The 121,343-nt window shown below is 42.7% G+C and overlaps 6 protein-coding genes across 10 annotated transcripts; all 6 read left to right on the top strand.

The window, feature by feature from the left end:
- The first annotated feature begins 5,178 nt into the window (after positions 1-5,178).
- Positions 5,179-17,956, top strand: LOC148082212 (uncharacterized). Its single transcript, XM_087789335.1, has 16 exons — positions 5,179-5,268; positions 7,069-11,596; positions 11,808-11,934; positions 13,266-13,379; positions 13,447-13,501; positions 13,582-13,718; positions 13,793-13,896; positions 14,606-14,716; positions 14,794-15,018; positions 15,083-15,138; positions 15,209-15,373; positions 16,061-16,124; positions 16,190-16,303; positions 16,503-16,555; positions 16,630-16,696; positions 17,549-17,956. Exons 2-16 carry the CDS (start codon positions 7,130-7,132, stop codon positions 17,624-17,626), a joined length of 5,937 nt encoding a protein of 1,978 aa, XP_087645461.1. The 5' UTR covers positions 5,179-5,268; positions 7,069-7,129; the 3' UTR covers positions 17,627-17,956.
- A 1,151-nt stretch (positions 17,957-19,107) lies between these two features.
- On the top strand, positions 19,108-49,265 carry LOC148082211 (disco-interacting protein 2 homolog C-like). Of its 4 annotated transcripts, XM_087789331.1 has the most exons (38): positions 19,109-19,271; positions 29,192-29,263; positions 30,157-30,261; positions 30,579-30,704; positions 32,599-32,880; positions 33,079-33,201; positions 35,587-35,733; positions 35,875-35,994; positions 36,088-36,285; positions 36,728-36,819; positions 36,958-37,068; positions 37,133-37,256; positions 37,321-37,430; positions 38,221-38,323; positions 38,390-38,454; positions 38,632-38,725; positions 38,804-38,923; positions 39,088-39,202; positions 39,771-39,910; positions 40,139-40,275; positions 40,823-41,031; positions 41,116-41,230; positions 41,296-41,497; positions 41,561-41,661; positions 43,313-43,393; positions 43,497-43,620; positions 43,702-43,823; positions 44,455-44,566; positions 44,683-44,792; positions 44,856-44,986; positions 45,060-45,228; positions 45,296-45,466; positions 45,731-45,792; positions 46,099-46,156; positions 46,248-46,322; positions 46,384-46,558; positions 46,635-46,758; positions 47,624-49,265. In XM_087789331.1, the coding sequence occupies exons 1-38, from the start codon at positions 19,193-19,195 to the stop codon at positions 47,874-47,876; spliced, it is 4,857 nt and encodes a 1,618-aa protein (XP_087645457.1). In that variant the 5' UTR covers positions 19,109-19,192; the 3' UTR covers positions 47,877-49,265. The 4 variants fall into 4 exon arrangements, with proteins under 4 accessions (XP_087645458.1, XP_087645456.1, XP_087645459.1 ...); XM_087789332.1 differs by having other exon boundaries at positions 19,108-19,271; positions 35,650-35,733; positions 41,296-41,661; XM_087789330.1 differs by having other exon boundaries at positions 19,108-19,271; positions 41,296-41,661.
- Positions 49,266-70,147: 20,882 nt separating this feature from the next.
- LOC148082210 (vasoactive intestinal polypeptide receptor 2-like) lies at positions 70,148-72,391 on the top strand. The gene is made up of 9 exons (XM_087790192.1): positions 70,148-70,226; positions 70,669-70,807; positions 71,062-71,212; positions 71,293-71,353; positions 71,593-71,662; positions 71,742-71,833; positions 71,896-72,034; positions 72,121-72,162; positions 72,224-72,391. Exons 2-9 carry the CDS (start codon positions 70,721-70,723, stop codon positions 72,389-72,391), a joined length of 810 nt encoding a protein of 269 aa, XP_087646318.1. The 5' UTR covers positions 70,148-70,226; positions 70,669-70,720.
- A 539-nt stretch (positions 72,392-72,930) lies between these two features.
- Positions 72,931-113,228, top strand: nebl (nebulette). The gene is made up of 7 exons (XM_087789334.1): positions 72,931-73,101; positions 73,744-73,838; positions 81,821-81,905; positions 82,198-82,305; positions 109,861-110,035; positions 111,990-112,114; positions 112,186-113,228. The coding sequence occupies exons 1-7, from the start codon at positions 73,033-73,035 to the stop codon at positions 112,360-112,362; spliced, it is 834 nt and encodes a 277-aa protein (XP_087645460.1). The 5' UTR covers positions 72,931-73,032; the 3' UTR covers positions 112,363-113,228.
- Positions 83,929-109,853, top strand: LOC148082209 (uncharacterized). Its single transcript, XM_087789329.1, is given in 47 exon segments — positions 83,929-84,730; positions 84,812-84,883; positions 85,227-85,328; positions 85,396-85,506; positions 89,014-89,124; positions 96,039-96,140; positions 96,472-96,582; positions 96,699-96,800; positions 97,001-97,111; positions 97,185-97,295; positions 97,926-98,027; positions 98,097-98,207; positions 99,161-99,271; positions 99,340-99,450; positions 99,529-99,636; positions 99,714-99,911; positions 99,971-100,072; positions 100,136-100,243; positions 100,340-100,450; positions 100,528-100,638; positions 100,705-100,803; positions 101,308-101,418; positions 101,501-101,593; positions 101,678-101,788; positions 102,021-102,128; positions 103,161-103,271; positions 103,374-103,484; positions 103,566-103,676; positions 103,743-103,853; positions 104,022-104,132; positions 104,200-104,298; positions 104,401-104,508; positions 104,581-104,759; positions 104,761-104,863; positions 105,294-105,404; positions 105,470-105,571; positions 105,681-105,785; positions 105,858-105,953; positions 107,166-107,270; positions 107,335-107,442; positions 107,773-107,889; positions 108,573-108,683; positions 108,758-108,862; positions 108,948-109,052; positions 109,118-109,222; positions 109,295-109,387; positions 109,505-109,853. Coding segments are annotated over 47 exon segments (5,871 nt in total). The 5' UTR covers position 83,929; the 3' UTR covers positions 109,640-109,853.
- A 135-nt stretch (positions 113,229-113,363) lies between the features above and the next one.
- Positions 113,364-118,414, top strand: ssr1 (signal sequence receptor, alpha). Of its 2 annotated transcripts, XM_087789327.1 has the most exons (10): positions 113,364-113,484; positions 114,048-114,175; positions 116,498-116,594; positions 116,679-116,782; positions 116,841-116,999; positions 117,068-117,144; positions 117,311-117,389; positions 117,462-117,555; positions 117,737-117,751; positions 117,866-118,414. In XM_087789327.1, the coding sequence occupies exons 1-10, from the start codon at positions 113,367-113,369 to the stop codon at positions 117,931-117,933; spliced, it is 939 nt and encodes a 312-aa protein (XP_087645453.1). In that variant the 5' UTR covers positions 113,364-113,366; the 3' UTR covers positions 117,934-118,414. The 2 variants fall into 2 exon arrangements, with proteins under 2 accessions (XP_087645453.1, XP_087645454.1); XM_087789328.1 differs by lacking the exon at positions 117,737-117,751.
- The last annotated feature ends 2,929 nt before the right edge of the window (positions 118,415-121,343 follow it).

Below are 121,343 nucleotides of genomic sequence, written 5' to 3'. Positions count from 1 at the left end.
AGGTAGAGTCAGGTAGAGATTAGCTGCACAGGTTGTTTGCTGTCAGGAACACCTGTTTGACTCCACCATGAATTGAACCCATATGTTGCTGCAAAAGAAACGAAAGCTTGCCCAGAGAACTGAGGTCTGTTATCGGACTTCATGGGATACCATAGCGAGCAAAGATCCATTTTAGACGTGTCACGATATCAGCACACTTAACATACCTTAAGTCAAAAACCTAGAGATACATTTTATGCTTAGCTCAGCCTCAACAGTTGTTTGCTCCTTTTCTGCTCACCGTACAAGTGCGATACATTTCACAACATCATAATGTCTTTGTGCAGTTTAGCAAGCGTGTTGTTCAGCATTGCTGTTGGTATCCTGCACTGTGAGCGTCGCTCTCTCTGAGCAGTTCTTCAGCAGCGGTTGCTGTTTAGCATTCATCAGACAACCTTCTATACACAGCTGACATGGCAGAGGACACTGTCGGATCAGTTCTAGATTATTTTGTGTGCCTTCCCTGGATGAATGAGAGTGCGTCTGCTGTGTAGAGTGACTCCCCTGCCACATGCACTTTTGAATATAAGTAGCGCATTAGCCTCACTATGAAACACCGAATTGTTGGTGGCAGGAGATTCAAATTGCTTGTGCACCAAGAGAAGTAAGAAGGGGTTTATGGTCAAAATCTTTTCATGCTTCCCTAAGAGAAAGCATCAGAATTAATGCATGTCCATACACACAATATTGACCCTTGTCCCTGGTGGTGGCGCTGGCGTACCACACGAGAGGTGGTTGAGGTGAGGATGGACTCGGTGTTAGCCGTGTAAAACTGCACCAGCATCTTTGTCTGCAGAAGGTGTTTCTTCAGGAGAACATCCTCTGCTGGGCCTTGTTGATGAGGGAGCTGATGGTTGGCTCCTACTTTAGGTCCTGAGTGATGGTGATGCCCGGGAAGTTGAAGGAGTCTATGATGGAAAACGGGGTGTGTGACTCTCCGGAAGTTGACAATAATTTCCACCCTCTTCTGGGATTTCAGCTCCAGGTTGATGCGGCTACACCCGGACACCAGCCGATCCAACTCTCTCTTAAAGACGTCCAAGATTACTCCAATTGAGGTGGTGTTGTTCGACAACTTCACTGACAGACTGATGGCTGAAAGTGCACCAGGTGGTGTACAGAGAGAAGAGCCAAGAGAAAAGTGCACAGCCCTCAGGGTCCGAGTGTCAAAGACAGTTGTCCCCAGCTGCAGATGCAGACTCCGGTCTGTCAGGAAGTCCATGATCCACCTGCAGATGGAGTCGGGCACGTTTAGCTAGGGTGGTGTTGGAGGCAGAGCTGTACAGAATCCTGGCATAGTTTAGTAGGGAGTCCAGATGCTGCAGAATGAAGGGTTGGGTTGTGAAGTTTAAAGATGTCCGTGAACAACAGACTCAGCTCACTGGCACAAAGTTGCAGGGTGGACGACCCCGCAGCTGTTCAGGGGTTGAGCTTACTAAGCTGTGCACGTCCTGCTCCAGGATGCGAAGGGCAGGGGGGGAGCAGTGGGGGGTCTCATCCATGTTTGTGTTGTCCTCTGTTGAAGTGGACACAACGGTGTTGGTGGAGTAGGAGGTCGATGGAGAGTTCAATGAAGTGTTTAACTTTTATCATGTGAAAAGATAATGTAAATGTGAGGGAGAGGTTACAAGAGTGGAGCTCATTATGACGTAGTAATGGGCTTCAGTCCTCCTCCAGCCAGCTGCCATCATGCCTGCTTTGTTTATACAACCAGTCCCTTGATGCCATGAGATGACAAACCTTGATTCTTGACCAATCACAGCGGTGTGGTTATGGTAAATAAAAATGTTTTCAGTAGGCGTTGCTTAAGAGCATTTTCTAAGGTAAATATTTCAATTAAAAGATAGTTTTATACAAACAGACGCATACTCACAAGTTCAATAGAGGTCCAAGATTAATTTAATACACACTTAAATCAATACAATAGTTGAACTTTGAGTGCAATCTTGAATTTACGCTCTACACATATTGCGGCCCAGGTGTAGATAATGTCAGTAGCTACAAAAGATCTGAGCTACAAATATTTTCATGAATGCCAAAATACCTTAAGCTTTATAGTATATTTAGTCAAAGGTAAATATGTTTTCGATTACAAAAAATCTTTTGTCTCGGTTTAATTATTTTTGGTCAGATCTACCGCAACCGCTAGGGGAGCCCGCGGCCCCTGAATTCTGGCCGCCGTGACGTCACTCCAAAGTGGCTGCTACAGGATAAACACGACGTTTCAAGAAAAGTTTGAAGATGAGTCACGCAGGTGAGTTTGCGACACGAATGGCAACAGTCAAAGCTCAACGCGTGCAAAAAAAGGTTCTGTGTGTGATGCTACTGGACCGGATATAAGTTCGCGCCTTCGATACTGGCCAAGCTAACGGTGGAAGTCCCAGTTTCGCGAAACCGACATAAACACCTCGACCAAGTCCATCTTCATGATCAAAATCTAATCATTATTTTTATTTATTCAATCCTCCTTAATAATTGCATCCTTTTTTTAAAGGATTAATCACAAATGTCGAGTCTCACCTGTCAATCAAATGAACGAGCGACCCGGATGATGTTCAATCATTTAAATGTTAACTGTATCTTTGTATCTTATTAAAAAAAACAGTTTGCAGCAAACACACGTTTTGATATAAACAATTCAAAATATACCAAATGCCCAAGACAATAATCAAGTAGATGATTTAAATAAAAGGGTTAAAGATTAAACAACACAAACTTTGTGAGTTTCTGCAGATAAAGGCGGACCAAATCAGCAACAACACACAAAGTTATTTACACAGACTACAATAATTGTGACCTCATAAAGCAGTATGTAGTTGTTGTCAAGGACAAACATATCTGTCATCCAGAGTCACAAGGTCTTTAATGACTTGAGGGATATTTATTGTCAGTAGTAATGAAAGCCTATAATGGCAGCAAGATAACAGCATTTATATCAATGAAGGACAAAAGCAAACTAAAACATAATACAACTATATGTGAGTAACCAGTGACCGGAACCACCCACAGCAGTGCAGTAAGTGATTAGTAATGAAGTATGTTTCAACAGAGTTCAGAAGATTGACAGCTCTCAAGGAAGCTCCTCCTCGGCCTGGTGGTCCTGCTCTGGACTCTCTGACTCTGTTCCCAGTAGTTAGAGGACGATACACCTCTAGAGTGAGCGGGGACTTTCAGCTGGTACACCTTTAGATGTCCACCGTGATGGAGGCTGCTCTAAGTAACCCTCAGCCTTCGCCCCCAGACCAAGATTCTTCTACTCTTTTTCTGAAGTGATGCAGCAGCCGAAGGCACACAGCTGTAGAATATTGTAGTCCAAGACATGCAGACTTCTGAAGAAGACTAGGAGCTTCTGTTTTTTCCTCGCCATGTCTCTCTTCTCACCCCACACCCTGTCTATTCCACTGCATAAACAGTTTTTAAATGAAATTATAAGAGTTTTAAATGAAAGCACCAACTTGAATGTTGATCCCTCTTTCATCGAATCTTCTGCCGAGTACAGAACTCTACGCTGAGTTAAACCAGCCATAATTATAGAATTTGGGGAGTCTAGAAGCACAAAATGCAGCTGTTTGCACAGTACACACCCAGAGTTGAATGTTTCTTCGGGGTGTGCACTTTTAATTCTGCTATAAGCACTATGAAACACAAATACGCAAATCTTTTTTACAATACAATAAAAAACATCAAAAGCATTTTTCTGAAATCATTTTCAGCATAATTTCAAAGTTTCATCAAGTTTTAATACTACTAATACTACTATAACTAACTAATAACTAACAACAAGTAACATGCAATTGGCACTAGGACTGAGTGATGCAATATAGTCACATTTATTTTTCAAATCGCCAAGCTGTCATTTTAATTATATGTTGATTTCACTTTTGACCTGTCACATGACTTGTTTAGTTCTTGTTCTACACGCTGTAGCCGAGCAGAACAAGTGGAGAGCGACGTTAACACTCCGCTTTAACCTTTTGCTCAATGTCCTTAGGCAGAATGACAGCTGCATGGCCAAAAACACCACTAGTGCTTTAATCTTAAACTGTTTTTAACAACAACCCGATGGTCCCTGTTTGTGAACTATTCAGGTGACAGAAACCCTGTATGTTAAATACAACCGTGTGTGATCCCTGTCGGTAATGTTTAAAATTAACAAACAGAAACAGTTTAATTGGTTTTCATCTTGTTTTTACTGAGCGTGGAGATGGAAATTGCAGGTTCTGGATGATTCAAATATAATTTCAATATTTAAATGGAGGCATGGAAAGGAATGTTTACATCTGCACTGAATTCTGTGTTGATTGGCATTTGAAATTTACTTGCATTTCTGCCCACGCACAGATTTATTAGGAAGTCCGCACAATTCTTGGTACATAAGGCCCATGTATTTCTTTTCAGGGGCCTTTACTGATGTTCCATGCTTAATTTGTTACAGTATTGAAAAGCCTGAAATTGGATTCTCTATTGTAGCTGCATGCAATGGAAGGGCAGCTGTCATTCAGAACAATGTTACTCACCTGTTAATTACAGTTCCTAGCTTATTGTTATAACTCAAATGATGAAAATATAATGCTTATCAATCTCTGAAAACAGTAGCTGAATTTGCTAACTTAATCAAAAATCAACCATGGAATATTTTGAACGCTTGAACCTTACATTACGGTCATATTTATAGTTGGCAAAAATGCTTTAAATGTGTTATGCAAGTGGAAGACAATATGGTTCTGGATACTGTTTACAGGCTCCACCTTTATTTTTGTTATACTTTTCAATAGGACTGTGTAATTACAACCAAACTTATCATCATGCTTATTTTTAATCATGTCAGAATCCAGATAGTTAAAATAGATTAAGTATTATTGTACTGTAGTAGTAGTTTTTTCTGGAATATTCAGAACATCTACCCTGTAATTCAGCCATGGATAATGGAAATGAACGAGACGGCTTAATTTGTGTCTACATGAAACCAGTTATCACAGAAAATAAATTGAAAATGTTTATAGTGATTATTTTATGTCATTGTTGTGAATAAGATGAGAATCTTTCTGTCTCACACCAGGTCCAATGCTGACCCCCGACAGAGGTCTTAATGCTCCTGTCAAGATCACAGCCCCCCTTTTACACCGCAACCCATATCCACTCTGCCCAGCTCATCTGCAGACTCACTTGAGGAGTCAACAATTGACCCGACCTCTTTTCCGGAGCTACTGGCCACCCTACACTTTCCAGGTACTGAACCTCTTATTTCAGCCAGCTTAGTTATGGTTGTATAGGACATTTTTTACACACTTCTTTGTAAGCCTGCATGATAAATGGCATTTCAATTTTCCTTGTAATCGAAAATCAGGATTAGCACATTGCTAAACCGCTGTTGTGTACAAAACACTTGCAGTGGACGCAGACTGGGTAAATGGGTCTCACAGCAACTGGCATAGGTATACATTCACAGCATGACTGTTGAAGTTTGCTTTTGAATAAGCAGATGTATGTGTTAAAGTAGGTATGTAAGTTCAAATGGGCACCTTTAATGCAGGGAGTAGTATTCCAAGGATTTATTTTTTCCTTTTATACTCTGTTTCTCTAAATCTGACTAATTTGTTTGGAGACTATGGGGGCAAGCTCTTCTCTCGTTGTGCTTTACTGGTGTGTGGTGGTCTTATCTTTTTTAGAACATGTAGATTCCACTTCTGGGGACGTTTGAATGCCTGTTTGGGAATCTCAGCAAGTCACTACTAGTCTTTAGATTATTGTATTCACCCCAGAATGAAGTGGTCGATATATAACCTACAGTTACAGTTTCATATTGTAATATTCTCTTAAGGGTTCTGATCGCTGTCATGATTAATGCAAAAATTACAGTTATTTTGACAAACATCAGTGCATTCTAAAGACTTTGAACGGTCACACGCCTAAAACTTTTCCTATGCATACATTTTTCCTTCTTTGTTTTGTCTGGAAAATGGCTTCAGAAATTGGTCACCCCTTCCACACTAAGACTTGTGTCCCAACAACCTTTGCTGTGCTTCGAAGGAAAATTAGTTTAATCTATTTTGAAGTTGTTATTTGAAATACTTCTGAGTAACCGAAGGAAATTAAGTTGCTCTGTCATTGTGATCCTTTCAGCTGGTTGATGAAGATAGGACATTAGTCAGGAAAAACAACTACTCAGTTTTCTGCCTCTTATCACGTCATGGATAGTAACTTGTCCAGTCATAATTGTGCTTGGGTTGTGCATATATGAAATCATTTGATCAAGGTGCTCATGGACTAATGTGTAAGAAGTCTGTCAAAGTTCTTGATTTTCTAATTATATTTAATGCTAACTAGTCAACTAGTTAAAGCTTAGAATGCTATACTATCTGATTGTTTTAATCATCAATTAGCGGAGGAAGAAAATGAAAGAATTGGGTAGCCAAAAAAAAATGTATGTTCGATTTTATGATAATAATTTCCAAAATAATAATTTCAGAAAATGTTTTTTTATTTCCTGACTGATGGCTGTCAGGGTCAGAGTGCCCACAAGATGGCGCCACAAGCTTGTTTTGGAGTCTTATAGTTTTAATCACCAATAAAATCAAGCTCAATTCCAGCTGTGGACTGGTGTCTAGACCTAGAGTGTAATCTGTCATGTGACCTGTCCTGTTTTTAAACAAGCTTCCATGGTTCAACTGATGAGTCGCATACAGACCAGCAGGAACTGTAAACTCCTTGACAGGATTCAAGTGACCCCGAAAGGCATGTGGATGGTGAAGGGGGAGGGGTCTCAGTCTCTCTACTACTCTGTGATTGGAGGCTTTCTGACGACCACTGACCCCCATCAAACTTTCCAAACTAGGGCTCCCACACTCTTCCACACACGAGGGGTGTGCATATCCCTGAGTGGCAGCGACATCTGAGTTTCCTCACATTTGCTATTCTTGGCAGGGGAGGAGGGAGGGCTTAGACCGGGTGGGACAGAAGTGCTTTTTTCTTTCTGCATGTGGCCGGGCCAGAGAGAGGAGCCTCATGATTTTGTCTCGTGTTTTGTAGGCTCCCAGTGTGTGAGAGGCCACAGCAGTCTAGGGTCGTAAGCTACTGTAGGCTGAAGAAGATGGGGTGTTGCTTCAGTAAGGAGGTTGGCCCTGGTCCAGTGACGGAGAGGAGCGGTCTGTTACAGCCACCACTGAACGACGGACATAGTTCAGTGACAGAGCAGGTCAGGCAGCACGCACTGACTGTGGCCAAACATATGAATCAAGAAGAAAATACGACTCGTGGTGCTCACAGTGTGGATCAACTTAAGACCGTCGAGGTTGAGGAAGTACTTTCAGAAGTTGAGGTCAAAGGCCGGACAGAGGTTCATTCTGTCCTGGGTAACGGAAAAAATCCTAAAGCTGGTGGCACCAACAAAGAGGAGTCTTCTATTCCTGTCACCATCAGCACAGGCAACCTCTTGAACCAGGTCGCAGCAGCAGGCATATCACACGGGTCCAACTGTGAATCTGACCCCTATATGGAGGTGCTGACTCACAGTCCAGACAGACCGAGGATTCTGGACAACGCCACTATTCGGGCATCCTGGTTCAACCAACGGACCGAAGGGGACAAGGATTTTGTGAGCCGTTTGCCAGGTCCACCAGGAGCATTCGTAGCTGAAGCTCACAGTCAAAGTACGGAAAGGAATGAGTCGACTGAACCTCCAGCCTCCAGTCAGTTGAGACCAGAGGAAAAATCTGCACACATGGACCAAGTGATTCAGGAGGGCTGCATTGTGACAACGACACTTGGTCACGGTTTTGAAGCCAGAACCCAGAACTTTTATAGCATCTGTTCGATAGATGCCAGTGATTTGGCCCATGAACAAGACCAACAACTGGAATTAGACTGTCACTCTGACTACCACAGTGATAGTCACCCCGACCCCACTAATGACCCAGATATTGACCTTAAAACCGACCTAACTGTTCATCCACAAAAAGACAAAGAACCTGACAACAGCGATTGTTGTGTCCCAGACCAGGACAAGCTTCGGTTTTATAATACTGTCCAAGAACAAGACCATCGCTTTATTGCTTCCAACAACTTCCAACTGGAACATCCCAAAACGTCTCAAGCTATTTCCTCCCCCAAATCACCAGCTTTATGTCTGATAGAGTCACTTGACACTGAACAGTCTGCCGTCTGCACTGTTACAGAAAAATCTGACGTCTGCACTGTTGCTGAAAAGTCTGAAGTATACGCTGTTTCTGAAAAGTCTGACGTCTGTCTTGATGCCGAACCATCTGGTGTTACTGATGCTGAACAGTCTGACGTCTGCTTTGATGCTGAACAGTCTTACATCCACCTTGATGCCGAACCATCTGAGGTTACTAATGCTGAAATGTCCGACAACTGCGTTGATCCTGAACAGTCTGCTGTCTGCACTGTAGCAGAAAAGTCCGACGTCTGCACTGTTGCTGAAAAGTCTGACGTATACACTGTTTCTGAAAAGTCTGACGTCTGCCTAGATGCCGAACCATCTGACGTTACTAATGCTGATATGTCCGACAACTGCGTTGATCCTGAACAGTCTGCTGTCTGCACTGTAGCAGAAAAGTCCGACGTCTGCACTGTTGCTGAAAAGTCTGACGTATACACTGTTTGTGAAAAGTCTGACGTCTGCCTAGATGCCAAACCATCTGAAGTTACTAATACTGAAATGTCCGACAACTGCGTTGATCCTGAACAGTCTGCCGTCTGCACTGTTGCTGAAAAGTCTGATGTATACGCTGTTTCTGAAAAGTCTGACGTCTGCCTAGATGCCGAACCATCTGACGTTACTAATGCTGATATGTCCGACAACTGCGTTGGTGCTGAACAGTCTGACGTACACACTGTTTCTGAAAAGTCTGACGTCTGCACTGTTGCTGAAAAGTCTGACGAACACACTGTTTCTGAAAAGTCTGACGTCTGCCTAGATGCCGAACCATCTGACGTTACTAATGCTGATATGTCCGACAACTGCGTTGGTGCTGAACAGTCTGACGTACACACTGTTTCTGAAAAGTCTGACGTCTGCACTGTTGCTGAAAAGTCTGACGAACACACTGTTTCTGAAAAGTCTGACGTCTGCCTTGATGCCGAACCATCTGACGTTACTAATGCTGATATGTCCGACAACTGCGTTGGTGCTGAACAGTCTGCCGTCTGCACTGTTGCAGAAAAGTCCGACGTCTGCACTGTTGCTGGAAAGTCTGACGTATACGCTGTTTTTGAAAAGTCTGACGTCTGCCTAAATGCCGAACCATCTGACGTTACTAATGCTGAAATGTCCGACAACTGCGTTGATGCTGAACAGTCTGCCGTCAGCACTATTGCTGAAAAGTCTGACGTACACACTGTTTCTGAAAGGTCTGACGTCTGCCTAGATGCCGAACCATCTAGTGTTATTGATGCTGAACAGTCTGACGTCTTCCTAGATGTCGAACAATCTGAGGTTACTAATGCTGAAATGTCTGACAACTGCATTGATGCTGAACAGTCTGCCGTCTGCACTGTTGCAGAAAAGTCCGACGTCTGCACTGTTGCTGAAAAGTCTGACGTATACGCTGTTTCTGAAAAGTCTGACGTCTGCCTAGATGCCGAACCATCTGACGTTACTAATGCTGAAATGTCCGACAACTGCGTTGATGCTGAACAGTCTGCCGTCTGCACTGTTGCTGAAAAGTTTGACGTCTGCCTTGATGCTGAACAGTCTGACTACTGCGTTGATGCTAAACAGTCTGACGTCTGCGTTGTTGCTGAACAGTCTGACGTCTGCGTTGATGCTAAACAGTCTGACGTCTGCGTTGATGCTGAACAGTCTGACGTCTGCGTTGATGCTAAACAGTCTGACGTCTGCGTTGTTGCTGAACAGTCTGACGTCTGCGTTGTTGCTGAACAGTCTGACGTCTGCGTTGATGCTAAACAGTCTGACGTCTGCGTTGATGCTGAAGAGTCTGATGTTTGCACTGATGCTGAACAGTCTGACGTCTGCGTTGATGCTGAACAGTCTGACGTCTGCGTTGATGCTGAAGAGTCTGATGTTTGCACTGATGCTGAACAGTCTGACATCTGCGTTGATGCTAAACAGTCTGACGTCTGCGTTGATGCTGAAGAGTCTGATGTCTGCACTGATGCTGAACAGTCTTATGTCTGCCTTGATGCTGAACAGTCTTACGTCTGCCTTGATGCTGAACAGTCTTACGTCTGCCTTGATGCTGAACATTCTTACGTCTGCCTTGATGCTGAATCATCTGATGTCACTAATGCTGAAATGTCTGACATCTGCCTTGATGCTGAAATGTCTGACATTTGCCTTGATTCTGAACAGTCTGACGTCTGCGTTTTTGCCAAACCGTCTGTCGTCTGCGCTGTTACAGAAAAGTCTGACGTCTGCACTGTTGCTGAAAAGTCTGACGCTTGCTCTGATGTTAAAAAATCTGACACTGAACATCAGTCTAAACTGAATAAGAACTTTGGTGGTGGTCCAGAAAATGAAATGAAGTCAATGATTGTGTTTCTGGATTCAGAGGAGAATCATAGTGCGGTGTTGGATGTCGAAGTTTTGCCCCTAAAAGGGACATCGTCACCTAATGGGAAAAAACATGGAAGTCAATACTGTGGAGAAAATGGAAGTCAGAGTATCACAGCAAGTACAAGTTCCAACAATTTAGATGTGAACTCCATTGACCCAAGGTTTGACCTTGGCAGCATCAATATTCCTATGTCAAACTCGTGTCAGTTGGACGAGTCTGCTGCCAAGCTACCTGAACCTGACACAAATGTAAGCAATGTTGACACCATTACTCAGGAAAAAGAAGTATATGGTCACTACCCAGGACCTCACACTGAAGCTGGACTTGATACAGGGTTTTGCTCAGCGGCTGATATCGAGAAGACAAAGTGTAAAGAGGTCCTTCCCGAGATCAGGAGTCCTGAGCAACATCCTGAGACCCCTCCTGCAGTTACCTTATCCTGGTCACACCCTGATGTGGTCCTTAAACCATGCTTGTTTGATAATGAGGGTCCTTCAACTCCACTGTTGGTGGATGAAGAATCACATGAGGAAAATAAAGTCCTGGATCATGACACAAATCCTTGTGTCTTTGAGACCCACACTATTCATAGTCTTGCTGGCCTCGGCAGCTCTGGGCACCAGCTGTGCCAAGACCCAGTAATGGACCTAGGTCAAGTGGATCTCTTTGCCACAACTCCATCCTACGAAATCCACCTTCAAGGTCAGGACCTGTCCCCGGCAGCAGAGGAGGTGGAGGGAGGAATGATTGAGATGGTATCTGAGCTGCTGGGTGAGGATGCCAATGCCCATCTCCTTTTCCCCCAACCCTGGATCCGTCTTGGTCTGGAGCAGCACAGCGAAAAGTGGGCTCGTAGTTCTGATGGAGACCTGGCGCTGGCAGAAGTGGGTCATGGAGACGAGATCCCAGCCTCCGTGTCTGAGCTGCAGCCAACCATGGCCCTTCTTGGAGCCTATCCCTACAGCACTGTGATGTCCCAGGGGAGCTGTGTTTGGGAATGGCACACTGAAGCACCCCAAACTGTAAGTTTACTTGACTGTTGTGTTTGTGTGTGTGTGTTAATAGATATGAGGGTAGTGGGCTGTGTATGGTCAGTAGTCGTCTCTGTGCCAGGACACCATGCTTTGCCTATTAGCACTTTACCTGTGGAGATAGGAGTGACTTTTGAACCATAAACCTTGCACCTCTGGTATGTGTTTCTCTGATCATAGTGTTCTCTTCTTCTCTCCATAGAAACCTGCTACTACACCAAATCTGAACCCTAATGCTGAAGCCTGGACCAGTCACTGCGTTGATGTCCCTGGGCCATCACAGGACCTGCTGCCTTGGCTGCACTACCCTGGTGACCAGATCCATCATGATGGTAAGAGTGCTCAACATGCGGGAGACACTGATGCCTGTTGGCTGATTTCACACATTAGCCGCATTAAAATGTAGTTTTTAGTTAGTAAAGATAAGTAGAGGCATAGCTGTACCCACAGTTGCTGACTCGGATGATCACAGTATCATGTCCCCACAGCTCACTCTGTATCATTGAAATGATAGATCTTAAACCATTCATTGTACTTGACTTCAATGTAAATGTAAAACATGTTCTCAATATGATGATTTCCACTTTATGAACAGCAACTAACAATCTATTTTCCTTACAAAGATGAGTTGAACTGCACTCAGGTGAGTTGATGTTTTTGTGCTCGAATGGCTCAAGTACAATGCAAGTTTTGGGTCTTCACTCTGGAGGGCTCAATAATACCACATTATGCTATTGGTAATTGGTAAATCACAGTGGAGCGGGTTCGGTGGTCATAAAATGTATTTTTGAATCCTCAATTCTGGTTAGTGGATAAGTATTATTTTGGGTGTGATCAGTTTTGCCACAGTTCTGGGTGTGTGTGCATAGAAGGTTGTCTGTCAATGTGTGTGCCCATAAATTGATTGAAGTAAGTAGGGTAGGCTCTCTGACTCCATAAGGGAATAAACGGTTCAAATTGATTAAATGAAAGTTCTTACACACATTTCTCACATGTATCTGATCCGAGCCAAATGTATGAAACCTTCCTGTTTAATAGTTAAGAGTCTTAAACAACTCGTTAATCCGAATAGAGGAGTGTGTTAAACTACAACTGTCATCAGTATCAAGTTTTCCTTCACGTAGTTTGAAATTCATAATTCTGATTTCAAAATAAAAGTGCTCCACTATGGTTCAATATGATTAAAACAAGTCTGAAATTCCTCCTCATTCTTTCTGAGTCATGTAAAATAGCTGCTGATGATGATAAATGATCATGATCAACTCGTTGTCATGAAAAACATTCATAAGTTAGTGAATATCCACACATATAATAAAAAAAACAACCTGAGTGTTCATTTTTGATCAATGTTGATTGTGTATGCGCCCACTAGTAAGGAATATTTAGCACCGGGTCAAACCACTCAAACATGGCCACTTGTTATGTGCTCATGGGAAATGTTGTCTCCCGTCGGGCTAAACACTACCACTTTAGTCCACTGGCGTCACTCGACTTAAAATCGCATAGAGCTGCTTTAAGGTTTTTTTTTGTTTTTTTTTCTTCAGGGTTTATGTTCAGTTTAGTGCGAGCAGGCTGTTGGTTAGGATTAAGCATCATAGTATACTGCCTGTTCAGAAAGACGTACCTGCCATCGATCCAATTGTCCAATCTCTCTTGTCAGGTAACCTTCCCAACCTCCCTGAGGCTCCATCTGATCCTGGTGTAGTCCAATTCCAGGTGCCCAATTTCAGAGACCCTCTGTGTAATGGAGAAAGATGCATTCCCCCCGTCCCAGGTACTCTCCCTGTCCCCACACTCTCACACACTCTGGAAACCTCACATGTGTTGATGTCCCACTGTAGTTTCAGATGAGGTCAAACAACAGCTGCGGTCAGTCCTGGATTCATGTTTAACTCGGTGAGACAGCTCGCGTTTGCATGCTAGTCCAGCAAAACAAGACGACTTCGACTTCTAACAGAACAACCCATGTCTTTAAGGGAAAACCTCAGCACTGACTTGTACCTCAAGTCTCAGATGGATGGAGACCAGTTCTTGCCCATCTCCACTCTGGCTAGCCTGGACAAAGTCAAGAGTGTCAGCCAAGATTTGGACCTGATCTCAGAGCTGCTAAGAGGTGGTTGTGTTGTCGGCTCGTCCTCCATATTTCCTCGATCTTATCGGACACTGACTAAGAGTCTCCTCCCACAGATCTGACCTCAGTGCAGTTGTCCCCCTGTGGACTGAAGGTCCGGCCCAACCAGAGCAGACGAGTTCTGATCCTCAGAGAAGTGCCTGAGAGTACGCCCAAAGAGGTGACACAAACACACACAGACACCTGCCAACTTAAGCCCCAAAATGGTACCTGCACCACACGATATGTGACCAGGGATACTCATTGAAGGCATAATTGAACTTGGGTACCAAAAAGAAGCTTTTGTCTGACTGGGTCAGATAAAACCTAAACAACACATCCCTTTGAGACGTAATTGTTGATGACAAGTGGTTTAGATGGTTTCTAACAGTTCGAAGAAGACAGCGCTGCTTCTGCTGTCCAAGCATTTTCAGCAACATGGATGAGCATATCAAGGATGTGCTGTGATGCTTTTTGACAACTTTGGATCAATAAACACTGTTGCAGACTCATAGAGATGTAGACACAGAATACAAATGTATTCTGTATACATGTATATTTATAATGAATAAAAAGAAACACTAACAAACTAAACCTGCACTTATATGAAACTATCACACACAAACAATTGGCGTGATTTAAAACTGTTTTTCTCTGCCATGTGTGATATGAATTTTGTGCTCAAAAGTGTGGAGGTGTTGAAAAAGAAAAACACAATAGAGCAAGAAGCATATTTGAAATATTTTAAGTGTAGTAAGATTAGAGACATTTTGGTCACAGGTAACCACTCCAACTTACTAAACATAGACTTGTACACACTTTCACACGCACACCCTCATTAACCCACTCACTCACACTGTGACTTTCCGTCTCTGTGTGCTGTCCTGCAGGAGGTGGAGTCTCTCTTTCAGGCAGAGAATCTACCAAAGTTCCTCAGCTGTGAGTTTGTGAGCAACGACAACTGGTTTGTCACCTTCAGTTCTGAGTCTGACGCTCAAGAGGTGAGTCAAGATTGAATTAACTTTAAGAATCTTGGTAACCTCCACAACTCATCTCTGACCTGCTGGTGTGTGTCCAGGTGTACAGGTACCTGAGGGAGCAGGTCAAGGTGTTCCAGGACAAGCCCATCATGGTACGGATAAAGGCCAAGACCATGGTTCCCAACCCGTACCCTCCAAATAACGACTACACACTTGAGGAAGAAAATAATCCTTACAAGATGTACCCGGCAGCTCTTAGGCAGCAAGGTCCTGCTCACCCGCCTCACCTGTACCACTACATCAGTGACCCCTGGACCTCAGAGGTGACCTCCATTCTCCTTGAACTCCTGCCCTCCTTACTCATCATCGCTTGTTCTTTGTCTGCAGCCTCAGCAGCTGATGAACGACTTCCAAGACTTCAGACCTCGGCCTCACAGGTCCAGGTAGCTGCTGGTCCAGGCCTGTCATTCCTCACAGTTTCACTAATGTTGTCACCTTTCTCTCACTCTGTAGAAGGGGAGGTCGAGTATCAGGTTCTGATCGCTGGCAAAATGGCCCGAACGCACCAGAGGTACAACAGACATCCGGCCGTGGGCAGTCCAGGGGCTTCCCTCGCCATCCCAGGAGAGGACAGACGGAGCCCAGCAAGAGTGGCTTCCTCCTGCTCGAGAGAGGAAGGTGTGAAACAAACAAACAAACACACGCACACAAAAGGTGCACAGATGAGTTAAAAAGAGCGAGCTGTCATCACCTATGCTTTGTATATACAACGAGTCGGTTGGAGGTGGAGTTTTCAGTGGTTGGGGCTCAAGCACATTTTCTAATGTAAATATTTGTATTAACAGAGAAGGGGGTATTGTTGAATTGTTTTTTGGCCATTATTTCAAGTTATTTTGTTTGTATTGTTAATTGTTTTAAAAGGTCTAAAAACGTTTACATTTACGGGTACGATTTCCAATATTTTCCTTTATCTTATATAATTCCATTGTTAGTGGTGTCGGTGTCATTTGTTTTGCTCCATGGAAAACGAGCATTGAGGGAACCGTGCATACATTTCGTTATAGTTACATGGAGTAAAACAGAATTGTGCTTTTAAGGTAAGAAAGCTTATTCTCTTATAATTAAGTCATATCGTGAACAAATCCCTTTTGAATTTCATCGTATCGTGAAGAGGAGCGATTTGTATCGCATAAATCTCAGTGGTGGAGATATACATCCCTAGTCTACACATACACATTCACACCTTTAACCTGCTGAATAGGGAAAATTCGCTTCTTTCATAATCACAGCCCTTGATCACACAGAGGACACAGCAAAAAGGTGGCAGATCAGATGAATGTGTCAATGATACTGGTGTCTGTTCAGCAGGGGAGCGTACAGCCAGAAGAGGAGAGGGAACTTCAGGTCCAACAAGCCTGAGTCTGATAGAGTAAGATGGTCCTCATGGACTTGTGTTCTGTCTGTGTACACCATGTTCACTGCTCTCTGTTTTAGGTGACTTCTCGTCCACTCTCTCCTCCTCCTGAGCTTGGGCCCAATAGCTTCCCACCACTTCCTTCCACTCAGCCTCCTGGAGCAATAGCCCCATCTGCTGATGGCAATGAGGAGGTAACTCAACTCTCAACTTTATTTATATAGAACTTTAACACAACAGCAGTTGTACAAGTACACAAAATATAGCACAATATAAAAACAGTTAAATACACTAACATTATACAGTAAAACCTAATAAAATAAGTAATTAAAAGTGGGTTGCAGGCGCAGACACAACACATGTACAGATATAATCCTGTCTTTTCCTTAACAGACTTCTCTGAAAAGACTGGAAGTGACACCAGAAACCCCCATATGCCCGGAGCAGTGAGTTTCTCTGCCAATAACTTTGATAGCTTTGACAACATCTTCTATGAAATACCTTTTTTTTATCTTCATAGTTACTGCGAGGAGTTCACAGAGATGACCTCCAAAGACAACACAGCTGCTTCTCTGGATCCCATGGAAGTAAGTCCTTTTACCACCAGACACACATCACATGTGTCCTGAAAGAAATGACGCCCCCCGCAGGTGGACGTGGACAGTGTTTCACTAAAGATGCATTTGATTTTCTCAGAAAATCTCTTTTCTCTCTTGGTCACGTTCATAAAATAATCGTGTGTGATTTGCTATCGCTATGCAAGTGTCCATGGGAGAGGTACTAAAGGTTCTAGAAAGTTTGATGTTTTGCTCAAAAAGGAAAGAAGATCTGCTTTTGATCTGCTCCCCTTTTTTTGAGCAGCAGACAGGATGATTGTTGATGTTATCAGCAACTGAGGCACTAACAATTTTGTTTGACACTCACAAATTTGTCTGCTTAACTCACTCAATGACTGAAACACAACTTATTACTTGCTGTCTCAGACCACTTGCCGCACATGTGTGTTTCTAGTCCTATGATTGGTTGGCTTAATACCATGCCACCTCAAGGCAGGTCAACCGTTTCCTCTATTTTAACTTTTTAATTGACTTGTTCTTTAACAGTGACTCACTCAGTAACTACAGATTCATCCACTCACCTTTCACAACAAGCCTTTTAAGAAGATAGGAGCTTGAGTCATGCTTAGTTGGATCAGGAGAGGCTGCTCACCTTCTGGAGGCAGAGAGGTGTTCTTGTGGCAGCAAATCTACATGAACCCGCAGTTTAAAATGATCACATCTTTTGGGTTCCGTCACGTTCGCTTTGACTAACTAACTTAGCTTCCCTGGTGTCCAGCGTCTAACACTGAACTAACTCTACTTACCAACTCACCTGCATGTACTCGATGCAGGATGTGGGGCTTGTGTACGACTCTGACGCTCCTTGTGGTGATTGGCCAGGAGTCTAAGAAGCTGAGCTACGCCCAGATTTGTCAGCGAGCGTCCACCCTGGACCAGTCCTCAACCGTCATTGGATGACCTCCCTCCTGCGGACCAGAACCACCCATCCGTGGAGCCAAACAGAGTTTTTGAGACTCATTTCAAGTTGTTCTGCTGTAAATAGTTGTGTGGTCTTTCTGTGGGTGTCATCTCTTCCAGATGTTGATACTGCATGTAGGCGTCGCTGCTGTTCAAGGATGTGTTCTTTACCGTTATTGATGCTGCAACATTTCTACAGTTATTTCCTGATGTTTGTTGTAAAGTTCTTGCCGTTGTAGTTGTTGGGCAGTTCTACCTGCAGCACGAGTGCAGCGCCGCTTATGTCTGTCCAGATGTTCATCAAAGACCCATTAAACAAGTGCCTTTACAGCTCCAGAGTCTGCATCTTTGTCAGGACAATTTCCCCCACTGTGTGTTATCAGAGAGAAGGAGAAAGTGAAGCTCATCTGGGTGAAGAAAGACAGTCTAGAGAGCCTAAAGAGCTGAGCATTCTGATTGATGTATACAGATGTTCCTCAGCCAGGGTGGAGGTGCATCGTTCCAGCTGTGTATGTCCCGTCTAGTCCTGCACTTGACTGGACAACTTTAAAAGAGCGGACCTCTGTTTACCAGAACACATCGAATACTAAATGAAAAACGGCAACAGACTTCAAGTTCTCTTAGGTCCCAATGCAGCTTCAACTTCTTAAATTCCAGCTAAAAAATGTCCTTCAATGAGAACTAGTGTGTTTTAAGGAGTGGAAAAGAGAGGCTATGTATTTAAACACATATACAAAAATACGTGCTCGGGTTTTTTAAGTGAAAAACGCTCAATTTTTGAAATATTAATGTAGAATCATTTGACACATATAATGCGAACTGTTGACTAAAATACAATTTTGACAAGTCACATCGACAGCCAGCAGGGGGCGGGACAGTTCCACCTCTCGAATTTGTTTACGGCGACGTTTGCCTTGGGATGCTTCTCTGGGGACGAGAGCGGCGTCAACATCTATTTCTACGATGATGGTCCTTCTGACGTCATCAGTCCGCATTAACCTCAAGAGTCAATGCACCTGTGCAGGTGCTGAACAAAGTTAGCCCTACAGAAGTGATGCTACACTCGTGCTTCTTTTTTCATGTATCTTAGTTGCCAAGCCGCCACTAAACATGTCTGCTCATCCTGAAGCATAAATCTAGATTTAAACCCGATCTCAGATGTAATCTCTGGTGGAGGTGGATCGCCGCTGCGCCCTCTGCTGGTGATGAGCGACATCTCCTCCGCCTCCTCCTCCCCTCTGTCACGTGACCGCAGCGGCAAGAAGCTGCGCGCCTCCTCCTCCCGCTCTTCATCTTCTATCATCATCATCATCATCACCACAAACACCGCAGCGGCGACGACCGGAACCAACCGAACCACCGGGACTTCCAAAACCAAAGGTTTTTAGCGGAACCGGGGTGCCAATGGCGGGCCCGCGCTAACTGCATCCCCGCGCGCGCTCTTTGTTCTCCGTCGCCATTCAACCGCGCCTCCGCCGAGGAGGGGCCGCCGAGGAGCAGCTCCCCGTCCGAGGAGGCGACACCGCGGCGGCCGCGCAGGACGCTCCTTTCTTCCGCAGCGGGCTTATGGCGGACCGGGAGGCGTCGCCGATACCGCTGGAGATCCGAGCCCGGCTGGCGGAGCTGGAGCTGGAGCTGTCAGAGGGTAAGATTCTCGAGGGAGAAAGTCTCCCCCTCCACCCTCTCCCTGCTATCGCCTCATCTTCATCTTTGCTCTCTGGACACCAACGGAATCTCAACCGATCCCTGCTCCCCCTCCTCCTCCTCCTCGCCCCGCTCCTCCCATCCAGATGTTAGCCGGCCTGCTCCGGCTCGCTGTGGCCGGGCGAGGGTGAGGGCAGAGCGGGAGGAGCTGCGGGGATCGAGCCGCTGCTTCTTTGTCTCTCGGCCGCGGTAAAGGGCCTGTGAACCGGGTCCCGGGTCCCCAGAACCGAGCCTCCCTGTTTTTTTTTTGACCTTGAGATGTTGACACAAACGGGCCGGTCCTACCTGTCTGTCTGTGTGCGCGTGCGTGTCTGTGTGCGTGCGTGTGGCTCGCGACGATGCGTGACAGAGCAGATCCAGTCCAGATTAATCGATCTGTGTGTTTTTGTTGGGGCCTTCAGCACCAAGTGAGGATAAGGGAGGATGTTTTGGGGGAACTTACACCCTTTTCCCTGGCTCTTCGTCACACGCACACGCACGAAATCCAGGCCTTGAATCTGAGCCTCAACCAGGACGTTTGTCTGACACGATGGAGTCAAATGTTTTATTCATCCAAGTGTTGTTGTTTCTCTGTGGATCTGGTGTGGTCCCTGAGCTTCTGCTGGAGGAGGATGAGGAGGAGGATGAAGCTGAGGATGTTTTTTGACTGACGGGTCGAAATGACCGGTGTGTCTGTGAAACCAGTCGAAAATACACATGGAGGAGCTGATGGTACTCCACATTTTGCTTTACTGCAGAAACACACACACACACACACACACACACACACACAGGGTGGTTCACTAGAGCAGAGCTTTTGCTGCTGCACATTTCATTAATGATGGAAACGCAGCCAAAGCCTGTGTGTGTGTGTGTGTGTGTGTGTGTGTGTGTGTGTGTGTGTGTGTGTGTGTGTGTGTGTGTGAGAGAGAGCATGTGTGTGTCACTCTCCAGTGTTACTAGCTTATTACTTGATTGATTGATAAAACAACTTCCGGTAGTTTTGGTTTTTGTGTGGGGAAAACGCACTACACATACTTTTTAACCTCTCCAACCATCAACATACGTTGAGAGTGTAATATTTCGGATTGAATCAAATAGTTGCACATGGTATTTGATTAAATCCAAAATTGGTCTTTGCATCAGTGAAAACTGCTGAGTACAGGCTTCCACGACAGAGGCTTGTTTACATGATCGCTCCCTTCTGAAAACACTGCTCACACTGGATACACACTTCTGTGTTGGAGTTCTAGTATTTGTCAACTTCACAGACCGGTGACCACGTTATATGGTCAGTGGGCCTGGACCCTCTCTTTGGTCTGGACACTGTCACTAAATCGAAAAAAAACCTTTGTCAACCATAAATAATAATTAAGAGCCCTATTAACTTCAAAACAACACTTTCTTCAGAGTTTTTCTGTTCCTTCACTAAAGAGAATTGAGAAACAGATGTTTCACTTCCTTACAGGGACATTTTCCAGTCCTGCTCTTCATCTGGTCATACTGTCGTGACCGTGTTCCAGAGTTCTGGTGTTTCAGTGACGCATGTTGCAGGCTGTCCTGTTACCGTCTGACCGAGAGGCAACATGTTTAGCATCCGGATCGCTGCGGAGAAGAATCAACATGGTGTCTGGAGAAGTCCTCACCGGGCCACAGTGCCACTGAGCAAGCTTACATCTAACTGGTGATGATGATGATGATGATGATGATGAAGATGACATGCTAGCATGCTGATGAAAACAGAAACCAGTCGGAGATGAAGTTGATCCAACGATGTTGTTTTGTTCCTAAAATGTGCACGTGAGACCCTGTAATGACATTTTGTCTACTTGTCCCATAGTGTTTGTCCTGAAGTTGAGAATTTGAATCTCCCTTCATCGTTTCTTGGGTTGAGTGATGTCTCAGGGTATAGCATGTACTCCAGATTACAACTGGTTTACTCCAGGTTTACTTTAGGATTATTTATGGTTTACATCAGATTTACTCCAGGATATTTATGGTTTACAGCAGGTTTACTCCAGGATATTTAGGGTTTACAGCAGGTTTACTCCAGATTTTCTTCAGGATTATTGATTGTTTACAGCAGGTATACTCCAGATTTTCTTCAGGATTATTGATTGTTTACAGCAGGTTTACTCCAGATTTTCTTCAGGATTATTGATTGTTTACAGCAGGTTTACTCCAGATTTTCTTCAGGATTATTGATTGTTTTCAGCAGGTTTACTCCAGTTTTTCTTAAGGATTATTGATTGTGTACAGCAGGTTTACTCCAGTTTTTCTTCAGGATTATTGATTGTTTACAGCAGGTTTAATCCAGTTTTTCTTCAGGATTATTGATTGTTTACAGCAGGTTTACTCCAGTTTTTCTTCAGGATTATTGATTGTTTACAGCAGGTTTACTCCAGTTTTTCTTCAGGATTATTGATTGTTTTCAGCAGGTTTACTCCAGTTTTTCTTCAGGATTATTGATTGTTTACAGCAGGTATACTCCAGATTTTCTTCAGGATTATTGATTGTTTACAGCAGGTTTACTCAAGTTTTTCTTCAGGATTATTGATTGTTTTCAGCAGGTTTACTCCAGATTTTCTTCAGGATTATTGATTGTTTACAGCAGGTTTACTCCAGTTTTTCTTCAGGATTATTGATTGTTTACAGCAGGTTTACTCCAGTTTTTCTTCAGGATTATTGATTGTTTTCAGCAGGTTTACTCCAGTTTTTCTTCAGGATTATTGATTGTTTACAGCAGGTTTACTCCAGTTTTTCTTCAGGATTATTGATTGTTTACAGCAGGTTTACTCCAGTTTTTCTTCAGGATTATTGATTGTTTTCAGCAGGTTTACTCCAGATTTTCTTCAGGATTATTGATTGTTTACAGCAGGTTTACTCCAGTTTTTCTTCAGGATTATTGATTTTTTTCAGCAGGTTTACTCCAGTTTTTCTTCAGGATTATTGATTTTTTTCAGCAGGTTTACTCCAGTTTTTCTTCAGGATTATTGATTGTTTACAGCAGGTTTACTCCAGGATATTTATGTTTCACAGCAGGTTTACTCCTGGTTTACTCCATGATATGTATGATTTACAGCAGGTTTACTCCAAGATATTTATGATTTAATTTAGGTTTACTCAAGGATTATTTATATTTTACAGAAGGTTTACTCCAAGATATTTATGGTTTGAATGAGGTTTACTCCAGACTTATTTATAGTTTACAGCAGGTTTACTCCTGGATTATTTATGTTTACAGAAGGTTTACTCCAGGATTATGGTTTACTCCAGGATATTAATGGTTTACAGCAGGTTTACGCCATCATTTTTAAAAGTTAACAGCAGGTTTGTTCTAATATTATTTATGGTTTACAGCAGGTTTACTCCAGGATCCTTCACAGTTTACAGAAGGTTTCCTCCAGGATTATTTAAAGTTTACATAAAGTTAACTCCAGGATTATTTGCGGTTTACTACAGGTTTACTACAGGATTATTTATGGTTTACAACAGGTTTACTACAGGTTTACTACAGGATTATTTATGGTTTACAACAGGTTTACTTCAGATTTTCTTCAGGATTATTGATTGTTAACAGCAGGTTACTCTAGGTTTACTCCAGGATCATTTAGGGTCTAAAGAAGGTTTTCTCCAGAACTATTTAAAGTTTACATCAGGTTTACATTTTCTTCAAGATTATTTATGGGTTACAGCAGGTTTACTCCAGGTTTTCTCCCGGATTAATTATTTTTTTATAGCAGTTCCCTCTAAATCTACTGAAGGTTCTCAACACCTAATTTTTAGGTCAGACGACTCATTCTTGTCCAATGGAGCAACGGGTTTATCTGTTGAAGTTATTTACTCTGTGCAATCCTGAATTAACTCCAGATTATTCCTCCAGATTATCCCAGCCTAACAGTTACCCAGATAATCTAACTGGAACAAGCCGTTCATCATTTTCAACCGGCAGTTCCACAATGTTCAGGTCAAAGATGAAAGTAGTTCCAAGTTAGGGAGAATTTGGTGACACACTGAAGGCTCCTGCTGATACAATTGACAGCAATGCATTGTTCAGATTTTTCACTGTCAATTTAAGTTGATAAAAGAGAAAATCCCTCCCCTTATCTGTGGAACCGTGCTGTCACTGAGCCTTTCTCCAGTTTGTGGTCCTCATTTAACACTGTGACTTTTGCTTATATAGCGGCACTGATGAACAAGATGAAACCCTCCTCTTGCTCGTCCGACATCCTTCCGTGTAGGCTCTTTATTAAAGTGTTTGATGTAATTGGCCCCTAGGTTACCAAAATGGTAAACCTCTCCCTTTCTACTGGTGTTTTCCCCAATGCATTTGAGCATGCCATTGTGGAGGCTTTACTCAAAAAGCCAGGCTTAGACCCAACTGATCTCAGTAATTTCAGGCCTATTTCTAAAATCCCATTGTTGTCCAAGATCTTAAAAGTGGTGTCTGAGCATCTGTCATTATTCCTGGAAGAGAGCAGCATCCATGAGAAGTTCAAGTCTGGCTTCCGCAAACATTACTCTACGGCAGCGCTTCTAAATTATTTTCTGGTATGCGCCCCCTTGGAAGAAAAAAAAACATTTTGCGCCCCACCCCCCAACTATAAATAGTAACATTTGTCTATAAAATTGTTATAAGTACACCTCTGTTTAACACTTTATCCTTATTGACATTAAAGAAAAAAAAAATCAAATACAAAAAACAACTTTATTTACATTGTTTTTTAAGTCTGTAAGAGAAGATATTTTAAGCGCAACAATTTGCCTGAAAAAAAAAACAACAATTTTTGAACGACTTAATCCATTTGATACTGAAAAATGAAATTAAACTCAATAAATAATAATAATAATTAATTCAAATTTATCATTATATTTGTGCTGATTTGTTTCTTTTATTGAAAGGATCTAAATCATCATATGTCCATGAATATCTTTTTTTTTTTTACCATATGTTGTCTGGGGCTCCGTAGAGATCAGCTCAAAATGCTGCGTCATAGAAAAAATATACTGTTTCTTGCAAGCTTCATGACTAAATATTGTCGTTGCTAAGAAGTATATTAAAAAAAACGGCCAAATCGTCACCACATACGTCACCAACACATGCTTGATACACGCTTCATGAAAATCGTCCTGGATAACTCGACAAATGCTTCGAAGTTCCCTAGGGTCACACGTGCCGCCCCTAGCATCGCAAACAACCCCCCAGGGGGGCTCAATCCACTATTTGAGAAGGACTGCTTTACGGAGAGACAGCTTTACCGAAAGTGTCCAGTGACATCATGATGTCGGCTGATTCGGGTAAACACACTGTTCTGGTTCTCTTGGATCTGTCCTCTGCCTTTGACACAGTTGATCACCAGATCCTGCTGAGAAGACTGAGGGATGAAGTGGGACTGTCTGGGTCTGTGTTACAGTGGTCCTTCTCATACCTATCTGGTGCAGTTTCAGTGTATCCAATAAATAAGGTCTGAATCAGGTGATCTGTTGTGTCCAGTCCCTCAAGGTTCTGTTCTGGGTCCTTTATTGTTTTTGCTGTACTTGATTCCTCTGGGTAAAATCATTCAGAGACTCCTGATGTTTCTTACCACATCTTTGCTGATGACATCCAGCTCTACTGCTCTTTTGATCCAACTAAGCCCCAGAAGCTGAACAGCTTAGTCAGTTGTTTGCTAGAAATCAAACAATGACTGAGTGAAAACACTCTGCAGCTAAATGTGGATGAAACTGAAACTGTGGTTATTGCTCCTGATGATAAGGTTCCAGGGTTGAGTCAGTACTTGGGTGACTTAGGTCAGTCTGTCAAACTGAGCCTGAAAAACCTGGGTGTTGTATTTGACAAAGACATGTCTCTTGTTCAACACTGCAGAAAACTGACTAGAAACTGTTTCCTTCAACTGAGAAAAATCTCTAAATTTAGGAAAATTATGTCACAACATGATCTGGAGCTTGTAGTCCATGCGTTTGTGTCTTCTTGTTTAGACTATTGTAACAGTTTGTTTTCAAGGCTAAACAAGAAGGAGCTGTCTCGCCTGCAGTTAATAAAAAACTTGCAGCGATAATTCTGACCCGCTCTAGTAGAAGAACTTACATTTCCCTGATCCATTGGCTTCCAGTTTCTTTCAGGATCAATTTCAAAATTCTGGTTCTTACTTTCAGAGCTATTCATGGTCAGGCTCCTCCTTACATCAGTGATCTGATCCAGCCTTACACCCCAGCTCTGGCTCTGAGGTCTGTGGATCAGAATCTACTGATGGTTCCTGAATACGCTTCCGGACCAGAGGAGAGAAATCCTTCCAGGCTGTTCCTCCTAAGCTTTGAAACGATCTTCCTCTCTCTCTGTGTTTGATGGATCTACTGACTCCTTCAAGATGCATCTTAAGACATTTTTATTTGTGCAGGCTTTTCCCTCATTTTCTGGGACTTCTGTGTTTGTCTCTATGTTGTCTTGGCCATTAGGAGTTTTTAAATTTGTTTGTATTTTTAAACGTGTATTGCTTTTGATTGTTCGCTGTAGTAGCTTGTCTAGAAAGGTTCTTTACAAGAGCTATTACTTGCTTTGTTGTGTTGAGACGCATCATTCTTAAAGTGCACATAAGCAGATGGAACTAATAGATGTGTCCCATTGTCAGATGGTTCTGTGTGACTTTAGAAGTTGCTAAATGGATTTAAACAGTTACTAGTCAGGACTCACGCTTTGTGTTGTTGTGCGCACACACTTTGTAATAGCACTGTAGCACATAAACTTGTTCGGAACTGGTCTGAAAATGAGATTGGACACGAAAAGTTAAATTTATTGTAAAGAAACCTCAACAGAACCTGATTGAAGAGGGCACAGAAACAGAGGGGAACATGGTACACTTTAGCAGACAAACATCTGATTCAGGATTATTGGGTTTTAAGATTGGGACTAGGATTAAGAGTCAATCCGAGTTTCCTGTCTAGGGTTCTGACTCCAATCCACTTGAATCCTGAGCTCTGGTTGGTTCATGTCTCAGATGCTGTCGTCCACACACACTGAAGTCTCTTCAGACCCTCAGAATGCTGCTGTTGTCTATGGCTAAACAGTTTTTCTCATTTTACATCTCAGACTCTTCTGGTACTGCTGTGTTTACGATGAACTTGTTTTCAGAAGCTGCTCATTCATTTGAAGTTAACAGTCGTTCAGTTTCCACTGAGACTGAAGCTGTTTATGGATTATTCTCAGTCTCTAGCTGTTTCTCATTAAATAACACCTTTCGACTTCATTTTTTTTCCTCACCTGGAGATTGTTTTTGATGACGTGTGAACGTGCACAACACGTCACTATCATCCATGTCGCTGTGATTCAACGTCCCCGCTAGCATCTTGGTTAATGTCACTTCCTGTTCCGAGTCAGAGCTGAGAGTGCTGCAGGTAAACCTGGTCACAGAGACTCACTCAGAGATTTTTTCACATTTCCATTGTCAGGAACCTTTGCAAATCAGCTGTGACAACTGTGAAATGTGACAGGCCCCTGAACACACCACGATGACCTGCTTTGTGTGTCTGCCTGTGCGTGTGTCTGCCTGTTTGCGTGTTTTCTATTTTTTGACGGCCTCAGGTCCTGAAGCGTGACACATCAGTGTGTTGGTGAAAACAGCTTTGTCACCGTTCTTGAGTTGTTACTACATCTTCATCGTCACCATGTTTCTCTTCATTGTTGTTACTCTTCCTCTCATTTTACTCTTCCCCACATTTGTCAACAATCAGCAGTACATCAGAAGCACTTTGATGTTTCACTTGACGTTGCTCTAGTGAAGAGAATACCTATGCACACACACACACTTGCTACAATCATTAACCCACTTCTCACATCTGACATTTAAAATCCAAGATGGCTGCCTCAGTCCTTCTTCTGGAGAACTGTTGCTAGGCAACTCCCTCCCTGTTCTGCTGCGCTGCAAGTGGAAGATGGCGTCTCCCTGTAGACGGTGTGTGCATGTTTGTGTGCATATGTGTGCATGTGTATGTTTGTGTGCATATAGGTGTGTGTGTGTGTTTGTGTCCTAGGGAACTTAGAGGGAGTGTGTTGCTTTTGATCAGCCTCGTCCTGTAGGAGCACACTCTTCCTTTCTCGCCCTCTCTCTTCCCTTTCTCTCTGTCTCTCACACACACACACACACACACACACACACACACACACACACACACACACACACACACACACACACACACACACACAGATATACAGATTGGACCCAGATGTTCTGGCTGTTCTCCACAGTCAGATTGTGAAATGGGTTTTTACCGCTGAGTGTGAGTGAGCATTTCTGTGTGTTTGTTTGACAATACGAGTGTGTGTTTGTGTGACATTGTGAGTGTTTTTGTTGGATCGTATGAGTGTGTTTATCTTACAGTACAAGTGTGTGTTTGTGTGACATTGTGAGTGTTTTTGTTGGATCGTATGAGTGTGTTTATCTTACAGTACAAGTGTGTGTTTGTGTGACAGTACGAGTGTGTGTGTTGTTGTTTTTTGACAGTACGAGTGTGTTTATGTGACAGCATGAGTGTGTGTTTATGTGACAGTACAAGTGTGTGTTTGTGTGACAGTACGAGTGTGTGTGTTGTTGTTTTTTGACAGTACGAGTGTGTTTATGTGACAGCATGAGTGTGTGTTTATGTGACAGTACAAGTGTGTGTTTGTGTGACAGTACGAGTGTGTGTGTTGTTGTTTTTTGACAGTACGAGTGTGTTTATGTGACAGCGTGAGTGTGTGTTTTAGTGACAGTACAAGTGTGTGTTTGTGTGACAGCATGAGTGTGGTCTTGTTGCTGAGGTTTATGGTCACTCAGGTGTGATTTAATGACGTCACTTTAGATGGAGGTGAGGTTCCTGTGCCAGATGTCTTTGTGAAATGTAAAATAAACACTGAGGGATCAATAAAGTTTTACCTTACCTTACCTTAACTGTGATGGTCTGAGTGTAGAACTCGGGTAAACACGAAGCTGGCCAGGATCTCTCGCGGCTTCCTGATGTCTGTTCTTTCATGAGTTCAACACAACGTCAAAGCAGGTGTTGTGACTCGACATGTCGCCAAGAATCATTTAGCGACAAAACAAGACCAAACATGGTCCTGATCCTATGGTGATGATGGTCACTCCCCTCCAAGGAGTGAAGAAGGTCACGTGATCAATCATGTTTGTAAACCAAGAAGGTCAAAAACATTGAATCATAGGTAATACAACTGTTCAAATATAAAGAACTTGACGGTCGGATGTTGTTACATAGATCATCCTGATCCAGGAAAGTTTAAAAGGTTTCTTCACTCATGTGTGTCTCCTCAGTGCAGATCTATTCAGAAACAGCAAAAACCTTCAGTCAGAGTTGTCCTTCATTAGACTGAAGACTATTGTGCAGTTGTTTATTCCACTAGTTTTAAATCTCTGCAGCAACAGACTCACACAGACGTCCGGACTCCAGTCCATCATGGTCCCTCGTCCACCTGTCACTCCTGTGTCGGAGGAGGATGGATGAAAGGATGAAGTTGTTGTGATGAATGGATGAACTTTGTGTTTCTGTGACCACATGTTCATCTTTTGTGTGGACGACTGACTGGCGACCTGCAGGGCTGAGCTAAAATTGTGTCTGTGTGTGTGGTTCATTCATCGTCCGTTAGACTTCCAAGTGTTGTGTGTGACCCCAAAACAACAACAAAATAGCTGACTAGAAAAGAGGGGACATGATGTGGCCCGAGGGCTCCATGAGGTACCATCTTAGTGAAGACAGGCTGAGGAAAAGAAGCAGATTCGAAAACCAGCTCAGTCATGGTTGTGAACACATGAATATGTGGCCAACTACTGAGAGACGTAAAGGCCCCTGAAGCGCCCCCTGCAGGATCTCTCACATATGTCTATCTGTTCACAGGCGACATCACTCAGAAGGGTTATGAGAAGAAGAGATCCAAGCTGATCAGGGCATATGTTCCTTATGCTGGAGGTAATCTAGTGACCTCTGACCTCTTACACACACAGACACACACTCACGGAGACACACTTACACACACATAGACAAACACAGAGACATACTTACATAGACAGACACACACAGACACACACATAGACCAACACACAAACCCTCACTATAGAGTCAAAGACACACATATACACACACGCTTCAGTGTTGAGTCTGACAGAAAATTTAGGCTAAGATTCCCTCGAGCTCAGCTTGGGCCTGCTCCGTGGTTACACACACACACACCTAAACCTACGCACACTCACAGAGCCAGGGATTCTGGGAGAATGAGGAACACACATCATCACATGATTTAAGTTTTGTTTTTTGAAACAGAAAAATGTGAAAGTTTTTCTGGAAATCATCTCCATGTTTCTGTTTCTCCCTACTGTCTGCTGCACATGTGTGCGTGTCTCTGAGTGTTTGTGTGTATGTTTTTCTGAATTCATGTGTGTGAATGTTTTGTCTACGTTTGTATAGGTGAGTGTGTTTCCTATGCGAGAAGCAGTGTGTGACTGCGCCTGAGTGTGTCCGAGTCTGTGTGTGAATATGTGTGTGTGTCTAGTCTGTGTGAGTCCGTGTGACTGTCTCTTTGTGTGTATGAGTATGTGTACGCTTGCATGTGTTTACATGAGTGTGTGTATAATATAATTAAATGTGTGCGTGTTCGCTTACATGTGTGTGACTCTTTTTTTGTGTAAGAGCGTGTGTTTGTGTGTGCAATGTACAGGTCTTTGTTTGAGTGTGTGTTTGTATGTTGGATGTGGGAGTGTGTTCTTGTGTGTATGTGTTTGTTTTCTCGCGTGTGTGTATGCTTGCGTGTGTATGTTTTATATCTGTGTCTTTATGCGTGTGCGTCGGCTTGCTTCTTCTCATAGGAATGGAAGGTCCGATGTCTCACCGTGTTCCATTGGGTCCACCGGCTGCAGCTCGGTTCCACCGCAGGAGGACGTCCGGGACCAGAGATGAGCGGTACCGATCAGGTACTAAAGATACACACTCATTTAGTCAGAACTCAGTGTGGTGCATGGCCGTGTGGTCCGCTGACCTGCCTGAGATCATAGCCCCAAAAGTTGACGTTGAAGTTCTTCATCTGAAGGACACACCTGCAAGTCTGTGAGAGTCTACAGGTTCTGGTCCTGATGAGAAAGTTTAGGGGACTTATGTGGTTCTGGACAAGTCCAGAAGGAGGATTCCCCTGATCACAGTTCAGAATCACACATTTCGGGATTCTATAGTTTGTGTCTTGATGCTGTCGTGATGTCACGTCTGCGACTGATGAAGGACTTGGTTTTTACAGACGTCCACACGGAGGCCGTGCAGGCCGTGCTGGCCCGACACGTGGAGCGAAAGGTGGCCGTGCCCATGCCGTCCAAGCGCCGTTCCCTGGTCGTGCAGACGTCGATGGACGCTTACACCCCGCCAGGTGACTCAACACACACTCACATGCACAAAAAGACACACACACATCAAGTGGAGATGTTCAGATCAAATGAAATCATTTCAAACTCTGGACTTAACTCAATTAGGAATGACTGTTACTTATTTTAAACAAATGTCAATAATAATGACTGTTAAAAACTGTTGCTGACGACTGTTGTTGTTGTTGACAGTTGCTGATGGCAGTTTGACGACGGCTGTTGTTGACGAGTGTTTTTGATGACAGTTGTTGCCGGCAACTTGCTGATAAATGCTGTTTACGACGGTTGCTGATGACTGTTGCTGCCGACTGTTGTTGACGACAGTTTCTGACCATTTTCGCTGACAACTATTTCTGACAATAGTTGCTAATGACTGTTCCTGACTACTGTTGTTGTTGACAGTTGCTGATGGCAGTTTAACTATGGCTGTTGTTGATTGTGTTGATTGAGTGTTGTTGATGACTGTTGTTGATGACAGTTCTTGACGACTGTTGCTGGCAACTTGCTAATAAATGTTGTTTACGACGGTTACTGATGACTGTTGCTTCTGTATTTTGTTGACGACTGTTGGTGAGGACTGTTCCTGCCGTCTGTTGTAGACGATATTTGCTAATGACAATTGCTGTTATCATATAACTTACCATGAAGCAACTGGAGCCAACATTTACTTTTGTTTATGACAGTTGCAGATCACTGCTGTTGATGACATTTGCTGTCTTCTTTTGCTGAGGACTTGCTGATAAATGCTGTTTACGACGGTTGCTGATGACTGTTGCTGCCGACTGTTTTTGACGACAGTTTCTGACCATTTTTGCTGACAACTATTTCTGACAATAGTTGCTGATGACTGTTGCCGATGAATGTTGGTGACGACTGTTGGTGACGTCTGTTGTTGGCACCAGTCACTGCTGTTTACAATGGTTGCAGATGACTGTTGCTGCCGACTGTTTTTGACGACAGTTTCTGACCATTTTTGCTGACAACTATTTCTGACAATATTTGCTGATGACTGTTGCCGATGAATGTTGGTGACGACTGTTGGTGACGTCTGTTGTTGGCACCAGTCACTGCTGTTTACAATGGTTGCAGATGACTGTTGCTGCCGACTGTTTTTGACGACAGTTTCTGACCATTTTTGCTGACAACTATTTCTGACAATAGTTGCTGATGACTGTTGCCGATGAATGTTGGTGACGACTGTTGGTGACGTTTGTTGTTGGCACCAGTCACTGCTGTTTACAATGGTTGCAGATGACTGTTGCTGACTTGTTGTTGACAGTTTCTGATGGCAGTTTGACGACGGCTGTTGTTGACGAGTGTTTTTGATGACAGTTGCTGATGAGAGTTCTTGACGACTGTTGCTGGCAACTTGCTAAAAAATGTTGTTTACGATGGTTACTGATGACTTTTGCTTAGGACTTTTGCTGACGTCTGTTGTTGACACTAGTCACTGCTGTTTACAATGGTTGCAGATGACTGTTGCTGCCGACTGTTGTTGTTGACAGTTGCTGATGGCAGTTTGATGACGGCTGTTGTTGCTGGCAATGTTTGCTGATTATTGTTGTTTATGATAGTGACTGATGAATGTTGAGGCTGACTGTTGTTGATAACCGTTGTTGGCGACAGTTTTTGGCGATTTTTACTCACAACCTTTGCTAGTGCTAATGAATGTTGTTACGACTCTTTCTGACAACAGTCGCTGATGACTGTTGCCAATATTTGCTTGCGACAATTGCTGTCATCTTATTACTTACCATGAAGCAACCATAGCCAACATTTACCTGGATAGCATCAACATACTAATGGCTACAATGATCGGACCACGTCACAATCAAAGTGTTTCATGATCTGCTTGACTCTATTGTTGAGTTGTGTCTCTAACCTCCTGACTCTCACCAGGCCTGTCCCCCCTGTGCTCGGACTCGTCGTCGGGCTCGGACGAGGAGGCGGGGCCGGGTGACGACATGTCTGCCATGGAGCACTGGATGGGTCGCCCGGCACAGCTCGGCCCCGCCCACCTGGGCTCCACCTCCTCCTCGTCCTCCTCAACACAGAGCGGTGGCAGCGGCAACGCCGGGCGGCTGGCCGACTCGCTCGCCCACACGCATCTGTCGCACCTGACACACTCTCACCTGGTGCAGTCTCACATGGGCCACAGCCTGTTGTCACAGTCGCACCACGGTGAGAGCACACACCCCGACACACCGTACCTGAAGTGTTGATGCAATCAGACTCAACAATTAACTATTTCTGGTTATCTTGTGTTTTTGTTTGTGTGTGTCTATGGGCTTGTGTTTCTTTGTGTGTGCTTGGGTTCATCTTTGGACTTATGTGTGTGTGTGTGTCTATGGGCTTGTGTGTCCGTGTGTGTGTGAGCAGGTATCGGTCACCTCTCCTTGAAGAGGAAGGGGGTTCTAAGTGTGGCGGAGAACGGTGGCTCGCTGCGCCGGTCCTGTGAGTTTGGCTCCGATATGTTGTGGCCCCCCCCACTGGAGTCTGACGGTATGACACTCCTTTGGTTGTTTTTCTCTCCTCCACCACATGACATTCTTAAACTCCTCCACTACATGACATTTTTACTCTCCTCCACCACATACCAATATTACTCTCCCCCATACATAACATTGTTACTCTCCTCCACAAGATAACACTTTTACTTTCCTCCACCACATAACATTTTACTCTCCTCAACCACACAACACTTTTACTCTCCTCCACCATATAATAATTTTACTCTCCTCCACCACATAACATTTTACTCTCCTCAACCACACAACACTTTTACTCTCCTCCACCATATAATAATTTTACTCTCCTCCACCACATAACATTTTTACTCTCCTCCACCATATAATAATTTTACTCTCCTCCACCACGTAAAGTTTTTACTCTCCTCCACCACATACAATTTTTACTCTCCTACACCACATAACCTTTTTTTTTCGCTCCTCCACTATGTAACATTCTTACTCTCCTCCACCACATACAATTTTTACTCTCTTACACCACATAACATTTTTTTTCGCTCCTCCACTATGTAACATCCTTACTCTACTCCACCACATAAAAATGTAATCTCCTCCACGACATAACATTTTTTAATCTCCTCCACCAATAGCGTTTTTACTTCCTCCACCACATAACTTCCTGACGCTCCCAATCCAGAGAACACGTGACTGGCCTCCACCACCGAAACCTCTCACTCTCATCTACTACTTACTTTCCTTCACCACTGAAACTTCTGACTGCTGCGGATGTGACCACTGTCAGACTCGGCACGCAACCACAGTATGACTCTACCTCCACCACCCTCCAACTCAAAACCTTCTGACTCTGACTCTCGTCCACCACAAAACCTTCTGACTCTCCTCCGACTCAAAACCTTCTGACTCTCCTCCAACTCAAAACCTTCTGACTCTGACTCTCGTCCACCACAAAACCTTCTGACTCTCCTCCGACTCAAAACCTTCTGACTCTCCTCCAACTCAAAACCTTCTGACTCTGACTCTCGTCCACCACAAAACCTTCTGACTCTCCTCCGACTCAAAACCTTCTGACTCTCCTCCAACTCAAAACCTTCTGACTCTGACTCTCGTCCACCACAAAACCTTCTGACTCTCCTCCGACTCAAAACCTTCTGACTCTCCTCCAACTCAAAACCTTCTGACTCTGACTCTCGTCCACCACAAAACCTTCTGACTCTCCTCCGACTCAAAACCTTCTGACTCTCCTCCAACTCAAAACCTTCTGACTCTGACTCTCGTCCACCACAAAACCTTCTGACTCTCCTCCGACTCAAAACCTTCTGACTCTCCTCCAACTCAAAACCTTCTGACTCTGACTCTCGTCCACCACAAAACTTTATGACTCTCCTCCGACTCAAAACCTTCTGACTCTCCTCCAACTCAAAACCTTCTGACTCTCCTCCAACTCAAAACCTTCTGACTCTCCTCCAACTCAAAACCTTCTGACTCTCCTCCAACTCAAAACCTTCTGACTCTGACTCTCGTCCACCAGAAAACCTTCTGACTCTCCTCCGACTCAAAACCTTCTGACTCTCCTCCAACTCAAAACCTTCTGACTCTCCTCCGACTCAAAACCTTCTGACTCTCCTCCGACTCAAAACCTTCTGACTCTCCTCCGACTCAAAACCTTCTGACTCTCCTCCAACTCAAAACCTTCTGACTCTGACTCTCGTCCACCACAAAACTTTATGACTCTCCTCCGACTCAAAACCTTCTGACTCTCCTCCAACTCAAAACCTTCTGACTCTCCTCCAACTCAAAACCTTCTGACTCTGACTCTCGTCCACCACAAAACTTTATGACTCTCCTCCGACTCAAAACCTTCTGACTCTCCTCCGACTCAAAACCTTCTGACTCTCCTCCAACTCAAAACCTTCTGACTCTGACTCTCGTCCACCACAAAACTTTATGACTCTCCTCCGACTCAAAACCTTCTGACTCTCCTCCAACTCAAAACCTTCTGACTCTCCTCCAACTCAAAACCTTCTGACTCTCCTCCAACTCAAAACCTTCTGACTCTCCTCCAACTCAAAACCTTCTGACTCTGACTCTCGTCCACCAGAAAACCTTCTGACTCTCCTCCGACTCAAAACCTTCTGACTCTCCTCCGACTCAAAACCTTCTGACTCTCCTCCGACTCAAAACCTTCTGACTCTCCTCCGACTCAAAACCTTCTGACTCTCCTCCAACTCAAAACATTCTGACTCTCCTCCGACTCAAAACCTTCTGACTCTGACTCTCGTCCACCACAAAACCTTCTGACTCTCCTCCGACTCAAAACCTTCTGACTCTCCTCCGACTCAAAACCTTCTGACTCTCCTCCGACTCAAAACCTTCTGACTCTGGGACTCTCCTCCATCAGAGAACCACTCTGCTCCCCCTGATGTGACTGCTTACTCATCGGACTCCCCACACTCCCACACAGAGCGCCACCACATGGCCAACATGGGGACGATCGCCAGGAATACTCAGAAGTACGGCAATGCTGAGCGCATGGAGACAGGCGATGGTAAGAAGTTGTCTATAGAAGATATGTACTGTAAGTCCTAGTCGTCCACTAGTGAAGACAGACTATCTCTGACTCTATAATGTCATACTCGGTGAGTCTTCAGTGAGGTCTGGTCACCTGACTCTCTCCCTTGCCTGGCAGGAGTACCGGTCAGCAGCCGCGTGTCGGCAAAGATCCAGCAGCTAGTCAATACACTGAAGCAGCCGCGCAGACCTCCGCTCAGGGAGTTCTTTGTGGACGACTTTGACGAACTTCTGGAAGGTCGGAAACCTTTTCTTCCCACAGGGAATATAGAAGTGTTGATGACAAAGTTAATTTTGATAAAGAGGTTCACACTGGCACGTTCTCCTTCAGTCCAACAGCCCGACCCGAACCAGCCACGTCCGGAAGGAGCAGAGATGCTGACGGTGCGTGGGGAGCCACTGGGCGTGGTCACCAACTGGCCACCGTCCCTCGAGGCGGCGCTGCAGCGGTGGGGTACCATCAGCCCGAAGGCGCCATGTCTGACCAGCCTGGACACGGCGGGGAAGCCACTTTACGTGCTCACCTATGGTAGCTTCCTTGGCTCTCTTCATATCTGCTAGCCATTACATTATGATCACCTCCTGCCTCCCCCTCGGGTTCTTCATCAGTGCCAGCGAAGTCACTGCTTTACTAAGAATTCGTGCTAGGTTTCTGACCTAAGATCTTTCCAGTCACATGTTGTCCGGTAAGTCTGGCTGGAGCTGGCCTTCGTGGTCAGGTTGATGAAAGTCTTGAGGGAGGGATCTGTTCCCTGCGTTGGCCCCTTTCCACTGCAGAATTGATAAGTCAGTTTGTTGGAAGTTTGCCTTCTTTAATCTTGTTAAACTTTCAGTCTGCTCTTGATAGCTGCTGACTATCGCAGGGAAGCAACACCTAGCAGTTCTGGAGGTGGTCATAATGTTATGGTTACAGGTTGTTTCCTTTTAATGATTAAAGAGTTGTTCTTAAGTGTGTGTGTTAACCCCTGCAGGAAAGTTGTGGTCTCGCAGTATCAAGCTAGCGTACAACATCCTCCACAAGTTGGGAAGCAAACAGGAGCCCATGGTGCGACCGGGAGACCGGGTGAGTCCCTTACCAGATCTGGCACTGGATCAATTGTCTTAAATTAAAGCTCCAGGCAAAGGGTGTCGTCCACTTTTGTGCCGCACACAGTGACACAGCAACTCCTCACTAGTCCTCAGCTCTCTTTCTGTCCTGCAGGTGGCGCTAGTCTTCCCCAACAACGATCCTGTGGCCTTCATGGTTGCGTTCTATGGCTGCCTGCTGGCCGAGGTGGTTCCAGTCCCCATCGAGGTCCCACTTAGTCGTAAGGTAGGAGTCAGCTGGGCTTTCTAGCGCCCCCTGCAGACCTTTATGCCACGGTTTCTGTCCGCAGGATGCTGGCAGTCAGCAGATCGGCTTTCTGCTGGGCAGCTGCGGCGTAACGGTGGCTTTGACCAGCGATGCTTGTCACAAAGGTCTGCCCAAGAGTGCCACTGGGGAGATCCCGCAGTTCAAAGGTCAGACCATCATCACCATTATCCTCGTGAAACTACTACATTCTGATCACGTGACTCTCTGCAGGCTGGCCCAAGTTGTTGTGGTTCGTCACTGAGTCCAAACATCTTTCTAAACCACCCAGAGACTGGTTCCCCCACATCAAGGATGCCAACAACGACACAGCGTACATCGAGGTGATACACACTCACACACAAACAAACACATCCTTCCCTAAATACACATCAACATCCACACGTCCGTACACACACACATTTTGGAGTCAAAACAGAGTCGTTTAATAGAGCAAGAACACAAGTCATGTAACTCAGATTTAAAAACTGGAGTCAGATAACAAGACTTTTGACTTTTTTACTTTTGATTCCCCAATAAGTCCCTGAACAGTATGACTCTCACAGTTGTGAGTTTAGTCCACTCGTGTTAAAGTTGTCACACCCGAGCGATGATCACACGTCAGTCACGATTGGATCTCTGGACGATACGAAAAGATCATAAAGCCTGTAGGTTAAAATAACCTGCTGTTGTTAAAAAAATTCAGTTCCATTTTCAGTCTTTGTTATCCGACTAGTGTCACTACTTAAGGTTTATGTTGAAGAACATCATCACGCACAAGACAACTTAACTTACATTGTCATTTTTTTACACAATTGTTTTTATTTTCTCATCAAAGGAATAAAATGTTATGTTTGTGTTCTGGAGTTTCAATGGTGATCCACATGAACGTTAAACTGTTAATTACATTTAATAAAAGTTGTTTTCATAATTGTGTTGTAAAACCTTTGCTGGTTTTGTATGTGCACACAAATTAATAGTAAGATAATCGTCAAGAACCTGAATCCAATGAACAGAATCGCTCTAATCCAAACAAAGTTCAACCTTACTTGTATCAGTCAGTCCACTACAGATCTTTGAAGGTCATCGGCAGCATACCTGGACCTCATGATGATGTCATCATGTGTTTTTCAGTACAAGACCTGTAAAGACGGAAGTGTTTTGGGGGTCACTGTGACCCGCATCGCCCTTCTGACCCACAGTCAGAGCCTGACCCAGTCTTGCTGCTACACTGAAGGTACGTACACACACACACTGACGCACACACACACACACACTTGACTAACAGCTGCTCTTTGTGCAGCTGAGACCATTGTGAATGTTCTGGACTTCAAGAAGGACGTGGGTCTGTGGCACGGCATCCTGACGGTGAGAGTTCAGACACACAACTGCATCTACTGACACGCATACATCACTGAACATTTTCAAGCAAATTAAACATTTTAAATTAACTGTAAAGAGTCATATGACTGACATATGATGAAGCAGCTTGTGGAAAGTTGTGTGTTGGAGTGAGCAGGAAGAGTAACTGTGTGTCTCCTGCAGAGTGTGATGAACATGATGCACGTGATAAGCGTGCCGTACTCGTTGATGAAGGTCAACCCACTGTCCTGGATTCAGAAGGTCTGCCAATACAAAGGTCAGCCCCCCTGCTGTCAATCAAGTCAGAACCAACCTTCAGTCAAGCTAGTGGATAACTGTGTGTGTCTTTGAGCAGCCAAGGTGGCCTGTGTGAAGTCGCGGGACATGCACTGGGCTCTTGTGGCGCACAAGGACCAGAAGGACATCAATCTGAGTTCACTGAGGATGCTGCTGGTGGCCGACGGTTCAAATCCCTGTAAGAATCTATGCTCTGCTCACATACACATATTAAGATGTAATGTTATCCAAGTAGTTATACAACAAATGTATTATATAAAAACACATTTTTTCTACCAATAAGCTTTTTGAAACTATAAAACGTCTTTTCACCGTGCCCGTTTTTTTATTTGTTTATTTCAGGGTCCATCTCCTCGTGCGACGCATTCTTGAACGTTTTTCAGACCAAAGGCCTGAGAGCAGAAGTCATCTGTCCATGTGCCAGCTCACCTGAGGCTCTGACTGTGGCCATCCGCAGGTGAACACACACATTTGCTTACATACAAATCTGGTTGTGTATTGAAACTAGGCGTGTCAACAGCTTGTTGTCATTACCTGAAGGAAATCTGCAGCTTCTGGACAACCAGGGTATCAGTCTTGACACAAATTTCACCCAAATCACAGCTGAGTACCGACTGTATCGCTGTTGTTTTCAACTCTTCAAGACCAAGTCGATCTTAATATTTAGTTTGTTTTGAGTCAGTGTTCAACACTTCTGATCCTGGTTAACCTCTGTAACTAATACAATTACTTTTAATTGAAAATGTCAAAGCAGAATTCACAAGAAACGTTACAGATGAAATTGGGGGGGTTACAGTTTAGAGCAGAACTACAACAAACTCAAAATAACTAAGATATCCTTCTTATGATGACAACAAGCATCAACTCAGGAGTCGTGTCATTGTTAACAGCGGACCAACCCCTTTAAAATGTTTAATGGTAATAAGTTATAATGACAGTTAAAGTATGTTTTATATTCCAGGAATGAAAGGGTTGATTAAGGGGAAAATCTGAATACCACTGTGTGTGTTTGTGTGTGTGTGCAGGCCGGTTGAAGACTGCAGTCAGCCGCCGGGTCGTGGGGTTCTGTCGATGCAGGGTCTAAGTTATGGAGTTGTTCGGGTCGACACGGAGGAGCGACTGTCGGTCCTGACAGTGCAGGACGTCGGAACCGTGATGCCTGGCGGTACGTGAAGTAGTCTGACCTCATCCGTTTGTGATGTCATATTTCACACGTCAAAGTCCAAGTGAGCTCTGAGTTGGTGCTGCTGATGAAGATGAGGGTGTTCTGCTGGGCTTCTAAAAGCTTTGAGAGAAACAGAACCACTTGTAATCCATGGAAGATCTTTCTGCAGTTGAGCCACATGTCACTTGGCCGAACCTCAATTAATGTGAGTGTGTGTGTCTGTGCCAGGTCTGGTGTGTGTGGTGAAGCCCGAGGGAGTTCCTCAGCTCTGTCAGACGGATGAAATTGGGGAACTCTGCGTCTGCTCTATCGCCACCGGCACGTCCTACTACGGCCTGATGGGGATGACCAAGAACACCTTTGAAGTGAGTGACACGGACGTCGGACAGAATCCACAAGCCAGATACAGAACTCCATCCCTGTCGTCGGCTCCTCCACCTGAGATGATTATTACTGCCCTGGCTCCTCAGTCTGACACCATGATGCTCATACAGCAGTTCAGTCTTCTCATCATGGTGGCGAGTGTAGCTGCCCTGACATGAGCATAGAACACACATTTTGATCTAAACAATCTCTGTGTGTGTGGATGACATGAAACAGCAGCAGAACACCTGTTGTGATTTGAGCCGTGTTTGTTCAATGATGATGATGATGAAGGCTGTTACAGTGGGACACAACTTCTCCACCACATGGAGAGATCTCAGATCCAAACAGCGGGACCACGACGATGGCAGCGAAGATTTAAAGAAGTGACGGCAACTGTTCTGATGGTTTCACCCAAAAAAAACGAATTTAAATTAACCATTTAATGAAAGTTACAATTACACATGCCTGAAAACACAAGTTTGAACCCTGTCTAGTCGGACTTAGCAGACCCATGAGCAGGACTTGACGTTTCCCGTGGTCCTTCAGGTGTACCCTGTGAGCGCCGGCGGGGGTCTGATCAGCGAGTACGCCTTTGTCAGGACTGGGCTGTTAGGCTTCATCGGGCCTGGCGGACTGATCTTCATCACCGGCAAGATGGATGGACTCATCATGGTCAGTGGTCGACGGCACAACGCTGACGACATCGTGGCCACAGCACTGGCTGTGGAGCCCATGAAGTTTGTCTACAGAGGAAGGTGAGTCCAGGGTGTGAGACAGAGCCCTGAGGAGTGGGATTTGCAATGGTCAGTCCCAGGTTAAAGGGTGTTTGTGTCCGGCAGGATCGCCGTATTCTCGGTTACGGTGCTGAGGGACGAGAGGATTGTGGTGGTGGCAGAGCAAAGGCCCGACTCCACGGAGGAAGACAGTTTCCAGTGGATGAGCAGAGTCCTGCAGGTAGATCCAGAATGTGGACATACTCCGAAATCCACCCGGTTCATCTCACTCTCTCCCTCTCTCAGGCCATTGACAGCATTCACGGTGTGGGTGTCTTCTGTCTGGCTCTGGTTCCGGCCAACACCCTCCCAAAGACCCCTCTGGGTGGGATCCACCTGTCGGAGATCAAGCAGTTGTACCTGGAGGGGGGTCTGCACCCCTGTAATGTCCTCATGTGCCCCCACACCTGCGTCACCAACCTACCCAAACCTCGACAAAAGCAGCCAGGTGAGTGCTCAAGACTTTGGGCTTTCAGGGGGAGTGGATGTAACTCACCTGTCGTCCGCACAGAGATTGGACCCGCCTCTGTGATGGTCGGGAATCTGGTGTCAGGAAAGAGAATCGCTCAGGCTAGCGGCCGAGACCTGGGTCAGACGGACGACAACGACCAGGTGTGTTTGCACACACACGCTTAATTAATTCAAGTACACAAATGATGGATGTTGTGTGAAAATGTGGGTCCAGTTCTGTTGCGCCTTTACTATTTAAGGTATATTTTATTTACTCTTGTCTTTCACAATAACCTCTGTCTTTGCCTTCTTCAACTGTGAACAGTTTTTATTTTCAAACGTCTTCTGTGTGAGACACGCGTAAATCTGAACCTACCATATTTATACAGGCCAAATTGTACGGTGATTTGGTTTGGTTAGAAAAGTAAGGGGGGGCTGTATCTTTTTTGGCAGTTTTTTAATTTACTCTCTCGCCTTTTGGTCCTGACACTAGGGTTTATGTGGGCGAGGCCGGGAAACATGTCTACAAGATTGATTTCATATGGAAGTTGATCAGTAAACCCAGGATGGACAACACAAACTCCAAACATTTGCAAATCTAGCTTTGCTAACTGCCTCTTACTCTTGTGTGCCATTAATGCGTAGTTGATCCAGAAAATCCTGTGTATTGCTGTATTCGGATTTTCTTCTTGGGGAGTTATTTCTTCTGAAATCCAACTTCACTGGATTCTCCGTCGAAACACTGGTAGGGGTTAAGAATGCCTTGCCTCACCTTTAGCGAAAGCCAGATACATTCCTGTGAGAGGTTGATTACTTGGATTGGAAATACAGACTCATTGGCGGAGAAAGTATCAGGTCATGATGGGTCGTAGTTTGAACACCGCTCAGGGAAACATCGTTGACGTGTATATCCACTAATGGGCCTCCTGCAATTTCAAGAAACACTCACTGGTCAAGGTCTTGAACCTGCTGACCTAGATTGCTGAGCTCACAGCAACGGAGGGTTTTTTTTCTTACCGTTAGTTTTATGGGCAGTGGAAGGCTGACCATCTGCTCTCTGAATTAACTCTTTATAGTGAGATCACAATCAGCATTTGTGAGTTCTCTGATGGTTTTACCATGCTGCAATATTCTTTTCAACATTTCTTGAAGGGTAACTCACGTTCAGTCATTCCTAGGTGTATCAGGCTGTTATTAAACCTGATTATCATCGACCATTAAAGCAACACAAATCATGGACTGACATTAATGAATTTTTTTAACTTGCACTGTTGAATCTGCAATACATTATAAAAACAATGTGCTCTCCATCATGAAACCACTCTCTGATATGATGCTTGTTAACATAGTGAACAGTCTCAAATAAATGATGATGTCACAGGAAGTTATGGACATAAAAGTTTGATTAGGTTAAGAGTCATCCATTTAATATTTTCTACAAATTATTCCTAAAATCAGGGTTGTTAACAAGGGTTTGAACAAACTAAAGCAGAAATAGGAAAGATTAATAATATTGTTTCTGGCTCCCCCCAGTGACAGAGCAGTGTAACTGTTGCAACATTAATGCTGTGCATTTGTTCAATTAAATAAGATAATAGCTTTTCTATCATCCAATAGTGAGTTTTACTATAATATCATCACTTTAATTAACGTTTAGTTTTAGTCAATTGTGGTTAAGGCGATCAAGGTGAACTTTTTCTTGCATTCTTGTACGAAGGATCGGAGGGTTGTTTTGTCTTATTTCAGACAGTGGATTGATGTTTGTATTCTGCATGTGAACATTTAAAACCTTTTTCCCTGGCTTGTGTTTTAGTTCCTTTTCCTCTCGGAGGTGCTGCAGTGGCGAGCTCAGACCACTCCAGACCATGTTCTTTACACACTGCTGAGCTCCAGGGTAATCTACACACACACACAAACAGTCAGATAAACACACTTTTTTTGGTCGGGTTGTGAGTTGTGCTGAGCTGACTTGCTGAAGTGCCTCTGTGCTCCTGCAGGGGGCAGTGTCCAGCTCTCTCACATGCCTGCAGCTGCACAAGCGAGCAGAGCGAGTGGCGGCGCTGCTGCTGGAGCGGGCCGGTCTGCAGGAGGGAGATCACGTGGCCCTGGTCTACCCCCCAGGTAGAGTCACAGTCTGAAGACCTGTCGGCTGCACTGTCTCACTTTCTGACCTTGTGCGTGTGTGTGTGTGTGTGTGTGCAGGTATTGACCTGATTGCAGCGTTTTACGGCAGCTTGTATGCCGGCTGTGTTCCCATCACGGTCCGGCCGCCGCACCCTCAGAACATCTCCACTACGCTGCCCACCGTCAAAATGATCGTGGAGGTTGGTATGATGAAACTGTTGCGTCACTTCTAGTGATGGCAACAAATAATTGATTAATTAAAAAGTAGAAGACTGGGAATATGGTCAATGTGATGCTCGGATTAAATAGACTGATGCACCTTGCATTGCAGCAACTCACACCAAGCATGTTGATGGTCTGCCAGTAATCGGTTACAAAATGAACCAGTGGTCCACTTTTCACTGTGTGATAAAAGCTTTATTAGGATCAACCAGCTGTCATTTAAAACAGCTGATTAAGCATAACGAAGATCACTGACTACAATGACCCAAATGTGTGATTATCAGTCCAGCTGGATGTCAAACAAATACAATTGTTGACTCAAATATGAACCTGTGTTGAGTCAAGTTGCGAAGTAACAAGTGAGTTGTTGCATTAATTATGTTTCAGTGTGTGTTAAGTGTGAGTCAGTCTGCCTTTTCATTCAAGATCTCTGATGGACTTGCATTACTCCTATTTTCACTCAACATAATGCCCCAGCACCGACTGCCTCAGCAAACATACATAACCATCATTTTGTTAACTGATGGGTCACGTTTTTAGTTGTCAGTTGTCTTCCAAAAAAGCCATCCCTACTCTCTTCATTTCCTCTCGCTTCCTGTTGACCTGCAGGTCAGTCACTCCACCTGCGTCATGACCACAGCTGTCATCTGCAAGCTCCTGCGCTCCAAAGAGGCCACGGCGACTGTTGACATCCGAAACTGGCCTCCAGTCCTGGACACTGGTACGAACACACACTCGTACATGATCATATGATTGATAAGTTTATCTATCTATCTATCTATCTATGATTGACTGTCAAACACAAGCTTCTGCATCACAACTTTGTGTGTACGACAGACGACCTGCCCAAAAAGAAGCCTCCAACTCTCTACAAACCCACGAACCCGGACGGTCTGGCCTACCTGGACTTCAGCGTGTCAACAACAGGGATGCTGGCCGGAGTTCAGGTGAGCTCAGGTGACATGACCGGTTCTGTACAAGTCCACACAAACTGAACATCTCCTCTTCAGATGTCCCACAATGCCGTGGGAGCGTTCTGTCGCTCCGTCAAGCTGCAGTGTGAGCTGTACCCGTCCAGAGAGGTGGCCATCTGTCTGGACCCGTACTGTGGCCTCGGCTTCGTCCTCTGGTGCCTCTGCAGGTGCGTGTCAGATCTGGTAACCATGGTAACTCAGTTGAACTAACCTGTCACATAACATTTATATGTGTCTCAGTGTGTACTCGGGTCACCAGTCCATACTGATCCCTCCGGTGGAGCTGGAGACCAACCCTGCGCTGTGGCTGCTCGCCGTCAGTCAGCTGAGGGTGCGCGACACCTTCTGCTCCTACAGCGTCATGGAACTCTGCACCAAAGGACTCGGCCTACAGACAGAAGCTCTGAAGGTGAGCAAGGACCAGGTCCAGATTAGACTCTGATGTCCTTGACATCCACATTAACTTGTTCTTCTAGGCTCGTGGTCTGGACCTATCCCGGGTTCGGGCGTGCGTGGTGGTGGCAGAGGAGCGTCCTCGCATGTCGCTCACACACTCGTTCTCCAAACTCTTCAAGGATCTGGGACTTCACCCGCGGTCGGTCAGCACCGCCTTCGGCTGCAGAGTCAACCTGACCATCTGCCTGCAGGTAAGAGGTCACGTGATCGGTGATGTGTCACAGTTCAGATGGTAACGTGGTCGGCGTGTGGCCTGAGGCGTTGCAGGTTCAAATCCCAGCTCTGGATAGGATTATGTTATTGCTGAGACACTTTACAGAGATTGATCCGGATGGTTGAGCTGGCTCGTGGGTTGCTGCCTACTCCCATCAGTGTGTGATTGTGTGTGTGGGTGAATGCGTAACTTAGTGTAAAACGCCGTAAAGAGCCGTTTACCATGATGTGTATCTGCACAGGGAACTTCAGGTCCAGATCCAACGACCGTCTACGTGGACATGAGAGCACTAAGACATGACCGGTAACCACACACACCCACATATACACAAAGACTCTAACATAGACAATTACACTCACATATAAACACACTCTATCACACACACCCACTTATACACTTGCATATACACACACTATCACAATCACACACACTTAAATATACACACAGTCTCTCTCTCTCACACGCACTCATTTTTAAAAACACAAACACACTCACATATACTCTCATTCTCTCTCTCTCTCACTCTTACACAAGCACGCTTGCAGATCGATGGACACACATTCACACTAATACAAACACACACAGTCTGACCTCTGACCTGTGCTGCAGGGTCCGGCTGGTGGAGCGAGGTTCTCCTCACAGTCTTCCTCTGATGGAATCTGGAAAAGTAAGCAATATTCAAGAGATTCAAACATTGTTTTTGAATGTTTGTGTCTGTTTCCACTGGTTAAATGTTTCCATGACAACCGCGTCCACAGATCCTGCCGGGCGTCCGTATCATCATTGCTAACCCGGAGACGAAGGGGCCTTTAGGGGACTCACACCTGGGAGAGGTGTGTTGTTGTGACTGCTGTCATGTGTTTGAAGACTAACGGGGTCCCTGCCCCCCTACAGATCTGGGTCCACAGCGCTCACAACGGCAGCGGCTACTACAGCGGCTACGGCGAAGAGGTCCTCCAGTCGGACCACTTCAACTCCAGACTCAGTTTCGGGGACACCCAGACAGTCTGGGCCAGAACAGGCTACCTTGGGTTCCTGAGACGCACTGAGCTGACCGATGCTAACGGAGGTCAGTCATCCAAACCCCCACCATCTGTGCCTCAACCCCACCAGCCATAACCCGGCCTGACATGCGTGTGTTGCAGAGAGACACGATGCCCTGTTCGTGGTCGGTGCGCTGGAGGAGGCCATGGAGCTGCGAGGGATGAGATACCATCCCATCGACATCGAGACCTCAGTGATCAGAGCACACAAGAGCATCATGGAGTGGTACAAGCACACAATCACACACATACTTATTCACACACAGACTCACTGCAATACCAACACATAGACAAACACACTCATTCACACAGTGAATAATAACTCGCTCCAATATTAACACAATCATACACACACACTCACTTACTCAAATACTCACACACACTCGCTTACTCAAATAGTAACACACACAACCAGTCACTCAAATACTAACACACAATCATTTACTGAAATACTCACACACACTCACTTACTCAAATACTCACACACACTCACTTACTCAAATACTCACACAGACTCACTTACTTAAATAGTAACACACACAACCAGTCACTCAAATACTAACACACAATCATTTACACACAATCATTTACTCAAATACTCACACACACTCACTTACTCAAATACTCACACAGACTCACTTACTCAAATAGTAACACACACAACCAGTCACTCAAATACTTACACACAATCACTTGCTCTAATAGTAACACACAGACTCACTTACTCAAATAGTAACACACACACTCACTTACTCAAATAGTAACACACAACCAGTCACTCAAATACTCTCACACACTCACTTACTCAAATAGTAACACACACACTCACTTACTCAAATAGTAACACACAACCAGTCACTCAAATACTAACACACAATCACTTACTCAAATACTCACACACACTTGCTTACTCAAATAGTAACACACACAATCACTTACTCAAATAGTAACACACAACCAGTCACTCAAATACTAACACACAATCACTGAGTCCCAAACACACAGACAAACAGAGAAACTTGCACAGACTCACACACACTCACACACAGACTCACACGAAGACGGCCCTGCTGACCCTCTGTCTCCCACAGCGCCGTCTTCCCGTGGACCAACCTGCTGGTGGTGGTGGTGGAGCTCGAGGGTTCAGAGCAGGAGGCGCTGGACCTGGTTCCCATGGTGACCAAGGCGGTGCTGGAGGAGCACTACCTGATTGTGGGCGTCGTCGTGGTGACGGACATCGGAGTCATCCCCATCAACTCCCGCGGCGAGAAGCAAAGGATGCACCTGCGGGACGGCTTCCTGCAGGACCAGCTGGACCCCATCTACGTGGCCTACAACATGTAGCCTGAGTGTGTGTCTGTGTGTGTGTGTGTGCGTGAGAGAGCATGCGCTGATATGGTGTGTTGTTGTTTATTCCGATCCCAGATCAACATGTACTGTATTTTTGAACCTGCGTACGCTGTGGTCTTCGCTCGTCTGTTTCTTCGTGTCATGCCGGTCGGTCAGTTGACCGACTCATCAAGCGTTCGGTCGGTTGCTGCTTGACTGTGCCCCCTGCTGGACGTCGTCTCCATGGCGTCGACATTCCGGACGATTTCTTTCTTTCAGACGTGGACTCGTGTAAAAACTATAAATACTGTACATAAACATAATCTATATGAGGAGCCGACACGAGGTAGTAGCCCCGATATGCAGCTTTCTCCACCCAGCGTGTGTGTGTGTGTGTGTGTGTGTGAGTGAGTGCGAGCATGTGTGTGAGACCGGGACGTTGTGTTGATTCCCTGCGGGCTCAAAAGTCGTAAAGGGTCGCAGGGTGTGACCTCTCGACTTAAGTTCTTGTGCAATCTTTCTAAAGAAGTCGCCTAAACCTTCAGAACAAAAAACCTGAGACCAAATCGGAGCACAAAGTTCCAGCGACTGTGAATATCAGATTATTATTATTATTATTATATCAGAGTTTATTGGGGCAGTTGCAGGGACATGACGTGCCTCCAGGGGGCGCCGCGTCAGAGAGCGACATGCAGATGTTTACGTAGCAATAAGAGGCAGAAACGTTTCCGTGCAACAGTTTCAACAACAGCTGTCAATCAAACAAAGAGATACCTGGACAGAGTCAGCGGTTTGGGTCGATGACATCACAATGAATAAATGGGTCAGAGCGAGGGACTCTATTCTGGCTTAGGAACCTTTCATGTAGGCTGAAACCCAGCAACCGATCATGAGATGTTAGATCTAATATCCAGTCGCATCACAGCTGGCTTGTCCAGTTCCTACCACGTTTCTTCGGGATTCAAGGTCGAGTCAACATCTGGGCCAGCGGATGTTCTGACTATAGGCTCATAACAGGCGTTGCTGCTTTTAATTGATGGTTTTCTGGAGTTTACGACACAATCGCACAACAGTGTCGGGCACGTGAAGAAGAAGAAGGTCGAGGTTGCACGGCAGCATCACCGACTGAGACCCCACAAGGGTTCATTCAAGTTTTGAACCCCTCTTCTCAAACAATCAATCTCATATCAGATGATCGACGGTCAATTTATCCTTCTGGGTCAGAGGTCACGTGTCGGCCGCTTGGGTGTGTGAGTGTGTTGTGTGTAAATAGTGTTGATTTTGTACGGTACAAGTGTGTGATGTTTTGTACACAAGACAAAAGAAGAGATGACACTTTTATAAAAAGCCCATCGGCTGACGTCACGATTACAGTGCAATAAAACCGCTTTGATTGGCTACAAACTCACAGAGTCTTTATTCTGTCTGTCGCTGATGATGTCACTCTGAGTGAAGTTCTACTCACGCCAGCTCTCAAGAGTCCATAATGGGGTACCAATGATCAGCTCAGGGCCTGTTGTAGACCCCATTAATATGGAGGCTATTGGATACAAATGTTAGAGATTTAAATTTGCCTTGGGTGAGGTTAATGTTAAGGCAAACACATTTTAATATATTTATAATATATACAGTATATTAATATTACTCTATTATAACTCCATCATACAAAGGGAAAGTAAACGCCAGCACCTGAAAGCAAAAGAACAAACTCAGGGTTGATGAAACATACCCAAGGATGGGAAAGTGTCGCGGACTAATTGTTCAAGGAAATAATTGATTTGAAAAACACATTTTACACAAATATGAAGAAAATATTAATTCAATTAATAACAATCAAGGACACAAATATAACAACAAATGACAAGAGTTAAAGAGGGATTTCACGCCATATCATCAATCGGTAAGTCGCCATCTTTGGGGTAATCGTGTAAACCAAGAGCACATACTAAACAGATCCTGAACCACTTCTGGAAAAGGGTTGATTATTGCACTTTTATTTGGCCAGTGACAGACATTTGGAGTTTCATCAGTGAGGAAAATACCGAAGGTGTTCGAGGAAAGGAGGCTTAGATAGAACAAAAACTTGACAACATCCAATTAGTTGGAAACATTTCTTGCCACATAAGTAGAATGTTCCTCAGTAACAATTGACTTTATATACAACTGTACACACATTTATCAGCTTGAATCGGTTGCTACACAGCTCAGAACACAGAGCTAAACATACTATATTTATCATTAAAATTCCAAATCAAAGCTCTGAAGTTAGTTGAGAGGAAGACTGAGATAGGGTTCTGTCTGAGGGAATGAGTGTCAGCAAAGGTTACCAGGGAGGAAGTTGATTATGTTTAAAATTACGAACTTTCTTTATAATAATAATAATAACAATTTTATTTATATAGCACTTTTCAATCCATAGTTCCAAAGTGCTTTATATAAAAGCAAACAACTACAGTAAAAAAAAACCCACAATCAATTAAAACATCACAGTAATAAAACAAGATAGAACAACACGTTTTACATTCAGGGAAAATATTATTAAATAAAATAATAAAACACATCCTTTTGATTTTAGCCTCTAATTTGGAACAATAGCCCTTGACTGCAAACCGGCTCATAGGGCCAGCATGTCTGAGATGTTATTTATAAATGACAATTAATTTAAAATCATTCATTTTGTATTGTTGTGGACATTTAAGCGAGGTGGTGTTTACAAAAATAAAACGCAATGAAAGTTTCTGGTTCTTTATCAGTTTTAGTGACATTAAGCGTGACGTCACACTTGAACATCAGAAAGCCACTGCAGTTCTCTCTTCTGTCCACGGGATGGTGCTGTGGACCAACACCAGGCATCTCCAGGTACTAAGGGCGGGTCATCGGGTCTCGGTCCTGGAGTCTCCTGAATATCACATGTGACGGGTAACTGAGGGAGTCTGAGTGGATCTGAGACCCTCGTGGATCTGGACTAGACCTCGAGATGTACTGAGGTCCGTTCAGGGGTCGCCTGTTGTGGGTTCGAGCTCCACAGGAGAAACATGAAGTTCTACATCTTTCTGCTGCTTCACATGGTGAGTCCCGAACCAGGTTGATCTCTGAGGTGGACCCGGTATGGCCCTGGCCCCGGGGTGAGGGTCCGAATGGTTTGAGTCTTGAACTTTACGTCCAGTTGTGAAGGAGCGAGATCGAGTCCAGATGTTGTCGCGTCGAAACTTCCAGGAGGTTAACGTTGAGGAGCGTTTTCCAAAAACATGTCTGAAAATGTCTGTTTAAAAATGTATTTATTTATAGAAGTTATTTTATTGGAATCATTTTAGAAGTTGAGTTAATTTCTCTAAACAACCAGGATGCATTCGCGGACTCGTAAATATGGTTCCATTTCCATTACAACAAAAATAAGCACACTTATTTGGTGAGAAAAGTTAAATCACAACTCTGTACTCACAATAATAATAATAATTATTGAATAACTACACCATTTTTTACTATACCGAAAACGATCCCATTAATAGTATCTTTATAAAGTGAATCTGAGAAACTGTTCATCCCAAGCTTTGTGACCCTCGTCTTGAAAAGCGCTCTATAAATATAAATTACTTACTTACTTACAAGACAATGTATCTATAATATAGCTTGATGTATGCGTAAGATACAAGGGAAAATATTCCTGAGAAAAACATTTTTATTCATAGTATTCAAAACATCTGCTCAATGCAAATAAAGTTAAATGTAATAAATAAATTCAAAAAATACAAATTCTAAAGCTTAAAAAGCCCATGCAACAGGAGGGTAGTAAACTTAACAGCAGTCCACCTTTATCTTAACTTATTTACGTCTCCGTCCTCTTCTTCAATATGGCTTTAGCGTCACCTGCTGCAGCATCTCAGGAGGCAACAGACCACTAGGGCAGTGTTTTCCAACCTTTTTCGAGCCAAGGTACACTTTTATCTTGAAAAAAAATCACAAGGCACACCACCACCCAGATAAAAAAAAGGCAAGTTAGTAAGTAAGTAATTTATATTTATAGAGCGCTTTTCCAGACCAGGGTCACAAAGCGCTTAAACAATCAAAACAATACTCAATAAAATATATTCTTAAAAGATCAGTATAACACTGGGAACAACACAGGAGTCTCAGAAAATCAGTGAAAAGCCTGAACAAATAAAAATGTCTTAAGATGTTTCTTGAAGGAGTCAGTAGATCCATCAAACACAGAGAGAGAGGAAGATCGTTCACTATGTAGATCTCTTTTTACGACTTCACATCATCCAATCGTTCTAATAACCATTTGATTGACATGCAGAGCAGCCAGTCTCAGCGCTCTTCTCTTTTATTTGTACATAAAGTGTACATAAACACAAAGTTTGATATTTTCGCACGGCACACCCGACGATCTCTCAAGGCACAATAGTGAGCCACGGCACAGTGGTTGAAAAACACTGCACTAGGGTCATCAAAGACAAGCCTCCACTATGGAACGCTGAGTGAGGATTTATTCCATATACTTGATATCACATGTCTAAATTACACACTAGTTAAGTTGTGAGTTGCAAAAACTCATGGTAACTAGTATTAACTAGTCAGGCCTGAATTAAGCTAACTGGTAACCTAGTACATTAAGTTTTAATTTACATCCAAGGTCCAAGGTCATTCGGACAACTTCTGGTACATGCTTGTGCACGGAAGTTTAAACAAAAGTATCCTTCACGATTGTTTGCTTTTACACGGTTACTCTCATTTCTTCATGCAGACGTCATCAGTGACAAGACAAATTCTGTGTTTACTAACGTCCACATAACAGCGACAAAGTGTCCTAGTTTTGCTCCAAAACACGTGTCTTTTGACCATTCGGCATTGGACGAGGTCCATCTTTTCGTCATGTTAACATTTATTTTACGAGACAAGTGACACATTTACAATCAATGAGAAATTTAGAGAATTCAGTCAAACTGCTGTTAGCTTTTAACCAATCTCTCAACCAAGTCGTACATTATTGGACGATTCACAGTGTTGCGTTCAAGTGCAACTCCAAAAAGGACAAATGGATTAAGGCTATCGCCGGAACAAAGCATAGCATAAATGTGTCTTGTTGAGCTCTGGTTCTCAATGGTAACGGGACAAACATGGTCCGGACCTGGTCATGTTGTAGCGCATTATACGCACAACTTTACCTGATATATCAAACAAAACAAAGCACGATACGCATGTGGGCAGACGTGAGTCATGGCTACAGGAAAAGCTCAGGGTTCTGGAGACCTGCAGGGTCACTCAAGCAGACTCAAGATGACCCGTTTACTGGTTGTCTTTCTCCAGGTGGACGGAAGGTTCCCTCATTGCCAGTTCACCTGGGAGATGCAACTGTCCCGGACCAGGTGCGAGGCAAGACTCCAAGAGCAGAGCGCACAGACCAACCCAGGTACTCACCTCTGACCTCTCTGAAGGAGGGTGACCAGACCAGTGGAACAGGTTCAGTGTCAGAACACACAGACACACAATCAACAGGCTAAAATGAACACAATAAACAGGTCACATCATCTGTCAGACATCGACCAGAAACTTCCTTGTGTGCGTGATCGATGGCTGATGATTTCACCAGACCAGTGAAGCTGTCACTCGCTGTGCTCGCTTCTTTGAGTCCATGTCAGTGTCCTGTGTGTGTGTGTCCAGGATGTCTTGGTGAGTGGGACAACGTGTCTTGCTGGTTGAATGCGGCAGTTGGTGAAGTGACGACTCTCTCATGTCCGACAGCTCTGCTGCGACTGTTCGGAAAGAACGGTGATTTTGACACACAAACCAAGAATCGCTTGAAGACACATATCAATGTAGACACACACATGTAGAAACACTAATGTAGACACACACATGTAGAAACACTAATGTAGACACACATGTAGAAACACTAATGTAGACACACACATGTAGAAACACTAATGTAGACACACATGTAGAAACACTAATGTAGACACACACATGTAGAAACACTAATGTAGACACACACATATAGAAACACTAATGAAGACACACATGTAGAAACACTAATGTAGACACACATGTAGAAACACTAATGTAGACACACACATGTAGAAACACTAATGTAGACACACATGTAGAAACACTAATGTAGACACACATGTAGAAACACTAATGTAGACACACATGTAGAAACACTAATGTAGACACACACATGTAGAAACACTAATGTAGACACACATGTAGAAACACTAATGTAGACACACACTTGTAGAAACACTAATGTAGACACACATGTAGAAACACTAATGTAGACACACATGTAGAAACACTAATGTAGACACACATGTAGAAACACTAATCTAGACACACATGTAGAAACACTACTGTAGACACACACATGTAGAAACACTAATGTAGACACACATGTAGAAACACTAATGTAGACACACACATGTAGAAACACTAATGTAGACACACATGTAGAAACACTAATGTAGACACACACATGTAGAAACACTAATGTAGACACACACATGTAGAAACACTAATGTAGACACACACATGTAGAAACACTAATGTAGACACACACATGTAGAAACACTAATGTAAACACACACATATAGAAACACTAATGAAGACACACATGTAGAAACACTAATGTAGACACACACTTGTAGAAACACTAATGTAGACACACTTGTAGAAACACTAATGTAGACACACATGTAGAAACACTAATGTAGACACACACTTGTAGAAACACTAATGTAGACACACTTGTAGAAACACTAATGTAGACACACACATGTAGAAACACTAATGTAGACACACATGTAGAAATACTAATGTAGACCCACACATGTAGAAACACTAATGTAGACACACATGTAGAAACACTAATGTAGACCCACACATGTAGAAACACTAATGTAGACACACATGTAGAAACACTAATGTAGACACACACATGTAGAAACACTAATGTAGACACACACATATAGAAACACTAATGAAGACACACATGTAGAAACACTAATGTAGACACACACTTGTAGAAACACTAATGTAGACACACTTGTAGAAACACTAATGTAGACACACATGTAGAAACACTAATGTAGACACACACTTGTAGAAACACTAATGTAGACCCACACATGTAGAAACACTAATGTAGACACACATGTAGAAACACTAATGTAGACCCACACATGTAGAAACACTAATGTAGACACACATGTAGAAACACTAATGTAGACTCACACATGTAGAAACACTAATGTAGACACACACATGTAGAAACACTAATGTAGACACACATGTAGAAACACTAATGTAGACACACATGTAGAAACACTAATGTAGACACACATGTAGAAACACTAATGTAGACCCACATGTAGAAACACTAATGTAGACACACACATGTAGAAACACTAATGTAGACACACACATATAGAAACACTAATGAAGACACACATGTAGAAACACTAATGTAGACACACACTTGTAGAAACACTAATGTAGACACACTTGTAGAAACACTAATGTAGACACACATGTAGAAACACTAATGTAGACACACACTTGTAGAAACACTAATGTAGACCCACACATGTAGAAACACTAATGTAGACACACATGTAGAAACACTAATGTAGACACACACATGTAGAAACACTAATGTAGACCCACATGTAGAAACACTAATGTAGACACACACATGTAGAAACACTAATGTAGACCCACACATGTAGAAACACTAATGTAGACACACACATGTAGAAACACTAATGTAGACCCACATGTAGAAACACTAATGTAGACACACACATGTAGAAACACTAATGTAGACCCACATGTAGAAACATTAATGTAGACACACATATAGAAACACTAATGAAGACACACATGTAGAAACACTAATGTAGACACACACTTGTAGAAACACTAATGTAGACACACTTGTAGAAACACTAATGTAGACACACATGTAGAAACACTAATGTAGACACACACTTGTAGAAACACTAATGTAGACACACACATGTAGAAACACTAATGTAAACACACACATATAGAAACACTAATGAAGACACACATGTAGAAACACTAATGTAGACACACACTTGTAGAAACACTAATGTAGACACACTTGTAGAAACACTAATGTAGACACACATGTAGAAACACTAATGTAGACACACACTTGTAGAAACACTAATGTAGACACACTTGTAGAAACACTAATGTAGACACACACATGTAGAAACACTAATGTAGACACACATGTAGAAATACTAATGTAGACCCACACATGTAGAAACACTAATGTAGACACACATGTAGAAACACTAATGTAGACCCACACATGTAGAAACACTAATGTAGACACACATGTAGAAACACTAATGTAGACACACACATGTAGAAACACTAATGTAGACACACACATATAGAAACACTAATGAAGACACACATGTAGAAACACTAATGTAGACACACACTTGTAGAAACACTAATGTAGACACACTTGTAGAAACACTAATGTAGACACACATGTAGAAACACTAATGTAGACACACACTTGTAGAAACACTAATGTAGACCCACACATGTAGAAACACTAATGTAGACACACATGTAGAAACACTAATGTAGACCCACACATGTAGAAACACTAATGTAGACACACATGTAGAAACACTAATGTAGACTCACACATGTAGAAACACTAATGTAGACACACACATGTAGAAACACTAATGTAGACACACATGTAGAAACACTAATGTAGACACACATGTAGAAACACTAATGTAGACACACATGTAGAAACACTAATGTAGACCCACATGTAGAAACACTAATGTAGACACACACATGTAGAAACACTAATGTAGACACACACATATAGAAACACTAATGAAGACACACATGTAGAAACACTAATGTAGACACACACTTGTAGAAACACTAATGTAGACACACTTGTAGAAACACTAATGTAGACACACATGTAGAAACACTAATGTAGACACACACTTGTAGAAACACTAATGTAGACCCACACATGTAGAAACACTAATGTAGACACACATGTAGAAACACTAATGTAGACACACACATGTAGAAACACTAATGTAGACCCACATGTAGAAACACTAATGTAGACACACACATGTAGAAACACTAATGTAGACCCACACATGTAGAAACACTAATGTAGACACACACATGTAGAAACACTAATGTAGACCCACATGTAGAAACACTAATGTAGACACACACATGTAGAAACACTAATGTAGACCCACATGTAGAAACATTAATGTAGACACACATATAGAAACACTAATGAAGACACACATGTAGAAACACTAATGTAGACACACACTTGTAGAAACACTAATGTAGACACACTTGTAGAAACACTAATGTAGACACACATGTAGAAACACTAATGTAGACACACACTTGTAGAAACACTAATGTAGACACACATGTAGAAACACTAATGTAGACACACATGTAGAAACACTAATGTAGACACACATGTAGAAACACTAATGTAGACCCACACATGTAGAAACACTAATGTAGACACACATGTAGAAACACTAATGTAGACCCACACATGTAGAAACACTAATGTAGACACACATGTAGAAACACTAATGTAGACCCACACATGTAGAAACACTAATGTAGACACACACATGTAGAAACACTAATGTAGACACACATGTAGAAACACTAATGTAGACACACATGTAGAAACACTAATGTAGACACACATGTAGAAACACTAATGTAGACCCACATGTAGAAACACTAATGTAGACACACACATGTAGAAACACTAATGTAGACACACACATATAGAAACACTAATGAAGACACACATGTAGAAACACTAATGTAGACACACACTTGTAGAAACACTAATGTAGACACACTTGTAGAAACACTAATGTAGACACACATGTAGAAACACTAATGTAGACACACACTTGTAGAAACACTAATGTAGACCCACACATGTAGAAACACTAATGTAGACACACATGTAGAAACACTAATGTAGACCCACACATGTAGAAACACTAATGTAGACACACATGTAGAAACACTAATGTAGACACACACATGTAGAAACACTAATGTAGACACACACATATAGAAACACTAATGAAGACACACATGTAGAAACACTAATGTAGACACACACTTGTAGAAACACTAATGTAGACACACTTGTAGAAACACTAATGTAGACACACATGTAGAAACGCTAATGTAGACACACACTTGTAGAAACACTAATGTAGACCCACACATGTAGAAACACTAATGTAGACACACATGTAGAAACACTAATGTAGACCCACACATGTAGAAACACTAATGTAGACACACATGTAGAAACACTAATGTAGACTCACACATGTAGAAACACTAATGTAGACACACACATGTAGAAACACTAATGTAGACACACATGTAGAAACACTAATGTAGACACACATGTAGAAACACTAATGTAGACACACATGTAGAAACACTAATGTAGACCCACATGTAGAAACACTAATGTAGACACACACATGTAGAAACACTAATGTAGACACACACATATAGAAACACTAATGAAGACACACATGTAGAAACACTAATGTAGACACACACTTGTAGAAACACTAATGTAGACACACTTGTAGAAACACTAATGTAGACACACATGTAGAAACACTAATGTAGACACACACTTGTAGAAACACTAATGTAGACCCACACATGTAGAAACACTAATGTAGACACACATGTAGAAACACTAATGTAGACCCACACATGTAGAAACACTAATGTAGACACACACATGTAGAAACACTAATGTAGACACACACATATAGAAACACTAATGAAGACACACATGTAGAAACACTAATGTAGACACACACTTGTAGAAACACTAATGTAGACACACTTGTAGAAACACTAATGTAGACACACATGTAGAAACACTAATGTAGACACACACTTGTAGAAACACTAATGTAGACACACTTGTAGAAACACTAATGTAGACACACACATGTAGAAACACTAATGTAGACACACATGTAGAAACACTAATGTAGACACACACATGTAGAAACACTAATGTAGACACACACATGTAGAAACACTAATGTAGACACACATGTAGAAACACTAATGTAGACACACACATGTAGAAACACTAATGTAGACACACATGTAGAAACACTAATGTAGACACACACATGTAGAAACACTAATGTAGACACACATGTAGAAACACTAATGTAGACACACACTTGTAGAAACACTAATGTAGACACACATGTAGAAACACTAATGTAGACACACATGTAGAAACACTAATGTAGACACACATGTAGAAACACTAATGTAGACACACACATGTAGAAACACTAATGTAGACACACATGTAGAAACACTAATGTAGACACACACATGTAGAAACACTAATGTAGACACACATGTAGAAACACTAATGTAGACACACACATGTAGAAACACTAATGTAGACACACATGTAGAAACACTAATGTAGACACACACATGTAGAAACACTAATGTAGACACACACATGTAGAAACACTAATGTAGACACACACATGTAGAAACACTAATGTAGACACACACATGTAGAAACACTAATGTAGACCAACACATGTAGAAACACTAATGTAGACACACACATGCAGAAACACTAATGTAGACACACATGTAGAAACACTAATGTATACACACATGTAGAAACACTAATGTAGACACACATGTAGAAACACTAATGTAGACACACACATGTAGAAACACTAATGTAGACACACACATATAGAAACACTAATGAAGACACACACATGTAGAAACACTAATGTAGACACACATGTAGAAACACTAATGTAGACACACACTTGTAGAAACACTAATGTAGACACACTTGTAGAAACACTAATGTAGACACACACATGTAGAAACACTAATGTAGACACACATGTAGAAACACTAATGTAGACACACACATGTAGAAACACTAATGTAGACACACACATGTAGAAACACTAATGTAGACACACATGTAGAAACACTAATGTAGACACACACATGTAGAAACACTAATGTAGACACACACATGTAGAAACACTAATGTAGACACACATGTAGAAACACTAATGTAGACACACACATGTAGAAACACTAATGTAGACACACATGTAGAAACACTAATGTAGACACACACATGTAGAAACACTAATGTAGACACACATGTAGAAACACTAATGTAGACACACACATGTAGAAACACTAATGTAGACACACATGTAGAAACACTAATGTAGACACACACATGTAGAAACACTAATGTAGACACACATGTAGAAACACTAATGTAGACACACACATGTAGAAACACTAATGTAGACACACATGTAGAAACACTAATGTAGACACACACATGTAGAAACACTAATGTAGACACACATGTAGAAACACTAATGTAGACACACACATGTAGAAACACTAATGTAGACACACACATGTAGAAACACTAATGTAGACACACACTTGTAGAAACACTAATGTAGACACACATGTAGAAACACTAATGTAGACACACATGTAGAAACACTAATGTAGACACACATGTAGAAACACTAATGTAGACACACATGTAGAAACACTAATGTAGACACACATGTAGAAACACTAATGTAGACACACACATGTAGAAACACTAATGTAGACACACATGTAGAAACACTAATGTAGACACACATGTAGAAACACTAATGTAGACACACATGTAGAAACACTAATGTAGACACACACATGTAGAAACACTAATGTAGACACACACATGTAGAAACACTAATGTAGACACACACTTGTAGAAACACTAATGTAGACACACATGTAGAAACACTAATGTAGACACACATGTAGAAACACTAATGTAGACACACATGTAGAAACACTAATGTAGACACACATGTAGAAACACTAATGTAGACACACATGTAGAAACACTAATGTAGACACACACATGTAGAAACACTAATGTAGACACACATGTAGAAACACTAATGTAGACACACATGTAGAAACACTAATGTAGACACACATGTAGAAACACTAATGTAGACACACACATGTAGAAACACTAATGTAGACACACATGTAGAAACACTAATGTAGACACACATGTAGAAACACTAATGTAGACACACATGTAGAAACACTAATGTAGACATACACATGTAGAAACACTAATGTAGACACACATGTAGAAACACTAATGTAGACACACATGTAGAAACACTAATGTAGACACACATGTAGAAACACTAATGTAGACACACATGTAGAAACACTAATGTAGACACACATGTAGAAACACTAATGTAGACACACATGTAGAAACACTAATGTAGACACACACATGTAGAAACACTAATGTAGACACACACATGTAGAAACACTAATGTAGACACACATGTAGAAACACTAATGTAGACACACACATGTAGAAACACTAATGTAGACACACATGTAGAAACACTAATGTAGACACACACATCTAGAAACACTAATGTAGACACACATGTAGAAACACTAATGTAGACACACATGTAGAAACACTAATGTAGACACACATGTAGAAACACTAATGTAGACACACACATGTAGAAACACTAATGTAGACACACATGTAGAAACACTAATGTAGACACACACATGTAGAAACACTAATGTAGACACACATGTAGAAACACTAATGTAGACACACACATGTAGAAACACTAATGTAGACACACACATGTAGAAACACTAATGTAGACACACATGTAGAAACACTAATGTAGACACACACATGTAGAAACACTAATGTAGACACACACATGTAGAAACACTAATGTAGACACACATGTAGAAACACTAATGTAGACACACACATGTAGAAACACTAATGTAGACACACATGTAGAAACACTAATGTAGACACACACATGTAGAAACACTAATGTAGACACACATGTAGAAACACTAATGTAGACACACACATGTAGAAACACTAATGTAGACACGCATGTAGAAACACTAATGTAGACACACACATGTAGAAACACTAATGTAGACACACATGTAGAAACACTAATGTAGACACACACATGTAGAAACACTAATGTAGACACACACATGTAGAAACACTAATGTAGACACACATGTAGAAACACTAATGTAGACACACATGTAGAAACACTAATGTAGACACACATGTAGAAACACTAATGTAGACACACACATGTAGAAACACTAATGTAGACACACATGCAGAAACACTAATGTAGACACACACTTGTAGAAACACTAATGTAGACACACACATGTAGAAACACTAATGTAGACACACATGTAGAAACACTAATGTAGACACACACATGTAGAAACACTAATGTAGACACACATGTAGAAACACTAATGTAGACACACACTTGTAGAAACACTAATGTAGACACACATGTAGAAACACTAATGTAGACACACACATGTAGAAACACTAATGTAGACACACATGTAGAAACACTAATGTAGACACACATGTAGAAACACTAATGTAGACACACATGTAGAAACACTAATGTAGACACACACATGTAGAAACACTAATGAAGACACACATGTAGAAACACTAATGAAGACACACATGTAGAAACACTAACGTAGACACACACTTGTAGAAACACTAATGTAGACACACATGTAGAAACACTAATGTAGACACACATGTAGAAACACTAATGTAGACACACACATGTAGAAACACTAATGTAGACACACATGTAGAAACACTAATGTAGACACACATGTAGAAACACTAATGTAGACACACATGTAGAAACACTAATGTAGACACACACATGTAGAAACACTAATGTAGACACACATGTAGAAACACTAATGTAGACACACATGTAGAAACACTAATGTAGACACACACATGTAGAAACACTAATGTAGACACACACATGTAGAAACACTAATGTAGACACACACATGTAGAAACACTAATGTAGACACACACATGTAGAAACACATGGAGAAACACAGAATTGACATGAGTAAGTGTGTTATTTGCAGGGAAACTGAGCAGGAACTGCACGGAGGCGGGCTGGACTCCAGTGTACCCCGCCATCGCTGTTGCCTGCTCCTCCCCCAGTGCTGACGAACCCAACCAGGTGAGTCGCACTGGAGCTCCAGTCAATGTTCCTGGTCAGGATTGAACCGTTGTCCACACAGCACTCATGTCTGTTTCACGTCCAGCTTTGTTCTTTGACTTGTTGTCTTGTTATTCCCAGAGTTCAACAGTTGACCAGGTCACTCTTGGGTGATGACCCTGGTTGTACTTCTTATGTCATGTGACTCAGGAACACCATAGTCTCAACTGCACAGGTCAAAAGTGTTGATTTGTTGTACTCTTTGGTAGATGTTTTAGTATTGTTGAGTGTTGAAGTGTTCTTTTGTTATTGTGTTGTGTTTCAGTGTGTTTTTCCTAGTGTTGTCACTTAGTGTTTTAGTTGTTGTTTTAGCGTTATTTTTTTGTTTTGTATTTATGTTGTTTTGTTAAATTGTTTTCTTTTGATTATTGTTGTACTTTTTTGATGCTTTTTATTGTGTTTTCTTTTTCTTAGGAGAGGAGGGTTTTTTTGTGTTTTCATAGTGATTTTTTTGTAGTGTAGTTGTGTGTGTGTGTGTGTGCTACATTCCAGAGAGTTGTGTAGGCGCAGAGTAGATACACTCTTGATGGTGTCCAGAACTCTCTGTGGTTCTGACAGTTTTATGAATTATGAAGGAAGATCTTTCCTGGAAGACACTCTCAAATACATACAAGCACCACAGTATCAAGAAGTGTGAAGATTCAGAGAATGATGTTTAAATGATTGAGTGACAACAATTTAGAAGACATTTGAAGTTTTAGATTTCACTACTGAGTCATTAAACACTATAACAAGTCATTCAACTCAACAACACGTCACTGAACACTATAACAAGTCATTTAACTCAACAAAAAGTCACTGAACACTATAACAAGTCATTCAACTCAACAACACGTCACTGAACACTATAACAAGTCATTCAACTCAACAACACGTCACTGAACACTATAACAAGTCATTTAACTCAACAACACGTCACTGAACACTACAACAAGTCATTCAACTCAACAACACGTCACTGAACACTATAACAAGTCATTTAACTCAACAACAACTCACTGAATACTATAACAAGTCACTCAACTCAACAACAACTCACTGAACACTTTAACAAGTCATTCAATTCAACAACAAGTTACTGAACACTATAACAAGTCATTCAACTCAACAATAAGTCACTGAACACTATAACAAGTCATTCAACTCAACAACAAGTTACTGAACACTATAACAAGTCATTCAACTCAACAACAAGTCACTGGACACTATAACAAGTCATTCAACTCAACAACAAGTTACTGAACACTATAACAAGTCATTCAACTCAACAACAACTCACTGAACACTATAACAAGTCATTCAACTCAACAACACGTCACTGAACACTATAACAAGTCATTTAACTCAACAACACGTCACTGAACACTACAACAAGTCATTCAACTCAACAACACGTCACTGAACACTATAACAAGTCATTCAACTCAACAACACGTCACTGAACACTATAACAAGTCATTCAACTCAACAACACGTCACTGAACACTATAACAAGTCATTTAACTCAACAACACGTCACTGAACACTACAACAAGTCATTCAACTCAACAACACGTCACTGAACACTATAACAAGTCATTTAACTCAACAACAACTCACTGAATACTATAACAAGTCACTCAACTCAACAACAACTCACTGAACACTTTAACAAGTCATTCAATTCAACAACAAGTTACTGAACACTATAACAAGTCATTCAACTCAACAATAAGTCACTGAACACTATAACAAGTCATTCAACTCAACAACAAGTTACTGAACACTATAACAAGTCATTCAACTCAACAACAAGTCACTGGACACTATAACAAGTCATTCAACTCAACAACAAGTTACTGAACACTATAACAAGTCATTCAACTCAACAACAACTCACTGAACACTATAACAAGTCATTCAACTCAACAACACGTCACTGAACACTATAACAAGTCATTTAACTCAACAACAAGTCACTGAACACTACAACAAGTCATTCAACTCAACAACACGTCACTGAACACTATAACAAGTCACTCAACTCAACAACAACTCAATGAACACTATAACAAGTCATTCAACTCAACAACAAGTTACTGAACACTATAACAAGTCATTCAACTCAACAACAAGTCACTGAACACTATAACAAGTCATTCAACTCAACAACAAGTTACTGAACACTATAACAAGTCATTCAACTCAACAACAAGTCACTGAACACTATAACAAGTCATTCAACTCAACAACAAGTTACTGAACACTATAACAAGTCATTCAACTCAACAACAACTCACTGAACACTATAACAAGTCATTCAACTCAACAACAAGTTACTGAACACTATAACAAGTCATTCAACTCAACAACAAGTTACTGAACACTATAACAAGTCATTCAACTCAACAACACGTCACTGAACACTATAACAAGTCATTTAACTCAACAACAAGTCACTGAACACTACAACAAGTCATTCAACTCAACAACACGTCACTGAACACTATAACAAGTCATTCAACTCAACAACACGTCACTGAACACTATAACAAGTCATTTAACTCAACAACAAGTCACTGAACACTATAACAAGTCATTCAACTCAACAACAACTCACTGAACACTATAAGAAGTCATTCAACTCAACAAAAAGGCACTGAACACTATAACAAGTCACTCAACTCAACAACAACTCACTGAACACTACAACAAGTCATTCAACTCAACAACACGTCACTGAACACTATAACAAGTTATTCAACTCAACAACAAGTCAATGAACACTATAACAAGTCACTCAACTCAACAACAACTCACTGAACACTATAACAAGTCATTCAACTCAACAACAAGTTACTGAACACTATAACAAGTCATTCAACTCAACAACAAGTCACTGAACACTATAACAAGTCATTCAACTCAACAACAAGTTACTGAACACTATAACAAGTCATTCAACTCAACAACAAGTCACTGAACACTATAACAAGTCATTCAACTCAACAACAAGTTACTGAACACTATAACAAGTCATTCAACTCAACAACAACTCACTGAACACTATAACAAGTCATTCAACTCAACAACAAGTTACTGAACACTATAACAAGTCATTCAACTCAACAACAACTCACTGAACACTATAACAAGTCATTCAACTCAACAACAACTCACTGAACACTATAACAAGTAATTCAACTCAACAACAACTCACTGAACACTATAACAAGTCATTCAACTCAACAACAACTCACTGAACACTATAACAAGTCATTCAACTCAACAACAAGTCACTGAACACTATAAAAAGTCATTTAACTCAACAACAAGTCACTGAACACTATAACAAGTCATTCAACTCAACAACAACTCACTGGACACTATAACAAGTCATTCAACTCAACAACAAGTCACTGAACACTATAACAAGTCATTCAACTCAACAACAACTCACTGAAGACTATAACAAGTCATTCAACTCAACAAGAAGTCACTGAACACTAGAACAAGTTATTCAACTCAACAACAAGTCATTGAACACTATAACAAGTCATTCAACTCAACAACAAGTCACTGAACACTATAACAAGTCATTCAACTCAACAACAAGTCACTGAACACAATAACAAGTCATTCAACTCAACAACAAGTCACTGAACACTATAACAAGTCATTCAACTCAACAAAAAGTCACTGAACACTATAACAAGTTATTCAACTCAACAACAAGTCATTGAACACTATAACAAGTCATTCAACTCAACAACAACTCACTGAACACTATAACAAGTCATTTAACTCAACAACAAGTCACTGAACACTACAACAAGTCATTCAACTCAACAACACGTCACTGAACACTATAACAAGTCATTCAACTCAACAACACGTCACTGAACACTATAACAAGTCATTCAACTCAACAACACGTCACTGAACACTATAACAAGTCATTTAACTCAACAACAAGTCACTGAACACTATAACAAGTCATTCAACTCAACAACAAGTCACTGAACACTATAACAAGTCATTCAACTCAACAACAAGTCACTGAACACTATAACAAGTCACTCAACTCAACAACAACTCACTGAACACTACAACAAGTCATTCAACTCAACAACACGTCACTGAACACTATAACAAGTTATTCAACTCAACAACAAGTCACTGAACACTATAACAAGTCACTCAACTCAACAACAACTCACTGAACACTATAACAAGTCATTCAACTCAACAACAAGTTACTGAACACTATAACAAGTCATTCAACTCAACAACAAGTCACTGAACACTATAACAAGTCATTCAACTCAACAACAAGTTACTGAACACTATAACAAGTCATTCAACTCAACAACAAGTCACTGAACACTATAACAAGTCATTCAACTCAACAACAAGTTACTGAACACTATAACAAGTCATTCAACTCAACAACAACTCACTGAACACTATAACAAGTCATTCAACTCAACAACAAGTTACTGAACACTATAACAAGTCATTCAACTCAACAACAACTCACTGAACACTATAACAAGTCATTTAACTCAACAACAAGTTACTGAACACTATAACAAGTCATTCAACTCAACAACAACTCACTGAACACTATAACAAGTAATTCAACTCAACAACAACTCACTGAACACTATAACAAGTCATTCAACTCAACAACAACTCACTGAACACTATAACAAGTTATTCAACTCAACAACAAGTCATTGAACACTATAACAAGTCATTAAACTCAACAACAACTCACTGAACACTATAACAAGTCATTCAACTCAACAACAAGTCACTGAACACTATAAAAAGTCATTTAACTCAACAACAAGTCACTGAACACTATAACAAGTCATTCAACTCAACAACAACTCACTGGACACTATAACAAGTCATTCAACTCAACAACAAGTCACTGAACACTATAACAAGTCATTCAACTCAACAACAACTCACTGAAGACTATAACAAGTCATTCAACTCAACAACAACTCACTGAAGACTATAACAAGTCATTCAACTCAACAACAACTCACTGGACACTATAACAAGTCATTCAACTCAACAAGAAGTCACTGAACACTAGAACAAGTTATTCAACTCAACAACAAGTCATTGAACACTATAACAAGTCATTCAACTCAACAACAAGTCACTGAACACTATAACAAGTCATTCAACTCAACAACAAGTCACTGAACACAATAACAAGTCATTCAACTCAACAACAAGTCACTGAACACTATAACAAGTCATTCAACTCAACAACAAGTCACTGAACACAATAACAAGTCATTCAACTCAACAACAAGTCACTGAACACTATAACAAGTCATTCAACTCAATAAAAAGTCACTGAACACTATAACAAGTTATTCAACTCAACAACAAGTCATTGAACACTATAACAAGTCATTCAACTCAACAACAAGTCACTGAACACAATAACAAGTCATTCAACTCAACAACAAGTCACTGAACACTATAACAAGTCATTCAACTCAACAAAAAGTCACTGAACACTATAACAAGTTATTCAACTCAACAACAAGTCATTGAACACTATAACAAGTCATTCAACTCAACAACAACTCACTGAACACAATAACAAGTCATTCAACTCAACAACAAGTCACTGAACACTATAAAAAGTAATTTAACTCAACAACAAGTCACTGAACACTATAACAAGTCATTCAACTCAACAACAACTCACTGGACACTATAACAAGTCATTCAACTCAACAACAAGTCACTGAACACTATAACAAGTCATTCAACTCAACAACAACTCACTGAAGACTATAACAAGTCATTCAACTTAACAACAACTCACTGAACACTATAACAAGTCATTTAACTCAACAACAAGTCACTGAACACTAGAACAAGTCATTCAGCTCAACAAGAAGTCACTGAACACTAGAACAAGTTATTCAACTCAACAACAAGTCACTGAACACTATAACAAGTCATTCAACTCAACAACAAGTCACTGAACACTATAACAAGTCATTCAACTCAACAACAAGTCACTGAACACTATAACAAGTCATTCAACTAAACAAATACTCACTGAACACTATAACAAGTCACTGAACACTATAACAAGTTATTCAACTCAACAACAAGTCACTGAACACTATAACAAGTTATTCAACTCAACAACAAGTCACTGAACACTATAACAAGTTATTCAACTCAACAACAAGTCATTGAACACTGTAACAAGTCATTCAACTAAACAACAACTCACTGAACACTATAATAAGTCATTCAACTCAACAACAAGTCACTGAACACTATAACAAGTCATTCAACTAAACAAATACTCACTGAACACTATAACAAGTCACTGAACACTATAACAAGTCATTAAACTCAACAACAAGTCACTGAACACTATAACAAGTTATTCAACTCAACAACAAGTCACTGAACACTATAAAAAGTTATTCGACTCAACAACAAGTCATTGAACACTGTAACAAGTCATTCAACTAAACAACAACTCACTGAACACTATAACAAGTCACTGAACACTATAATGAGTCACTGAACACTATAACAAGTTATTCAACTCAACAACAAGTCACTGAACACTATAACAAGTCATTCAACTCAACAACAAGTCACTGAACACTATAACAGTCATTCAACTCAACAACAAGTCACTGAACACTATAACAAGTCATTCAACTCAACAAGTCACTGAATAATATAACAAATAGTCTACTTAACATCAAGTCACTGAACATTATAATGAATCATGTACTTAAAAACAAGACATGGAACGCTTTAATGATGATGAATGTGTCCATAAGCCAACAAACACTAGTGACACGAGTGACTGATGGATGATCTTTTAGAGGGACTCATCGTAGTGTCCAGTATTCCCTCGTCGTGTTCAGTGACTCGTGGTGATGCTGAATGACTAGTATGAGTGACGTGTGGTTTGTCTTCTGCAGCTGCTCTTCTTCCGGCTGGTGCAGCTTCTGTCCTCCCTGGGCCACAGTCTTTCCTTCATCTCTCTGCTCAGCAGCTCCATCATCATCACCTTCTTCAGGTGCGTCGAGCAGCTCCAGGAGCATCGAGCTGTTCTCTGGTCTGTGTGTCAAACCTCCACTAACTTTTATGGCTTCTCCTGTTGCTGGACTCTGACCAGCAACTCTCCTCAACCCAGTATCTCACATGACTGATGACACTTCCTGGTTCACCACAAGGAAACACACACACACACACACACACACCCTCTCGCAAACACACACTCTCTCTAGTGCACACATAAACATTCACTCACACAACCACAGACACAGCTGAATGTGAGGAAAAAACGATTCTGGATCAGCTTCAGAGATTCACAATGATCAATGTTTAGATACAACATCCTCCAGTAGATTCACCCTCTGTATAAACAATACAATGTGTGTGTGTGTGTGTGTGTGTGTGTGTGTGTGTGTGTGTGTGTGTGTGTGTGTGTGTGTGTGTGTGTGTGTGTGTGTGTGTAGGAGGCTTCACTGCACCAGGAACTTCATCCATCTCAACTTGTTTGTGTCGTTCATGCTCCGAGCGGCTGCTGTGATGACAAAAGACGCTCTGCTGTTCTCCGAGGACGAAGGCCTGGATTGTAGCACACCACCGTCACTGGTGCCAACACACACACACACTCTCACACAGCCCTATACACACACACACACACACACACACACACATAAACACCCTCAAAATGACACACTCCTTCAAATGAGTCACTGAAGACGTCTCTGTGGAAACATCCTAGATGTACTTACTTAAAATACCAAAGTCCAAGCGTAACGGATATAAAATACAAGATTTTATTAGAACGTGTTTTAGTGAACTGACTACTCTTGTGTTACTCTTGAACTACTCGTTACTCACAGGTGGGCTGCAGGACCATCCTGGTGCTCTTCAACTACTTCATCATGGCCAACTTCTTCTGGCTGCTGGTGGAAGGTCTATACCTGCACACACTCCTGCTGGTCGTTCACCGCCACTGCACCCGCCTCTTTGTCTATGTGCTCATTGGCTGGGGTAGGACACACAACTGTTTCTCCCGCCACAACCCTGATGATCCATAAGTCATCCAAGTGTGATGCTCTTTTTTCTTCAAGGAATCCCTCTGGTTTTCATAGTGGCCTGGATCATCAGTCGGCTCTGCCTAGAGGACACTTGGTGAGCTGTAGCGGTGTATTATTTTGGTTGGTTTCCAAATGTAAACAATAGAGACTAAGATTTAAAAAAATATATATATATATATGAGGTGACATGAGATTTCTGACTTGACTCTTCAATAGAGATGACTTAAGATTGTTTTTTGGAGGGTTTTTTGTTTTTATAACAAAGCAACAGGCTGTAGACAACCTCAGGGATTTGTATTCACTTTAGTCTCCAGCCGCTGCCTTTCTTCTCAGGTGCTGGGAGATGAACGAGAAGCGGGTTCCCGATCGATTAATGAACTGGCCCATCATGGCGTCCGTCATCGTGAGTTCCCACGGTCATGTGACCGCGTTGACCCCCTCGCTCACCTGCTCTCTGCTTCTTTTTTTTTTATGTCCTCCAGCTCAACTTCATCTTATTCCTCAGCATCATCAGGGTTCTGGTCCAGAAGCTGCGCTGCTCCGACGTCAGCACCAACCAGCAGTCGCAGTTGAGGTGAGGTCCAGTTGTCGTGTGTCTCACTCCCAGACCTGCTGGTGTGTGTCTCTGTGTCGCAGGCGTCTCGCCCGGTCCACGCTGCTCCTCATCCCTCTGTTCGGGATCAACTACGTCATCTTCGTCTACGTGATGGAACCAACCAACAAAACCATGAAGCGGATCAAGATCTGCTTTGAGCTCGGACTTGGATCCTTCCAGGTACTAACACACAAAAACACTCACTCACAAATACACACATTCACTTACACACACAATCGCTGTCACAGTGTGTGTGTGCTTTTCAGGGACTGGTCGTCGCTGTGCTCTACTGCTTCCTCAACAGTGAGGTGAGTCTTTCAGGACTGAGTCGACCTCTGACCTGTACTGACCCGGTGTCCTGTCCTGAAGGTTCAGTCCGAGCTGAAGCGACTGTGGAGGAGTCTGTCCATCAAGTGGCACCTGCACCGAAACTACCCGTCTCATGCCGTGACCGTGGATCCGACCGCCTGCCAGCTGCAGCGTCCCAGAGACAGACGGGTGGCCTCCATCTTGCCGACAGAGACGTCCATGCTCTGACCCGGGGACCTGAAGCGATCCTTCTGGATCTTCCATGTAGCATTTCAAGTACATTCCTTCACCAGAGTAGAACCGGCAAACACCAGCCTCTTTTGCTCATGGGTGAGACTTTATGCAGTTCTGCTGCTGTGGTGCCATTGATGGTCAGAATGCTGATGGACCTACAGATTCTGGTTCAGTTCCTGTCGACAGCAAACAAACCAACAGGAGCTCCGTTTCATTGATGGCTCTCTTCAGCTGTCAATCATCTCATGTAACCGACGTCAGCTGTGTTCCCACAATAAAAGTCTCCCGTCACCATTTCAACGAGGTCAAACCGGGTCACTCTCTCTCTGGGTCACATCAGCAGTAAAGTCGCGGTGAGTGAGCCGCATGCACTTGCTCATGGTCTCCAGCAGGAGGAGACCTTGTCGAGGTTTTTCACTGTGAATGGTGACCTAATTATTCTCACTTCCGGCCGCTTCACGATTTATTTTATTCTGAAAGAGCTTCCGGACGGATTGATCTCACCCCGTCTAGCTTGTTGTTCACCCGAGCTCACTTCGGTCCGAGCATCGGTGGCAGCAGCAGAGGATCTCCTCCGTCATCTCGCATCACTACTTTTAGTCGTCGGTCCCTTTTTTGAGGTCCTGGTCTCGAGGATGAACCCGCCGTGCGCCCGCTGCGGGAAGGTGGTCTATCCTACCGAGAGGGTCAGCTGCTTGGACAAGGTGAGTTGACACTCAGGTGTTCATGAAGCATGAGATGATGAGGAGGATGATGGCTGTGTGTCCGGACTCACCGGACACTGACAGGGACGGTTCTGGTCCAACTCTCCAGAAGCTTCTGGAAAAACTCATTTTTGTCAATGTTGTATGATCTGAGTTGTGTAACTCATATTCAATTATTCATCTCATCTCCGGCTCATCTGCCGTCTGTGAGATGAGGCTCCGATGACACAACAGCGTGTGGGCGACGCACGAACACACAGGCGCACACACACGCACACACGCGTACACACACACACACTTCAGGACAGACTCACACTGAGAACACCTCCGCACTCTGAGCCGTTACCACGCATCTCCTCATATCAACAGACCAGTAACCAAGTAGACGCACAAAAGTCGAGAAAGAAAAACGAGTCTACATCCCTTAGAGAGCGCTTCAGCGTGACGTGACGTCATGAGACAATCGGCAGACGCTTTCGTCCAAGAAGACGCATATCAACCATCATGAGGGTTTAATCCAAGTCATCTATGTCAAGTCACGTGTTTATTCAAGCTGATGGGTGAACTTGTAATATGAAGTTTTTGTCTGACTGTTCATCTGCCAACGTGACCACCTGTCTGAGCACCTGTTTATCTTCCTAGAACTGGCACAAAGGATGTTTCCACTGCGAGGTCTGCAAGATGACCCTAAACATGAAGAACTACAAAGGCTACGACAAGAAGCCGTACTGTAACGCGTGAGTTTGAAGAACTTTGACCTTTTATAGACCCTGTTACTGACCACAGCTACTGGTCAACCGGTCACATTAGTCAATTGCCAATGATGACAGTGATGAAGAAGATGATGGTGAAGGTGATGATCATGAGTATGCGAATGATGATGAAGATGATGATGACAGGGATGATCATGAGTATGAGAATGAGGATGAAGATGATGATGACAGGGATGATCATGAGTATGAGAATGAGGATGAAGATGATGATGACAGGGATGATCATGAGTATGAGAATGAGGATGAAGATGATGATGACAGTGATGATCATGAGTATGAGAATGAGGATGAAGATGATGATGACAGGGATGATCATGAGTATGAGAATGATGATGAAGATGATGATGACAGTGATGATCATAAGTATGAGAATGATGATGAAGATGATGATGACAGTGATGATCATGAGTATGAGAATGATGATGAAGATGATGATGACAGTGATGATCATGAGTATGAGAAGGATGATGAAGATGATGATGACAGTGATGATCATGAGTATGAGAAGGATGATGAAGATGATGATGACAGTGATGATCATGAGTATGAGAATGAGGATGAAGATGATGATGACAGTGATGATTATGAGTATGAAAATGATGATGAAGATGACGATGACAGTGATGATCATGAGTATGAGAATGATGATGAAGATGATGATGACAGTGATGATCATGAGTATGAGAATGATGATGAAGATGATGATGACAGTGATGATCATGAGTATGAGAATGATGATGAAGATGATGATGACAGTGATGATTATGAGTATGAGAATGATGATGAAGATGATGATGACAGTGATGATTATGAGTATGAGAATGATGATGAAGATGATGATGACAGTGATGATCATGAGTATGAGAATGATGATGAAGATGATGATGACAGCGCTGAAGGAGAAGATGATGCTGATTATAAGAATGATAAAGATAGTGATGATGATGATTATATGAATGATCACGATGATAAAGGTGATATTATGATAATAATGATGTAGATATTAATGATGATAAATATGAGGAACATGAGGATGTTGGTGAAGAAAGTAATGAAGATGATGCTGAGAGTGATGATCATGAGTATGAGAATGATGATGAAGATGATGATGACAGTGATGATTATGAGTATGAAAATGATGATGAAGATGATGATGACAGTGATGATCATGAGTATGAGAATGATGATGAAGATGATGCTGACAGTGATGATCATGGGTATGAGAATGATGATGAAGATGATGATGACAGTGATGATCATGAGTATGAGAATGATGAAGATGATGCTGATGACAGTGATGATTATGAGTATGAAAATGATGATGAAGATGATGATGACAGTGATGATCATGAGTATTAGAATGATGATGAAGATGATGATGACAGTGATGATCATGAGTATGAGAATGATGAAGATGATGATGATGACAGTGATGATTATGAGTATGAAAATGATGATGAAGATGATGCTGACAGTGATGATCATGAGTATTAGAATGATGATGAAGATGATGATGACAGTGATGATCATGAGTATGAGAATGATGATGAAGATGATGATGACAGTGATGATCATGAGTATGAGAATGATGATGACAGTGATGATCATGAGTATGAGAATGATGAAGATGATGATGATGACAGTGATGAATATGAGTATGAGAATGATGATGAAGATGGTGATGATCATGAGTATGAGAATGATGAAGATGATGATGATGACAGTGATGATCATGAGTATGAGAATGATGAAGATGATGATGATGACAGTGATGATCATGAGTATGAGTATGATGATGAAGATGATGATGACAGTGATGATCATGAGTATGAGAATGATGATGAAGATGATGATGACAGTGATGATTATGAGTATGAGAATGATGATGAAGATGATGATGACAGTGATGATCATGAGTATGAGAATGATGATGAAGATGATGATGACAGCGCTGAAGGAGAAGATGATGCTGATTATAAGAATGATAAAGATAGTGATGATGATGATTATATGAATGATCACGATGTTAAAGGTGATATTATGATAATAATGATGTAGATATTAATGATGATAAATATGAGGAACATGAGGATGTTGGTGAAGAAAGTAATGAAGATGATGATGACAGTGATGATCATGAGTATGAGAATGATGATGAAGATGATGATGACAGTGATGATTATGAGTATGAAAATGATGATGAAGATGATGATGACAGTGATGATCATGAGTATGAGAATGATGATGAAGATGATGCTGACAGTGATGATCATGAGTATGAGAATGATGAAGATGATGATGATGACAGTGATGATCATGAGTATGAGAATGATGATGAAGATGATGATGACAGTGATGATCATGAGTATGAGAATGATGAAGATGATGATGATGACAGTGATGATCATGAGTATGAGAATGATGAAGATGATGATGATGACAGTGATGATCATGAGTATGATGATGAAGATGATGATGACAGTGATGATCATGAGTATGAGAATGATGATGAAGATGATGATGACAGTGATGATTATGAGTATGAGAATGATGATGAAGATGATGATGACAGTGATGATCATGAGTATGAGAATGATGATGAAGATGATGATGACAGCGCTGAAGGAGAAGATGATGCTGATTATAAGAATGATAAAGATAGTGATGATGATGATTATATGAATGATCACGATGTTAAAGGTGATATTATGATAATAATGATGTAGATATTAATGATGATAAATATTATGAGGAACATGAGGATGTTGGTGAAGAAAGTAATGAAGATGATGCTGACAGTGATGATCATGAGTATAAGAATGATGATGAAGATGATGATGACAGTGATGATTATGAGTATGAAAATGATGATGAAGATGATGATGACAGTGATGATCATGAGTATGAGAATGATGATGAAGATGATGCTGACAGTGATGATCATGAGTATGAGAATGATGAAGATGATGATGATGACAGTGATGATCATGAGTATGAGAATGATGATGAAGATGATGATGACAGTGATGATCATGAGTATGAGAATGATGAAGATGATGATGATGACAGTGATGATCATGAGTATGAGAATGATGAAGATGATGATGATGACAGTGATGATCATGAGTATGATGATGAAGATGATGATGACAGTGATGATCATGAGTATGAGAATGATGATGAAGATGATGATGACAGTGATGATTATGAGTATGAGAATGATGATGAAGATGATGATGACAGTGATGATCATGAGTATGAGAATGATGATGAAGATGATGATGACAGCGCTGAAGGAGAAGATGATGCTGATTATAAGAATGATAAAGATAGTGATGATGATGATTATATGAATGATCACGATGTTAAAGGTGATATTATGATAATAATGATGTAGATATTAATGATGATAAATATCATGAGGAACATGAGGATGTTGGTGAAGAAAGTAATGAAGATGATGCTGACAGTGATGATCATGAGTATGAGAATGATGATGAAGATGATGATGACGGTGATGATTATGAGTATGAAAATGATGATGAAGATGATGATGACAGTGATGATCATGAGTATGAGAATGATGATGAAGATGATGCTGACAGTGATGATCATGAGTATGAGAATGATGATGAAGATGATGATGACAGTGATGATCATGAGTATGAGAATGATGATGAAGATAATGATGACAGTGATGATCATGAGTATGAGAATGATGATGAAGATAATGATGACAGTGATGATTATGAGTATGAAAATGATGATGAAGATGATGATGACAGTGATGATCATGAGTATGAGAATGATGATGAAGATGATGCTGACAGTGATGATCATGAGTATGAGAATGATGATGAAGATGATGATGACAGTGATGATCATGAGTATGAGAATGATGAAGATGATGATGATGACAGTGATGATTATGAGTATGAAAATGATGATGAAGATGATGATGACAGTGATGATCATGAGTATGAGAATGATGATGAAGATGATGCTGACAGTGATGATCATGAGTATGAGAATGATGATGGAGATGATGATGACAGTGATGATCATGAGTATGAGAATGATGAAGATGATGATGATGACAGTGATGATTATGAGTATGAAAATGATGATGAAGATGACAGTGATGATCATGAGTATGAGAATGATGATGAAGATGATGATGACAGTGATGATCATGAGTATGAGAATGATGATGAAGATGATGATGACAGTGATAATCATGAGTATGAGAATGATGATGAAGATGATGATGACAGTGATGATCATGAGTATGAGAATGATGATGACAGTGATGATCATGAGTATGAGAATGATGATGAAGATGATGATGACAGTGATGATCATGAGTATGAGAATGATGATGAAGATGATGATGACAGTGATGATCATGAGTATGAGAATGATGATGAAGATGATGATGACAGTGAGGATCATGAGTATGAGAATGATGATGAAGATGATGATGACAGCGCTGAAGGAGAAGATAATGATGATTATAAGAATGATAAAGATAGTGATGAAGATGATGATGATTATATGAATGATCACGATGATAAAGGTGATATTATGATAATAATGATGTAGATATTAATGATGACAAATATGATGAGGAACATGAGGATGTTGGTGAAGAAAGTGATGAGGATGATGATGATGATGATTATTAGAATGATGTTGACCCTGATGATGATGATGATGAAGATCTTATGATTATGATCATGAACATATTGATGATGACGAAGGTGAAGAAAATTAGGGAGCTGATGAAGCTGACGATGAGAGTTATGAAGATCATGATGGTGATGATGAAATGTTTTTTAGTCACCATGGTTCCTTAGGTGACCTCTAGTGACCTCCCTAGGCTACAGCACCAAATGACAAAGGGACAAAAATGTCCCTGAATTAGAATTCAGCGAGAGTCCGTCTGAGCCCAGTTCCTGAATAAAATCACTCTTTATTCACACTGTTCTGGACGCGGTAGGGAGTCGGTCTAAGTCAGAAAGGGACCCTCATGACCTGGACTTTGGATCAAGACCTGATGGACCCATCAAAACATTACAACACATTAAAAGGTCAAACTACTATCTGGTCTACTCCATAGACTTCCTGAGGACAATCTGAGATGTGGATCTGGTCCTGGGAATCAATCCAGATTCAGTGGATCCTCATCAGATGAAGTGTGACCTCCATCTGAGTCTCCATGCAGTGTTACATAAGCAACTCTCACGGCTACTGATTAGCATTACAGAGCTTGACGCCTCCACGAGGACCCAGAGGAGTGAAGTACTGGGAGGAAACTGGAGCACTCAGAGGTTCCTTGCCCTCCTGCTTCAGCTTAAACTTGTGTTTCACGAGTCTTGGAAACATTCTTGAGTTATTTTGTCTTTAGTGTCTAATGCTACACGTTCATCCCGGGAGTTTTCCTCTGCACTAGAGCAGGATCTGAGAGGCATGTGGTCCTCAGGTGAACTCATCTTCATCATCCTCATCCTTTTTAATTGCCAGCAAGGACCTGGTGATGGCTTTGTATCCCGCTAAACCTGGAAGTGGGTCTTAGAATTCAGTCAAAATGACCCAGTTTAGAGAGAGATGGGTAAAGAACTCTGGCAATGGAACATCTCGGTGCTGCAGACGAAGGTGGGAAACAAGGATTGAGTGGCCGGCAACAGATGAGCAGCGGAGGTGGAGGATCTGCTGTGACGTTATATAAGTGGAGGAAGCAGCAGCAGCTGTTACATAAGCTGCTGAAAGCAGGACAGAGAAGTTGAGAAGATGAGGGACGAGTGTGGAGGATGAAACGTGTGTTGTCGAACCCCCGAGCCCCCATATCTCCAGACACTGCCCTCTTTTGCTGTCAGTTAACAGTGATGTTGTTGATGTTAGTTCGACTGTTGCTGTTAGTGTGACTGTTGCTCTTTGTAACCAGTGATGTTGTAGATATAAGTTTGACTGTTGTTGTGAGTTTAAATCTTTCTCCTGTGTGACTGTTGCTCTCTGTAATTACTGATGTTGTCAATATAAGTTCAACTGTTGTTGTGAGTTTAAATCTTTCTCCTGTGTGACTGTTGCTCTCTGTAATTACTGATGTTGTCAATATAAGTTTGACTGTTGTTGTGAGTTTAAATCTTTCTTTTCTTGAGACTGTTGCTCTCTGTAACCATTGATGTTGTCGATATAAGTTTGACTGTTACTCTGAGTGTCAATGTTTCTTTTCGTGAGACTGTTGCTCTCTGTAACAATTGATGTTGTCGATATAAGTTTGACTGTTACTCTGAGTGTCAATGTTTCTTTTCGTGAGACTGTTGCTCTCTGTAACAATTGATGTTGTCGATATAAGTTTGACTGTTACTCTGAGTGTTAATGTTTTTCTTCGTGAGACTGTTGCTCTCTGTAACCATTGATGTTGTCGATATAAGTTTGACTGTTACTCTGAGTGTCAATGTTTCTTTTCGTGAGACTGTTGCTCTCTGTAACCATTGATGTTGTCGATATAAGTTTGACTGTTGCTCTGAATGTCAATGTTTCTTTTCGTGAGACTGTTGCTCTCTGTAACCATTGATGTTGTCGATATAAGTTTGACTGTTACTCTGAGTGTCAATATTTCTTTTTGTGAGACTGTTGCTCTCTGTAACCATTGATGTTGTCGATATAAGTTTGATTGTTACTCTGAATGTCAATGGTTCTTTTTGTGAGACTGTTGCTCTCTGTAACCATTGATGTTGTCGATATAAGTTTGACTGTTGCTCTGAATGTCAATGGTTATTTTTGTGAGACTGTTGCTCTCTGTAACCATTGATGTTGTCGATATAAGTTTGACTGTTGCTCTGAGTGTCAATGTTTCTTTTCGTGAGACTGTTGCTTTCTGTAACCATTGATGTTGTCGATATAAGTTTGACTGTTGCTCTGAGTGTCAATGTTTCTTTTCGTGAGACTGTTGCTTTCTGTAACCACTGATGTTGTCGATGTAAGTTTGACTGTTGCTCTGAGTGTCAGTGTTTCTTTTTGTGTGACTGTATGCTATGAGTGTGACAGTAGTTGCTAGTGCGATTGTCACAGTTGCGGTTTGTGTGACTTTTGCTGTCAGTGCAACTGTTTCTATTCAACCAGTCTGTAGAGAGTTGTGAATCAGCGACTACAGGTCCGGGCAGAAGGTTAGATGAAAGCACAGTGAACTTGACGACGGTGTTGACAGCAGCTGCTGAAGTTTTGTTGCTGGAGCTCTTGAGCAACTATTTGATTTTTGGACCATCAACTGTCACAACTTACATGTCACTTTTTTTTTAGTTATTGACATTACACCAACAACACAACAGAGACTCACTGGAGCCTTGCTGCACTGAAACCCAAACAAGAACACACACACATACGCATGCGCACACAGAAACACTTACACATGCACACTCACATCCACACACACACTCTCACCACACAGACACACTCACTCACACTCTCTCACACACACACTAACACACGCACAGACGCACACATGCACAGAGCTTTGTGTGTTTCCCTGTTTTTGTTCGGTCTTCTTCCGTCCATTGTAGTGGCACAAACAGGCTGGAACACTCTCACTCCCTCCATGACAGACTCAAACAAACACATTACAATACATCTGGGTCATTTAACAGAAGCACTGATCCTAGGCCTCTTATAAAAGTGCATTAACCATCATGGCATTTTAAAAGTTACTGACCGCAAGTAAGTTGAGCATTACAGTCTTATTAATAATTATTATTATAACTAAAACAAATTATTATTGTTGTTTTTCTTAGCCAATCATTATATAATTGTAATCATATCATTAAATGATTATTAAGAATTATTTTTTCCATTATTATTGTTTTGATTATTATTAGTTCTATTCAAGGTTTTGTCTACATATTTTAGTGTAGAGTTCGTAAGTGTCATCTTCGTGTTTTTCTATACAGTCATTATCCAAAGACTTCGTTCACCATCGTCGCAGACACTCCAGAGAACCTAAGGCTGCGACAACAGAGCGAGCTGCAGAGCCAGGTGAGTGAGAGGGTCCTTCGTATGTTTGTGTGTGAGTGTGTGTGAGTGTGTGTCTTTGGCATCTGTGATACAGCTCAAAACCTGTTGAGCTACAAGCTCATCTCCCTGACTACGATCACATGACAACTCAGAAAATGATTATTATCGACTGTAAAACTTTAAAGAATGTCCATTAAAGACAACTCTCCACAACTGTGAAACAGTCAGTGACGACACTCATGTGTTCATCTGCCTTCATTTGTCCATCTTCTCTTACGTGTTTATGTGTACATCTGTTCATCTATCTGTGCAGGTGAAGTACAAGAAGGACTTTGAGGAGAGTAAAGGTCGCGGCTTCAGCATCGTTTCTGACACTCCAGAGATGCAGCGGCTGCGACGGACGCAGGAGCAGATCAGTAATGTATGAAAACACACAAAAAAACGCACACATGATGTACGTGTGATATTAAGTGTGAATGCAACCAGTGCAATTTTGTCAGTGAGCAAGCACACACACACACATGCTTTGACCTTTTTTTTATTCGCAGTAGCTTGTAACTTTTTTTTACCACATGTTTTGTTGCACTTTCAAAATAAAGCATGTTAAAGGAGTTTGGTTTTCATGCGGCAATGACACACACACACACACACACACACACACACACACACACACACACACACACACACACACACTTTTCAATGATGATTCTCTGACCAGTGACTGTGCTGAGGACACACGGGGCGACTGGACCTCATGTACCAAGACTGGTTTAAACACTTGGTCCGACTCCAGTGTGAGTCATTGTTGTTGTTGTTGTTGTTGTGTTTGAGCAGATGGTCTTAATGTTCAGAACCATCCGACACCGGACTCACGCTGCTCTCCATTCTGTGTTCTTCAGTGAATATGTGTGTGTATGTATGTGTGCATTTCTTTGCTTATTTGTTTGATTGTTTGTATTTGTGTGTGTCTATTTTTGCATTTGATAGTTTTTTTTCGCATTAATATGAGTGTATTTGTTTGTATTTTTATTTGTGTATATGCATTCATACGTGTGTTTGTTTTATTCTATGCGTGGTTATGCTTTTTTATGTAAGTGTAGGGGCATGCTTTTTGCATTTTTAGTATGTGTTTTTGTTTACTTGGCATTGTCTGTGTTTGTCTCTATTTTTGTTTTCGATAGAATGTGCAGGTTTGAGTGTATAAGTTGAAGTCTTGTTGTGTCTTTCTGTGTGAGTGTCTATATAATTGTCTATATGTGTTTTTGTGTGTGTGTTTGTGTCTGTCAGGGGACATTCTTTCCAACTTACACAAGAACACTGAAGCCTCATCAGGCTAACACACTTGAACACCAGTGACACACTCACACAGTGAACACACAGACACACGATGGTGAAGGTCAGGCCTGATAAGACCGCTCCAGGGTCTAAAAGTAGACATGTGTGATAAGAAACAGGAGCAGGTCTTCATTTGAAGACTGGTCTTTGTGTCGCTGGTCAAACTGAAGCTTACACAGCCGCTGCGAAGATCAACGAGGAACCAGAACTAGCACCTAAGGTGAGTCCCAAGAATCCTTTTTATTTCTAAAGGCGAGCGATGGACATGTGTCTCATTAAAATGTTGTGTCTCAGAGGAGGCTCACAAGGACATGATGGAGAGAGAGGAAAAGGCTCATGAAGACATGATTGAGGGAGAAGAAAAAGCTAATGAGGACATGATGGAGGGTGAATTAAAAGCCCAAAGAGTCATCATTGAGGAAAGGTTGAAGGCTCAAAGGGTCAAGATGGAGAAAGTGCTGAAGACTCATGAAGACATAATGGAGAGTGAGGTGAAGACTCATGAAGACATGATGGCGAGTGAGGGGAAGACTCATGAAACCATGATAGAGAGAGTGGTGAAGACTCATGAAACCATGATGGTGAGTAAGGTGAAGACTCATGAAGACATAATGGAGAGTGAGGTGAAGACTCATGAAGACATGATAGAGAGAGTGGTGAAGACTCATGAAACCATGATAGAGAGAGTAGTGAAGACTCATGAAACCAAGATGGTGAGTGAGGTGAAGACTCATGAAGACATAATGGAAAGTGAGGTGAAGACTCATGAGGACATGATGGTGAGTGAGGTGAAGACTCATGAAGACATGATGGAGAAAGAGGTGAAGACTCATGAGGACATGATGGTGAGTGAGGTCAAGACTCATGAAGACATGATGGAGAGTGAGGTGAAGACTCATGAAGACATGATGGAGAGTGAGGTGAAGACTCATGAAGACATGATGGAGAGTGAGGTGAAGACTCATGAGGACATGATGGTGAGTGAGGTGAAGACTCATGAGGACATGATGGTGAGTGAGGTGAAGACTCATGAGGACATGATGGTGAGTGAGGTGAAGACTCATGAGGACATGATGGAGAGTGATGTGAAGACTCATGAAGACATGATGGAGAAAGAGGTGAAGACTCATGAAGACATGATGGAGAGTGAGGTGAAGACTCATGAAGACACGATGGAGAGAGAGGTGAAGACTCATGAAGACACGATGGAGAGTGAGGTGAAGGAAGGGCAAAGAGAGGAGAGAAGAGTAAAGAAGGAAGTCTTTAATGTTCAAATATCTGGAAGAAAAGAGGTGGATGGAAAGATCAAAGAGCAATTTTCAGGAGAAAGAATAGAGGAGAGAAAGAGGGACAATGGAGGGATAGAAGCAAAGAAAATAGAAAGAGAGGACGTTGATATGTATGGAGAAGAAAGAAAAGAGATTGTAAGAGAGGAGGCAGAGATGGATGAAGGAGAGATGAAGGAAGCAGAAGCGGAGGAGAAAGGAAAACTCCTGCTGGAACTTTGGGAGGTATGAACCTTATCAGTCTATCAAAATAGAATATTTCCAATTTGAAGAGAGAAATGAGAGCGTGTTCTTTCCGGCTGTCAGGACTCAGCCAGCAGCAGACCTCGTTTTCCAGATTCCACATTCAACCGGAGGTGCAGCCTTCTCGCCAGCGAGGTCTGTGACTTTCATTCTGAGACTACCCCTTCTTTCTTGCTCACCCCTCTCTCTTTATTAATGTCACCTTATAATCTTCCTCACCCTCCTCTCTCACTCACTATCTTCCCTTCATCACCCTAATCTTCCCCTAAAATCTTCCTTTCTCCCTCACTATCTTCTCCCCATTCACTTTCTCTCACCCCTCCAATTTCACTCACCGTCCTCTCTCTCTCTACCCCTCATTTCTTCCACACTTCCTCTCTACTCACCCTCATATTTCCCTCACCTCCTTCTTTCTCTCATGCTTCCTTCCTCCCAAACATTCATATCTCTCTCGTGTTTCCACCCAACCTTTGGACAGGTCAAGTACAAGGAGGACTTTGAGAAGATGAAGGGTCAGAGTCTGTTCATACCTGCAGCTGAACTGATCCACTCTCGGAACATCAGCTCTGTCATCTCTGAGGTGTGAGTCCCCCCCACAGTGGGTCTGACACGGGTCAGACTTTTGTATAAAGGCATCTGTGTTTCAGGTCCAGTACCAGCAGGAAGGGAAGAAGGAGGTAGCCTTGTCCCTTTACTCCGTCCTGCCAGACACTCTCGAGACCCAACATGCCAGAGAAGCTTCAGAGCTGCAGAGCCAGGTAGACTGACAACCGCAATCAGGATTCACACGTTCATTTTGAGACATACAGCCGTGAAGGTCGCATAACTTTCTTCCAGGTCAAATACAAAGAGAACTTGAAGAAGCAGAACTCCTCGTCCCTCTTCTCTCTGATGCCCCAAACCTCAGAAACTGTGTTTGTCAAAGAGCTGACTGAGCTTCTGAGTGAGGTGAGCTGATGAACACATGATGGCTGATAAACACATGAGGGCAGATGAACACATGAAGGCAGATGAACACATGAGAAGAGATAGATAGAAAGACAGATTGACCTTATTTATCCCTCTAGAGATCTCCTTCAGGACAGCAGATGATAGAAGGTACAGCAACTTTCATAAAATTATTATTATAAAAGCAAGAACAAGAAAAAGGGCAAATATTGATCAAAGGAAATAACACAAAGAACCTAAAAGTGAACAAACTTTGCTTCACTCTGCTCCTGCCCCCAAACTGAGTTATACAATCTAAAAGCACGAGGAATGAATGAACACATAAGAGAAGATGGACACATGAAGGCAGATGAACATATAAGATGAACACATTAGAGAAGATGGACACATGAAGGCAGATGAACATATAAGATGAACACATAAGAGAAGATGGATACATGAAGGCAGATGAACATATAAGATGAACACATTACAGAAGATGGATACATGAAGGCAGATGAACACAGAAGATGAACACATTACAGAAGATGGATACATGAAGGCAGATGAACATATAAGATGAACACATTAGAGAAGATGGATACATGAAGGTAGATGAACACATAAGATGAACACATTACAGAAGATGGATACATGAAGGCAGATGAACACATAAGATGGATACATGAAGGTAGATGAACACATAAGATGAACACATAAGGTGGATACATGAAGGCAGATGAACACATAAGATGAACACATAAGGTGGATACATGAAGGCAGATGAACACATAAGGTGGATACATGAAGGTAGATGAACACATAAGATGAACACATAAGGTGGATACATGAAGGCAGATGAACACATAAGATGAACACATTAGAGAAGATGGATACATGAAGGCAGATGAACACATAAGATGAACACATTAGAGAAGATGGATACATGAAGGTAGATTAACACATAAGATGGATACATGAAGGCAGATGAACACATAAGATGGATACATGAAGGCAGATGAACACATAAGATGGATACATGAAGGCAGATGAACACATAAGATGGATACATGAAGGTAGATGAACACATAAGATGGATACATGAAGGTAGATGAACACATAAGATGGATACATGAAGGTAGATGAACACATAAGATGGATACATGAAGGTAGATGAACACATAAGATGGATACATGAAGGCAGATGAACACATAAGATGGATACATGAAGGCAGATGAACACATAAGATGGATACATGAAGGCAGATGAACACATAAGATGGATACATGAAGGTAGATGAACACATAAGATGGATACATGAAGGTAGATGAACACATAAGATGGATACATGAAGGCAGATGAACACATAAGATGGATACATGAAGGCAGATGAACACATAAGATGGATACAAGAAGGCAGATGAACACATAAGATGGATACAAGAAGGCAGATGAACACATAAGATGGATACATGAAGGCAGATGAACACATAAGATGAACACATTAGAGAAGATGGATACATGAAGGCAGATGAACACATACGATGAACACATTAGAGAAGATGGATACATGAAGGCAGATGAACACATAAGAGAAGATTAGAGAAGATGGATACATGAAGGCAGATGAACACATACGATGAACACATTAGAGAAGATGGATACATGAAGGCAGATGAACACATAAGATGGATACATGAAGGCAGATGAACACATAAGATGGATACATGAAGGCAGATGAACACATAAGATGGATACATGAAGGTAGATGAACACATAAGATGGATACATGAAGGTAGATGAACACATAAGATGGATACATGAAGGCAGATGAACACATAAGATGGACACATGAAGGCAGATGAACACATAAGATGGATACAAGAAGGTAGATGAACACATAAGATGGATACATGAAGGTAGATGAACACATAAGATGGATACATGAAGGCAGATGAACACATAAGATGGATACATGAAGGAATATGAACACATAAGATGGATACATGAAGGTAGATGAACACATAAGATGGATACATGAAGGTAGATGAACACATAAGATGGATACATGAAGGTAGATGAACACATAAGTTGGATAAATAAAGGTAGATGAACACATAAGTTGGATACATAAAGGTAGATGAACACATAAGATGGACGCATGAAGGCAGATGAACACATATAAGCAGATAAACACATGTATGTTGATGTTAGTGTTTGTGTTTGTGTTTGTGTTTGTGTTTGTGTTTGTTAGAAGAAGTACCGGGAGCAGGGCAGGAGGGAGCGGAGCAACAGCCTCTACTCTCTACTTGCGGAGACTGCAGAGACGCAACAGGCGAAGAATGCACAGGATCTTCAGAGCCAGGTCTCACACCTCACTACTAATGAACTTGGACCCTCCTCACTTCCTGTGTCACTCTTGTCACTTCCTGTTTCAGATCAAGTATAAGGAAGTCGGGCGGAGGAAGACCTCGGTGTCTCTGTACTCCCAAATGGCGGAAACTCCAGAGCTACAGCACGCTCTGGAAGTCTCACAGCTGCAGAGTGATGTGAGGAGGACACAGGACTCCTACTCTAGAACCACCATGAACCAAATCATGCTTTTCAGCAAAACCTCCAGTCAACACCAGACTACATTCACACACATATTCATTCATTAGGTCAGAAGGTTGTGTCTGATCGAGCATGTCCTTTTGTCTCAGGTCAACTACCGGCCAAAAGCTCTGGTCAGAGGAGCGCCAGCGTCTTTGTACTCGCAACTGCCCGGCACGTCTCAGATAGAGTTTGCACGTGACACGATGGACATGCTGAGTGAGGTAGGAACCACGTCTGGCCTCAAGTCCAGCTGCTCCTGACGCTTCCCTGTCCTCTGCAGAGGAGGTACAAGGACGCTGCCCAGAGGAATCTCTCCCACAGCTTCTTCTCTCAACTCCCAGAAACCCTCCACATGCAGCTGGCAAGAGCAGCAGCTGAGCTGCAGAGTGAGGTGAGACCTGCTTCTTATCCGGTCCGGAAAGAATCCCTTCACAATGAGCCGTTGCCATTGTCTCAGATTCGCTACAGAGAGGCGGCTAAGAAGAGCGCCACCTCCTGCTTGTTCACTCAGCTGCCGATGACGCTGGAAATGCTCCATGCCAGAGAGGCCACTGACCTCTGCAGCCAGGTGACACTCACTGTCTTTTGTGTGAACACATCTCATGTGTAGGGCTGAAGCACGTCAGTGTGTGAGGCTGCAAAGGCTCCAAATGTCAAACGTAGGACTCAGACTACCACAGGAATATTTTGTCTCTCAGTCCCTGGTGTGCCTCATCAGGTATAAACCAGTCTATGTCTGCAGGTGAAGTACAAGGAGGACAGCCAGAACCAGATGAGGATCAGCTTGTTCTCTCTTCTCCCTGAAACCACTGACACCCAGCATGCCAGGGAGAAGAGCCGCCTGCAGAGTCAGGTACGTCCACTGTCTCTGAAGTCACACCTGCCCGACGCTTATCTACGTGTGACACATTTACAATAAAAAATGTACACATTAAGACACACTTTTACATAGATGCAAGCACAGGCAATAACATAGATAGGTACACGACAAGACACACAAAGACAGACACAAAGACAGACTGAAACAGACACACAAGGCTTAACTAAAACACACGTTCACATAGATACAAACAGAAACACACACATAGGTACACACCAAGACACACAAAGACAGACACAAAGACAGACTGAAACAGACACACAAGGCTTAACTAAAACACACGTTCATATAGATACAAACATAAATACACACATAGGTACACACCAAGACACACTTTCACACAGATAAAAGCACAGAAACACACATATAGGTACACACCAACAAACACTTTCACATAGATACAAGTACAGACACAGAAACACAAACACAATAACACACACACACAGGTTAACTACAACACACTTTCACATACAACAGGGTCTGTAACCTGCAGCTCTTCTGATGCGGCTGACTGAGGTTTTTAAAATAAGTATTGGTATAAATGTGGATATTTAATTTAAATGTTATGAAGCGTTTTTCCAATGATACATAAAAAATGAGATGCTCTATCCTTTGGTTGACCTTTTATTTAACAAAAACTGTTAGTGTAAGACGTTCGCTGATATAAGAACAACAATAGTTCTTCACGGACATCGGAACTCTGACTCCACGCCTGTTTCAGTCTTAAAGGAACCGTAACACAACAACAAGCGTTATAGTATTTTAGTTTGTTGAAAAATGTTATTTTAAATTTGTGAAGACCTAAAAAAAAATCGAGACCTGAAGAACTATAATTTCTTTCAGCCTACATATAAAATATTTTATATTTTAAGCAAGTCAGTCAGTTACAAACATGTACATTATGTACATTATTATAAATTAGGTTAAGTTTGATAGCTAAATTATTTAATATTGAATGTCCTGTTATTTATTTTTCTAAATTGTTGAAATGATAATAATAATATTGACACAACTTTTATAATGTATATCAATGTATATACAAACCTTCAGAGTCAAATAGTGATTTAAATAAGAAAAGAAGAAAACAAACATGAGTCCGTTCATCAGGACAAACTGCAGTTAATATACAGTACAAAACATTTGTATAATAATAATCAATGCAAAGTGAAAGTTCACCCAATATTCAAATTACACATATTTTCTACTCACCCTCATGTCGCCTAAGGGTTGGGATTATTTTCAGAGTAATATGTTCCTCTTTAGAGTTATAGACAAAAAGGTTTGTTCATTGTAATGTAGCGACTGGAGCTCAGTTGTCTTCGTTCTAGAGACATTTAAAAACATAGTACAAGTACCTCCATACTGCTCGTCTGTAAATAAGTAAGTATGTAATTTATATTTATGGAGCGCTTTTCCAGACCAGGGTCACAAAGCGCTTAAACAATCAAAACAATACTCAATAAAGTATATACTTAAAAGGTCAAGATAACACAGAGAACAAAGGAGTTCCAGAGAATCAAGGAAAAGCCTGCAAAAATAATAATGTTGCCGACCCCTGACATAGATAAAAGCACATAAACAAAGGCGCAAAGAAACACACACACACACACACACACACACACACACACACACACACACACACACACACACACACACACACACACACACACACACACACACACAGACACTATTTCACATAGATACAAGCACAGACACAAAGTCACACAGAAACACGCACACACATAGTTCTATTGTGTACCAAGACTTTATTAAGGGTCCACCAGTGTGTTTATATTGCACAAACATATGAGGGTGTGCAGGTCCTCATCCAGGGTTGTACTGGACATCTTCAGTCAGCAGCAGTTGCCTCAACCTTGTGCTCCGCTGTCTGTTCTGCTTCGGTCTGAGCCTCTCTCAGCTCCTGCAGCTGCCTGAAAAGATGCTTGTGCTTCAGGTCGGCATCTCTCTGAAGAGCCTCCATCTTCTCCTCCATCCTCTGACGATCGTCCTCCCTCTCCTGCACCATCAACTGGATCAGCATGCGGTTCTTGTCGTGGGACTTGATCTCAGCGGTCAGTCTGTGCTGCAGCAGCTCACATCGCTCTCCTAGTTCCTCCATAGCAGCTTTGGTGTCATCCAGCGTCTTGCTAAGAGCAATGTTCTTGCTCATCTCCCCCTGTAGCACCTCAGAGATGCGTTCACTAGCGCTCCGACTCAGGACCGGTTTGGGGTCCTCTTCAGCAAGTTCTGTGTCCAGCTCTGTTAGAGTGTCACACAACTGCTGGATCTCCTGGAAGGAGATCATCATGCCCTGAATCTTCTCCTGCAGACCGTCAGTGGTCCTAGTCTTGCTGCGGACACTAGGCTCTTGACAGGTCACTTCAGGAACCCTTGTGTAGCTCATGAGGACACTGGAGCTCCTCTCTTGGAAGTGAAGATCTAACTGCGGCGTCGCGTTGACTTCCGAAGACTAAATGTCTTTCAAAGGTTTCCATTGAGGGAGGAATAAAGGAATGTCAATCAAGGAAGCTATGTGACACGTCAGCTACTTCACACCAGCTGTGAAGACACATCGTGGTCATGTCTTTGATGCTACTGGACCAGCTTGATGACATCACAGACGGTGGTCGATTGAAAACAGCAGCTTCTCTGTGTGGACGTAAGGACGTAAGCCTCTCCTACAATTGACCACCAGGTGACCCACCACTCTGCTGTGACAGGAAGTCATGTTTGGAGGTCTAATGATCACAGTCCAGAAACGTATTCATGTGTTGCTGGAGTGTAGCCATTAGCGTGACAGAGCTAATATCTGTACTGCTCCCCCCAAGACATTGTCATGTTGAGTCACTCCCCATTGAGTAGTCGCAATTCAAACTCACATCAGGTCATTCTCCCGTTGAGTCACTCACACATCAGGTCATCTTGTCGTCTCAAGTCGTTCTCAAATTAGGACTTCTAGCATAACATTGTCTGGTTTTATTCGTAGACTAAAGTGAGCTTAGACAGCTTCACTGACGAGGGAACAAGGAGCTTCCTGCTCCAAGGTGGTGTGGTGGTGCACATGCAGGTTCTATACTGTCTTTAGCATGCAGCCATGTAGCAACACATCATGGAGAAACACAACATGAAGCTGGAACGTACCATCATCAGGGACTGACCAAAGTTCCTGTGATTACATTTCACCGACTGCTGTGCGAGACAGTTTAGAGGACGGGCTCAAAGTTTCTCTGTTTTATTAAAAGTACAGTGAAGTGTCTTTACAAACGTCCCACTGTGAGGAGCGAGGAAGATAGCAGCACCTCCTGGCAGATCTCCGCCTCCCTCATCATCCTGCTCTCTAGCCTGCGCTGCAAGACGTCACACAGTTGGTTGACCTCCTGGTGCGATTTGCTGATGGCCTCCAGTTTCTGGCAGAAGAGCGAAAGCTCATCTTTCTCTGCCTCAATCTCGTTGGCAAACACATCTCGGCTGGTGAGCTGGACCTGCTTAAGGTCCTGCAGCTCTCTGAGGAGCACCTCCTGCTTCAGCCCGCTTTCCTCTTGCAGCAGCTTCAACTGATCCTGCATGCGGAGGCGGGTGGCTTCCTGCTCCGCCCTCAAGGACTCCACAAGGCGGAGGTCCTCCTGGTGGACCTGTATTTGGGAGTCCAGTCTGCACTGAAGCTCCTGGTGTGAAGCTTTGATGGACTTCAGCTCTGAGCTGAGGATCTCCTTCTCCCGTGTTTCCTCCTGTAGCTCCCGGAGAAGAGATTCTTGCCGTAGGTCTCTGCCTTGCTGCTCCTCTTGCTGTGCTCTGAGCATCTGGATCAAGAGCAGGTCCTCTTGGTGGGACTTAACAGTGGTGTCCAACCGCTCACTCAACTGCTGGTGGGAGGCTCTAATGACGTCCAGATGCTGGCATAGTTCCACGGTCTTGTCCTTCTCTGCTAGGACTTGACGACTGAATCTCTCCTGGTTCACCACCTGAGCATCTTTAAGGCCCTGCAGCTCCCTGAGAAGATACTTCTGCTTCATGACCGCATCCTTCTGAAGGTCCACCATCTCCTCTTCCATCTTTTGCAGCATCACTGTCTGCTCGTCCATTACACTCTTAAATAGATCAAAGTCCTCCACGTGAGACTTGATCTCCTTGTCCAGTGACTTCTGCAGAACCTCGCAGTGCTGGACGGTGTCCTGAAAGGACAGTTTGATATCCTCCAGCTGTAGCTGAAGGTCCGCCTCGGTCTGAGCGCCCGACCTGCTGTTCCTGGTCTGGTTCCAGGCCTCCTCCCTACTGCTGCTTTTCTGGTGGTCCAGGAGCACCTGCAACTCCTGCAGCACATGCACCAGCTGCTCGTTCCTCTGCTGGAGGGTACCTGGAGGCTGCTGCCGTAGCTGTCGGGTAAAGGAAGACACGTGTCTGCACAGCGAGTCCACCTGTGTTGCCGCTGCTACGTCTGCACTGCAAGTGTTTCTAAGATGAGTCTTTTTCATGTTGGGGCAGCTTTACTCATGGCGCTTTGCATATCGTCACATCTGTGTCGTCGACTGCCGCCTCCATAAATAGCCTCCAGACTTAGTGACACAACAAAGCACATGAATGAGAGAAACCATGACCCACCTGTTCTGACCTTCTTGATGCCAGAACACTTAACATTGATGTTGCTCAGGTGGATCTTTGATCCATCACCACCTTTAGGTCTCACTGTAGTTCACGCAAAACCAGTTAACAATACTTAATAGTGTAGTACCTGGTGTTGAGGAATGAATGAACTGATGCTGACCCACCTTCTGGTGTTGATGGATGAATGAATGAACTGATGCTGACCCACCTGCTGGTGTTGATGAATGAATGAACTGATGCTGACTCACCTGCTGGTGTTCATGAATGAAAGAACTGATGCTGACCCACCTGCTGGTGTTGATGAGTGAATGAACTGATACTGACTCACCTGCTGGTGTTGATGAATAAAAGAACTGATGCTGACCCACCTGCTGGTGTTGATGAGTGAATGAACTGATACTGACTCACCTGCTGGTGTTGATGAATGAATGAACTGATGCTGACCCACCTGCTGGTGTTGATGAGTGAATGAACTGATGCTGACCCACCTGCTGGTGTTGATGAATAAATGAACTGATACTGACTCACCTGCTGGTGTTCATGAATGAAAGAACCGATGCTGACCCACCTGCTGGTGTTGATGAGTGAATGAACTGATACTGACCCACCTGCTGGTGTTGATGAGTGAATGAACTGATGCTGACCCACCTGCTGGTGTTGATGAATGAATGAACTGATGCTGACCCACCTGCTGGTGTTCATGAATGAATGAACTGATACTGACTCACCTGCTGGTGTTGATGAATGAATGAACTGATGCTGACTCACCTGCTGGTGTTGATGAATGAATGAACTGATGCTGACCACCTGCTGGTGTTGACGAATGAATGAACTGATGCTGACCCACCTGCTGGTGTTGATGAATGAATGAACTGATGCTGACCCACCTGCTGGTGTTGATGAATGAATGAACTGATGCTGACCCACCTGCTAGTGTTGATAAATAAATGAACTGATGCTGACTCACCTGCTGGTGTTCATGAATGAATGAACTGATACTGACTCATCTGCTGGTGTTGATGAATGAATGAACTGATGCTGACCCACCTGCTGGTGTTGATGAATGAATGAACTGATACTGACTCACCTGCTGGTGTTGATGAATGAATGAACTGATTCTGACCCACCTGCTGGTGTTGAATAAATGAATGAACTGATGCTGACCCACCTGCTGGTGTTGATGAATGAATGAACTGATGCTGACCCACCTGCTAGTGTTGATGAATAAATGAACTGATGCTGACTCACCTGCTGGTGTTCATGAATGAATGAACTGATGCTGACCCACCTGCTGGTGTTGACAAATGAATTAAATGATGCTGACCCACCTGCTGGTGTTGATGAGTGAATGAACTGATGCTGACCCACCTGCTGGTGTTTATGAATGAATAAACTGATGCTGACCCACCTGCTGGTGTTGATGAATGAATGAACTGATGCTGACTCACCTGCTGGTGTTGATGAATGAATGAACTGATGCTGACCCACCTGCTGGTGTTGATGAATGAATGAACTGATGCTGACTCACCTACTGGTGTTGATGAATGAATGAACTGATGCTGACCCACCTGCTGGTGTTGATGAATGAATGAACTGATGCTGACCCACCTGCTGGTGTTGATGAATGAATGAACTGATGCTGACCCACCTGCTGGTGTTGATGAATGAATGAACTGATGCTGACTCACCTGCTGGTGTTCATGAATGAATGAACTGATGCTGACTCACCTGCTGGTGTTGATGAATGAATGAACTGATGCTGACTCACCTGCTGGTGTTGATGAATGAATGAACTGATGCTGACCCACCTGCTGGTGTTGATGAATGAATGAACTGATGCTGACTCACCTACTGGTGTTGATGAATGAATGAACTGATGCTGACCCACCTGCTGGTGTTGATGAATGAATGAACTGATGCTGACCCACCTGCTGGTGTTGATGAATGAATGAACTGATGCTGACCCACCTGCTGGTGTTGATGAATGAATGAACTGATGCTGACTCACCTGCTGGTGTTCATGAATGAATGAACTGATGCTGACTCACCTGCTGGTGTTGATGAATGAATGAACTGATGCTGACCCACCTGCTGGTGTTGATGAATGAATGAACTGATGCTGACCCACCTGCTAGTGTTGATGAATGAATGAACTGATGCTGACTCACCTGCTGGTGTTCATGAATGAATGAACTGATGCTGACCCACCTGCTGGTGTTGACAAATGAATGAATTGATGCTGCACCACCTGCTGGTGAATTCAAGAACAGTGTCATTTGTTGCAGGTGAGCTACAAAGACGCACAGATAAAGACCAGCCTGTTCCACCAGCTTCCAGAGACTCCACAGACCCAGTTTGTCAAGCAGATGACGGAGCTACAGAGCCAGGTACAGTGAATGATGAAGGTGGAATTCGGACACGGGATAGTGATGATAATGATGATGACGGTTAGATTTTAGGGATAGACCTATGAAAATGAAGATATAATGATGATGATGATAATAGGAACAAACCCATGATGACGATAATGGGATTCAGGGACAGACTCAGGATGACGATGGCGATAATGATGAAGGTGAGATTCAGGGACAGACCTAGGATTATGATGATGACGACGATGACGATGACGATGACGATGACGATGACGATGACGATGACGATGACGATGATGATGATGACGCTGATAAGCAGCATGAAAAGTCTCATCTCTGTTGTCAGAACAAGTACCAGAGGGAGGCGAGGCAGCAGGCGAGCAGCTCCAGGTACTCTGTCCTCCCTCACACTCTTGAGACGCAGCACGTCAAAGCAGCAGCGGATCTGATCAGTCAGGTGACTTCTTCTCCCACTAGAGTCTTTGTGTTCACACTGACTTATTGATGCTGATGTCTTTGATATTTACTTTAAATGAATGAAGGTGATGAACGCTTCTCTGCTTCTCTGCTCAGGTCGGGTACAGGACCTCACAGCAGGGCGTCTCCTTGTACTCCTCCATGGCTGACACAGCAGAGACCCTCTTTGCCCGAGAAATGACGGACCTGCATAGCCAGGTGAGTCCCTACACCACCTGACAGTTTTGAAAGACCCTTAAAAGAGTCAGCTCACAGTAATGAAGAGAATGATGACGGTCCAAAGTGGTTATGATGATATAAATAGTGATGATAATGAAGACTCTTGTGGTGAAGACTATGGCGATGAAGAAGGCAGTCATTTCAGCAGCTCCTCCAGGTGACCTGGTGTGTCCTCTCAGTTCAGGTACCAGGAACAGGTGAGACGAGGGCTGTCACAGAGCTTCTACTCTCAGTTACCTGAAACTCTGGAGACTCAGTTTGCTAAAAGAGTGTCGGCGCTGCAGAGTCAGGTGACGATCCAGTCCGAATCCTCAACTGAACTGTTGATGCCAACACTTGTCATGTCAATCATGTTGTTCTCAGACCAAGTACAGAAATGCAGGAAAGAAGGAAACTTGTTCGTCTCTGTTCTCAACATTACGTGAAACTCTGGAATCCCGACGAGCCAGAGAAGTTTCACTACTGCAGAGTCAGGTACTCACTCACCCACTCATTCATTCATACACCCTATAACCCACTTTCACTCATTCATTCATATACCCTATAACTTACTCTCTCACTGAATCACACACTCATTCATTCATACCCCCACTGAATCACTCTCTTACTCACTGAATCACTCACTCATTCATTCATTCATACACCCCCTAACTCGCTCTCTCACTCAATGAATAACTTATACATTCATATCCCCACTGAATCACTCTCTTACTCACTGAATCACTCACTCATTCATTCATACCCCCACTCACTCACTCACTCTCTCACTAACTCACTCAGTCTCTCATGTACTCATTCCTACACCCTCTAACTCACTCTCTCACTCACTGAATCCACTAACTCATTCCCCCTCTGACTCAATTGTTCACTGAACATTCGTTTATTGTAACTCGCTCACTATCTTCCCCACTAAATCATTCACTCACTAAATCATTCACTCACTAAGTCACTCACTCGCCATTTGATCACTTGATCACTCGGTCACTCACTGACTCATTCAGTCTCTTACTTAGTCAGACTCTCACTCATTCACACTATCTTATTAACTCACACTATCACAGTCACAGACTCACTCACTCACATGTTCACCCACTCACTCTTCAGCTCAGGTACAGGCAGCAGCAGCCGTCGTCTTCTCTGTATCACCTGCTGCCGGACACTCTAGACTTGCAGTTTGCACGTCAGCAGACAGCCGAGCTCAGTCAGGTAGGAGGTCACTTCCGGACATATCAGTCAGGATCAGAGGTCACAGGGTCAAAATATGTATGCTTTCAGGTGAAATATAAAGAAGAAGGGAAGAAGGAGCAAAGCGTCCACCTGTACCTCCCACTGCCCGACAACCTCGACACCAGACACATCAGAGAAGTGACAGACTTTCAGAGTCAGGTGACTATGACTTGTTTGTCAAAACTGTTTACTCAGAACTGAACATGTGACTGACTCTAATGAAGAGACTTCAGCTGTGAAGACAAAGACTCACCATAGACTCACCATAGACTCACCACAGACTCACTACAGCCTCACCACAGACTCAGCACAGACTCACTACAGACTCACAACAGACTCACTACAGACTCACTACAGACTCACTACAGACTCACTACAGACTCACAACAGACTCACTACAGACTCACTACAGACTCACTACAGACTCACTACAGACTCGTCACAGACTCACTACAGACTCACCACAGACTCGTCACAGACTCACTACAGACTCACTACAGACTCACTACAGACTCACTACAGACTCGTCACAGATTCACTACAGACTCACCACAGAGTCGTCACAGACTCACTACAGACTCATCACAGACTCACTACAGACTCACCACAGACTCGCCACAGACTCACTACAGACTCACTACAGACTCACTACAGACTCGTCACAGACTCACTACAGACTCACCACAGACTCGTCACAGACTCACTACAGACTCACTACAGACTCACCACAGACTCGTCACAGACTCACTACAGACTCATCACAGACTCACTACAGACTCACCACAGACTCGCCACAGACTCACTACAGACTCACCACAGACTCACTACAGACTCACCACAGACTCACCACAGACTCACTACAGACTCATCACAGACTCACCACAGACTCACTACAGACTCATCACAGACTCACTACAGACTCACCACAGACTCATCACAGACACACCACAGACTCACTACAGACTCACTACAGACTCACCACAGACTCATCACAGACTCACCACAGACTCGTCACAGACTCACTACAGACTCATCACAGACTCACTACAGACTCACCACAGACTCACTAAGGACTGTCTACATACTCTCTGAGGATTGTATTGGTCCTTCAGGTGAAATACAAAGAAGGGGCTCACAAAGGCATGTCTGCAGCACTCTACCACCAACTCCCTGACACTCTGGAGACCAAACACGCCAGGGAGGCCACACAGCTGCGTAGCCAGGTACACACACCTGTACACACCTGCTCTCACACCTGGGTCCTCATATTTCATCGTTTATGTGCCGTCAGCTTTTATACACAGAAGCAGGGAAGAGGTATTTGTCGACGCCGCTCTTCCACCAGCTTGCAGACACGATGGAGACTCAACTCATGCGAGCTGTCGGATCCATCACAAGTGATGTATGAGTTTCTGAGAGTCTTTGAGGAAGTTGAAGCCTCACCTTGTGTAAGCGTTTTGTTGATACCTTGGTGTCGCAGGTGAAGTATAGACGCGACGGTAGGAGTCTCAGTAGGAGTTTGTATTCACAACTTCCGGAGACCCTGGAGACCCAGCTAGCCAGGAGCCTGTCTGATCTGCAGAGCCAGGTCAGAGTGTGTGTGTGTGTGTGTGTGTGTGTGTGTGTGTGTGTGTGTGTGTTTTCCTAATGTTTCAATTGGTGCAGGTGAAGTACAGACAGGCAGTGGGCAGCAGCCTCTACTCCATGATGTCCAACACTCCAGACATGGAACTGGCCAAGCAGTTGTCACTGATCCAGAGTCAGGTGAAGTACAGAGATGACAAACAGAAGCTGTCCAGCTGCATATACAGCAAACTACCACAAACACCTGAAACCCTGAGGTGTAGGGAGCTGCAGAGCCTGGTGAGTGTGTGTCATGTGTGTGTGTGTGTCTGTGTGAGTCTGATGTGTAGATCCTGCAGGTGAAGTACAAGACTCCAGGCCTGAAGGAGGCGTCCTACTACCAGTTGGCTCATACAATAGATACCATTTTTGCACAACACATGTCAGTGTTGCAGAGTGATGTAAGTCAGAGTCTCTCTATTCTTGTAATGTGATTTTCTTCAGCGCCCCCTGTCTTCTCTCAGGTGCAGTACAGGAAAGACAGAGAGGATCTGAACGACAGTCTGTTCTCATGGCTGCCTGACACTCTGGAGACTCAGTTTTTCCGAGAGCTTTCAGAGAAACACAACAGGGTAGATGACACACACAGTCACACCCATATTTTAACACACACATACTCATACGCTAACACGTACACACACACCGTGACTCACTGTTCTGTGTTCCAGATCAAGTACACACAGCAGGCAGCAGCTGACAACACAATGCCGCTCTACCACACACTGCCTGAGACCCTGGACACCAAACACGCCAGAGAGGCCGCTGAGCTTCAGAGCGACGTAGGTGCCACACGGATTAGTGTGCGCGCATGAGGTGAACACAATCACTCTTAGTTGTGTATTTTTTCGGACGACAGAAGACGTATAGAGAAAAAAGCAGGAAGTTAATGACTTCGTCCCTTTATTCGCTGATGCCTGAAACCCTCCAAACAAAGTTTGCCCGTGAGATGACGGAGCTCCAGAGTGAAGTATGTCATGTACACACTCACACACATGCACACACACACACACTGAGTGATGTGTCTTGTGTTTAGTCCAGATACAGAGACAACAGCAGCAGCAGTTTCTTCTCTCAGCTCTCAGACACCACTGAGCTGCAGTGGTCCAGAACTCTGTCTGCGATCCAGAGTCAGGTGCGACACACTCCCTCACACAGACGTCCGTTTGTTAGGCAGAGTTGTGCAGTCGTGTAAGACATCACAAAAAAGATAGTTGTGTGTTATTAAGTACAACTCACCGTAACGTTACAGTTAATTTAAAATAAAACATCTACAAATGTTTGCGTAAGAGTAAAAATCACAAAGACGCACAAATGTTTACTTAATATACACAGACCTTTTATGTATAGTAGTATAAATGAGTATAAGTATAAATGTATTAAAATGTGTTATGAATGTTTTAATAATGCATTAAGACCACAACTTAAAATACTTGTTATACGTTTACATTCTAGATGATAAAGAATCAAAACCAACTTTAAATTACTTATGTATTTGTTAGAATAGGAATTATATATAAATGTAGTGTAATGCTTTATTAATCTGATAAATACCAGTAAAAAATGCATTATGTTTGTCCAACACTGGTCAGAGGTGCAGCACAGTGACATGACAAAGTTCATTGTGATTGTTTCGTAGAACAAGTACAAGGAGGCGGCGAAGAAGGAGGCTTCAAACTCACTGTACTCCCATCTAGCTGAGACTGCTGACACTCGACACGCCAGACAGATCTCACAGTTGCAGAGTCGAGTGCGTTCTACCTGCTCATCCGTCTGTGCCGCGGTTGATGTTGACTTGACTTGATTAAATGTGTGTGTTTGTGCGTCTGCAGGTGAAGAATCAGCAGGTGGTCTCGTTGTATCAACGACTTCCTGAAACTGCAGAAACGCGACTGGCTAAAGCGCTGACAGACGTCTTCAGTGAGGCAAGGCTCGCAGTCTTCAGGCTCTGAGAATGTCATCAACATCTAAGTGTGTGTGTTGGTCTGCGTGTGTGTGTGTGTGTGTAGGTGAAATACAAGGAGGAAGCTCTGAAGGAGATCAGGAAGAACTTGTATTCACTGCTGCCCGAAACTTCAGAGACAGAGTTCGTCAAACTGATCTCAGCGCTGCAGAGTGATGTGAGAACCTGAACACTTATAATACAATACAACACATTTTTAGCTAAATCAGTTTGATTAAACAACATTAATACACAAGAGAACACTGGAAAACACCTGAACACAATTTCATTACAGATAGCTGAACACACCTGTGTCTCATTACACTCAACAAATATCTGCAACACATCAACAATATGTCTTTTTTAAGTGTTTTATCTCTGGTTTGATCTTTATCACCTTTTGTTTCCAGATCAGGTACAAGAAGGATAGAGAAGATCAGTACGACAGTCTCTTCTCTCTGCTGCCTCAGACTCTGGAGACTCAGTTCATCAAAGACATGAATGAAACTCACAGCCAGGTTAGGATAATAATTATGATGATGATGATAATGATGATAATTATGATGTTGATGATAATAATTATGATGATGATAATGATGATGATGATGATGATGATGAAGATGATGATGATTATGATAATATTTATGATGATGATGATAATGATTATGATGATTATGATGATGATGATGATGATGAAGATGATGACAACAATGATAATGATAATGACAACGATGATGATGATGATGATGATGATGATGATAATGATAATGATAATGATTATGATGATGATGATGATGATGATGATGATGATGATGATGATGATAATGATGAGAATGTCAACGATGATGATGATGAGGATGACAACGATGATGATGATAATGATAATGATGACAACGATGATGACAACAATGATGATGATGATTCTGATGATAAGAATGACAACAGTGATGATGATGACGATGACAACGATTAGTATGATGATGATTATCATGATGAGGATGACAACAACGATGATGATTATGATGATAATGAGGATTATTATATTTATTTTTTCAACTGTGCTGTTGTAAAAGTGTGTTTCCCCTCTGGGGATGAATAAACATTTTCTATTCTATTCTATTCTATTCTAATGATGAGGATGACAACTATGATAACAATGAGGATGACAACTATAATGATGATGAGGATGACTACTATGATGATTAACATGAGGAGGACAACTATGGTGATGACAAAAACAATGACAATGATGATAATGACAACCATGATGATGATGATAATTATATGAAGATTATCATAAAAAATTATGCAAATATGATGATGATAATTATGTGAAAATGATGATGATAATTATATGAAGATTATCATACAAATTATGCAAATATGATGATGATAATTTTAAGAAGATAATGATGATAATTATATGAAGAGGATGATCGTTATTTGAAGATGATGATGATAATTATATGAAGATCATGATGATAGTTATATGAAGATGATAATTATTTGAAGATGATGATAATAATTATGTGAAAATGATAATGATGCAGATCAGGTACAGAGAGGCGGGGAAGAAGGACCTGGTCTCATGTCTGTATCATCTTCTTCCTGAGACCCTGGAGACTCACCGCATAAAGGAAATCGGCGACCTGCAGAGCCAGGTCTTGTGACCCCACTCTGACCTCCCTGTGACCCCAGCATGTTTCTGTTATAATGTGCTGTCAATCAAAAGGTCATGTGACGGTTGATCTGTGTTATTGCAGAACAAGTACAGGCAGGAGGGTCTGAAGGTCATGACGTCCAGTTTGTTTGCTCACCTGCCAAAGACTGCCGAGACAGAACTAGCTGCCAAGATGTCGGTGCTTCAGAGCCAGGTACCCAACCCTCAAGACAAACATGTTTCTGATTATAACAGATAAAACATTTGGACAGTAACACACCTGTTTCTTTTTAAGAACAAGTACAAGCAGGAAGGGCTGAAGAGTCTCGGTCAGAGTCTCTACAGTAACATGGCTGAGACCAATGACATACAACTGGCCAAAACTGTGTCTGAGCTCCAGAGTGAAGTGAGAAACACACACACACACAAACACACACTGTGCACTCACACTCACAGCTGGTGTGTTCTTCAGTCCAGATACAGGGAAGTCAGCAGAAAAGAAGCTTCAACCTCATTGTACCATCAGCTGCCGGAGACTCTGGAGACCCAACACGCCCGAGAAGCTACCGAGCTTCAGAGTCAGGTACACATGAGCACACACACATAGCATTCAGTCACGTTTACACACACACCTTCATACGCTGACACAATGACTCACATGGACCGACACGCAAAAACACACACATATTCTGGCAAGAGGAGCCTCCATGTTGAGATGAGGTCCTGGCACGTGATCTCTGCTGCTCTGCAGGTGAGGTACTCTGGCGAGGGGAAGAAGCAGATGAGCTCCAGCGTCTTCTCTCTGCTGCCTGACACACCAGAGATCAAGTTTGCCAAGTCTATGACAGAGCTGCAGAGTCAGGTGAGCTCACACCTGAGCAGTGGTCAAGGCTCTGACCCTCACCTTGTGCGTGTGTGTGTGTGTCCAGAACAAGTACAAGCAGCAGGAGAGCAGCTCGCTGTTTCATCAGATGCCAGAAACTAAGGACACACAATTTGTGAAACAAATGGCTGAAATCCACAGTGAGGTACGTTGTCGACCTTCAACCTTTGGCTCTCGCCTTTATAAGTAACCTTCATCGTCACTCATCTTCGCCGCTTACCTTTACATCTGTGTGTACATGTTCCAGATCAAGTACAAGAAGGACAGAGAAGATCTTGCTGACTCGTTGTTTTCCAAACTTCCCCAAACTCTGGAGACTCAGTTTGTCAAAGAAATGTCAGAAGCTCAAAGCAAGGTCAGGTTTCCTTCATTTACTTAAAAATCATTCCCAGGTCACATCAGTACCCAAGTAACCTCTTGTTCTCAGAACAAGTACCAGGAGGCCAGCAGGAAGAACCTGGAGAAGAGCTTGTACTCTCTGCTGCCCGAGACCAGAGACACTCTGCATGCTCAGGAGCAGGCACACCTGCGCAGTCAGGTGAGCAGCACATCCCGGTCGCTGCCTTCAGGGAAATTAAAAAACTGATTCAACATTGTAGAAGGAGTACCAGGAGGAGAGCAGGAAAAGCGCCGCCTGCAGTTTGTTCGCTCAGATGCCTCAAACCATTGAGACTGTCTTCGCTTCAGAAGTCAGCAAGCAACAGAGTGATGTGAGTCTGACAGACACACACACATATGTACCACACTCACTCACAGCCCCCCCCCCACTTTACTGTTCTGCTCCGATCGGTCCGAGGAGTGGGGTTGGGGGGATCCGGGTTCAGAACTGGAACAGGTCTTTGTTATGAACTGGAGCGTGAAACTGCAGATGGACCGACAACAGAAACAAAGATGCAACTCATTGTGTAGACGAAGAAGAGCTCCTATTGCACCTCAGGGCTCCACAGCATCCTGACTGAAGGTGACGTCAAGAGGGAGCCCTCTAGTGGCAGACGTATCTCACTGCAGATTGTTGAAGTGACCACACGTTTTTCATTTACCGCATACGTCAGAGGGTTCATAACATCAAGTGTAGGACAAGTTGCAAAGAACTGAAGGATCTGTCCTGTGATGGCTGAGGAGCTTGCTCTGTTCCTGCAGAAGTTCTACAAGGAGAAGTTCAACAGAGAGAAGGGGAAGAGCAGCTACAGCAGGATGACCAAGCTGCCGGAGGTTGACCACGCCATTGAGGTGTCCCGACACCAGAGCCAGGTATACATACATCCTTCACTTTTCCGTCACGATCTCACAGCCTGGTCTCTGATTGCTGCTCTCAGGTCTGTTACACCAAAGACAAAGAGAACCTCCACCAGTACAACGTCACCTCCGACCGACCGGACATCGTCCATGCTGCCAATGCTGCTAAACTGGCCAGTGATGTGAGTGTGTGTGTACTTGTCGTCTTGTTGTTAGTGTACCTGGGAAGGTTACTTTGTATTTCTTCACCGTGTGTGTCCCTTCCAAGTGTGTGCGTTTGTGTGTTTTTAGGTTGCGTATAAAAACTCCAGCCAGCAGCCAGTCTACAGCGACAGTTCAATTTTGGCGAGAAAAGACATCCAGCATGCGAAAGAAGTGTCCAAACGGGCCAGTCAGGTACACACATACACACAGTTACACACACACAGTGACACACACACACACAATGCTCATGTGTGGCTCCTGCAGGTGGGCTACAAGGGCAGTCTTGATCGCCCCTGTTACAACCCTTTGGATTGTCTCTCTTTCAAACATACTCAAGCTGCTGCTGCACTGGCCAGTCAGGTGAGTCAGATGAAAGTGTGTGTGTGTTTTTTCTGAGTTGAGTCATTTGTGTGGGTGTTACCATGGCAATGATTATGATGCAGAGAGAGAAGTTGCGGAACCTTTACTCTCACACACACATCTACATGTAGGCATGCACAGTTTTCCCACTCAAATAAAGCTTTTCTTCAATTTCACATTATTGATCAGCCTGTTCATTTGTTACACTCGCACTAACTCACTCACGTACACACACTCTCTCTCTCACTCTTTCTGTAAATAAACACAGATTCACTCTGGATGTTATGTGACCAAATTATCATTTTCATACCTGATGATGATGGTTACCATGATGATGTTGGTGATGATGATCATCATTGTGATAAAGATGATGATGCTAATGATAGTGATAATAATGATGATAATGAAAATGATGATGACGATAATTGTGATGATGATGTCAATGGATATAATGATGGTAGCAATGATGATGATGATGATGATAATAATTATGATTATGAGGATGTTAGTTATGATGATGATAATGAAGGTAATTATGATGATGATGATGATCATTGTGATGATGATGTTAATGAAGATAATGATGGTAACAATGATGATGATGAAAATGATGATGATGATGATAATTGTGATGATGATGTTAATAAAGGTATATGATGGTAACGATGATGATGAAAATGATGATGATGATAATTGTGATGATGATGTCAATGGATATAATGATGGTAACGATGATGATGAAAATGATGATGATGATGATGATAATTGTGATGATGATGGTTAGGAAGATAATGATGATATGATTATGATGATAATAATTATGATTATGAGGATGTTAGTTATGATGATGATAATGAAGGTAATTATGATGATGATGATGATAATTGTGATGATGATGTTAATTAAGATAATGATGGTAACAATGATGATGATAATTATGATGACAATTGTGATGATGATTGTGATGATGATGGTAATGAAGATAATGATGTTAAAAATTATGATGATGAAAATTATGATGATGATGATGATGATAATGAAGGTGATCAAAGTTGAAGAAATGTTGAAGACAGCATGTGGTTCATGTGAGAGAGTTAAGGGTCAGACCTGGACCATAGAGATCCTGACCGGGAACACACTTATCTGCAGGTCAAGTGCATGAAGAACCAGACACGTATGACATGTATTTCTGTGTGTGCTACCGTGTGTCAGGTGGAGTATAAGAAGCAGTACAAGCTGATAAAGTCTCACCATCACGTGTGTCTGGAATCTGCTGAACAGCGCCACCACAAGGAAAATGCAGTGCTGCATAGCCAGGTGATACATCATCGCACACTAAGACACTCACTCAGCAGAGACATACTGACGGCTGTTTCCTCAGGTTCAATACAGAAGAGACTACGAGCAGAACAAAAGTCTCTGTCAGCTGGACTTTGGAGAAAGTCCGAGTTACAAAGTTATGAAAGATGCACAGAGAATGCAAAGTCAGGTAGGAGATGTGTCCTCACTTTTTCCTCCTCATACCCTTCTGTCCTGACCTCCTTCCTGTCTCCTTAGTTCTTCTCTGCTCTCCTTCTTTCCTTGCCTCCTCCTGTCTGCTAATGTCTTTACCTCTCTTCTTCTATCCTCACTTACTTCTGTCCTATTTTCTTCTCCTCTCTTCTTCTCTTGTCTCCTCCTTTCTACTTCTGTCCTGACCTCCTCCGGTCTCCTTCTCTCTCTTACCGTCCTTACCTCCTCCTTCTCCTTCTCTCACCTCCCTGTGGTGCAGGAAAGATTATGATTCATGATTACGATGTGGTTGGGTGTGTGTGTGCAGAAGGAGTACAGGAAGGATCTGGAGCAGGAGGTCAAGGGTCGAGGGTTGTCTGGGATCGGTCTGGAGGAAACACCTGAGCTGCTGAGAGTCAAGAGGGCGGGTCAAATCCTCAACCAGGTGACATACACAGCTGCACACGCCACAAGTGATGGAAGTGTTACTTGTATAAAAGTATATATTAACTCATAATTATCTACTTTGTTATACTTGAGTTTGTACTTGAGTTAAAAACAACAGGATTGTAAAAGTAGAAGTTTACTGTAACACAATATTGTAGTTATGATAACATTTCTGATTTATACCCCGTCAACACACACAACACTGCTGGAGTTCAAGAATCTGCAACATTAAACCTTGTTCAACTATTTGTAACTTGAGATATTTTTTCATTTTAGCTCATCCTGTTAGAGCGTCCCTCCACGCAGAGAGCCTTCATAACTGTCCATAAGGAGTATGTTTATTTGTTCCTTTTTTTAAGGATAGAAGAAAACTTCATAGTTCATAGTTCCAACATCTTGTTACCATTGAATTACCAGAGAATGTGTGAGAGCACAGACCGAAACGTGTTATATAAAAAAGTTCATAAACGACAAACATATTTATTACAAATGTGTGTCAGTTTGTCATTGTTGTATCAGGTTTTGTAATCTTAATCTTAAATCAACGACAAAATTAATTTTTGTCGTTCATTTAAAAGTACAAAGTAAAGATCATGTTGTTTAACTCAATTTTGTTTCCTGTTTGGTGAAGTTATTCTAAAAGTGAAGGAACAGTTGATGACAGTTGTGTGCCTCTGACAGAGAGAGTACAGACAGGATCTGGACTCCAGTGTCACGAGCAAAGGGCTGGATCTGAGCATCGACGTGATGGAGATCCAGAGAGCCAGGAAAGCCACAGAGGTCCAAAGCCAGGTGCTGCCTCATCACACCTGCAGTCAATTGTTGTCAACCATTCATGAGTGTGTTGCTCCTCACATGTGTTACAGTCGTCCTACAAACAGACGGATCATCTCCGGGAACACTCGTATGGTTCGGTGACTGACACCCCTGAACTCCTACACGCGTCCTACCTCAGAGATATCTACAGCCAGGTGTGTGTGTGTGTGTGCAAGTGTTTTTGTGTAGTTATATACATGAACTCGTCTTTGACCTTAATCACCCACTTCCTGAGTGCAGAACAAATACAAGGACCAGTCCAAGCAGCAGACCAGTTGCTACGGTCAGGACAGTGAGACGCTGGAGATGGAACGAGTCCGATCCAGCCAGCAACACATCAGCTCAGTCAGTCACACACACATAGACACACACTTACACAAACAGTCTTCCGTAACCATGTCCTCCTCCAGCTACGCTACAGCTGGGATGCGAAGCAGATGAGAAGTCTGAAGTCTTCGGTCGCAGAGACGCCCGAGATCGTCCTGGCCAGAGAAAACGCCAAGAAGTTCAGCAACGTGCGCTCACCCTCCTCCGACTCACTCCTTCCCCTTTTCCTGTCGTCTTTAACTGGGGTCTCACATCTGCAGGTCCAGTACAGGGACCAGGTGGGACACGGCACCGCCGTCATGGACACGCCAGAGATGCAGAGAGTCCGCCGCAACCAGGACAACCTCAGCTGTGTGAGGACGCGCTCGTGCACTTACACACAGATACTTGAGAGTGTGTATCTGTGTGTGTGTGCACGTGCAACACTCACAGTATACACACACACGGTATAATATTCTCTTGTCTCTCAGGTGAAGTATCAGCGGGGGATGCAGGAGCTGCGTGGGCGGAGTTGCAGCGAGCTGGACACACCTGAGTACCGTAGGGTCAGGAGGTCACAGGACTTCGTCTCCATGGTAGCCGTTGTTTCGCCCTCTGCTGGCTAACGGGAGGAGTGACACAGAGAGAGCAGCATGGACATTAACCATGTTTGTGTGTGCAAGAGGATGAACGTGTGTGTCAGCATGTTGGTGTGTAATAAAAGACTAAAAAGCAAACTAGTGTGTGTTTACTATCTGCTCACTGACAAAATGCACTTGGCACTGTGTGTGTTGGTTTGTGTATTTGTGTGTATCAAAGTGATCACAACTTCGTTTTCCATCTCCAGGTGAAGTACCACGAGGACTTCGACCGCTCTCGTGGTCGCGGGTTCGCACCGGGCATGGACGACGCCGGTATGGAACGGTACCAGCGAGCTAATCAGATGATGACGGAGGTCGGGTACAGCCGGGCCAACCCACCGATGGACGGAATGGATCGCCGGCCCGGTGGTATCATCGTAGGTCAGTTATTCATCTGTTCTTTCTCTCGCCAACAGATGACTCCAACCCGAAGGACTCACATGGGTGCAAAATAGTATTGACAGAATCAAATACCAGAGTCAAAGCGAATAGGATAGTAATACCAGATATTATTATATTACTGTGTCTAAAAGCTGTTTTTACTGTGAGTTGCTGCATTGCAAAGTGCACAGCTCTCGTGCACCTGAAGAGGGCGCTGACAAGTGAATATGGCCATGTGAAGGAAACAGGCTGCTGAGGACAGAGACATAGTGAAGGTCCAGGTCGCTGGTCCTGATGGTCCGTCTTTTCACAAAATAATTGACTCAAAATGTTTCAACTTCATTTTTGTTTAATTCATGTTAGCATCAATGAGACAGGTGGCTGTCGACGCAGCCATCAGACTGGCGATGATCATACGTCGCTAATTAGACTTGTGTTGTTGTTTTGTGTACTGCACTGGTACCAAACTGTATTTTCCAATGTGTTGTGTGTCGTCTAAACAACTGATCAGTGAGGCGTCACTTTGTAGCTCACTCTTCAGGAACAAACCCGAATGAAGCGATCCTCGCCTCAGGTCCATGTTGGTCATGCCAGAGATAAACATGTTTTTATCCGGCACATCTGACTCACGTTTCTCTGTCTGGCACTTGAAGGCCTGAAGGTCTGGAGAACTGACCCGGGCTCAATCTTTGACTGCGACCCCCTGGAGGACGAGGTCCAGTCCAGGAGTCTGCGCAGGATGTCGGGTAGCCGCATGAGTGAACTGGTGTAACGCTGTCATGTAACTCCACTGATACACAAGTGTGTGCCACACAGAAGGTTCTAACCTCACTGCTGGAAGACACAGTTGCTGGTGGAGGTGTTGGATCTGAATACTCTGATGGTGGACAGTAGAGCGTCCAGGCAGCCTTGATGTCCCATGTAGCAATGATCTTGTCATTGAGAGGAAATCCCCTATAGGTTGACCTTTGAGTAACAAATTCCACCATCTCAGGCACACAGTTGATCCACACTATTGGTCTGAGGTCGTGTGGGCAGCACCTAGACCTAAGAGACACAGACTTCTTCAGCTTGACTCCTCAACTAGTAACCATTCCACCTTGGATAGTCCTGTCAAGTGGTCTGAGTAGAGCCACCTGTTTTCTCTTTGAGGAGTGTTGTTGTACACCGAGTCTCTCCAGGAGGACTGACTGATTTCCATCTTAGGCAGAATCCTGTCCTTGAGTTACTATGAAGCTCCTGAGAGTAGAACTCCACCCTCAGAGAAGGTCTTTTTTCACACCATGACAACGTATGACTGGAGATGCTGTACTGATCCGTCGTAAAACGTGCTTGATTTTCTATAAACACACAATGTATGTCCATCACTCACTAATAACTGATTAACAACAATGTATTGAAGAAAAAGAAAAGTATTCGCTTTGATTTGTTCACAAAACTTCTTCTCATCCTTACCTCCCGGACATGTCTGCACTCAACTGCTCCTTCGTCAGAGCGCAGTCTGAGCCGGCAACACTCTCTCACCCCGAGTCAGGCCCCTTCAGAGAGTTCATTGACCTCTCACCTCCAGGAGAGCAATGACATGCTTGGTATCCGCGACACACACGCACACTCTCACATACCGCACAATAACACTTACGCGGTCACACATGTACACTACACACATCTACACACTCACTCCTTCAAGAAATATCTTAAGCCGTTTTTATTTGTTCAGGCTTTTCCTTGATTTTCTGGAACTCCTGTTGTGTTATCAGTTTTATCTTGATCTTTAAAGTATATAGTTTATTGAATATTGTTTTGATTGTTTACGCGCTTTGTGACCCTGGTCTGGAAAAGCGCTATATAAATATAAATTACTTACTTACTTACACGCTGTGACATGATAAACCTATTTGACTTTCCTCCTTCAAAGTCGAAAGGTCACTGACTGATTTTCCACCTGTCTCTGCAGCACCGGTCCTGCCAGGAGCGTACCACCAGGGGGCGCAGCAGCAGCCGCACCACCACGGCTACATGCACCAGACCAGCATGTCGTCGGTCCGATCCATCACCTCTCCGCCGAACTCTACCAGCGGGGTGCGTGTTCTCCTGGTTTCTATTCCGAAGTTTGCTGTTAGTCTGACCTGAACGTTTTCTCTCTGTGGCAGCGGGTCTACCGGGCGCTGTACGACTACGCGGCCCAGGACCACGATGAGGTTTCGTTCCGCGACGGTGACGTCATCATGAACGCACAGCACATCGACGAGGGCTGGATGTACGGCACCGTGCAGAGGACCGGCAAGTCGGGGATGCTGCCGGCGAACTATGTGGAGGGTTGCAACTGAGAGGCCGAGAGGAGACGTCCAAAGTATACGTGTTTATGAAAGGACAGTCGGATGATGTACCCCAAGAAGGAGTGACGGTTCGGAGGTTCCGTTAGGGAGAGACTGGTGTGAACTGTTTTCTCGTGTGTTAAGCCTTTTGTATCAGAACATTTAAAACAAAAAAAATGGGTGGCCCAACGGAGTTAAATGCGCCTAGAAATGTTGGAACTCCTGAAAAGTAAAATACAATCGCAGGAAACTATAAAAGTGAAAACTATATAATTTACAATAGATCCCCCCGAAGCGTTTCAAAATGTGTTTCAGCTGTCGGCCACCAGAGGGCATCAGTGTGCTCGATATTCGAACCAATGTGTCTGGATTTAGTTTTTTCATCTTGTGATGCATAAGCGTCGTTACATCAAGATCGATTCACATAATTCAAATTATGAATGAAAGGTAAGAGTTCTCCTGAATATTGTCATCAGAAGCAACTGAATCAACAGCTCAAAAAACAATGACACATGACATTGTACTGGCTGTCAGAGTTAGAGAAATCTGTTTCTATGGCGGTCACGTGATTCCGTTTTATTGTTCACATTTTTTTTAAATGACCAAATGTTCCTGTGACACGAAAGGTTTGCTGTAAATGACAACTTAACGTGGGCTCAATAGCTCCCCCTGTCCCTGAAGTCACAAGATAACTAACATTAACTAACTTTTTCTCGTTATCTTTCATTTGTCACCGTTATTATAAAGTCATTATTTAGTGTTATCACTTTTAACTGCACTGCCCTCAATAACCACCTGTCAAACAGCATCATTCTTCTCCTGCTCAATCTTTGATTTTAGACGTTCGATTTCTGTGTGACAATAAATAAATTTGTCTATTCTGAGTCATGTAATTATATATGCGGGCAAAAATAAACGTTGAGTTGTGATGAACATTTATTTTAAGGAGTGTGTGTATTAAAGAACGAAAGTGCTGCAACAGAAACAACACATTGAGCAAGACTCGCCTTGTGCGCATGCGCCTTCCGTGGGTCTTCCGTGAAAGAACTGACTTCAGCTCCAAAATGTTCAGGTTTCTCTCTAAGCTGGTGCTGGTGCTTCTGTTGGTCTCCCCGGCGGCCATTCTGCTTTCAGGTGGGTCTGTTGCGCGACGTGTGCACGCGGAAGATGGTGCATTTGATGCATTTGCACCGGTGTGTAATATTAGCCTCCTAGCTTAGCTTAGCCTGACCCGTTTTGACATGTGCTAGTTTGAGGAACTACATGTTCCTTTGTGGTCAGATCTCGTTACCAATGTTTGTATTGTTGAAATAAAACATGTCTAATGTATCCTCCCTCATCCTGCAGTCGTTGTTACCAATAACATAAACCGTTGTGTTTGTTGTTAAGACTGACGTGTCCTAGCTAGCCGCCAAGCTAAGTGACCGGTGTAGCCAATGTTTCACCTGAAGGCTGCAGGTTCGGAACCACCTGACCCCCTCAATCTCCTCAGCACCCCCAGTGCTTCTGCAGTTCGAGCTTGTGGTATAATAATAATATAAATATATATAATAATAATGATATAAACTAGTGTACGAGAAGGAAAGAGTATGAGATGCGACTTGTTCCCCCCCCCCCCATTGCCAAAACATTGTTCTCTCGCTATTCTGGTCTGTTAAGTATCAAAATGTATAATAAAAAAACATTTTTGTGTTTAGCTCCAGGAGCCAGTGCAGAGGACCTGACCGAGGACGAGGAAGCAGGGGATGAAGACGTGGTGGACGATGCTACAGCCGAGGACGAGGATGATGAAGCGGATGTGGAAGACGACGAGAACACTGAGTTGGTGAGCCAACCCTCTCGAACCTGAACTGGTGTTGGATGATCCGTTTGGTGTCGGTCTCCTCGGGAACATCTGATCACTCTACATGTCCTCCATGACTGTAACGGTCATCACAACAATCATGAGGAATTATCAGTCTTTAATTTTGGCAGATTAATCGAAGGTTAACTGTGGTTTAAAGGGTGTTATTGTTATTTGTTATTTGTTCGCTGCTGGGTTAAATTGTCTGTTGTGAAACAGTTTTGTCGGATCATCTGACTGGTCCAGGTGCAGCCTCACTGTGTGTGTTGCTTGATGCGGAGGAATTGGATTGGAAAACATTGTGTGACAAATTGACTATATAGGTGATTTATCAGCTTGTTGCTTTGAATTTGCTGGAAAGTGGCTCGGTTACATGTGAGAAAACGAGTGACACTGCGTGCACCAGCTCACTCAGCTATGTGTCTAATTATTATTACTGCAGGAAGTATCGTGTGATATTTGCCTTTGTGGTTATAAAGGTTGATGTGATGCCATTGGTAAGATAAAGACAACTTAAGCATGCACTGTAAATAAAATGGAGACTGTTTATTTGGTTCCCTCAATACAGTTCTAAAATCCTGCAAAAAAGTCTGGTGTTAAGATCACAAGTCAGTCTGTAATAAAATCGCACAAAATTTAGTGCAGATTACAACTATGGTGCAAACACTGCATTAGTCGTGGCTTTTTCTTTCCACTGTAGAAGTGCCCCACCCCCCTTTAGCTCAGTGGCTCTTGTTATCTTGAGGTCAATCTCCAGTAATACAAAGTGATAAAGTAGTCTGGTTCTTTCACTCTGCTGTGCTGCCAGCATCATAACAGATGGTTGTTCGTGGCTTTAAACTCCACTGCTTGATATTTTCGGATGTAGTTTTAATCGTGTCATACGGAGCTTTCAAAGAATTTGTTGGCGATCCCTGACATCTCAGTGGCTTCATTTAAGTTCAGGCACTGGTGGCAGCCAAAAATAATTCTGTCATACTGCTCCACTTAAGCATTAAACCTCCAGCAGTGTCAGACTCGCACAATGCCATCTTTTTTCCAGCAAGTTAAAGCGCTGGTTACTTTCTCTTTGCTTGGTCCGCTCGGTCCTTGCCTGAAAGTCACATCACACATGATTTCGGCATTCATCAATAATTTAGTAGCTCAGATTTTGTGTTAGATACTCGGAAACTCTATACTTGCTCCTGAGCATGTGTATAGTTCCTGTAAAATTAAGAATGCACTAAAATAATGTTTGTTACAATTCAAAATTAAGATTTCAATTCATATTGTGCTTTATTATATAAACAATAATGGGATGCATCTGGAAAACGTGATTTGAACAAAAATAATGAAGTGTATCACATCTAGTCAAATTAGTTTACAATTGGCAGTTTTAAAATTAAGATTTTGTTCTTGGCTGTTAATTATCTGCATTATTTGCATTTATGCAATAGAGTTGAGAGGTTTCTTCAATAATATGTGCAACACACTCTTCAGCAGGTTATTTTGACTGAGAGATCTATCTTCCTGTGGCAGGAAGGAAAGTGTTTCATTTGTGTGTTTATTTGTGTATGTCAGAACATATCACAGATGAAAGTAAATCATTTATGTGCAAAAGAGGCAAGCTGAACAGACCACGCTAAAGTTGGTTGGATATTAAATATTTGCTGCGGAACCAGTCAGTCTTCATCCGATCCATGCCTGAAATTGGATCAAAATATTTTATTCACCCCAATATTTTAAACTCTACTTCAGAATATATATTTTCTCTCTAACACTTCTTCACCTCCTAATATGTTCATCATTGTCCATTTATGGTTGGAGACTTGGGCTAAACACTGTCCACTGTTTCTGCTCCCACCTAATGTAGAATCATAGTACGTTTTTTATTATTTTCGCGGACCCTGTGGTTTTAAAATGGCAATTTATCAAATGGCAATGTAGTATTTAAATAGTATAAAAATGTTCATGCCATTCTTTCAATGCTACTATATCATGGTTAGAAAAAGAGAAGGTGAGGTAATAACATTTCTTTCCTTTTAGATTCACAAATGAAACTGCTATTATACATCAAACAGCCTTCAAGTAAAATGACTGAGTTTTCTTTTTCTCTCTATAAATGTGCAAATAAAAAAAAATAAAAAGACACTTAGTGTCAAATGGAATTGAATGCGATCTCTGGAGAATTGGGCACATGAGAATACAACATTTAAAATGATTTATTTAGGGCATGATTCGTCTTTTTATCAGACTGATTAGAATAGGAACTTCACCAATCAATGCAATGTCATAAATGGTTCTGATGGTGACAAATCTCTGCAGACGGAGGACAAGGAGGATGAGGAGGAGGAAGCTCTGGTTGGAGAAGTGAAAGCTTCCCCAAATGCAGACACAACCATCTTGTTCGTAAAGGGAGACGGTTCGTAGCACGGTTCCCAACATGTTAAGATCTTTTGTCATGTGACGTCATGTCTCCCCCTCATGACGGCTTGTGTACTTCTAGACTTTCCAGCCAACGACATTGTGAAGTTCCTCCTGGGCTTCAACAATAAGGGATCGGAGAACTTCGCGGTGGAGTCTCTGGACGCCTCGTTCCGCTACCCTCAGGTGAGGAGTGCGTCCACCTGTCATGATCTTCTGAGGTTCCAGACTCTGTGCTCTGCAGGATTACCAGTTCTATATCCAGAACTTCACGGCTCTGCAACTAGGCATTGTGGTTCCTCCCGGCAGGCAGGCCACCTTTGAATACTCCTTCATCCCAGCCGAGCCCATGGGGGGTCGGCCCTTTGGACTGGTCATCAACCTCAACTACAAGGACGGCAACGTGCGTAGATCTCTGGACCTGCTGGGTCGGCTCTTACTTCTGTAACATGTCTTTCTGGTTGACTGCAGGGCAACGTTTTCCAGGATGCAGTTTTCAACCAGACTGTGACGATCACTGAGAGGGAGGATGGACTGGACGGAGAAACGTGAGTCTCTTCTCTTCATGGAGCTGGAGCAGATTAGACATTGACTCTGCAAATTTCCTGTGACCGTAACTTGACTAAACATGTGTAATGCATGCAGACATGGAAACGAGCAGCTTTTCTCACACTCCCTTTTTTTTTTTCAATCACACCCGTCTCCCTTTCACAGGATCTTCATGTACGTCTTCCTATCAGGACTTGGACTGCTCGCTGTCGTCGGTCTTCATCAGCTGCTGGAGTCCAGGAAGGTAGGAGTATTGTCCCCCCCCAGCAGCCCGTCTGTCTGCTCCAGCATTAAGTATTCTGTCCTCCCTGTGCAGCGGAGACGCCCTGCTGCCAAAGTGGAAATGGGAACTTCTAGCCACAACGATGTGGACTTGAGCTGGATCCCTCAAGAGACCCTCAACCAGATCAGTGAGTGTCTCCCTGCTGTCTCCCTTCACGGCTCCTCCCTTTCGGTCTTGCTTTCTTTCTCTTCCCTGTCATGTTTGTCCTGGTTATTTCTTAATCAAGAGCCTCCAAACTTTTGTTTCTGTTTCTCTTCTCTGCTACACACGGTTGTGACCTTTGACCTCCACTTCCTCTGCCATTTCAGTGCAGAACCGCCGAGGTGAGACGCTGATTTTCTTTTTACAGCGACATTTAGTGAAGCTTTCTTTTTCCCGAGGCTCCGCAGGAGGCTCAGAGTACAGTGTTCTGATCAGACTCTCCCACATCTCCACAGACAAAGCTTCTCCACGTCGATCTCCTCGCAAACGGAACCAGAAACGATCGGCTGGTTCAGACGAGTGATCGCACCGACTGCTCAGAAGACGCTTTTCTGGAGAAGAATGTCCAGCTGCAGCCAGAGCTGTCAAAAACTGTCCATGCAAGCACTCGCACACATGCATACATACATACATACACACACACTAGAGCCTGTTTGTGTTCAGTCTTGGATGGATGGAAGTGTAAATGCCAACATTTTCTACAAAAGCCAAGAGTATTTCAACCACTTGTGTCTCAGTAAGTCTGTGATGTCATCAACCTTTGACCTGATGATGCTGGCCTGTATCCGTCGACCGCTGACCATGTCACACATCATACATTAATTTATGTTGAAGTCAACAACTTTTTTTTTTGTTTTCTTTTTTTTTTTAAGTTTTGGGAGACGAGTGATCTGCACTGAAACTTGATGCTCTGTTTGCTCGCCGTCGCCTCAGCGGCCGTGTCACTGTATTTTCCTGCAGCTGATTTTTAAAATGTTTTCTTGAAATAAAATCTTTCTGGTTTAGATTGACTCATTCTTGAACCGGTCAGCGAGCTATCCTGACATGAACGCTCGATTTTCCCCTCACGTTATTCAGATGTTCCAGGCTTTGACGTCAGGACGCAAACCTACAAGGATGCTGAGTCGCATCACTTGTTGGAACCATCTTCGAAAAGTAGCTTGTTCTTTAAAGACCTGCAATACCAAATGTTGACTGGAAACACAAAGCAGAGTCGGATTATCTTGATCTTTTAAGTATATATTTTTTGAGTTTTTTTTTTAAATTGTCTAAGCGCTTCGTGACTCTGGTCTAGAGAAGCGCTCTATAAATATAAATTCATGTGCTCTCTCTTGCTCATTATGGTCTACTGACCAAGGCACTTGAGACAACCAGCAGGTGGCAGTGTTGCCTGTTCTTCAGTCTCCATCCTCCCGCTTGTAGAAAAATCAGCTTGATCGACACTGTTCTGGTTTCTGGCATTAAACTTCCGAACAATGCAAAGTTTTGTGTTCCTCTTCTCACTCTGTGAATGTGTTGCCTGTACTGCGCTATCGTCAGCCGAACATTGCTACTAGTAATCCCTGCTGTACCTTTAAGATACCTGAGCATGTGTTTTGTTCTTCTGATGGGTCAGTACTTGGGGAAAGCCTGCTTACCACGGGGCTCAGCATGGGTCTGAATAAGAAGCCTCTGCTCCAGAAGCAACATTAGGCTTAACCAGAGTTTGATAATCATCACATGGACGAAGATAGGACCTTCTGGAGAAAAGATTTGTGGTCAGATTAAAAAACAAAACAATGAGCTGAACACATCAACCTTGGTGGTGGTAGCCACTTTACAGGGAGTAAATGGGCTAAAAAAAAACTATATTCATCAGCATTGTGTTGATGTTAATGTATAGATTTACTTTTTAACATGTTTATTTAACCTTTAACCACAAATGTTAGTTTAGGTTAGGTAGAACTTTATTGGTTGTTTTTTTCCAATTAGCCACAGAAAATACAGCAATCTTTCATAAAAAAGTAATAAAAATAAGATATATAAAGATAAATAACAAGATGATACAATCTAAGTCTAAAGATAAAGAACATAGATCAAAGAAAAATAACAAAGACAAAGGATACAAAGACTAACATAGAACAGAACATCATGATACTTTTACTCCACTCCTGCCCCCGAACTCAGAATTGTACAATTTAATAGCCAGAGGAATGAATGAGTCCTTGAGTCTTGTTGATCTTGTCTATAGTACAAACTCATGCCTCTTAAGGATTTAGTTTGACACTATTTTCCCTTGAATATGTGAACACCTTGTCTTGAGTTTTCCGTGTGCCTCGGCTATAACACCTGCTACCTTGAATAAACATGTGACGAAGGAGGCGAGAGCCAATTCTTCTCTGTTTTTTACAACATTACACAAAACCCTCAGACAAATATTGTTCAATTAAGAAAGTAGTCAGAAGTTTAGTCACCATGTAGCCCTCCTTGATGTTCTCTTGACACAGGTCATACGATAAGTAGGAATGGTAGATTTGAGGTAAGCTCTCCAGTGGGATGGAATATTTTATAGGTCTGGGTTTAATAAAAGATGAAGCTTCCTTATTGGTGCTGATTTTACTGTGGAGGTGGCAGTGCAGGCGCAGAGTTCTGCATATTGTCTTTTGTTCCAGATTTGATTAACGTCACTAATGACTTGCATGCACTTGCACACACTATTCATGTTACTAATAGCCTGTCAAGCCCTACAGCCGAGTCTCCAGTCCTTTATGGTGGGACTATTTGTTTGTCTTTAACCATGTCCCACATCAGAATCTAGTGAACCTAGTGTGTATATATATATATATATATATACAAGAACAAGAGACAATATGCATACCTCTGCACCTCCTCAGGGGTATGTCAGCAACCATAAAGAAGCTTTATCTTTTATTAAACCCAGGCCTTTAAAATCAAGAACTTAAACTATTCCGTCCCACATGAGAGTTCAGTCTCATATTATTTGACCTCGAATGTACCTTTAACATTTTAACTGGAGCACCATCTGCACTAGTACAAGTGTGTTATCCATCTCAGTGATATTTCAAATTAACAAAAAACGTTTTTAATTAAATTAAAATTTCATTTCATTTATTCTAGTTTTTTATTCTGATCGCATCACAGATTCATCTAAAATGTATTTGCATTTTTGACATCATCAGCATACCAGGTGACCTCCCGTGACCTTTTGTCTGCAGGGGGTGATGGTGAAACTCGTCTGTCTTATTCCAGTCAGTTCACCTGTGACGTCCGCTGTCTGTCCCAGTTACCCAGGGCCTTTTCCACAATTTGGTGTGATGAAAACCAGTAGGGGGCGCTCAGGTTTTTTTTCTTTGTGCGCGCGCATGACTTGTGTTGCGTGTGTGGTGAGATGGATGATGGAGGAGAAAACCTTCACGTAATTTTCTCAAACAAAAGTTTCTATTTTAGAACAAAAGAGTTTCTAAAGAGCAGAAGTGACCCGGGGGAGACAAAGAGCTGTCCGGCTGACGCTCACTGATAACACACATACTTTGTAACACACACACACACACACACACACACCGACACTCTAACGCACCAAAACACACTCTCTGACAGAAACGCACACCCAGTAAAGTTCAGACTCAGCAGGGTTGTTTTTTTTTCAGTTTATTTTATATTCCGACATGATATTTCAAAGTTCTAAAAAGTCTTCAACTCAAAGTTCTAAAAAGGTGTTAATATTCTGTGTATTACTGCGTCTAAACACTAGGGGGCACTGAGGCACACGCTCGCCTCCTTAACACCCAACACTCATCTGCGACCCTCAAGTCCACCACCTGGAGTTCTGGTAGTTTGTAAGAAGTTTCTCTGGCTGCCGCAAGAAGAGGTCGGGTGTAAAAGTTGCGAAATAACAACTATTGCGTTTATTTTACGGTAATCGTGAGGTCATTT

Source organism: Callionymus lyra, chromosome 4, assembly GCF_982586985.1.
Source record: "Callionymus lyra chromosome 4, fCalLyr1.hap1.1, whole genome shotgun sequence".
Taxonomy (NCBI): domain Eukaryota; kingdom Metazoa; phylum Chordata; class Actinopteri; order Syngnathiformes; family Callionymidae; genus Callionymus; species Callionymus lyra.
This window is presented reverse-complemented; position numbering and strand designations above follow the sequence as displayed.

Coding starts and splice junctions, on each gene's coding strand:
- LOC148082212 (XM_087789335.1), top strand. CDS start 7,130: ATGGGGTGTTGCTTCAGTAAGGAGGTTGGCCCTGGTCCAGTGACGGAG. Junction 13,502..13,581: donor CTGGATTCATGTTTAACTCG/GTGAGACAGCTC, acceptor CATGTCTTTAAG/GGAAAACCTCAGCACTGACT. Junction 13,719..13,792: donor GATCTCAGAGCTGCTAAGAG/GTGGTTGTGTTG, acceptor CTCCTCCCACAG/ATCTGACCTCAGTGCAGTTG.
- LOC148082211 (XM_087789330.1), top strand. CDS start 19,193: ATGGCGGACCGGGAGGCGTCGCCGATACCGCTGGAGATCCGAGCCCGG. Junction 44,793..44,855: donor GGATGCTGGCCGGAGTTCAG/GTGAGCTCAGGT, acceptor TCTCCTCTTCAG/ATGTCCCACAATGCCGTGGG. Junction 46,759..47,623: donor CACAAGAGCATCATGGAGTG/GTACAAGCACAC, acceptor TGTCTCCCACAG/CGCCGTCTTCCCGTGGACCA.
- LOC148082210 (XM_087790192.1), top strand. CDS start 70,721: ATGCTCCGAGCGGCTGCTGTGATGACAAAAGACGCTCTGCTGTTCTCC. Junction 70,808..71,061: donor GTAGCACACCACCGTCACTG/GTGCCAACACAC, acceptor CGTTACTCACAG/GTGGGCTGCAGGACCATCCT. Junction 71,213..71,292: donor CTATGTGCTCATTGGCTGGG/GTAGGACACACA, acceptor TTTTTCTTCAAG/GAATCCCTCTGGTTTTCATA.
- nebl (XM_087789334.1), top strand. CDS start 73,033: ATGAACCCGCCGTGCGCCCGCTGCGGGAAGGTGGTCTATCCTACCGAG. Junction 73,102..73,743: donor GGGTCAGCTGCTTGGACAAG/GTGAGTTGACAC, acceptor TTATCTTCCTAG/AACTGGCACAAAGGATGTTT. Junction 81,906..82,197: donor AGAGCGAGCTGCAGAGCCAG/GTGAGTGAGAGG, acceptor CTATCTGTGCAG/GTGAAGTACAAGAAGGACTT.
- ssr1 (XM_087789327.1), top strand. CDS start 113,367: ATGCGCCTTCCGTGGGTCTTCCGTGAAAGAACTGACTTCAGCTCCAAA. Junction 113,485..114,047: donor GGCGGCCATTCTGCTTTCAG/GTGGGTCTGTTG, acceptor TTTTGTGTTTAG/CTCCAGGAGCCAGTGCAGAG. Junction 117,390..117,461: donor AGCTGCTGGAGTCCAGGAAG/GTAGGAGTATTG, acceptor CTCCCTGTGCAG/CGGAGACGCCCTGCTGCCAA.